We start from the raw sequence: 119,851 nt of genomic DNA, 5'->3' as shown, positions 1-119,851 counted from the left end.
TTTGACAGAGAGGAAGGGAGGGACAAAGGGAGGGAAACACCAATGTGTGGCTGCCTCTCGTGTACCCCGCAATGGGGACCTGGTCGGCAACCCAGGCATGTGCCCTGAATGGGAATCAAACCAGTGACCCTTTGGTTCACAGGCCAGTGCTCAATCCACTAAGCCACGCCAGCCAGGGCGTATTCTAATTTTTAAAAGATCTAAAATGTATAAACCCCTCAGTGATGACTAAGTTGGTCATTCTTTTCTTGAGAGAACTATAGAGTAGACTGTCTGGCTCCCGAAATACCTTAAAAAGATCTCAAATTAGAATGTGTGCTGCTTTTATTATGTCATAAACTTTTTAGCGCTCTCATTTTGATAGAGAAAATTGTACTAGATGAGTTCTTCAGGACAATACAGCTCATTTGGTGGTCACAAACTGAACCGCTTGCCAGGAAGACTGACTGCAAATGACAATGAAATAGTACATTGTATCTTCCTCCTTAATTGGCCAGACCATCTTGCCTCGTTGAAAAAAGTTCTTAGGTATATAGCTTGGCCACTTGCCACTGTCTTCTTGATAAAAACAGTCATGGCTCAGTCAGGCCTAGAAAGGAAACAAATTTAGGTAGAGACTGCAGGAGGGTGCCACCAGGACCTTTCATAGAAAAAGTCACTCAAATCCCTCAATTTCAATTATTTCAAAATTGAGATTTCTATGTATATATCCTGTATTAAACAGAATTCACTTCATATGCTATAGAATACATAAAGATGAATTTCAACTTACATGGGATATTATGCTTTGTTTGCTAAATTAAAAGACAGGTTTCTTATTAAGGTTTCATGGATTTTTCCTAAGGATGTTCAATAAAGAAGAGAACAATTATGCAACAAATTTTATTTAGCATAGTCAGTCCCAACATTCAGCACAAAAAGTTTACAGAGGATAGAAAGTGCATTAATAAAAGCCAGTCTTTACCAAAAGAAAACAGAAAATATATTATCGATTCAAAATATTTTACACTTGAATGATAAACTGCAATAACTTATTCTGGGCACCTACTGATCAGAGAAAGGAAGAGAAGAAAAGAATGCTTTAAGAAGAGCGCAATCTCCAGCTGGTATCGGAGAAGTCAGTAGAGGTCACTGAGACCGGCAGTCTTTCTTGCTTTTTGCATTAGTGCCCTCAGCTGGAACTGTTTACGGGACAGAAGACGTACATGCTGGGAGGGGGGGAAAAAGTTCAACAATTTAGAATGGCTTTGGTGAGGCATGAAGTATCAGACAGTTTGTAACCTAGATGGGATCTAAGAATTCTAAACTCATATCAACCTTTCTGTGAAAGCAGTACTTCATTACATGTGGCTTTTTAAACTCCACCCGATTTATGCTCGTAGGTTGTATTAAAGTAGTCTGAGACCTTGTATTTACTTCTCTCCCCCCACCGCCCCCGCCCCAAGAAAAGCACCATAATGCAGGATCTGGCTCAGGAATTTGAGCTACATCTTGAGACTATCAAGACACCAGGGAAACTTGTACTGTGACCCTAACAAAAGTTACAAAACACTCGGCTAACTACGACTGTTGGTCCTCACCTGACTAGGAAGGGCAGGGATGAGCAGCATGAGGCCGGCTTTTGTCCGGTGCTTAGTGAATAGAATAGATTTCTTGCCTCCTCTCCAAGTGCATCTGTCCCTAGGCTATGCCACCTACGCAGGCGACAGTGTACAGAAACGGAGTCCCCTCTTGGTCTCCACCCAGTCATTCCTGTGCTTGCACAAGGTCCAAGACTGCTTCGGCCCCTTACTCGCAGTGGGAAAGGCAAGATCAGCAAGTGACCCAACAGAAGCACCAAGAACAGCTGGACCAAATATCCACCGGGTGGCTACTGCTGTTCCTAAAACTGGGCTGCTTATGACCCGGCATGGAGCAGGAGGTCAATATGGCTAACGGGCTCCCTTCTTCATGTCTGTACAACAGCAGTAAGCCTGAAACCACCTTCATTCTGAAGGGCTTTAGTACCAGGGCAGCCCCAAACTTGGCAGGGCTGTTTGATTTGGGAAAACATGTCTAAAATTATGTATCTCTAAGAAAAATTATCAGAAAAACAATGGGGGTGGGGGGTAGTCGGTGATCTCAATTTAGACTGTATGACCTGAAAGAACCAATGGAAATCGGATTGTACCTCCTGACCCCCCCAGGCACACTACGCAGTAAGAAGAGATGCAGTCCCTTTTCTTCCCCTACTCGGACGGATCCTCAGCCTCTGCAGGCGGAAGGCACTACTCATAGCCATAGAGCTCACTTGCTCTCTCTCTTTTGGGAAGATGAGGAATTTTAACCCCCACCCTACAGGCAAACCCTCTTGCTTTGTGGTTTTGAAGGTCAGTGCCTCTCAAAGTTCCAAAATCCTGCAGGGCAGAGTGAGGAACACATACCTTTAGGAAGACATCCAGGTCTATTACTCCCCGCCTCAAGGCTTCTCCCAGGTAAAAGATAGTGTCTTCAATAGCATTTTCCTCTGCGTACAGATTTAGGATCTGTTTATATAGTGGGGCTGTGGGAATGATAACTTCATCGATATCGTTGTTTTCAGATTGATTTTCCATTTTCTCCAGAGCAGAGCTGAGTTCTTCATCCTTCTTTCTCAAAAGTTCTATGTTTTTATCGACCTCAGCCTGAAACAGAACAGTCCAAGCATGATGACTTTATACTAATTGTACACAACTATCTGCTTATCAGATATCTACAACTCAACTTCGCAGAAAGAGATTTGCTAATAAAAAAGCAATGTTTAAACAACTTATGGATGAGACTGATGTTTCAGACAGCACACTGGTCAATGGTAGAGGGAAAGGTGTTACCTACCAAAGTGTGCTGAGTGAGAACAGGGTAATGTTGGAAATCCCTTGAGCCGAGCCCTGTCAGTGGCAATGGCGAGTTTGTCACGAACCACTGAGAAATGATATTGTGAACTAAACCATCAGACAAGACACTTTCCAGCTGGAAGGCTCCTTACATGAAAAACCAGAGAATGGATCTTTCCTTCAAACAAGTGGGCATCTCCCACAGAGGAATAGCTCTTTCCAGTCTATAGAGGATTCAACACACAGAACCCTGAACACTTGAATACTTGAACTTGAATAGTTGCAAGATATCACGGGTGGTAGTTGCAGGTTCCGAGTTGTACTGGTGTCGTTTTCCTGAACTTTTGAAAATAGTTGGCTACTGGGAAGCTCACTTTACACTAGAATCATTTTGTAAGATGAATGTGCACATAGCAAGTCACTTTCCCCAAAGTCCTCAAACACTCAGTAACTCTTAACCCTTTCATCGAAAATGCACATTTATTATAATACATTCTCCCTCACGGGAACAATAGCAGAGAGTGAAGCCGGCACTCAAATTATGCTAGTGCTTCTACTTCACAGCTGAAGTCACAGGGCTGACTTACGCTGACTATTCAGGGCACAGCAGCCTGATAGTGTGAGAAAGCTTAAGAACTAAAGGCTGCAAACACTACATTTACATGTAGCTCTTAAGTCACCCATATACTTTGGACTACTGAGCTGGAAGGGCTCAATGAAGATACTTTAAGTACAGCTCAAGCAACACTTGGAAACAAGAAGGCCAACTCTGAAGTCTGCCCCGGGGGCTGCAGGCCTTCACCACGTCTAGGCGCTCTCTGCAATTCTTATTTCTTGGTAATGGCAAAATCAAGTACTCAAAAAACCAGTGCTCCTTTGGGTCAAAACATCAGCCCCCAGGGTGAAGGAGCAAGCAAAAAAAAATGTTCTAAATACCATCTAACTTCCAAAGATCAAATACAGGCTCCATTTTAAACAAAGCTGTAGAGAAGCTATATTCAAAAGCTGAAAAAGACATGCATAATTTTCTGAACTCTGCCTATACCCCACAATGTCCAGTGTAACAAGGTAGCACAGAACACACTGCCCTGCCTATAATTCAATCTAAAAATTGCAACTATTCAGTAAGTTACTTACTACTTCTTGATCTAAACGCGTAACCATCTCTTCCAGCTTCTGGTGACCTTTTTTCAGGTCTTCCTCTGTTCGTTTCAAGGCGTTGAGCTCTGCCTGGGCACGGTCCATCTCCTCCTTCATCCGCCATCTCAGTTTGTCACTGACCGCTGAGATGAGAGAAGCTCGGATGGTGTCCTCACTGATTGTGCCATCCCTACTGGGACCTGCAGGAGAAAAAGGCACAAACGCTGATTTCCCAAGCTTCTATTTCTTTCACAGGAACCTTCAAAAACAGGAGAAAGGACAGGCTTCCTTTGGAGATGGCTGCATAGGTAAGCAGGGCTTGCCTCCTCACATAACCACATCCAAATTGCAAATAAACTACAGAACAACCATCATTCAGACTGTCAGAAATCAAGCTGAATGGAAGTCCTACAACTACAGAGTCAAAGAAGAAACTACATCCAGACTGGCAGGAGGGGTGGATAAAAATCGAGAGGGCTATCTCAGGAGCGAGGGGTCCCAGCCCCACACCAGGGTTCCAGTGCCAGGAGGTGAGTCCCCAGAATTTCTGGCTCAAAAAAGCAGCAGTGATTGAAGCTGTGGAAGACAGAAACTGCGGGAACCTCAGGCAGTTCCTCCTAAAGGGCTCGCGCACTGACTTGGACTCTCTCCCTCTGAGCCCCAGCATGGGGGCAGCAGGTTGACAGGCATCAGAAACATGGAGAGGAACTGAACTGTCCAGCGTCAGGGCGAGAGCTGTGGGGGCGGCCTTCTCCTAGACAAAGGCGCTGGCAGAGGCCACTGTTCCTTTTCTGAGTGCTCCCCCTCACAGAGCCACAGAGCCGGCAGGCGGGTGCCCTGAGACCCCTCAACCTGGCTAATACGGTTTGCCCCCCTGTCATGATTCCTTGAGGCTCCACCCCAACCAGCTTTCAGGGCCCACCCAACCTATTTCCAGGAGCTTTTCTATGCTAATGGCTTTTCTTGATTCACGCTTCAGATTCTCCCAAATTCCCCCAAACAGAGCACCTGGCCTCAGTGTGCCCTGTGCCTCTTGCTCAGTTGCCCGAGACCCAGCATAAACAGCAAAGCAGCCGGCCCTGGTTCACAGCGTGCACTCATCTGGGCACCTCCAAGCCCACCGCGAGTGGTAGCCAACTGCAGATTGCTCTGTAGCGTACTTGGGTGGCCCTGGGCGGAACAAAGTGGGTGGCTGACCTTAGCCTGCACATCCAGTGGACAGCTATGGACCACTTCGGAGCACCACCACCCAAGCACTTCCATAAGCGACAGTCTGAGGGGCAGACTCAGCAGGGACCAGAGCCCTGTTGAAGTCCTGCTCTGTGGAGTAGGCTCCCCTCCATGGTGGTAGGAGGGTGGCGGTCAGCGGTCACTGCCAGTCCCTGCAGCTCATAAGCCTGAGTAAATCCCATCAACTTGCCAACAGCAATCAAGATTTGGCTGCAGGAGTGGGGTGCACACGGCCCCACGTCGTGGGTGCACCTCAAGTACCCAGCTTAGATGATACGAGAGGCTGTGCCACTGGACCCTGTGGGACACTAACTAAATTAGTCCACTCTGCCAAGCCAAGGAGTCACGGCAGCTCTACCTAATTTAATCTACCTCTTTACTTAAGGTCCTAAATCAGCAAATGCATAAATGGTATTTTGATTTCAATTATGTTTGATGGTAGAGTACTATATGGGGAATTACTCTAAGTATATTTAACCTTTATTGTCCACAATGAATAAAGAATCACTTCAGACTAACAGAAAGTATGCTTCCACTTTGAGCTATATTATTTTTTTATCATCTTGACATTGAGTTCCACTCATCGGTGAAAAAGCCCCTTTGGTCTGTTTGCAGAAACACACCCAAAATCTCACCACTCACGTTCCCATCCTTTACAAGACACTTCCGGTCCCAAGGCACAGTTGCTGTGCAGCCCAAACTACACCACAGCCGGCTCCCCACACGCTCTTCAGTGTTGTCCCATCTGATCACAACTCTCGCCATTCTTTCTATAAGCTGGTCTGGTCACCCCGTTTTTCTTTTTGATTAGTAACGGTGTCTTCTCCCAGAAGCTGGCCCACACACACATTACTCTGAGAGCTTTCCTCGGCCTTTACGAATGACATTTGGTGTTCTCAGGTGTCATAGGTTTCAAAAAGAGTCTACAGTTTTGGGGTTTTTTGGGGTCCCCTTTCTCTTGTTTTCACCACAGAACTCTTTGTTTTTTTCTGACTTGGAAAATTAGTACAGACGGTGTCTCACACGGCCAGGTTTTCCTGAGGTGTGTCCTCTGTCAGTCTGTCCGAAGGACACTGCTGATACACAGGAAGAGCCCAACAATAGACGCCATGTGTTCACCAGTTCTACCCATAAGGGTCTCCCTCTTTCTGCTAGAAAGACCTTGCTGAGGAGAGCCCAAGCAGTATCCACCCTAGAGGGTTCACACACAGGCAGTTCATCATACATTTGGTTGATTATTAACATATAAATCCATATTGGGTATACTTTCCAGAATTCACTTTGATTTTACCAAAGTATTTCAGCTTATTTTGTATTTCTGAGAAAAGTGTTGACTCAGACAACCTCTGCTCTGGAGCTAAGAGTTGTGAAGCTAGAGGCCAACCACATTTCCCCAGTGAAAACTGAGGTCTTATTTTTTACATCCCAGCTGCTTAATATCTGCCTTTTCCAGAGTGTACTCAGGAACTTACCAGCTACTGCATCACCTCTAGACTCGCTCCACTCAATTTTTCTTTATTTTCCTTTCTGACCACCTCTTTATTCATGTCCCGCTTTGGACACCAAGATGACCAGCAACCTTCCCGAATTCACCAATTCAGGTCTCCACTCATTTCTTCTCGCACCTTCAACCTCTTTCTACCACTCCTGCTCCCAGCGAGCAAGTTCCCAAGGCCCCAACTCTGTGCATATCTCTTACAGGCCTGTACGCAGACTGCCTGCCACTGCCACGGTGGCCCCTCTCACATTCGGTCCGATCCCCAGGACTTCGAACTCCGAAGGCCTCTCCTGCCGTAACTGAACCAAAATCGTTAATGCTTTTGAATCATTCTAAATGCCCTGAGCCCTCTTTTACCATCTTCCCACAAACACAGAAAGTCCTCAGAACATTTTCAAAGACTGACACCACAGATGGGAGTCTCCCACTCTCTCTTCTCTCCTTTGGAACAAAATCCAGACCCTTTTAATTACATGACTGATTCCCTAACCTTCAAAAGAACCAATCCTCCTCAGCAAGACAACTTGCCTCTTCCAGATCCCCTCGAAGGACCAGGCGCCTTTAAGCTTTCATCCGTCTGTCGTCTGAACTTGAATGAGTCTAAGCCCAGGCACTGCCTTTTCTACTTTCCTTTTGTTTTGGTTCTCCGGCTAAGCTCTGTTCTTGGCGAAGGAAAGGTCCACGCATTCACCTCTTTTCCTAACCCCAAACCTCAGGTGACCTTTGAAACTCTCATCTCTTTAGTTCTTGCCTCCTCTGGGTTCTAGCCCGGTTTTGGCCACTGTCTAAACCACGCACATTCTAATGCCTGCGACATTGCTGCTCTAGTTGATGAAAATTGGCTTTTAGGAGGTGAAGAAAAATCTTCCTCTTTTTATGTAGAGATATAAATACAGTACAGAGGCAGATATACAGTATAATCTATGGTATTAACATTTCATGGGGAAGGGGGGTGATGACTAAGAAAAAATTGTCTAAAAAGGCTCCTGAGGGGGATGATAATGGGGGGGGGGGGGGTTAAACACAGCTGTAACCCATCTGTAGTTCTTGTTTTTACCAGATATTTTGTTGCTACTGTAAACTTCTACTTGCTGGCCTTGTCATCACACCCCATCTCATTCCTAAGATTATGATCTACATTTGCTACAATACCTGAGTTATGCTAATCACAACCTATGAAGGGCCTGCAAATACCTTGGGTGCTCTACCTTCCTGCTGGATGGTACTGCTTTTTTCCATAACCAGCTCTGCCTCTTCCATTAACAGTCTCTAGTCATTCTAAACAAGAGTTCAATTCCTGAATATCAGATTCCATGTCTATTGTTAAATATGGTTAAGACTAATCCCTACAAATTATCTTTCCTCTATTAACCGTAATTCCCCAAACACCAGCACAATAGAATCTTTCTTAAAAGTCCTTACCGTAGTTACCAGTTTAAAAGCATACTCTTCCAAAGGGAGGGACTGTATAATCCTCAGTATACTCCACACTGAACACTGTACACACAAGTGGAAACTGCTGAGCAAGGATTTCCTGAAGCCAACGGAATTAGTTACCTTCCAGGAAGAGTCCTGGAGCAAAACGACTTGAAGGCCCCAGGTGGTTAGAAGTCCTTAGGATGTGCTCTTTTGTAACCTTCCTTTTTTTTTACATTGTGCTGGGATATAGAAGAAGAATTATTGAAACTGCCTACAATTACATATGAGCTGCAAAGTAAATAAGGAGGTTGTATTAAACCAAATGAAAAATCTGAACAATATCTCTACTGCCTGTAAATCAGAAGACTAAACTTCTAAAACTCTATTGTCTTGAAGGGGAGTGCATTGGTAAGGGTGTTCAAAAGGGAACAGAGTGAGATATTTAACACCACTGTTTTCAAAACTGTCAATGCTATCATTTACTCAATTCAGTCTGAGTAGCTACCACAATTCAGTGCTAAGCCCTTTCGCAGTCAGATGTTTAAAAGATACCAGTCCTGTACCCAGTGAGACAGCCAAATTTGTACAGGGAAATATTATTATAATTCAATCTCTGACTTGTTTTGGTTTGTCATTTTTGTCAGGGAGGTGAAAACTGACTTATAATTTTGGTTTCTCAAAACAAATGCAAAAAAATCAGAAAAAAATGCAAACTACAATTAAATCTGAGGAAAATTTATTATAACACCTTAATGAACACAAGGTGGAATAAATGGTAAGTTGTTTCAGTAACAACCTGCCCCTCTGAATATACAAACCAGAATTAGGTTTCCAATCTATTCCCTATTGCAAAAACAAACAAACAAACAAAAAATACAACTAAAAACCTCAAATATAGGACCCCCCACAATTCCTAGTTTGTAAAATGAACAGCAGGCCATCTGACGTGCACGTAGGCACGTGCCTGCTGTTCCAATGCTCCTCATTGCCCTTCTCATCCTGAAATTACACTACCAGGCAGGAAGTTTCTGGCAGAGCCCAATCTTTTAAAATCACACCTTTTTTATTTTTGTATTCAGGTATTTTTTTAAAGTTCAAACAAAATGGTCCTGGGTAGCAAAGAAATTACCTTACCAAAAGAGAGCTCGGGCCTTTGTCCCTGCCTCCTCGGGGTGATCTCTAAGCCCTTGGAATGCCCTGCTTTGTTTACTTGGGGGGCCTTGGGCCACACCAGATAGTCTAACGATGTGGTCTGCGGTAGGGTCTTTGGGCCACGCACAACAGCTCAGCCTCCGGCGGGCTGGAGGTGCGGGCCTGCCATACGGGCAGTCTCAAGTCTGTGTGACCAAGCCCCAGTGGAAACTCTAGACACTGAGGCTTCAAAAAGCTTCCTTTACTCACAGGGAGAGGACAACTAGAAACCTCATTCCTGGAACTTTCTAGGCTGCCTCATGCATCTCTTCCCTTAGCCGATTTTAATCCTTTATCTGTAATAAGCCATAACTCTGAATATAACAGCTTTCAGTAAGTTCTGTGAGTCCAAGAGAACTATCAGACCTGAGGGGGGGCTTAGGGACCCCCAGTTCTGCTACCGGTGTCAGAGTGAGGGTAGTCTTACGGGCTTCCCAAACGTTACTGGTCCTTAACTGAGGGTGTTTTCTTAATCAAGAATTTTGACATTCATGGCAATTTGCAGAACAAGTCAGTCTACCTCAAATGAGGATGTGTGAAAAAGTAACGTCTTTCTTCACTTACAAAGTATACATAATAGAACATACCAGGGAGTTAACTCTGATTTCATGGGAACCTTTCAAAGACTCAATATGACTTAGATTTATCTGTTCATCTGAACAGACTTTAGGCTGAATAAAAATATTTAAAAGAGAGCAAGAAGGCTAATGTCTACAAGAGTTTAGAATTTTGTGCCCAAAGGGTGATTTACAAAATAATGACTAGTGAAGATGGTATCTCATCAAGTCCCTATTTTATAAATATGCATTAAAGAATTTTAAAACTTGTTTCTAAAAGAGCTTATTATATCCTAAATGAAGTTTTATGGTTCCTTTGAGATAGGACATTCCCCCCAGAGACTGGGGACCCAAATGATATGAATATGGTTAGGTACTCAAATGTGTGGTCAATCGTATGCAGCAGTGAAAGGGTTCCATTTACCTGAACCTTTGATCAGGAAGTTATCTGAGCTAAAAAAGGCTTAAGTCTCTTTATAGCTAGCCTGGATTTTTCACACACAAACACATCAAACAACTTTGTTAAATTACATAAAATGGTCAAGTTTCACTTAGGCTAATGTTTCAGATTCCCGTTTTTAAAAACACAGTTTCTCTTATAAATACATTAAGGCAAATGCTACTATATAGCACCAAGTAAGTCCTTTCGAATACGTCTCCAGCTAAAGCCATTAACACTCAGAATGGGACGCAAGCGGAGGTGGCAGCTGCCTGGCTTTCTATAAAGGTCACAGTTCATCGGAGGAGGCTAGAAATGCCGAGATAGACAGTCCTTTCCTCTATCGCACAGAGACCTTATTACACAGCAGGTCTGAATACTCCAAATCCATCACTTCTAAAAGAATTATAATTAAGATCTGAAATGTGAACACCAAAAAAGAAAGCCCACATTAAAATTCAAAATTCAATGAACATTGACTCTTCAGGAGATTGTTTATAGAAGCGACAAAAAAAATGTGGTAGAAGATTCTCTTCTGCTGGATCACTTCTCTAACAATTTTTTTGCTTGAACGTCTTAAGATGCATTTTAATATGATTTATACCTGCTAGAATGACCCTTGGATCAGGAGCTCAGGACAAACAGGCATGCCTCCCCAGTCCGGGCACACGGACCTTTGCCCACGAGGGGGCAGGTTTCACAGAATTAGGAGCCATTGAAAAGGCAGCTAAGATTTTGAGAAACAGTCCTAAGCAAAACCTAATTTAAATGTGAGGATCTGATCACTAAACTTAACCCTTAGGAAGTAAGACAGTTTTTTTCCTAGGCAAACCAATACTCTATGAACGGATGTGATAAGTCAATGGATAATTTAGGCCAGTATCGTCAATGTGCATTATACTATGCCTGATTTAAAACAATCTTTCAAAACTTAAGAAAATCAGTTCTATTTATCTTTTAACAGTACTTAATAATGATCATTACCTTCCTATAACTCAAATACAAGTTAACCAAAGAGTAACTTTTCTACTTCACCTCTAACTAGTGAAAGTGAATCCCTTGCCCAGCATTTTTACTTGGGATCTTTCTCGCTCAGACCCATGTTAACGGTCTTTGGTCTGGCGTTTAGGCTAGAGAGCAAACCATGGAGGCTAAGCAGTCCCAGCAGCAGCTTGCTGACCGTCTACTCAGAAGCCGTATCAAACCCATATGGATCACTGGATCAAGCCCCTATTTCCTTGTATAATAAAAACGAAACAAAAAGTATAGGTCAGTCTCTGAAATAGGAGGGACATTTCACACAACTATACCAGCAAAGGCACCTGATTCATGCTATTAAGCGCAAAAGAAGCACATTCATTAAGCTGCTTACAAAAGGCTTTTATTTATAGTTTATGAATATGTGAGCTTCTAACACTACTGCAGGCTCTGTGCAGGCTATGGAACTTTCTTTCAAAGAAAGCAGGTGCTCCCTCAATTTAACTTTTTAAACACTATCAGAATTTAAAACTTAACTCCTTAGTAAGCCCTGGAAAGTTTCTGTAACCACAATAAGGAAGTTTAAAGAAAGTCATGGGCAGGCTTACACTTCTTGAAAATAAACACACACCACAAAGAAAGGTTTAAATTAGTTTACATCAAAAAAAAAAAAAAATCAAGCTTCAAACGTGGAGGAATCTTATTAAAACAGGATACAAAAGTAGTAACTACTTCAAAAAAGAAATGATGCTACAAAATCATTCAACTACTGTAATCATAGAGGCCGAAAGATGCTACTGGTACACAGATCACTTAATCTGAAAGACAGTAAAATTCCAGCATTTAAAAATGGGTGAGAATCAAAGTCATTCCTTAAAATTATCGTGTGAAAGAGGATAATTTAATAATCTACAATGTTGTAGGTATCCTATTGGAAAAACAACAGGAAGCCAAATTAATTAGCTTCTCCCTCCTTTCATCTGTTGGTTAAAAAAATAACTAAAATCCATTGTTAAATTCCATGAAAACTTTTTTTTTTTAAAGCTTTCAACATTTTATCATTATTGTTTTGTGTTACTGTGGCAGATAAGGTTTTAACATGTAGCACACCGAGCCCTCAGCGCATCTGCACTTGTAATCTACTGACTGCCAGGGCTGGAAGATAGTGCTCCGTATCCTGAAGATGACAGAAACCCCCACAGGGAGTGTGTGCAAGACTGGAGACGGGACGCCCAAACCCTCGCACACACACGTGTGCACGAGTCCACCTGCAAGAGCCAGGTGCCCCGGTGCCATATCCTGGAAGGGCGCTTCCTGTAAGCCAAAGTTGTCAACCCAGGACGGCCAGAGAAGGGAGAACAGTCCTGGGCAGCCAAGAAAACCTTGTCACGATTACTAGCTTCTATCCCAAAAGGAATGTTACTCAACAAGAAGCTTATTTTTCTTCAGTGTTTGTTTGCTCTCTAATTATTAAATATAGAACAAAAGGAAAATACAGAAATCATTCGGCTGCAGCATTTACAGGGTTTTCTATTCTAATATCTTAAAACAAGATTTTAATAAAAGTAAAGCAGGTTTTTAAAATGTCTGTTGATAATACCCTTCCAAACTTACTGTTTCTGATCCTTGTTTATGACTGAGGTGAGAAACAAAATCTTAAAATGGCATTATTAAACTCTGAGGTTGAGAAATGCAGTACTTAGGAAGATTTTCCAAGAGAAATTCTGTATAAGGCACAGCTTTAACTCTGTATCAGGCATGGCTGCCATTCTTAATTTTCTAGTAAAGAATGAAGACCCAACTGTCTCCTGCTGGGTATGTTGTACCGTATGACAACCCAATAATTAAGGCTGCACATTTTAGTTACTTTAGACAACATCACATGAACTATATTAACCTCAAACATCATTCCACATTAAGATGGTGCAGGTATGTTACTGTGGACCTTGCTAAAGTACAATTCTTTGTCCAAAATTATCACATATAAGGGCATTCATATATCCTAGGTGCAAGGTGAAATGTGATAGAAGCAGCATCAATATTCAATTGAATATATTTCCCCAAGTATCTTGCCTGATAGCTTCCAACCAATGACTGTCTTAAAAGATGACCCCCCCCAAAAAAATCAGTAAATGAAAAATAAAAGTGGGGATAAGCACTCATTCTTCAACGTTATCGTTATTAAAGTATAATGAACTGAAAACATACTATATGTATGTTAAAGGCCTAAAGTCTAAGACTCAGAATTATAAATCAACTATAATATCTATTATACGTAGCCTCCTGAAATAAATCAATCTTCAAAAGAGAACTTCCACACTGAGCTCCAACTGGGATTAAGGGACTGCCAAACTTGTAACTCTCTTCCTGTTGGACAGGGGCGGGTGGTGTGGTGGTGAAGACACCACCGAATGGCGCACCTGGTACTCACACCCATCACTTTTTAGGGATCTTGTACATGAAACTGGTCAAAAAAGATAAACACAGTCATGGACATAGCAGTTTCTCTTTTGCTTCTCCAGTAACAGGAAAAAGGATCTTTGTATTAAGTTCCAATACATATCACCAGTTAGATTTTATTTTTGCTATGTGAATAGGTTTGTTCCTTCATTACTTGCTGACTACTAAAGCAGGGATGAATCTACAAACTCAAAGTAATACTATGTAACTCTTCCAGACAATGGAAAGAGTCCTCAATAACTATAGTTTTGAAGAAATTAGTTTTATTCTGTTCTGTAAATGTAAAATCCGTTTTAAAAGTATGGTTTTGGTTAGTATACACTATATGGCTATAGCTAAAACTAAATTGACAGTGTTTTTGTATTCTGCTTTAAAAATACAGTAAAAAAGTTAAACTTTATTAGGGCCCTAATACATCTCCCTATAAAAAAAAAATCAAAGTCCCAAGTCAATAATGGAAATGAAACGCTGTGTAGCGAGACCAATATGTTACTACCTATCCAATGATTTTACGCTATATTTGATAGGTTTAAAAAAAAGGAAAACTCTGAGTTAGCTTACTAGGGGATCCGAAACATGACTGTGAGATTCAACACATGCACTCAAATCACAGGGGAGGGAGACACCGAAGGTGACAGGGCTGATCAGAAACCAAACATGACTCTCTAATGCTATGGTAACCAAAGCTAACATTGGCCAGTATTATCAGTTAACAGCTCTACCAAAAACATTCTGAAATGAGTCCTTGCAAACGGGTTAGTATGTTAGGAACAGGAACAAAAATATCCAAGTGGGATATGGGACAAATGACAAGATAAAGTTTTCCAGTCTCAAAAAGAAACTACGAACAAAGTACACAGCATGACTGTCAAGGAAACATAAGTTTCTGATACTGAAGATTTATAAAGTACTTATGTGGGAAATACCAGAAAGAGTTGCATGTAAAAATGTGGGGCTTATTCTTCTGATAGCATCTTTTAAAATAAATTAGAAGCATTACTTCACATATATAAAACAGAAGTTTCCATTTGGAAATGGATTTACACTTGAACACAGGAAAAATTAACATTACACATCCCAAAGGCATGTATAAACCTTCACTGATTGATTCAAAGAACTATTCCTTAAGACATGAACTAGCTATATGATTTCTTTCAAGTACAAGAACCTTAATGACAGATCCAAAGTGTCCAAACAAAGGATTCTATTTGGGGTCAAGCCTTAGGCCGGAAGCGCCCCATTTTGTTGTTCCCCTCTCCAGTTATAGTGAAGTCTCCAAAACACTAATAAGTAAATCAAGGTTGAAGACATCTGTGCTACTCTCTGATAATAGAACTCTCTCAAGATGAAATAAACCTGGAGACTCTGGCACAAGGGAAATGTGGCTGATAATACCTCCTCCTTATGATGAATCACAAGGAGCCAAGTCGTCTATTAATGTTCCTCACAAGCACATTCATAACATAGTGGAGGTTTCATTAAGTGGCACCATAATTTTTGGGTACTATATTGGACCACACTATAGTAACATTCTTGAACATTTGCTAGATAAATCTTAAATCTTTCTTAATTTGGATTAAAATATCCAACAACTTCTTCACTCCCAGATTACTGCCTCCCAGGTGAACCACCAGCACATCTGGATCTGGCAGGCGGTGCCATGTACGAAGGTGGAAATTAATGGATCCCCCACCAGGCCACTCTTCCTTGTCCAAGGGAGTTGGACATTCTCCATGGGAATGCCCAGCTTGGACCAAGGCTTCTCGCTTGCTGTTTTTCAGCCCTGAAAACATGAATAACCACATTTCCATACCTGTCACTGCTTTCTTCTAGCATCTGCTATTAATAGAACATAAGCAAGCATTAATGTTGTCTAGTAAATTTATTATTTATAAGTTGGTAATGGTCAACCACGTTTAAACTTTGAAACAACAGTTTAAGTTCTCTTATAGTTTTCATAATGTCATCTTGGTCAAAAGTTATATGCCCAGACCTAATAAACAGGTTTCACTCCAAAGAAACATGTACTTTGATCTGAAGAAACAGAAACTTAAATTTTTAAGTTTATAAAGAGAAAACTGCAGGTATTTACCTTTTTTTTTTTTTTTAACTTTATTTTATTTATGTGTTTTAGACGGGGAAGGGATGGAGCAAGAGAAGGAAACATCAATGTGTGGCTGCCTCCTGCTCACGCCCTACTGGGGACCTGGTCCACAACCCAGGCATGTATCCTAGACTGGGAATCAAACCTGCGACCCTTTGGTTCGCAGGCCAGCACTCAATCCACTGAGCCACACCAGCCAGGACTAAATTTTTATGCTTAAAATAATTTATTTTTAATGTATTGATTTTAGAGAGACAGAGGGGGAGAAACATTGATTTGCTGTTCCATTTATTTATGTATTCACTGGCTGATTATTATATGTGCCCTCATCAGGGATCGAACCCACAACCTTGGCGTATTGGGATGATGCTCTAACCAATTGAGCTTCCTGGCCAGGGAAACCTTTTAAGCTTTTTAACATTTAAGTTTTATCCTCAGATATCAAGAAAAGTTTACTTCTCTGATGCCTTTGTTGATAAATAATGCCTGCAATAGACAAAATTTAAGGAAACTTGTCCAAGTTCCACATCTTTCCCCACTGATCTTTCAATAGAAAATGTTTTCGGTAGTCACTTACAAAGATGATATCCAAAAAATAAACCTGGTCTCAAAATGACTTCAAGGCAGAACTTAAACAATGCAAGTGTATTAAAACCCCATTACTATTGCCCAGACCTGACGGAAAAGCATCAATAGGTTTTTCATTACTCAGTGCTGCTGCCACCGCTTAGGCAATGTCCTCCGTGAGCTCTAACCTCAAGAAGGTGGCTTTAAGTCAGGTTAGTTAGAAAGCTGTCTGCCCACGTAGTAAAAAAGCTATAAAATGAGATGAGACAAAACAAATTCTGATATTCTTTTAAATGTTGTTTAAAATGTACACTGAATGGAGTCAGAAAGAATTGTTTTAAGTTTAAAGATCTGCATCCACCCTCTGTCTTCACTACTTTCTCAGAAGAGTTTCTATAAGAATACCATCTCTATTACTTCATTTTTAAGTGGTTTGTTTACTTCAATATTGTTGGAGATGTTTAAAAACAACACAGGCATAGGCATCCCCATCAAAATAAAAAGACGTATTTTAGTTAATGGTGCCTTTAAACAGGTTTTGTTTTACGCCCTCAAATCAAAACGTCTAAGGGGAAACTATCATTTTCCACCAAGTACCAGGATAAATAACCACATTCACTCTTTCTCATGGCCACAGTAGCACAGGGAATAACAGTACAAATCCCAGTAACCATGAACATAGTGAAAATGTTCACTATGCGTGACCTCTGATATTCGAATGATACTTTCATGCTTCTGCTTTGCTTTGTTACATTTTTAAAGTTCAACAATGTTTTGCACAATGTATTACTAAAACACGATAAAAAAAAAACCAGTTGTAGGTAAGCAACAAAGGTTAGAAAAATAATATACACATTAAAGAATATCCTAGGTTATCATAAAATGACCTTTCTGACCTTTCTTAAAAAGTACTCTTAAAAATACAAAAAAATATTAACTGCTTTGATAACCTGTCCTAAAAACAAACATTAGATTTGACTTTAAATGTACCATTTTCACCAAATTCCTATTTTTGGATATATGGAAATCATCTATTCTAAGCCGTAAAACACTTCACACCTATTGTACTGAAGAGCAACACATAAAGGATCTCTAGAAACTGAGGCCCTCCACAAACCAAAGGAACTACACCGTCATCTCAATGAGAAACAGGGTGACAAAAGAGCACTATTTCCATTTTACTGCCTGAACCAAAATGAAGAGCTTAACAAGATTCAGTGTGCTTTGCTTATGGTTTTAATATCTCCAGTCATTAACTTTATAACTTGATTTTTTAAATTATATTGTATAAAAAGAGCTACATTAAAGATGAGAATATAAAATAAAAAGAAACCCCAAACCATGCTACTAGAATCTCAGTAACTGCAATGTATCAATGACAAAAACAATGGAAGAAAATGATTTTGGGGGGCACGTATTTACACTTCAGATTTCTGGATGGTTATAATTTATCAGAAAATGTAACCGAAAAATAAACTTCACAAGCTCCTGCATTCACTGAGGCACTCGGCAAAATATTTATTGATGAACTTCTATATACTAAACACTGTTCTGATTTGGGAGTGTGTGTATGTGTGTTAGGTGATGGTGGCAGCTGATTGGTCAGAGTAGGCCTGACTGCTTCATGCCAAGAAAACAAGCAGTGGATAAATCCTAAGGCAGAACAGTAGTAGGAGATGAGGTCATATAAATAACAAGGGGGAGGAAAGCAGGGTCACATAGGACCTTGCAGGCCTAAGGACTTGGGACTGAACTCTGAGGGAAATGGGGAAACACTGAAAGGTTCTGAGCAGAGAAGTGACCTGGTTTATTTTCATAGGATTACTTTTGCTGCTGTCACAAACAGTTGTAATAAGCCAAGGATAGACAGAGAGAAACCTTTCAGAAGGCTTTTGAAGGACATTACCATGAAGAGTTTTTCCTCTTAAAAAAAAAATTTGTCCTCTAAAGAATATTCTAACATTTCAACGTAAAAGGAAAAAGCAGGTGGGGAGGGTGGAGAGAGGGAAGGATAGGACTAATGGTGCTTAGGGATACAAACTTGTAATGAGGAGGAAATATACAGTAATATTGCTGCGACAGTAACACTACAACATGTAAATGTATCAAAGTAACGTATTACACACCTTAACTTACACAATGTTACAGCCCAAATTTATTCAGTAAGAAAATGAAATGCACTTTTCACAATAGGCAACTCAGACTTTCCTTATGTGGAGAAATACAATTTTGAAGGCTACTTACCAACAGTGGTCACAGGAGGCTGGGAAGGGTACTGGGAACTTGTTGTGGCAGGATACGGACCACCGGGTGGGTAAGGACAGCCTGGGTAACCACTGAAGAACAGAAAACATTAAATATTACGATGATCCAACACTATAGTATCTTTAGAACTCCATTCAGGAAGTTAAACCTGACATGTCATTCTTTTTCCAGTTAATGACTATACAGTTTTAGAGCTACAGGTGTCTGCCTAGTCAAACTAAATTCCAGAGAAATTCCCTTAATGACACTGGTTTTACTTTTATAGTGAATGGTTACAATGCTCTTGCTTGGCGCTGGTTATCTGAGGGTCACCCTCACAGCAGCAGAAAGCAACCAGAGTATTTCTATGGGGAGTTCTATGGCATCAGATCGGGAAGCAACAATTATTTTGTAAGAGAACTCTTCCATTCTGATTTCCTAGCATAGAGGAAAATGATGCTATTTAGTGTTTGCTTGTGGTTCACTGATAACCTTTGTGATTCGTCTGACCTGAAAATACTTCTGCTTAAATAAAGTCTTAAAAATTTCCTTCTCACTCTAGAAATTTTGTATCATTCATGTATTCATATCAGAGTTGGAAGGACCTTTCCTCAGAAATATTCTCAGATCTCCTAGTCAACTTTGTTTCATAAATGCCATTTACAATATCCCTGACAAATGGTCAGCATCATTGTTCTTGTGCCATTACTTTGGAGCCATTACTGAATAAAATAAGGTTCACTTAATCACAAGCACTGTGACACCACGGCAGTCGATCAGTTGAGAGGGCTAGCTACTAAGCGACTACCGGGCTGTGAGCATATGCAGCATGCAACGCTGCACAGAGGGATGATTCATGTCCCAGGAAAGACGAAGTGAGACAGTGTAAGACTTACTCAGGGTACTAGACAGTAGGCATCTGAAAACTTAGAAATTGTTAATTTCTGTATTTTCCATTTAGTATTTTTGGATTGCAGTTAACTATGGGTAACAAACTATGAAAAGTGAAACCACAGATAAAGGGGGATTACAGTACTATTTCTTTTTATCATTTTTAAATTTTTAATCATGACTGACAGACATTATTATTTGTTTCAGGTGTATACCCCAGTGATTAGATATTACTTAAATTACTACTAATCATCCTGATATTCTTAAAAGATTTTATATATTTATTTGTAGAGAGAGGGGAAGGGAGGGAGAAACAGAGGGAGAGAAATATAAATGTCAAGAGAAACATCAATCTGCTGCCTCTCACATGCCTCCAACCAGAGACCTGGCCTCCAACCCACACATTTGCCTTGACTGGGAACTGAGCCTGCGATCTTTTGGTTTGTGGGATGATGCCCAACCCCCTGAGCCACACCAGCCAGGGCTTTATTAGGATATTATTGACTATTCCCTATGCTGTACTTTACACCCCCATGACTATTCTGTAACAACCTACTTGTACTTTTTAATCCCTTTGCTTTTTTCACCCATCCCCCATCCCTCTCCCATCTGGCAACTGTCAAAATGTTCTCTTTACCTATGAATCTGTTTCTGTTCTGTTTGTTCGTTTGTTTTCTAGATTCAACCGTTGATAGATATGTATTTATTGCCATTTTATTGTTTTTATTTTTGATTTTTATTTTCTTCTTCTTAAAAGGACCCTTTAACTTTTCGTATACCACCACTTTGATGGTGATGAACTCCTTTAGCTTTTTCTTGCCTGGGAAACTCTTCATCTATCCTTTGATTTTAATGATACTTTGCTGGGTACAGTAATCTTGGTTGTAGGTCCTTGCTTTTCCTCACTTTGACTATTTCTTGACAATTTCTTCTGGCTTGCAAAGTTTCTGTTAAGGAATCAGCTGACAGGTTTATGGGAGCTCTCTTGTAGGTAACTAACTGCTTTTCTATTGATGCTTTTAAGATTCTTTCTGTCTTTAAACCTTTTGCATTTTAATTATGATGTGTCTTGGTGTGGGCCTCTTTGGTTTCATCTTGTTTAGGACTCTCTGCACTTCTGGGACTTTTACGTTTATTTCCTTCACCAAGTTAGGTAACTTTTCTGTTGCTACTTTTTCAAATAGGTCTCCAATTTCTTGCTCACTCTCTTCTACTGGAAGCCCCATGATGTGAATGTTGGTAGGTCTGAAGTTGTCCCAGAGGCTCCTCACACTATCCCCATTTTTTTTGGATTTTCTTTTCTTTTTGCTGTTCTGTTTAGGTGTTTTTTGCTTCCTTATATTCCAAATTGCTACTTTGATTCTTGCCATAATTTACTGTACTACCGATTTCCTTTAAGTTATTCTTCAATTAGTGGAGCCTCCATTTCTGACTAGTCCTTTTTTATGCTGTTTAAGTTTTCACTAAGTTCACTGAGCATCCTTATAACTAGTGTTTTGAACTCTGCATCTAGTAGATTTCTTGTCTCCATTTTGTTTAGTTCTTCCTCAGGACTTTTGCTCTGTTCCTTCATTTGGGCCATGCTTCTTTGTCTCCTCATTTCGGCTGCCTCCCTGTGTTTTTTTCCATGTATTAGTTAGAGCTGCTACTTCTCCCTTAATGACACTGGTTTTACTCTTGCACTGTGTCTAAGTGCTTGAGGTAGGAACTAAGATGAATCCATCTCTTCCTCAGGATACTAATAATCGAAATAGGGCAAGATTCCCTGTAAACAATCTTGATAGAATAAAGGAAATAACAAATGCTAAATAAAAGTTCAGGAGATGGAGTGTGGGAAATCAATGCTAGCCAGAGGAAATCAGGTAAGATTTTGGGAGATTTGTAATATCTATGAAAGTTGAACCTAATTCTCTTCAATTCCTCTACTCATAACCCTAAATTCTCCAGCCATGCTAAAGTATGTCCCTATTCTTTGCTGGGTTTTTTTTGGCTTTCATACCTTTGGCTACATAACATGAGTGGGCTGGACTTGACATCTCAATTACCAAATGTTATTACTCTTTGCAGCTTCTTCCACCTCTAAACATCTCATTTTCTTTTAAGGTCATCCTTGTAAATGTTTAAACGGCATTTATAAAACTATTATCTAAGCTTCCACCTCTAAACAGATGGGGCATCTCTTTTAAAGTTCTATTTATTACAACACTTACCATTTTCTGTCTTTTCTGATAGCAGGAACTGTTTTCTAATAATCTTAATACATGCTTGCTAGTACACATATCAAAATGGGACCAACCATTCTTGACATACCTTTTAGTTTCCTTGTATACATGCTGCAGCTGATAAATAAAATTTTGAAAAGATCTTAAGGCTTGGAAGACCTTAGAGATCATCTAGTCCAACTTTCTATAGCAAGAAAAAAGACTCTCATATTCATTGTTTTAAGACAAAGATTCTTCTTCAGTCACTGATTTATTAATTCTCCTTTAGGACAAAGGAAGAAGATAAGGAGATTCTGAAGCTCTTCTATCAAGACCTTTTATATACAGAAAGATATCAATGGCCAATGGAAAAAAAATCACATTTTTGAACAACAGTTGCCTCAAAAAGGAACTTCTTACAAGTAACCTCACAGAACAGACTTTTATGGTTACATATGATAAGTGAATAAAGGTTACATTTTTGTCAATATTTCTGGCCTTCATTTTTATTTACAAGTTTCTTTACAATGGCTTTATTATTCAGAAGTCCATTTCCTAATTGTATTTCCAACAACTATTCCCTATACATCCAAAGTTCCTTCTTACTGGCAACTCTTAATTCTAAAGGTTTGTAATTTCAGGGTTTTAAATAGGATTCCATTTCTAAACTTAAGAAAACTAAAGGTCTCAAGAAATCTAAAACTTGCCCTGGCTGGCATGGCTCAGTTGATTGTCAGCCTGCAAACCAATGGGTCGCAGGTTCGATTCCCAGTCAGGGCCCATGCCTGGGTTGTGGGCCAGGTCCCCAGTTGGGGATTTGTGAGAGGCAGCTAATCGATGTATCTCTTACACATTGATGTTTCTCTCCTCTTTCTCCCTGCTTTCCCCTCTGTCTAAAAATAAATAAATAATGTCTTTAAAAAAAATTAAAATATTATTCTCTGGGTTGAATTCATTATAATTAGTATTCCATTAACCTTTGATCCACCAATGCTGTTCTTAAAGGTAAGTAGCAAGAATTTCAATATCTAAAACCAATCAAGATAATTGTCATTACCCCAACCCTTTCCTTTCTGTAAATGGGATAGAGCTGCATTTCTCCAAAATGGAAAAAAAAAACCTCCTTTTGAGCTATGTACCACAAAATTCTACCAATGAACCCAGTCTTATCTTCCGTTAAATTGTAACCAAATTTATTTTAATACCCTAGTTAGCACCTAATATTTTGACTCTAGATCAACAGTAGAATTTTGAACAATTATTCAAAAGATCAGTTTTCATTACCTGGGATTGGAAGGGTACCCGGATGGGTATGCAGAGATTCCACTGGGCATGCCTGGCATGTAGGAAGCTGAAAATAGTTTTAACAGTTTAAAATAATATGCATAGTCCTGGGTACCTAGGTTATTACATGAGCTATACATCACTGTCAAACCACAGCAAAATTTCATACAGTTAAAGAATATAAATCTCAGCATCAAACCAAACACTTCACCCATATTCTTTACTTCAAGCATAATGCTCTGCAAATCACATAATTCTCAAAGCATTAAACATGAGTAATGACAACACATGTGACAATCCCAACAAGGACTAACTGGCAAATAGGTCAACCTGCTCAGCTCTGCAAGCTCTCAAAGAGTCTCCAATCTGAGACAGGAGCTGGTTCAACATGGAATTAGAAGGTGATTCTGCCCTTCTCTGGTCCAAAGTAGGCTTCTTAGAGAGTGACCTCTTTATTATATCTAAGACATCTTTTGATATTTCTTTTCAGACTATGTTGACCAATTAGCACAGCTGGTTTTGTTGGCTTGATTGAGGACTTTAAAAGACTTCAAATTACTATAAGAGATTCTATATTCAAAACTTATATTCGGCTAGAGTGGTTAAAAACAAAACAAAAGCCTGTAAATGCTAGAGAAAAAGGGCTCGAATAGAGCAAGCTTAACGATGCTTTATTTTTTTTTTCACAGAAAACGCCAATGACAGAAGCAGTCAGTGGTGCCAAGAGGCTGATGAACAGAAGATGAGAAGTTAATTTTGGCCTTAACTGGAAATGTCTGAGAATCAGTTTATCCTCAGTGAATTTTTTCTCATTGACTATAAGGACGAATTAGCCCTTAATCCAATCAGTATTTTAGTGCCTTCTAAGTGACAGGCATTGGGAATTTGATTACCAAAAAAAAGAAAACAGGAATTTCTGGCCTCAAGTTGCTTCTAGTCAGGGAGATAAGGACGCCAAGAGTAATAGCGCAGAGTGAGAAGTGTCGGGACAGGGGAAGCACAGAGTGCTGCTCTATGTGAGGTCACACAGGAGGCAGCTAATTGAAACCTAGGAGGGGGAGGTAAACAAAAGAGACCCAGTAGAGGAATGGTATAGGAAGGCTTGAAGGCAAGAGGGGTGGGGCCTTCAAGAAATAAACCTTTAGAGTGTAGAACGCTAGAGAGGTGGGAGACCTTAGAAGTCTTTACCAGAGTTGATGAGCAAACATCTCCAACTACCAGTGTTCATAGCCTTTTTGCTAGCATGAATTTATTGATGTCATAAGTAAATTTTTTCTTAAGTATAAGGAAGCTAAGATGATGTTCAATGTTATTTCAGAAATATAAGAAGACTCCCAAAATGTCATACTTGCTAGATAGCACAAATTATCTCTTTTCTTGCTCTAGGGGCTAGGCACAGCTTATCTTTATGAACATCAAAAAATGAGGCTGCTATTAAATGTCATCAATATACATACTATATTTTGCCATGTACAATGTGCTCCTGTGTGTAATAAGTACCCAAGTTTTTGTGCACATTATACAGGGGATTATTTTGCCCATCATTATATCCATGTATAATGTGCATCCTTATTTTTTCCTTAAAAATTTGGGCAAAAAAGTGAGCATTATACATGGCAAAATATGGTATTCAATTACTGCCCTCATGCTGGGTTCTCTCTTACATATACAAAACTACCACCTCATAATTATATGCAATTTTCCTTTTCTGAAGTTCTGAAAAGCTAACAATTCTACTAAAGCCTTCGAATTTTAATTTTGTGAAACAACAAATGTTATTTGGATCCAAGACTAGCAAGGAAGCAGATAATGAAGTGAAGTAATTTTAGAGCCACAATCAAATGTAATACAAATACACGTAACATGTAAGCATTAAATAAAAACAAATGTGAAATGCTTAGTTGTGTATCAGTTATCATTCAATAAATGTTGACTATTACTTATTACTGTTGGTTGTCAAAATATGAAGTTTGAAGATAACACTTTTTAAATGTGACTCATAGCTAGCTCAAAAATCATCCTAAAACAGGTAAAAAGGAGATCAAAATGCTCTGAGCAATGACCCTGATTGGTGTGGCTCAGTGGATTGGGATTGTTCCACAAACGACGAAGTCGATGATTCGATTCCCAGTCAGGGCACATGCCTGAGTTGCAAGCCGGGTCCCCGGTTGGGGGTGTGCAAGAGACAACCATTCGATGTTTCTCTCCCTCCCTAACCTCCCCTCCCTTCCCCTCTCTCTAAAAATAAATAAATAAAACCTTTACAAAAATATGTTCTGAGTAATAATAGAAGTATATAATTTCTCAATTAAAATATAATATTTAAGTATGTATACAAATTTCTGAGCTATTCCTTGGTGTGTATGGGGAAGGAATTCACTTTCATTTCTTTACGGTTATACCTAATTAAAATATTGTTTAAATGTATAAAAAGTATTAAAACTGGAATGGATGGACAATAAGTTGGTCTTTTAGTAACTTAAATTATTTCTAGATTACTTAATGTGATTTACAGTGACTACAAAACTGAACTGCAATTGTGATCTCTTCAGTGTGGTCTCTTTCTAGAATGTGGTGCTTCCAATGTCAATAAAAAAGAAGTTTATAAGAAGAAATTTAGGAAAAAATGTTGCTCAGGAGATTGCCTAAATTTCTGAAAAGGTTCCTACCATAAGTGGTCACTGCTATGTTATTTGAACAAATAAACACGAATGATAAACTAGGAAATACTTGATATTTCAAACTTGTATGAGCAAGGTTATCTAATCTTGGGCACTGGAGAATTCAAGATGAAAATTTTTTGGTCCAAAAGAATACCTAGCATCTTTATTAAGAGTTGTCCTAAATCCTAAAACCAAGCTTACTCTGGGAAGGTAGGGCATGAAAAGGAAATGGGTTCCGAAAGTTCTTTCTGTTAAATTCCCATTCAGCTTATGAGCCAAGATGCTCCTCAAGACAGAATGAATTAAAAAGGAAGAGGATAATTTTCAGCAGAAAAATTAAAGCTCACATAATCTGATTTACAAGGTAAATAAATCTGGTTAATTACAATCTTAAGATCTGTAAAAATAATCACAGCTCAAAACAATGAAATCAATGTAGGTTTAATAAAGTCAAAACAAATAAGTACAACCAATTCTCAAATATCTGGGGTGATTTTGAAGTATCAGTAAGAATTATTTTTAAAGACCCAGAAATAATGGAGATAATGTACATCCATTAGGGGAGCCCTGGTACTGACTCCATGCCCCTGTGCCCTCCACACAAGACGGAATCACGAATTGGCTGTACGATAGAGAAGAAAGCTGAGAGCTAGATGTCCAATTGTGTATACCCAGAATAGCTGATGTGAATGATTTAGTTGACTTTGTTATTGATTCTTATCTATAACACTGATCCTGGAGTTGTAAAGAAAAGGAAAGGTCAGATTACCTTTCAGGTTATATCTGCTTCCAAACTGATCAAATACGGCTATTCCATGGCATGCATAATTAAAAAGAAAAAATTCTAGCTCTATTCCAGCATTCTTCCTCCCCTATTTTGGAATCCAGCACACCCAGAGTGAGATTTCTACCCACAAATGAAAGCCCAAATGCCAGTCTTTGGTGGGAATCTGTACATGTAGATGTGGGGCCTCAGAACACCTCCAAAAAATCCACTAACTTGATAAGCTAAAAAGCAAAATGAAGTCATTAAAAACATTTTGTTAACAAGATTTTCTGCTTTCTTCTGTTTCTATGAGTTTAAAAATCAACTCTCAATTCTACTTACTATTTGGTGGCCCTGTTGCCTGGTATGGCGGATAAGATGCTGACATCGTAGGTCGAGAGAAGACTGGTGGTTCATCTCCAAACACCACAATCATGACCTGAATAAGCCCCAACAAGTCTGACTGTGGCTAAAAACAGAAAACAAATTTAAACCAGCTACAGATTTAAACAGAACACAAATTTAAACCAGCTAGATTTAATTTTTGGCAAAATGGAAAAGTCTGGCCATTTTTAAAAATCAGTTTTCAGCTCAGCTTGATAATTTTCTTTATAGGACCCCAAACACAAACGTTTCATTTAATTAATTTAATAAAGCTAAGTGATTTTTTTTACTTATTATTTAGTTATTTATGTGTAGCAAGTCTGACGTTTCGTGTATAGCACTCTCCGCTTATCCAAGGTTTCACTGTCTGCAGTTTGTTATACATGGTCTGATGATAATAAATGGGAATCTCCTTAAACAAACAATTCATAAGTTTTAAATTGTGCACCATTCTGAGTAGTGTGATGAAATGTCATGCCATCCAGCCCAGCATGTTCACAAAATTAACACATACAGAGAGAAACAAAAACTCCTCAGGATAGAGATCAATTTGAAGGGAACCAACATTTCTTATTCCATGAATAAGGTTCTCTCTCCTTTGACTTAAGTCTTCCTTAATGTCTTTGAATAAAATTTTCTCCATAATGGACTTGTACATCTTTTGTAGGTTTTATTTCTAGGTTAATAGCACTAAATAATACGAAGTATTCATTTACCAGTTTATTAATTCTCTATTGTGACTGAGTCCAATCTGCTACTAATTCCATCTACTGAGTTCTTAATTTCTATTACTCTATTTTCCATTTCTAAGATTTCCAAATCTGTGTTTGATAACCAGGTTACCTGGGGGTGGCAGTGTCCTAGTTCTATTGTCTTTCGCCCCCTTTCTTGATGTACCTGTTAATTTTAAATTGCATGCTGGTCACATTTTGTGACAATTTATAGAGGCTTTATATATTATCTTCCTCCAGCAAGAGTTTACCTATCCTATGGCAGGCAGATACTATGAGAGTCACCTTAATTTAATCAGGGACTGAGCTTACTTAAGGTTGGGGTTCTGTTAGGCTCATCATGCCAGACTTCTTACGCTTGGGACGTGCTCCCCCAGTGGCATCGCTTAGGAGCCTAGGACGCTGACCCACCCTCCTGTTCCGTGATAAGGTTCTAACCTCCTGTTGCCTCCTCAGCCTGAGGATGCTGAGAATTTGGCTGTGTTTCTCAAAGGTTTTCTGCTTAGCTCTTGAGCATCTTGTCTTTGAAGCTTAGGAATTCAACATACCCTCTGAGGGGAAAACTCAATTATCTGGTTTCTTTCTTTGTAATTTCCTTTTCTTCCAAATTTTGGCTCCTACAGTACTGGCTGTATTGGCAGACAGAACAGCAACAGATCTTTTACAGATCTTTTCAGGTCTGTAAAACTGCTAGGAACTCTATAGGTTTCTTTGCCTCTTAGCGAAGGCCCTTTGCCCAGATTCTCAGCCTCTTACCCTGCAGGAAGAATCAGTAAATACCCCCGGGGAAAAGTGGCAGAGCGCTGGCTTATCTCTTGCAGTTCGCTTCACTAGAGGATCTTGGCCCTTCAAGCCCTCATTGCCTCAATGGTTCCCCCAAGCCTTCTACAAATGTTCATACTTTGGCTTTTCTAGTTATTTTGACAGGAACACTGGTCTGCCAGAGCTTTACCATTAGAGTCAGAAATAACAGTTTTCTACCATTATTACTTCTTGATAGGAACATTTTGAGTAATGATATTTGAACAGTTTCACAAATACGTGCCATCAGTATACTATTTTTTTTAAATGTACTTCCCACTACAGGAATTCTATCTATACTTAAACATTCAACTCAAACAAATAAAAGTGACTAAACATATTCTGTAAATTACCAAGCTCCATACAAACATAAGATATACAGTTATGCGCCACATAACAAAGGGGATACATTCTGAGAAATGGGTTGTTAGGTAATTTCATCATCACGTAAATATCATGGAGTGCACTTACACAACCCTAGATCGTACAGCCTACTACTTTGATTCTATGTGCTGTATTTTTATATGACTGGCAGTGTAGTAGGTATGTTTATACCAGTATGACTACAAACACACAGGGAATATATTGCGCTATAATGTTAGGACAGCCACAACATCACCAGGCAATAGGAATTTTACAGCTCCATTACAATCTTACATGACCACTATCATATATACAGTCTGTTGTTGGCCAAAATGTTGTCATACAGCTCATGACTGTACTCGTTTTGGATAGCCTTTTTCAATTACCCAGCTTAGTAATAAGTGATCTTATATGACCTTGTCTCCTCCTTGGGACCCTCTTGGAGTGTTAATAAAAAGTTAGATGGTAGTGAACAAAATATATAAAATACAAGAAATTCACAGAACATTGTTAATACTTACATGTTTCCATTCATGTAGATAAGGAAGATATATCTTCCCATTTGCATCGACATGCTTTCCTGTTTTAATAGTCATTGAACTAGTAGGCTTAACAAAACAGATAGGGGGATTATATGGGTATGTGTCCAGCAGCCACAGGCATATTGGAATATTATATACATTACCTGAGAGAGAAAGAAACTTCAGTTACTATTTTTATTATTTTTCAATATGGCTTAGTAGGTAAGCAAGAGAGAACTAAAGTAAGCAACACTTTTAAAAAATCACAACAAATACTTTAATATTTCAAGTTTAAGATCAGTTTCTCAAATTTTCAGTTTGTAAAATACACCAGCAGGATTAAGGAGTTAACTGATCACTACTCTGCTAGTGTGTGCTTGCAGCTATTAGAGCATTCTTCATGAAATATCTTTCAACCCAATCCATTCTTTGCTACTTGACTCTTGTCATTTCAGTTAATAAGCTTCACTGGGAAGGGTTATACAGGGAAGACCATGGATTGTGGTGGCCTATCAGAAAGTGATATAATTCCTTTGCCAGAGCCAATCCAACTGTCAAACAGGTGCTGATGGTGGCTACAACTTCATCAATGCATATGGTATTTTCAGTGATACTTTTTCAATCAGTAAAATCAATGACGTGATCTCCTTTCTGTTTTATGAAAAAGAAATCTCTCTCAGTTGAGAAATTTGACTATATATAGTCAAACTGAAGAGTGTTTCGAAGGATCTAACAGAGTTAATACAGTGAACACAGCCTTTTCTTACTAAGCTCAAAGCCACTGTCCCAAAAAACCATTTGAATCACCTAACATAAATTCAGATACTTTTCCTCTTAGAAACAGTTTCACTTCCTATAAATACAGGCATTAAATTTTAAGTAAGGAAATTACAAAGTTGTGGAAACTTGGGTTTACTTTTTACCCAAAACTATACAATTAAAAAAGAACTCTAACAGAATATACCCTAATACAGAAAACAGCAGTTTATTTCCACCAACCAGAATTCTTTGGGCTTAAGAACTATGCCATTTGAAAAATGGTGAGGGAGCAAAGAAGGATTTAGATAAAATTTATATATATAGTAGAGGAAGCAAATATCTTTAATTATTTTTACCATAGTTTCCTGCCTTTCTCTTTCCCCCATTACATTTCTCTAACCAGAGTTTACCTCCTAAAGGCAAAACCAGTTATCCTGAATTTTATTCAGTCCTCCATAATCTTATTATACTTGCTTTATTCAGTGTTGATATTCAAGTGTTTTTCCCTCCCTGTCTGAAGTGTCCATTCTATTATTAATCCTTTAATACCAAGTTCAAATGTCAACTCCCCCATTACCTTCTGACATGGTATTAGTCTTCTTGGTAATCTCACAGCACCCTTATATTTTATCATTCTATAGTTACAGAATATTATAAATATCTATTTATTTCCTCTGTTTCCCCTATCTGTGTAAGTTCTTCCAGAGGTAGTACATCCTTTATCTTTTTATACATAGCCTGTAACACCTATGCCTCATGCATAGCCAGTGCTATATAAAATTAATGGTTAAATTACAGAGACACAGGTCTTAGTAAGTCACAAGGAATAATTCACAGAGTTGCCCAAAAACAGAACAGTTTTTATGAAACTGAATGTTCCCTTATCACTATAAGTATTCCAGCAGAGGGTGGCTAACTGGCTAACAAAGATGTAATTATCCATCATCAAATTATCACCAACACTGCAATTTTAAGTAATAGTTACTTTTGATATGCATTTATTATATACTAGACTCTGCGCTAAGTCCTTTACATACAAGTTCTTTTTTGAGTTAGATACTATTATCCCAATGTTATAGATGCCCATGATCACAAACCTGATAGACTACAGACAGTGAGACTGAAACCTTACTCTACCCTGACTTTAAAGTCTCTGTCTCAGCCACTATACTGTATAGCTTCCCATTGTCAGGAAAGTCTGAATACAGTAGGAAGCTGAATTAGGAGGCACGTAAGGTCCTTTTCCAGTGCTAAAATTCTATGAATCTATGAAACTGCAAACCCTTCCCACAGGAGGCGGCACTTATACGTTGGTAGGAGGGGGAAAAAAGCTGAAAATATTAGGTGCTGCTTCCAAATAAAGTTCAATTTCAATATAAGTTAGAATCTCTGTATCACCATGAAAATAATGAGAAAGCAGGCTTAATTTACTTATAACTCTTTGGCAACATACTGTGTGCATCAAAATGCATCTATACTGGAAACATAAACTACATAAGACACTTACCTCTATAAGGCACAGGAATTGTTCCAGTGAGGTTCATTAGTTCCCTGGAACTGCCATCATTAAAGACTGAAAGGAAAGAACAATGATTTTAAAAAAATGAGCATTTTTATAGATGTTCCCATTAAGTTATTCTTTCAGAAACGCTGGTTAAAACTCATCATTACCCTTGAAACAGGTTAACTTGTAAATGTATCATCCTTTCCCCCCAATAACAGAGTGTCTTTTGTTGAGTCACTCGGTGGGATCAGTTTTTGAATGGGTAAAGAAAAGATGCTTTGAATTACTTCGGAAAATGGATGTTGAGTGCTACAATCCCAGTAAACGTAAGACCTGTTTCCCCAACTAACATGATTATAAAATTACTTAAAAAGTAACTATCCAATGATACCATACTTAAAGTTAATCTAGTATCATAAAATTTTAGATTTCCCATATGTTTATCCTCATTTACTATCATTCTCAGTCCTAATATAGCATTAAACCACTGTTTTTAAAAAGAAAAAAGTTTTCACAATCAAATATATACAAATTTTTAATACAAGTATTCTCATACCATATCACGCAAGTTTTTCTAACTATAATCAACTGATTAATTAGGGCACACATGATTTGTATTACATGGACTGCTATTATTTGTAATAATGATTTGGAATTAACACTGTATCACACAGGGAAAAGGCTGTAATGTGAAGCACAAGAACACAGTACTGTTGACCTCAGTTCTTTTTCTTACTATTGACAATTATAAACTGTGTTATAAATTATTCCAATTTTGTGCTTTAAGAAAATCCCATCTTATTTAAATTTATGACTTCATTTACTCTAAAAGCATGTTGACAGCAATGGTTTAGATGTGATTTGGCCATATAAAGCTATGTGAGATTTTTTTCAGTTATATTGGAATCCTTTTACTCAACAAACTTATTTATATATATTTTTTTTAGCATGCAGTAAAACCTATTGCAGAAAAATTCTAGCTCCAGTCACTTTCTCCCCCACTGAAGCCATTTTTAAGTAAACTAGTTTTGGTAATGTGAGTTTTTTTAGGGCTCTAAATACCACAGCACAGCACGTGGACATGAGGTAGAACTGTGCCCTACGTCTGGAAGAGAACTTCTGGTTCCTGTCTTTGCTGTGCAGGAAACCCAGGGCTGAGAGTCCCTCTGTTGCCTCCCACCCCTCCTCACAAGGGCCTGATGTTTTCAAAGCCCTAGGGGTAAGTGGAGCTTAGAGTGAGGGCCCCGGCCACACAATTCAGCTGCTTGTCCTCAGTGCCACGGGCCTCATCATGGACAGGCGCTCTTGGCCCTGGCACATCAGGTGTGGAGACAAAAAGACTACTTTAAAAATAAGAATAACTTTAGGTATTGTCATTTCTTACTTAAAACCGAGGTTTATTTTGTCTCAATAATGAACTGTCACCTACACACTCTACAGGATTAAGGATCATAGTTTAAAAATATTTCCCTTATCTATAAAATAACAGCATATAGTTCTGCTAAATGTCTAAGACTATAAAGAAATGCTGGGGGCGTGGGGAGGTATTTAACTTTAGGATACACTACGCTATAGTGTATCGTCTTCCCTGCTGTTGAGGTATAACTTTCTAGCATACTGGATGCCCTGAGAAACACCGCAGCATGGCTGCAAAGAAGCCACTGAATTTTGTTTAATCTGCAATTGCTCAAATTTATCAACAGAATCCAACCCCATCCCCAGTAACATTCTTTACAACTACAGATAATACTTTGGGAGATGATGAATTAAACTACCTTTAACGTCCCCTTTAGGTCTAAATTTGCATAGCTCTATGTTAGAGTACTTTTTAAAAACTTGTAACAACTACACAAATATAGATGTTGTAATTAGATCTTGTAATTTTCTATTCCCCCAATACTTATATTAGGTGAAGTTTTAGTTCTACAAGGGAAAAACCAACAACAATCTTAAAAGGAAAATGGGAAATCTACAATCATTAACAAAAGGAGTAAATTCACAGTACAGTATTGGTATTTTATTATGTAAACTCACCATATGAATCCAATACAGGTTTGAGATCTTTGTATAACGTAATAACATTGATAGTTTCACGTACAGTTAGGTCTCTGTATTTGTACTGAAAAGCAAAATCACATAAGAATTTAGTTTAAAACCAATGCACCTATTTTATTGCTGGGTTAATCTTAAAATCTTATTTCCTTAATAGCACTTTAAAAGTATAAATGTTCTGACTAGTCATTAACATTAATTAAAGATGAGAATTGAACTGGTGACCTTTCAATTTGCGGGATGATGCCCAGCCAGCTGAGCCACACTAGTCAGGGTTCTATTCTCTCTTTTTAAACCTTTTTAAATTAGGGAATATTTTAAACATCCACAAGTAGACAAAATAGTATAATGAACTCTGTCATCCTACATCCAGCTTCAACAATAATAGCCAATCTCCTTTAATCTATAATCTCATTCATCTTTCCTTCCTCCAATATTATTTGGAAACAAGTCATAACATCATATCCCATTGCCCATAAAGATTTTAGTATATTTCTTAAAAAGAACTTTAGAAACCCACACACTGAGGCAGCCATCTTGCTCTTCCTGTGTGCTGGTGTTGGAGGACCCTCCCTGCTTTGGGTCTACCAACAGCATAAATCAAAAGGTAGCCAGACTTCGGGCTCAGGCCGGGATAGGGGCAAGGGTACAGCTTGCAGAAAGAAGGTGGTACAGAGAATAGCTACGGCTGATGACAAAAAACTTCAGAGTTCTCTGAAAAGACTGGCTGTGAATAATATAGTTGGTATTGAAGAGATAAACATAATTAAAGATGACGGGACAGTCACTCATTTCAGCAGTCACAAAGTCCAAGCGTTCCATTCCACTAACACCTTTGCAATTACTACTCGTGCAGAAGCCAAACCAATGACAGAAATGCTTTCTGGAATATTGAGTCAGCTTCGTGCTGACAGCTTAACAAATCTTGGGGAGTTAGGTGAACAGTTCCCGGAGCAGGTGTTGGATAGCAAATCGCCAAAACCAGAAGACATTAATGAGGAGGAGGTTGATGTCCCAGGTCTTGTAGGAAATTCTGATGAAGCATCAAAGAATGAAGCTAACTAAAAATCTTTTCTGGTTTTTGGACGCTGGCATGGACTAGATTTAACAAATTAGCTGTGTGGTTCCAAAGTTTTACAGGCATGGAGGACATCAACTGTTAGTAGGTCAGTAATTTATTTTGTACATTAATAATACTGTTTGTTCAGCATTTTTCAGTCATTTGATTTTGCATGTCCTCCCAGGGTCTCCTCTTTTGGTCAAAATACAAAGTATTGGTGCAGTTTGAGGGTGTTTTGATTTTTGGGTTTTTAATTTGGCTTGGGGTATTTCTGGTGTGTATATGTTTATGCATGCATGTGGGTATGTGTATATACAGTGGAAAGCAAATCAGAAACTGTTCTATTTATCCTCTTCCTTCCCCCAGTAGAAATAAACAAATCTTTACATTAAAAAACAACCCCACAATACTATTATTATACTAAAATAATCACCATTTCCTTAATATTATCAAATATGTGGTCTCGTGTCTTTTTTCCCCCTTTTTAAAAATTAAACTCATTGGGGTATCATTGGTTAATAAGATTATAAAGGTTTCAAGTGAATACTTCTATGATGCATGATGTGTATATTGCACTATGTGCCCAGCACCCAAAGTCACATCACCTCCCATCACCATCTATTTGATATCCTTGCCCTTTACTACCTTCCCCCCAACCCACGCTTCCCTCTGGTAACCACCATTTGGTTTTCTGTGTCTATGAGGTTTTAAAAAATTTTTTTAAAAATGTTTATTGATTTTAGCGACAGAAGAAGGGGGAGAGAGAGAGGTGGGGAGAGAGAGAGAGGCAGAGGTGGGAGAAGAGAAGCAGAGGTGGGGAAGGGGGTGAGAGAGATGAGAAACACGGACTGGTTGCCTCCCATACGCGCCTCCACCAGGGATCGATCCCACAACCTAGGCATGTGCCCTGACTGGGAATCTAAACCCCAACATCTGGGGGTACAGGAGGACACTCCAACCAACTGAGCCACACCAGCAAGGGCTGCCTATGAGTTTTTGTTTGTTTTTCTTTTTATTCATTTATTGCTTTCAGTTTTATATCCCACACACAAGTGAAATCATACGGTTCATAACATCTCTGTCTGACTTTTTTCACTTAGCAAGATATCCTCAAGGTTCATCCATGTCATGTTTCCCCCCCCCTTAATTTGAATTAAAATCCAAATAAAACCCACACATTGTAATTTGTTAAAATGTCTTTTAGAGCTCTTTTAATCTATAAATTCTCTCTCTATTCCATTTTTTTGGTAACAGCTTTATTGAGATATAATTCACAAATTTAAAGTGAATTATATGAAGTTTTCAGTAGAGTTGTGCAACTAACTCCACAATCAATTTTAGAACATTTTTATCAACCCCAAAAGAAACTTATACCCTTTAGCAATTACCCCCTCCTCACCTGCCTCGCACAGCCATTCACCCTAGAAAACTGCCAATCAATTTTGTTTCTATTGATTTGCTTATTCCAGACATGTCATATAAATGGAATAATGTACTATGGGGCCATTTATGAGTAGCTTTTTTTATTTAGCATGTTTTTAAGGTACATCCACATGCTAGTATGTATCAATACTTCATTCCTTTTATGGCTAATATGCCATTATTATTAAATATATCACAGTTTATCTACTCTTCAGGTGAAGGGCCCATTTCTATTTTTACCCCTTGGAATTTGACAAAATTGGTTCATTTGTCCTATAGAGGCCCCCATGGTTTGCATTCTGCTAATTGCATCACCTTGGTGTAGTTTAATATGTATGTATAAGCTCCTATGCCCTCTATATTTCCTCTGAATTAGTAGTTCGATCTAGAAATTACGATCTTTCCCCTAAATTTTTCCCCTCCCCGCTCCCGCTGCTCCTTCTCTGTCTCTTTGCTGGTCTTTCCCTTCTCCTACCCTCTTAGTATTACTAAGCCCCAGGGCTCAGTCCTTGCTCCTCTATAGCTAAAGACACTCCTTTGGCGATCTCCCTCACGGCTTTAAATGCCCTTTATATGCTGATAAGTCTCAAACTTAATAATTCCAATCTGAACCTCTTTCCTGAAATCCAGACATGTACGTACAATTGCCAATTTGATATCTACACTGTGATATGGAATCAAATTTAATATGATCAGAACTGAATTCCTTATCTTCCCCCAAATCTACCCGTTCTAAAGTCTTCCGTATCTACATCTTCCCAGCTGCTCAAAACCAAAAGCCTTGGCTATACTTGCTGCCTCTCTTTACTTTACATTTACAGTGAAAATCCTGTTCGTTCTACCTTCAAAAATATCCAGAACCTGATCACTTCTCCCGACGTCCATAGCTACAATGCCAGCAAGCCACCATTATCATAACAGCCTTCTGGAGATACCTATAGGTGACTCTGCCGCTCCTCTTAGCCTCCTAGTCTTCCCATCAAACTCCAAGTAAATGCCAAAGTCCTTACAAAGGCCTGAGAGCCCTCGGAAGTCTCCCACACCTTTATTTACCAATATGTTCCCCCTTGCTCACTCCAGACTAGCCACCTTCATCTCCTTCATTGTTCCTCGATCACGCCTAACAAGCTTCTGTATCCGGCCTTTTGCACTTGTTTTTCCTTCCTTCTGGAATGTCCTTACTTCAGATTGTCCCAATTTGCTTCCTCACCTCTTTCAGGTGAGGGTGGGCTCAAATAGATCTTCTCATAAAGGCCTTCCTTTACTATTCTGTAAAATTGTAACCAATCTCATCTTCACCCCCTAGCGCTCTTCCACTATTTCCCTTTCCTGCTTTACTTTTCTCGAAAGCACTTATTACCTTCCAAAATACTACTTAATTAATGTGTTTACTGAATTCTTTATTGCCTTCTATGAGAATTTAAATTCCAAAAGTGTAGTTGTTTTGTCTGTACACGTTTGTATCCCCAAAACCTAAAACAGTGTGAGGCACACAGCATCATCGATGTCAGCTCTCTTTCACCTATGCGGTTGTGACCCCACCTCTAGGGATGCTGTAGATACACTATGCAAGAATACAGGCAACTGCCTATGTGAAAAATTGGAAGTAGAACGGTATTTGTGTAAAGCAAGATGGACTAACGATGGAGAAGGGTGTTACCTGTAATACCATATAAAAATGTAATAGTGTATGTCAATTATACCTCAAAATAAAATAAAATAAAAAGACATAAGTCAAGGCAGGTGGCCCAAAGTGCTATGATGGGTGTGGCAGTCCCACAATCAAGAATAAAGGACCATCACCTTAGGAATGTGTCTATGGTCCTGGCTGGCAATTCCTACAGTGAGCCACCTCCAACTGAAAGAATAACACCTGAAGCTACCCCTCTACGAGGAGGACAAAATTCCACAGATATCTTCTATTATCCTACTTACTATTCTTACCATCTATTTATAGGCTGGATAGAAAAGATGCTGATACTCAGAACTGACATCATCACTTGTAGGAGGCTCAGTTTTTCAGATATTGGTCCAAGAACCAAAAGATGGGTAGAATGCTCTCTCCCACCTCTTCCCTACATCCTTTTTGTTCTTAGGGTTAAAAGAGGTGGAAGGGAGAGGGAGACACGTTTCTCTAGAGGAAGCCTAGGAATCTTAATTATGGTTTTTAAAATTCAAAACCAGTATTTCAATATTCTTGTCTTTATATATAAATATTTAATACTATGCTATCAATTTAAAGATCAAAAATGGCATGGACAGATATTCTTCAGTTACACGGTATGTAAAACAATATACCGTTTTTAAAAAAATGACATATATAAATGTTACAACACAGATCTGGGCCACAATCTTCTAGGGCTCCCTAAAACTTTATCTACAATTAAAGATAACTACTTTATCAAAACAAAATAAAAAAGTCTAGAAGATACTAGACAACCAAGAGAAGTAATATTTTGAAAACTGTCACTCTCTACAGAGGTTACGTTCTCCTTAACCAAACCCAATGGACTAGAAAAAAATTTTTTCAAAGAAATAAGCTTGTACATAGTAGTGTGTTTTATTAATATTGAACATTGTTTATATTACTTCAATTTCCATCATTCTTGATTTGTCAACCATCCAAAGCTAACCCAGTGAACTACGGAAGATTCAATTCTCAAACACTTCACATATATCTTATTCCAATTAGGTTTGGTAAATTTGGGGTAGAGGGAGACAATCCAGTTCAGTCTGGTATCAGGTGCCACATTTGAAGTAATTATCAAAATAATTCACAGCTTTAATAGACAAAATGACTATCTTTTTTTAAAAAATGAAAAAATAAACCAGTCTCGAAATGTGAAGATTTTAAGTTCAAAGCAAATAAATTCATGTTATAAGAAGTATACAAAGACAGTTACTCTTATGGCTAACAGACATGAAATGATGCTCAATGTCTATAATGATCAGAGAAATGCAAATTAAAACTACAACGAGATATCACGTCACACCTGTCAGTATGCTATCTTCAATAAATCCACAAATGACAAGTGTTTGCAAGGATGTGGAGGAAAGGGAGCCCAAAGCACTATTTAGGAGTGCAGATTGGTGCAGCTACCGTGGAAAACAGGAGTTTCTTTAAAAAATTAAAAATGGAACTGCCTTATGACCCAGCAATTCCACTTCTGGGTATTTATCTGAACAAACCCAAGACACCAATTTGAAAGAACATAAGCACCTCTATGTTCATTGCAGCACGAGTCACAATAGCCAAGATATGGAAGCAGCCCAAGTGCCTATCAGTAGAGCCGAGTGGATAAAAAAGAGGTAGTGCATATATATATATATGCGGTGGAGTATTACTTGGCCATAAAAAAGAATGGAATCTTACCATTTGTGACAACATGGATGAACCTTACGCTAAGACAAGTCAGACAGAGAAAGACAAATACTATATGATTTCATTTTTATGTGGAGTCCAAAGAACAAAATAAATGAACAAACAAAATAGACACAGACTCATAGATAAAGAAAACAGACAGACTAATGGTTGTCAGAGGTGAGAGGAATTGGGGGACCGGGTGAAGAAGGTGAAAGGATTAAAAAGTACAAATTGGGAGTCACAAAATAGTCCTGGGGATATAAATTAAAACACAGAGAATACAGTCAACAATATTGTAATGACTATGTATAACTGCCTAACCACTGGGCTGTGCACCTGAAACTAATACAAAATAATATTGAATGTAAACTGTAATTGAAAAAATGGAATTAAAGAAAAAGACAGTTATTCTTAGCAAATCAAAGTCCCTGAAATGGTAATACAATTCTGTTTACTTTACCCGAGGTAGTGAGGTACTTGTATTGTGGATTCTCGGGACGTTTTCATTTAAAATCGAGCCTATTCAACCAAGAGTTACTGATCTCCCACGCGTCAAGTACTGAGCCGTGTGAGGAATACAAAACTGAAAGAGACCGTCTCTGGGGGCCCGAGAGGGAAGGGCGAAGACTGACGGATCCCTGCACTGGCGTGGAGGTCATCCCCCAGACGGAGAATTAAATACAACCTTCTCTTGTATTTATAAACACTAAAACGAAACCTATACTGCCCCACAGACTGCTCCAAACTCAATCGAAAGAGAGGAGGGCGGGCGGCAGGTGGCGGACGGCCTCCGCTTCGTGCCTTTGTTGACTGTCGCCGCCCCCCACTTTCCCTGGCCCCGGATCCGGGCTCCGGCACTAGGCGACAGGGATCTGGGAGCTGGGGGACGCAAAGGCACCCGAGGGCCACACTGGGGCTCCCAGCCAGCCTGGGAGGCTCGTTGGACTGGGTCGGGCCAGGCCCATCCGGGCACGGAAGGGGGCGGTGGGCGCGCCGGGTAGCGAACGCATCGCGGCCTCACCTTGGACACCATTTTCTTGAGCTGACTCTCCGACACCGCCATGGCGGCCACCTCGTGGCTTCTGTCCCCGTAGGCAGGGGGTCAGCCGCTCCCGGGCTGCCCCAGGCCGCCCCACACAGCAGCACACTAAGTGGCCAGCCCCCCACCCCCCCGCCTCTAACAACAGGAAGTCGGCAGCCACGACAGACCTTCCGCTTCCTTTACGTCACTTCCGAGGTCATCTGTGAAGCCGGTTACCTCCCACCTAGCTGCTGCTCAGGTGCGGTCAGGTCCCAATGATGAGGGCATCGTGTTGTGAAGGTCCAAACTCTGGGCTGGGACAAGGCCGCTAGGTTTTGTTCACAGTTGCCCTTTGACTAGGGGAGCAGGTGCAGGGAGGGGAAAATGTACTGTGAAGTTCTTGCCAATGAGCTTTAATAACTGATTCATCAAATGGGAGGACACTGGGCTGAGTCAGGAAATCTGCCACTGACTTGCCCTTGTGATAATAGCAAGCAAGTGCACTTTTAGCTCTGGTTGAAGTTTTTAACATTTTTAAGAGGAGAAGCTTGCTTTGAATGATGCCCAGGGTCTCTCTGATTATCAGGGTTTTGTTTGAAGCTTAAAAGTTCTTAATACTACATTAACAAGGTGCAAGGGCAGAGCACTAGTTTCACAGAAAGCATGGCGGTAACTTCTCCAGGAAACCACTTCCCTGAGTCAGAACTTCTCTGTGCCCAGCTATAAATGATAATACAGGCTGCATTCTACATTGCACTATATTTGTGTACTATCCTGTCCACTGTCCAAGTCCAAGTCTTTGAGGGCAGCCTCATCTTCAGAAACTCATTGCCGTGTACAGCTCAAAAGAACTCGATCTTAATTGAATTTCTACTACCAATAAGAGTTCTTCATAGTCATTTATATTGGTCATTGCACATCACCGTCAGTTTTAAGAACAATGTCATTGAAGATACTGTAAAACTTTGTTTTGATGATGTGAGCATGGTAATTTGGATGATTTTAGCCTCCTGCTAATGATGAACAGGCTGTAGTATTAATTGCCTTCTAAACTGGCACCTAAGTGAAGGTCATATACACAAAGAGAGCATAACTGAAACCACGTGGAAGCATCATTATAAATTGTTGCACGCACACACAAACACAACACAAACTATTCCAATAGGTATAATTTTTTTTTAATATGGACAACATATATTAGTAAAGCATACAGCTCCTGTCAAAACTGTAAGGGAGTCTATCTTGCTACTGCACCTTTTTAATGTCACTTAAAAGCAATGTGGTTTTCAAACGGTTTCTAAAGCCACAGCTTAACTCAGGAATACCTTCATCTAGAGCAACTCTGCTTTTATCAATCAAGAGAGTGCAGGTAATACATTGTTTTAAAAGTTTTCTTGCCAAAAATAATCTAAAGTTTGAAAACAATCAACAAAATCCAGTCTCTTCATTTTGCACTTAAGCCACTTAAAATGAAATAACTAAATATCTTGGGGACCATACAATTATATGAAAGAATCTTTCTCTTCAATCTGAATAAATTTCCTTCCACTCAATAAATTAAGAATATGGTGATTTTAAAGTCAAAGTTTATTTTATTCACTATTTTTGATATTTAAGGAAAACTACAATGTAAAACTGGAGAAATATTTATTCCTGTTACAATATCAAAGAATCATTTTAATCCAAGCTCCACTAAAATTCATAACGAGACATTACATGATTTTGGGAAAAAAGTGAAACTTAAAAGCAGCATCGTGAATGTCAAAATATCACCAAATCATAGTGAGGTGGTGGCAGTACTGCTTCTTGACTTGTATATGGAATATGTACAACATGGCTGGTAATATTCAACACTCAAGGAACTACCTGATACAAGGAGCTATCTGATAGAATTACTTCTATATTGTGGGCTTCTAGGGCAAGAGCTCTTACCATTGAATCCTCATATTCTAACAGTACTTCGAACAACAGACGTTCAATAAGAATGTTATATTGACATGTTTCTTTTATAATTAATGTAGTGAATTATTGGCAATTCATTTATAATATAATATCTTATAGTTGGGTTATTAAGAGCATAGTAGTTATTAGAAATTATCTAATTTCTCATTAGATATCTGATATTAAAAAAGGCTAGTTGTGTTTCTAAAAAACACAAGATTTGTTCTTTCAGTTTTACTTTCCTATCTCATGCAAATAGGCAATGAAGATACATTTTTGGAGTAACAGCAAAATAATCTATCCCTTGAGTGAGCTTACACAGAGCTAATGCTCATCTCTTCAAATGTCTAAGGTTTTTATACTACTTAATTCTGGTGGGAATCCTTCCAAGCATATGAAATACTTTCCTACCTTCTTAAACATAAAACACAATATAATTTCACCTTTCCATAATGATTTAAACTTATCATTATAAGTACCTGTTATACTAAATCAACATTAGTGTGACCATTTCCTCTCTAACGAGGGTGTGTCTGCCCTTGTAAACCACTGGGCTCCTATCTCTGTGCCCAGGTATGGATTCACTTATGATATGCTTTCAAAATGCCTGGACTTCTTCATAGTACTTATTACATTTTCAATTGTACAGGTATTTGTGACATTTGATTATTATGTCTCCCATACTAAATTATAAGAAACATAAGGGCTTGTACCTAGTCCAAGTTTGCTCATCACTGTATCTGCAGTAGCTAAAAATGCAGTACCTGGTGTACAGTAGGCTCCCTGTCAATACTACCTGAATGACCAAATAAACACATACCTCAGTGGATACCCCTCTCTGCTATTTGCTGAGGGCAAGCCTGGGAAGTCCGGGAATTAATCTTTCTAAAAACTATGTTGGAAAAAGAGTCCTCTCCTACATGACAAGGGGGCAGTACAGAACCCCAGCTTTAGGGTCTGGTGGTGACTATTTTGGCTATTAGGCCTTTACCCTCTTCTAGTACTTAGAAAAAGTAGGAGTTATATGGATAAGTGCCCTTTAACCATGAGCTCTTGGTCACTGAAACTCAATTTCTTCCTCTATAACACGATGATAATAGTCCCTACCTCGATGGGTTATTGTTGGGGATTCAATAAAATAATAATGTGCTCATCACACTGCCTGAAATATATGAAGTCTTGATGTTAGTTGTTACTATTAGTTGCATGCCACCTTAGTAATAATATGCTATCTGTCACATATGAAGATACTGTTATTGACGCACCATCAAAGTGGATGTACTCTGATCATTTCTTTAGAAGTCGTTCAAGGATCTGCTCAGAATAATCAGTCCATCCAACCTCTCCCCCTCGTATTTTAGGGTTAAAGTAAACTGCTTGGCTTTCATTCACAATCTGTTTTCACTGAAAATACGCATTTCTCTATGATTCTACTAATGTTACAGTGAGTTTATGAGATGTTAGAGATCTGATATTGCCCAGAAAGAGAGGATAGAAAATTTCAAAAGGGACAGTCCCCCTGGAAGTTAAACTATACCTTGTCTTCATATATTAAGAAAATTTAATTTTCCCCTTTACTATTTTAAAGTATATGTAAAATTCTTTTCCATATTTTGGTAGCTCATTTATTGAAGAGGGAAAACCAAATGCTTTATTACCATTACTACCAACTGTATTGTAAAGAAGGAACCATACCTTAAATTGTGGATCCTTTGAATGTATACCTAGGACAGATTTCATAAATCCATACTGGGCTTTTCAGCTCATCATGTTTACTGTAACTGTCAAAGAATAATTTTCTTCTAAAAATGTATTACTTTCAAAATATTTCCGAAGTGCTGAATGTGCTCTTAGTTGAGGATACATAGTTTTTTATGTTGTGCATATTACAGGTAGTGTTTACCTCTGCTACAGGTTTAAAGAACCATATAGATCCCTAGAACAAGAAAATTGGATTTTTCCCTCTCCTTATCTAACTCTCTAAGAATTAAAATTACAAAACTAACCAATAAACTATCTACCTTGACCAAGCAGTTGATAAGGATAAGTAATAAGATACAGAATTTCTCAATCCTATATGTGTTGGCAAAATTAAATAACCTTTCCTTTCAGACAACTCTGAAGTTGAGACTCAAAGTTTTAACTGTTGTTGGAGAGCATGGAGCGATGATGCGCTGCTTTGGAGCTTCTCAGTCACTCTGTCTTCTTTCACTGTGCTTTTGATGACTTCAGATACCCCATTGGTTCCGAGGATGCAAGGCAAACTTAAAAACACTTCACTATTTATATCATAATATCCCTGAAATGAATAAAATTAGATTATAATAGAGCTGAATCACTGCAAAGAAGTTAATATCATAAATATGGTTACTTTCTTGCTTTTATAGCCCTAGTACAAAGTGATACATTTGAACTTAAAAAAAATTGTTCATTTATTTTCTAAACTCACATTATAGTTTCAGAAATTGTTTGTGAGACAGGAGGGACTTGGCCAGAAACATCTCCTCATGGGCAGGGAGCTAGCGCCTGCAACGGGGGGCGGGACGGCGGCTAAGATGGCCGCGTGGATTCCCAGGGGAGGGGCACAGGCTGGGTCCTGGGTGCAGTCAAATACAATAATTTGTTTTAAGTTTTCCTTTCCATGTTTTATTTCTCCTGGTCTTCCTAAGTTTTCAAGAAAACTTGGTTACGTATTCGTGCCTGGTCTTAGCTGTGCTTTAGGGACTTTATACTTGGGATGAAGTGGTAAGGGACAAACTGAACTGGAGAGTGTACACTGATGACCGGTGCAGTTTGGGGCGACCTGGCTGATGTGATAAATGACAACCAGAAGTTGTTTATGGAATATATAAGTGCTTCCTGGGAATTCCCTAAAATTACATGGGGGTGAGGAGAAACATGGTGGAAGTCCAGAATTTCCATAGGCAGGCAGGACAGGGCTTAGGCAAAGCTGTCTCCTCCCAGGTGTTACTCTAAAAGCTGGTGATATTAAAGGCACTTGTTACAGTGTGAATAGCACCTTTTCTGATTTTATACTAACAACAAAAGCTTAAAAATATGATGAGAGAATGAGAATAGGAATTACCTTTGCTAAAATTGAAACAGAATGCACTTTCTTTTTATCATTTACAAGACTGTCAACCATGTCAGCTACTGACAGTCCAACAGACCAGGATCTTTGACCTTTTCCCCTTAATAATTCCATGGCTCTAGGTTACAAAAGAAAAAAAACCCCTCAGAAAATGAATAAAATATGCATTTAGTTTTACCTTCTAGTTACGATATTAATTACATATTTTTATAACACAGAAATAAGAGCTATACAGTAATTGTTAGGAAAACCTACAGATAAACTAATCACTAAAATTTTTCTTAAAATATCAAACAGTTCACAGAATGAAATACAAATGGCTTAATAACATAAAAATACGCTCACTACTGCTACTATTTAACTAAATATGAATTAAAACAATAAATACACCAGTTTTGCCCATCAATATTGGCAAATATTTAAAAAATTGGTAACTACTTTTAGAGACGCTATGAAGAAGCAGGCATTCCCGTAACTGCTGGCGAGAGCTATCTTTTAGGAGAAAGATTAGGCAACATCCGACCTAGAAATTCCCCTTTCAGCAATTTGTCCTACAGCAATATGCTCAAGTGTGCAAAGATATACAAGTAAGTATGTTTGCCTTGCTTGAGACAGAAAGAATTCTGAAAATAATTCATCGAAAGTGACTGGTTAGCCTAACCCGCTGGGCTCCGTGGGTTGGGTATCATCCTGTAGAGAGAAGGGTGGCTGGTTCGATTCCCAGTTGTGGGCCAGGTTGCAGGTTGGCAGCATGCAAGAGGCAACCTGATCGATGCTTCTCTCACTCACCGATGCTTCACTCCCTCTCTTTCTCCCTCCCTTCCATTCTCTCTAAAACACTAAATAAAATATTTTTTTAAAAAGTGACAGGTTAAATAAATCACAACCGAATGTACTGCCATGTAGCTCTTGAGAAGGATAAAGCAGATTTATAGGTACAGTATGGAAAAATGTCCAAGATATATTACCAAGGAAGCAAATCAAGTTACAGGGTAATATGAATGACAATCTATTATTATAAAAATAATAAAAACTGATGTTTGCAGAAGCATTGAAAAAAATGTTTGAACATGTGGGCATTAAACTGGTGAAAATAACTTCTAGAGAATGGAATTATCCCAGCTTTTCACTTTCTATTTTATAGATATCTACAGGGAAGTTTTATAATAGTATACATTCTTTTTATAACTAATAAAAAAGGATAGAAATAAAAAAATGTTTCTTTTTTCTTCCTTTTAAAAGCTATGCATACAGGATTGTATAAAGAATCAGGTTAGAATAGATTATACAACATACCACTCACCAATAAAGGAATATTCTTTCCAATTTTTATATTCTGAAAACCATAAGCTGAAGGGTATTTTTAAAAAAAGATATTATGTATTTATTTATTTATTGAAGGGATGGGAAGGAGACAGAGAGAGACATCAGTGTATGAGAGAAACATCGATCAGAAACACTGGTTTTGCCTCTTGCCCCCCAACTGGGGACCTGGCTTGGCAACCCAGGCACATGCCCTGACTGGAACCGAACTGGTGATCTTTTGGTTTGTGGGACGATGTCCATCCCTCTAATCCACACCAGTCGGGGCCATATGCTGAATGTTCGAAAAGCTAAAAACCTCCACCACTCAGACTGCAGGAAAGAATGTCATTATGTGATGGTGAAACAAAAAATGGCATGAAAATATATAGAGAGTCCAACCTACAGACCCCCAGAAGGCCTCTGAATAAAGCAAAAGATAGACGGATCTGTGCATTATCCTTTGTTTTTGCCTGAACTTAGACTAATTTCTAAATGTATTTATGTGTGATTAATAAACACATATTAATTTTAAGTGGTATGCAGAAATTCTCTTCTACATTTCAGAAATTCTCAATATCCTCAGATGTTTAAATAGAGAAACAGCAAATCACTGTCTACAAATCAGGAACCTGTTCTGCCCTTTAAGTGTCAACTGTGTATCTTAAAGTTTGCAAAGTGCTCTTGGATCTACTTTTAGATAAGAAATCAAAGAACAGAAAACACTGCTCCCTTGTACTTTTGGATTTGTCCATACTTGCCAGTTTTGTCTGTAGGAGCCTAGAAAGCACATGCTGTGTAAACAGCTCTTATGTTAGCAATGAAGGACACGATTGTCAGTTGGAGAAATGCAAATTTACAGTGTTACCTGCTGGTCAGCTGCACCTGAGAGTTATGATTCATTACTTCTTCTTGGCCACCCCATCTGGTCACTGAAAGTAAATGAAAATTAATTATATTTTGTCAATAACTCTAATAGGATTATGATGTGATAAATAATTGTGTGCAGTCAAGGGTACCTCTATTAAACATTAAATAAACATTTCCCCCCTCTTCTAGCAATAGATACGTATACCACTGATGACGCTCAATGTGTTGTACTGACTGCCTGGGGCAGGAGAGACTTTGAGCTGGAATCCCCAAAACACATGATCCCCGAAGTCTACTTACCTGTTTTCTCTCATCAACAAAGTTTTACCAGGGCCATTTTAAAGTAGAAAGCTTTCCCTCCTCAGCAGGCTGTTAATAATAGGATCTCAAGTACTGCAAACACTTGACGTTTGATCAGCTGGGAACCACTCAAAGACTAATTTCTCTCACCAGGTGAAGAATAATTTGGTCACCTATTCTGGGCTAGAGTTCCGCAGCGGTTAAGACAGGTGAGGTCCTGTTTCCTAACAGTATCTTTTCTTTGGTGTTATCCATTTCCTCTACTACACTAATTATAAAAACAATTCAAAATTCAAAGCTATGCCTGTGAACTAAATATACCACATTTTAATACTGAATTGAAAGTTAACATTTTGAAATCTTTCTAATATTCACCTGCTTCTCATCTGTGTGGAGACATTCTTTGATATAAATTTTTGTTTGAGTAACCAAAACAAAAATACATTCAGGTATATAAGACTATCTTATGTTTAAAATACGAGACTCTAAACTGCATTCAGAAGTCGGCCATTTAGTGATGTGTCAATAACAAAGAACACCAGGTGTATCCAGATGCCTCCTGTTCGCAAACTGATTATAAGCTTTTGGGGGGCAGGGACCATGTGTTCATCTTTTGTGTCCTCTCACACATATTCTTTGCCATGGTAAGGAATGGTCAGGAGCGCCCTTGCCAGTGTGGCTCAGTTGGTTGGAGCATCTTCCTGTACACCAAAGGTTGGGGGTTTGATTCCCAGGCGGGGCACATACCCTAGGTTGCAGACTGACTCCCCAGTTAGGGGGCATATGGGAGGCAACCAATCAAGTGCTTCTGTTTCTCTCTCTTTATAATTTTCCCTCTCTCTAAAAATCAATAAATATATTGTTTTAAAAAAGAACGCTCAGGAGATAATACAGAACTGACCTCACACACAATCCATAATTATATTTTGCAACAAAGAGGAAAATATATTTGTATTAAGTTGAAAAACATGGAAACCAAAAATTGTTTTATGAAAAATATAAATAAATGTGGACAGAATGAGGGATTTTAAAAATTGTTTTACTTGGATAGAAGGATTATACATGAATTATTTTCTAGAAAAATACTGGTACATTATTAGTATATTCAAAATACATAGAAAATTACAGGAAACTGTTATATGAAATAAAGCCTTAACAAACTTTGGAGAGATGAATAAAAAGGACGAGGTAGGTATAAAAAAAGATAAAAGGACAGAACATCTGGAAATTATTTATGAGTATTACTGCTATTATATATTATACAACAATCAAATCCTTAATCCTTCCTCTCTGAATTCTGACTTCTAAGAGCCATGAGAAGAGAACATTTGGAAAGAGTCAGAAAGTTTCACTACATTCATGTTTGCTTGTAACAGTCATTAGAAAACTATTAAGTTTAGGTGGACTTAATTATTTCATTTTTTGTTCATTTACTGCCCAACCCTTCAAACTTCCTAAAATAAGTCCCTCCTAGTTTAAGGAGCTCTTTCAAATACTGTACCTAATATCAATCCTAATCTTTCTGGTTCTACTTCTCAAGAACAGTAATCCTCTGAGCCCCGAAGTTTTAATGAAAAATGACCATAGGATAGTGTTTTTCCATTACATATAACACCTGCCCCCTCAATAAGATGGATGCCCAAAGCAGATGATCAAGCACACTGTTCTGAGGTCTGGCCTTGGATTTCTAAAATGCCATTTGAAGGAGTGATCTGCAGTTCACATATGATTTCAATATCACAGCTGAAAACTGCAGCTCCAAAGCACATGTTTTGCTACCTATTTTGATGGGGGCATAATATGAATGACTTCTGGTCACAAGATGGTGTCAAGATCATTCATTCATTTCAAAGCATGTACTGAGACCATTCCAAGGAGCTTACAGTCTGGTGTGGTGAACAGACAAGTAAATAATGCAGTTATAACATAGTGTGATAATGTTTATAGTAGCAGCGTGAACTTACTTAACCTGGAGAATTCAGGAAGCCTTCCTGGGAGAGGTGGCACTCAAGCCTAGTTTTGAAGGGTAGGCAGGAATTAGTCAAATGAATGAATGTTCAGGGAAAGGAAGCATTAGGTGCAAAGGCCAGGAGGCATGAGAGTGCATGAATCATTCAGGAAACTGCAAGTTGACCGTCTGACTAGCATCGAATGCCTGGTAGAATGGCAGAAGATGAAGCTGGGGAAGGAAGCAGGAAACAGATCCGAAAGGGTCTTGTATGTCATATAACTGTAGTTGTCATTTGTCTCTGAAATACTTGAAGAGAATAATTTTACTTACACACCTACTATTATTATGTGTCCCAATCCTAATGTTGTTTTACTTCAATGTGTGCTTTTACATATCCTTTTGTCAATTTTTAACACTATCTTGCTGATGACTGTAACAACAACTACCATTTACTGAGCATTTACTCAGTGCCAGACACTGTACTAAATGCTTTAGATAAATTATCTAATTAAGTAACAGCAAGCAAAAGCACAGCTTTGGAGTGGATCAGGGTTCAAACCTCAGTTTTGCCCTTACTAGATGCCCTTACAAGCAAATTAGTTTTAAGCTTTCTCATCTATTAATTTGGAAAACCACCACGTCCTTTGCAGGGTAAGATATGCAAACCATTTAATACACATAGTAGCCACTCAATATAAAATAATAATTATAATTGTTTTTATTGCAGTGGTATCACTTAAAAATATAGCCAATTGGTATCTATACATGAAACCAGCAGAGGGAGCCTCTAATCCAGTTCTAGCTTCAGGGCCAACCTAAGTATACCTATCCATGGACACAACTTATCTCTGAAACAAAGCAGAAGACAGGATAAAAAATGATCCCGCAGTGGTATCTAGATGGAAGACAGGGAGATGGGTTGGGAAGTACATAGGTAGCTTCAGTGGCATTGGTAATGTTCTTAATAATTGAGTGTGGATTCATGAATGTATATTCTATTATTATTTAAAAAATACATACACATTATATGCATTCTTTTATATGTGTCAAATATTACATATTATACTTAAGTGATCTCAATTCACATGCACCTATATCCCTCTATTCTAGTTCCCATTTGAGAGCTCAGGACAGAATTACCATATCCTTCCTTGTGCTTTTATCCTACTTCCCTCGGACCTGTCTCTAAGCTTCCTAAAGACAGGGTCAATTTCTTATTCATCTAAATAGCTCTAACAGCAGTCAGCACAGTGTTGTAGATTTATTTATTGTCATATCATTCTTTATTTTCTCTCTACAATTTGTGATATTCATGCAATATTGTGAAATGTTCTAATTCATTAAAAAATTGTCACTTATTTGGGGGACTAGTTAAATAAATTTTGGTATATCCAGTAGTTAAAAAGAATGAAGTACATATATACATATATGTACACGTATGTGTATATATAGTGATCATTTTCGAGTCATATCAATAGTAAAGGGGCAATGTAGAGAATAATGTATGATGTACATTTCATGCATGCACTTGTCTATTCACAAAACATATCTCTAAGATTACGCCAAAAACGGCTAACTGTGATTGCTTTTAGAGAAAGCAAACTGGGTGTCTTGCATAGAATGGAGACATTTTTCACTGTATATCTTTTTGTACTACCTAATTTTTTTATGATGTGAATGTATAACTTTTTCAACTAGAAGTAAACTAAAGTCGACTAAAAGTAAAGTTATACATTAACTTACACTTTTAATGAGAAGGTGTACACACAAAATTCAAACTGATCAGAATAAACAGCAGTTTCACAAAAGACTAAATGTCATGAGACAATATATGTTTAATCACCATACAGCTAACAATAACTTTTAGCTCAAAGGGATGAAAAAAATCACTGCGGAGTGTTGTGGTCAGGAAAAACATCATAGTGTTTTAAATAAGGGGTCCTGACGGAGACCTTGAAGGATGAGATTTAAACATGCTGAGAGGGAAGGAGACGGGATTATGGAGGAGGTAAATGCAGTGGGCAAAGGTGTCCGTGGCTGACGCAAAGCTGTGGGGCAGGCTAGGAGGCTCAAGACCTGGGTTTTAGTCCTTCTTTGACCTAGAAAGCTATAGGCTCCTGGGCAGGTCACTCTTACCATCCTGCACCTATTTCTGACTCCCAAAAACGAAGTATAATTGATGATCCCGTGGGTTCCTCCCAGCTCTTTAGTAACATGACTACCTCCATATCTATAACTGGGAAATAAAATTAGGGTTATATTTTGGGACTCTTTGAATGCCAAGCAAAGGAATTTAATAGTTTGGTCAGAGGAAGCCAGTGAAATTTTTTGAAAAGAGGAATATAATTTAGGAAGATTGTAGTATTTGAAAACATATAGTAAACACTGTAAGTTTTGGCTGATATCATTATTAATTTGGTAGACTGGCGGGGGTGGGGGAGAGAGCAAACTAACTGGGAGACTTGCAACAATCAGATTAGCAAAAGGTCAACATGGACCAGAACTCAAATGGTGCAGTGAGTAAAGTTCAGGTCTCAGGTTTGTTCAAATCCTTAAACATTCATTACTCTAATACATCTGTTTCAAGTTCTTGTTCACTACTCTTTTCTAGGGTCCTACTGATTAGTGTTTAATGTCGGGGGCATTTTGAACCTGAATGGCATTTCTGCTTGAATTATACCATCAGGTTTTGCAAAGGTTTATTCTATAGCCTGACTCTTCCTGGCACTGAACTTTCTAGGTAACCAGTACTGATGTACACAGATTTAAAAAACTGTTGTATTTCATTAAAATGATTTTCTTAAAAATTATACAAATACTACATATCCATAATGACAAAATTAGAAAACACAGAAAAGTACAAATTTTTACAAGTTACCTCTAACCTAGACAATAACAGCTGTTAATATTTGGCATTAAAGCACACAGGAAGCTTTAAACTTTAAGAAAGTTTTGAGGAAATATAAAACCTGACTAAGGAGTCTTGCTTAATTGTAAATTTACAGAAAAGTAAATATAAGTAGAACAACATGTTTGAGGACTCTATTCACAGCACAGGACATGTTACAAAGAAGGCACCCAAATTGTGGAGCAAAAACCAGCTAAACTCCACAATTCTTGAGTCCTAGATGTATCTGAATATCATGGCCACTAGTGACTTAGGTTATCAGTGTAACTAATAAAAATGTATTTCTTACCTTTGTCTTCTCCCTGCTCACCAATAACCCATACTTGTTTTCCTGAAGTTTGTGCTTTCAAAACATTTGTAATAATATATTGTAATCTCTGTGAATCCAGATTGCATCCGATTCCAATCACTCTATTTGCAGGAAATGCACTCAGTTTCCATGTCACATAGGTCATGATTTCCACTAAATATTGCACACAAGATGAAAATGTAAAGATTTTTAAAAATATACTTCTAGCCTAGTTCATAAACAAATATTTATTATTTTACTAAGTATATTAGAACTTGTATGCCCTCTTCTTAGGTCCTAAATGCACTGTAAGGCATAATATATTTCTAATGTATATTAAAAACATGAATGAGATTTCAGCATGACTTAACATAACTGTTTTTATTTTATTTATTTGTTATTTTTTAGAGAGAGGGGAAGGAAAGGAGAAAGAGATGCAGAGAAACATCAATGTGTGGTTGCCCTTAACATGCCCCCTATGGGGGACCTGGCCCACAACCTAGGCATGTGCCTGGACTGGGAATTGAACCAGTGACCCTTTTGTTCTCAGACTGACACTCAATACACTGAGCCACACCAGCCAGGGCACATAACTCTATTGTTAAATATAAATTCTTAAGAGTGGAAAATAATTTCCTAGAATAGTTAAGCAAGAAGGATGAGAACGGTACAGAAAATGAGAAGATAATTTTTTTTATTGATCAAGTTTTCTTTTACATTTAAGGCTAAAATTCTATCTTTAAATTAAAATATTGATTCACATACCACCACTCTGCAGTATAGGAACAAAAACACAACTACTTTTTTCTTACATGTCAAAAGGATGTCAGGAATTAAAGAGACCAGTTCCCTCAGACAATTACTATAGGAAAACAAGTGAAATGCATACCATACTCCTATACTGGGGACATTAAAAAAAACAAAACATGTTCACCAATTTGAGTCCAGTAGCACATCTAAATGTTTTTTAGGTAAAACAGTTTCAAACAATTTAAAATATAAAATGTTAAAAATGTACTCTGGCATTCTCACTAATATTTTATGACATTTCAGATTTAACAAAAGATCTTTCACTTAAGTCACTGCATTTTTCTCTTGGAAGTTTAACTATTTTCTCACTGAAGAAAGTATGGCTAACAACCTGGAACATAGTAATAGTAGTATTATATTTAAAAATTATAACTTGTAACCTTCTAGTTAATGCCAGTCATAAGAAGTCACTGTATGACAGGAAATGGAAATACTGTATTGCTCATTATAAGAGCAATTTAACTGAATATTCTAGTCATACCTTTATAATCTAGTTTTATGACTTTTATCAGTAATGGCAACTCTACTGATGCACTGGACCATCAAATTCATTTAAAATAAAACCTTTTACCTGGTTGAGATGCAATAAGCAGGACACCGTTGTGACTATAATGTCCCAGAGCTGGCACAAGGGATCTGAACATATCCACGTTTCTCTGCACCACTTCAAGGTAGGACTGAGAACTACCCAAAGAGTTAACTGTGAAGATGACCACCTTGGAATGAGCAGAGGCAGACAGATCTATAATGAATACAAAAAAAACCAGTTTGAGCTCAAGATATAGGTTTTTTGTTTGCTTGTTTTTTAGAGGGAGGGGAAAGGAGAGAGAGTGAGAGGGAGAGAAACACCAATGTGTGAGACATTGATGGGTTGCTGCTCACACACCCTCAACCAGGGACCTGGCCCACAAACCAGGCACATGCCCTGACAGGGAATTGAACCAGCGACCTTTCGGTTCACAGACTGGCGCTCAATCCACTGAGCCACACCAGCCAGGGCTCAAGATACAGATTTTAATCAAGTTCATGTTCATAAGAAGGTTTTTCTTTTCTTCAAGTAGAGAGCTGTTAGGCTCATTTGCCCCCAGATCAATCTTATCTCTATAGGAAGTATATAAAGTGCTGATGTTTGCCATCAGAAAGAGAATTAACAGCAAGAGTGTATCTCAAGGGGGGAAGGAGAGCAATAAAAATAAACTAAATAAATTAGAGGATCCAGAACCCACAAACGAGGAACTAGTTTTTATGTAATTCACCATTTATGAGGGAAAATAAATAATATACTACAGGCAAAATGATCTTATAATCAATTATATCACTCATTTTTAAACTTTGAGCTTGGGAATCCTCGAGTTCCTTAAAAGTGATTCAGAGGCCACCTGGGAGGACTGAGAATAAGTGAAAAGAAGGCTGGTCGGCACCACTCCAGGCCACTTACTTTAACTTTGAGCAGAGTAGTTCTGCTCATATCTGTTTTATTTTTTAAGGATTCTACTCCAAAGAGGAAAAAAATAGTTTGAAAATCCTTAAATCAAGATAAAATGTTTTGGCTCATTTTTTTAACTCACTCTTTCTTATACTGAAGCCCACTGTCCTTGGTTTTAGGTTCTTCTTTCAATGGGACTTAATGCATAAGCAACTGTTGTGACTTCAGAAAAGCTGTTCTCTGGAGCTCACTGCTGTGATCCTCAAACATACATATGCTATTTTACAACATTACTCTCTGTTACACAGTGTGTTTTACAGTAAGTACATGTCAAAACAGTAGCTTGGCTCACTCCTTTCTATAATGTTTCTAGAGAGCCAAAGCAGAGTCCTGCCTGGCTCTCTCCTGTTGCTTCTTCTACCCTAAGCCACTCCTTTGTTTTACTCTCCCCAGACTTAATAAATGTGCTCTCAAAATCACCTGGACTTGTGTTGTGAAACCTTTCCTCCATGAAGTCAAGAACCCATATACTACAGGTGAGCATGAGGCAGATCCACTCTGGGCCTAGGCCCTTCTGGTAACAGCCTCTGCCCTAAAAATCATCTAGGCTCTGCCCAGAGTACTAGACTTTTAATGCTGAAAGTACTGTAACGATCACCTAGTCCAGGCCTTGACTGAGAAGTTCAGTTGGTTAGAGTGTTGTCCTGATAGGCCAAGGTTGCAGGGTCAGTCCTAAGTCAGCGCACATGCAAGAATCAACCAGTGAATGCATAAATAAGTGGAACAACACATCTATGTTTCTCTCCCTCTGTCTATCTCTCTCCCTTCCTCTCTCTCTCAAAATCAATTTTTTTAAAAAAGATTGCCTAGTCTAAATCCCTCAATTTACATATTTAGAAACTAAGATTCAAAAAAGTTAAGTGACTTACCCAGAGTCACACAGAGGCCGCAACTCTGGATATTTTTTTTAATAGCTGCTAAAACACTTGGGGGAGGGATATACATATTGTAACAAGCGTCAGATAAGCAAATAATATTCAGCTTGGTCAGTAGGATTTATTCTTGTTTCTTTCAAATCACTTTAGCGGACTGTTTGGTACATGGACTCTAGAGGTTGTGAGGCCATTTAGGATATGAGGAAATTGGTTCTTTCTGTGTGTCTCATTTTAGTATAAATTTATTTTCTCTGATTGCTTGCTTTTTAATAATTTATTGGCTAAGAACACTCATTTTAGAGTTAGAAAGATGTGGTTTGCATCCTAGGTCTGTCATGTTAGAGCTCTGACCTTTGTTAGATTATATAATCTCTGAAAGTTTAGTTTCATCATCTTTAAAGTAGGAATAATACCTACTTCTTGGCATATAGCAAAAGTGTTAAACCAAGATTCTTTTTAAAAATTCTATTTGCATTACTTTCACTAAAAACATAGTGTTAAAATAAGTTTTAATAACAACAAAAAGGGTTTTTGTATCAATAAATAAAATTTTAATGTTACAAAGGTAATTTACCTCATATTTTTCAATTTAAAACTTTTGCATATATTTTATCATGTACATGATATATTAATGCAGACATAAATATATATAGGTAAATACTATATTTGGAGATATATAAATTGGGTGTAATAGTTGTAGCAAGCCTCGGGATCCCTGTAGGGCACAATAAGTTCATTTTCCTTCTCTAGAGACAGTACAATAATAGTCGCTTTAAAGAGCCTTTTGTAGGCCTCATCTAGAGGATGCCTGGGGGAGCTGGATATTCTCCAGTGCCTGTCATTTCAGGTACTGAAGTTCTTAAGGGACCTTGTAAAAATTCCAAATCACCTTAGGGGACTGTTGAGTACATAGACCCTAGGGGTTGTGAGGCCATTTAGTACATGAGGAAATTGTTTTTTCCTATGTCTTATTAACCATCAATAACTATTGTTTCAGGTAATTGAAAGAATAGAGTCCTTGCGGGCAGATATGTAGGTCATGGTGCTTGCCACCAAATAGGGAATGTTGAATGAATGCATACTATCTTTGGGCAAGTGTCATGTTGCCCCTTGCTAATTTTGGGTGCACATTCCTGATAATACTTAATTTAATTCCTATGATATAAAGTAATTTTAATTATAATGTTAATTAACATTTTCTGAATATATTCTACAATATGGAGAAGTGCATTAATAATTTTGAGAAATTGAACTCACTGAGAAATTTTAGTAATGTCCCATCATAACAGGTACTGATGATTGCAACTGATCATCATAGAATTGTACTATGCTCCATTTGGATATTTTTTTTAATAGCCGCTAAAACACTTGGGGGAGGGATATACATTTTGGGTTGGCCAAAAAGTTCGTTTGGTTTTTCCTATAAGATGGTTCTAGTAGTGCTTAGTGTTCTTAACTTCATTCGAAACAATCTGGTTACAGTGTCATATGACAGCTGTCATAAGAGTGTTTAATAAAAAAAAAACTGATCAAAATTGGTAAATTTTTCTGTAGCCATTTTAAGATTAAAGATGGAAGAAAATAACATTTTTGGCATATTATGCTTTATTATTTCAAGAAAGATAAAAATGCAACTGAAATGCAAAAAAAGATTTGTGCAGTGTATGGAGAAGGTGCTGTCACTAATCGAATGTGTCAAAAGTGGTTTGTGAAGTTTTGTGCTGGGGATTTCTCACTGGACTATGCTCCACAGTCAGGTTGAACAGCTGAAGTTGATAGTCATCAAATGGAGACATTAATTGAGAACAATCAATGTTATACCAAAGTGGGAGACAGCCAACATACTCAAAATATACACATCAAGTGCTGAAAATCATTTGCACCAGCTTGGTTATGTTAATACCCAAGATGTTTGGGTTCCACATAAGTTAAGCGAATAAAACCTTCTTGACCATATTTCCACATGCAAATCTCTACTTACACATAATGAAAATATTCAATTTTTAAAACAAATTGTGATGGGAGATGAAAAGTAGATACTTTACAATAATGTGGAACTGAAGAGATCATGGGGCAAGTGAAATGAACTACCACTAACCACACCAAAGGCCAGTCTTCATCCAAAGAAGATGATGTGTATATGGTGGAATTAGAAGGGAGCTCTTCCGGAAAACTAAATGATTCATTCCAACAAGTACTGCTCCCAGTTAGACCAACTGAAAGCAGCACTTGATGAAAAACATCCACAATTAGTCAATAGAAAACACATAATCTTTCTTCAGGATAATGCAAGACCACATGTTTCTTTGATGACCAGGCAAAAACTGTTAGAGCTTGGCTGGGAAGTTCTGATTCACCCACCATATTCACCAGACATTGCACCTTTGGATTTCCATTTATTTCAGTCTTTACAAAATTCTATTAATGGAAAAAATTTCAATTCCTTGCAAGATTGCAAAAGGCACCTAGAACAGTTCTTTGCTCAAAAAGATAGAGTTTTGGGAAGATGGAATTATGAAGTTGCCTGAAAGATGGCAGAAGGTAGTAGAACAAAAGAGTGAATACATTGTTCAATGAAGTTATTGATGAAAATGAAAAATGTGTCTTTTGTCCCACCCAATATGTACAAGTGAGCATGCAAATATACTACACTGGGTGGGGCAAATGTAGGTTTACAGTTGTGAGTACACAAAACAGAGTTTATTCTTGTATCATTATTTATTAATTACTGTATTAATTTTCATATGAACAATGATAAATCTACATTTGCTCCTGCCTGTATATATACACACAGTTTTGCTTGTGTATGCATAGACTAAATCTGGAGAAATACTAAGGAATTGTTAAGAGTGGTTGCTTCAGGAGTCAGAGTGGGAAAACTGGTTTTGCACTTGTTTTTTGCACTTAATATTTTTATCCTCCCTCTTAAAAATTGTGCTAAAAACATATAACAAAAAATTTACCATGGTGACATTTCTTTTTGCACTGAAATACATTTTATAAAAAAGATACACACTGAAGATCCTTAAAAGTAGTCCAATGGGTAAATAAATGATTTCAGTAGCTTTGCGGTCCCATAACAGAAATTTAGCAACAATAAAACTTGCTTGTGAGAATGAAATCTTGCCATTTGCAACAGCATGGATGGACCTAGAGGGTATTGTGCTGAGTGAAATAAGTCAGACAGAGAAAGACAGTATCACCATCATACAGTATTGGTGGCGATTTGCGTATGGCTTCTTTCACCTAGCACAGTGTTTTCAAGGTTCATTTCATATTGTAGCATGTATCAGTATATCACTACTTTCTATGGCTGAATAATATTCTATGGGTGAACATACCACATTTATTTAGCCATTAATCAGTTGATGGACATTTCAAGTGCATCTTTTTGCTACTCTGAAAAGTGCCGCTATGAACGTTCATACACAAGTTTTTGTTTGAACACCTGTTTTCAGTTCTTTTAGATATATACCCAGAAGTAGAACTGCTAGGTCATATGGCAATTCTGTGTTTAATTTATTGGTGAATTAACAGTAACCTTTTCAAGACCATTATTTTTTTTCCATTCTTTAATTTTTTTTTATTGTTCAAATACATTTGTCTCCATTTTCAAGATCATTATTATAGCATATATAGATCTAAATAGCTCTATTTCTTTGAATAGCTTTATATGGATGTCTGTCTCCTATTAGTAGACATTTATATTGTTTGTATTTTTGTGATTACAAATAATGCTTCAGAGAACACTAATGCAGAAATCTTTGTGTATTTCTATCACTAGTGGGATAAGGTAAAACTACTGGGTCAAAAGGTATATGTTTTTTAAATCTGTATTACTAAGTTGTACCTATTTAAACTCTCACCAGCATTGTGTGAGGTTCCTGTTTTCTTTCTCTCAATTACTTTTATTTGATATTAAACATAGCTAATTGAATAATTTTCCTATGATATTATTTGTATCGTGTCATTTCCTGGCTGAAGACATTATTATGCTTGTCTTTTATTCCTTAATAATAATAACAGTTCCCATTATTTTAGAGAATCAATAACATGTGCTAGATACTTTACATATATTCTCATGTCATTACTTCTCATAGTTTATTTTATAGATGGCTCATATAGATTGTGGCTTAGGTCGCACAGTTAGTAAGTGGCTGAGCTGAGGTTTCAAACATATGTTTGTTATCAATTTCTTATGATTTACTCTAGAAATAGTCTTTGCATATACAAGCATAAGTTTTTGTGTGTACAGGTATATGGCGTATGTGTGCATGGAGAAAAAAGTGTTCGATAGTTGTAAATTAAAAAATAAATTCTTGCTGACATACGGAACAAAGTAAAATTTGCTCAATGGATAGTTAATTCTTTTTCTTACCCAAGGATATGTTTTTATTGATTTTTTTAGACTAAGAAAGAGGTGGGGAGGGAAGAAGAGAGAGAGACATTGATGTGAAAGAGAAACATGGGTTAGTTGCCTCCCACATGCACCCCCACAGGCCCAGCCAGGGATCAAGCCTGAAACCTTTCTGGTGTATGGGACAACACTCCAACTGAGCCACTGGGCCAGGGTGCCAGTGATTCTTAAAACACGGTTTTGGATTGATAACTTGTGTCAGAATAACCTGAGGTGCTTTTTAAAATTACAGATGCCTGGCATTCTGTCCCAGGCCTTTGGAGAAATGAAAGAACTTGGGAGCAACCTTGTCAGTGTGGTTCAGTTGGTTGGAGAGTCATCCCGTAAACTGAAAAAGTTTGAGGGTTCGATTCCTGGTCAGGGCACATGCCCAGGTTGCAGGTTCAGTCACTCGTTGGGGTGTGCGCAGCAGCTGATCAATGTTTCTTGCATCAATATTTCTCTCCCTCTCTCTCCCCGCCCTTCTTCCCTCTAAAATCAACAAGCATGTCCTTACGTGAGGAAAATAAAGAAAGAAAGAAAGAACTTGGGAGCTTGACAGGAAATAGTATGGAGTAAAAAGACTTTCTTCCACTTTTGAAATATTAGAAAGCTTCTACTCTGTTTACTCATAAATCAACCTTGAGGGTGAGGGTGTTTTCATCACTCAAAGTTGAAGAAGCTAAAAGGGGAAAAGAAATGAACCTGGAAAGGTAGGTTGGGGCCAAATTATAGGGTCAGAAGTTGAACCATTCACTGATATTTAATAATATGGACAAGCCACCTAATCTTTCCAGGTATCAACTTCCTCTTCTTTATGAGGGTTAATATAGCACAGTGCTTGACCTCACTCTGAAGCCAGACTGCCTGGGCTTGAAATTCTGGCTCTGCTACTTACTAGTTCTATGACTTTGTACAAGTTACTTAACGTCTCTGTGCCTCAGATTCTTAATCTGTTGAATGGGGATGATATTGACCCCATAGAGTGTTGTGGCTTAGATTAAAGGAGTAAATATATGGAAAGCTCTTAGAACAATATCTGACACATAAAAGTGGTATGGAAGTCTTTACTATATCCCTACCAGTTCTACTGTCTTCCAGTTCTTGAGATTTTGACTCATCACCAGATATCTATTCCAAACTCTAGAACACAGGAATTACACTTAAGAGGACTCATGAAGAACCATAATTAAAATCCATGAGTCAGTTTTGGGAGCAACCATCCTTACAATTGTGTTAGATTGTGAACTGAAATTGGGTAGCGCATTTCCCAGTGGACCCATTGCACAAGTGTTTCCTTTAGAAACTTGTTTAGAAAGATGGCCTTAGAGGCTTAAGTAAGATTGTAAAGGCTGCTGGTAGCTCACTGGAAAGTCAGAGAAAAAGGGGGTCTTAAAGACAGGACCGAGGGTAGGCCCGGGACAAGCTCCAGGTGCCCACTGCTCCCGTGGTTGCAAGTGTTGTGGGGACCCTTAGCATTTAGGAGGAAATAAAAAGCTCATGCCTGAAAAGAGGTATGGGCATGCTCTAGGGCAAGCCCACACTTACATCTTTCATTTTGAGAGTTTTTTCTCTTGTCTGTAGGCGAGAATCTTAGGGGAGAGTTTCAGCAGAATATTTGTCAGCTTTCCAGGTTCGTTTTTAATATGCTGATGCATCAAAATGAGCACATAGGAGAGTCTGAGATTATTCTTTGGTTTGCTTCACTGTTTTACTTTTATCTTGGGTCTGTCTGGCTCTAGTCAGGTTTTTGTTATTTATCCCCCTGACTTTATTCATCCTAGGGTCTGGTTGGCACAAATGGCATTAACTGGGTCTCTGTTCTCTATTTCCCAGACCAGGGTCATTTAAGCTATGTATTCTCTGGTTAGGGAGGAGAGGTAGAGACCAATTTGCTCTCAAGCGTCCTTGGTTAGGGAAGGTAAGGTCTTGCAATTCACTACCTGGCTGTAAGTTCAAAAAGTTTGACCTTGTTTAATTTTCTTTTCTCAGTTTCCATATTCCACTTGCCCAGGAATTTTCCAAGTTTTTCACAAGGAAAAAAAAACTCTCTAAAATACAATAATGATCAACACATGTCATTATAGGTTTGTCTGCATCCATAAAATGTAGAATGTCAATAGTGAATCCTAGTGTAAACTATGGATTTTGAATGATAATAATATTTCCAGGTAGGTTCATCAATTGTACCACTCAGGTAGGGGATGTTGACAATAGGGAAGGCTATGCATGTGTGGGAGCAGGGGGTATATATGGGAAATTTCTGTACCTTCTCCTCAATATTGCTAAGAACCTAAAACTTCTCTAAAAAATAAAGTCTATTACAAAATTCTAGGACTTAAATACAAGAGCAAATAAGGTATACATGTTTTAAGCAGAAAAAGCAGACCTTTGCTGATCTCCACATTAGGCAGGTTGAAGATATTAAGATCCATCATCCCTCCTTTAGTCCCTTCTGAGAGGTCTAAGAGGACAAGTCTGTCTGCAAGGCCCTGTACAATAAGGAAAAGAAGAGCATTACACTGGACATGTCAGTTACTCAGTTTAAATTCATTCGGAAGGGCGGGCTAAGGGAAAATACACAGGATCTGTGTGCCATTTTATGAAGCAAAAAGTAATGCAATAACAATAAAAGGGACATGCAAGCAAGAAATTAGTATGAGCTTGAATAATGTGATCCTTTAGGTTGGACTGAAAACTGGGATCTAATAGGGCTTAAATCAGAAGTCACAGATTGCAGGTTTCCTTTGATGGGACAAGTAATAAAGGTGACCTGGTGCATTCAATATGTTTGCTATTGTTACTGAGTTTGTGTTTTCATTTTGATGTTATAATTTACATTCTGAAAGAATTTAGAGTGATTTCTTTTTTGGTCTATTTTGGCATCTCATTTCTAGCATGAAAGTCAACACTAATGCCTAATTTCTCTTAAAGAAAAAAAAAAATGACAGCCCTGGCTGCTATGTCTCAGTTGGTTGGAGCATTGTCCCATACAACAAAAGGTTGGGGGTTCCACTCCTGGTCAGGAAACATACCTAGTTTGTGGGTTCGATCCCCGGTCGGGGCACGTATGAGAGGCAACCAATCGATGTTTCTCTCTCTCTCTCTCTCTCTCTTTTCCCCTCCTCTCTTTCTAAAAAAATCAATAAACATATAAAAAGAGAAAAAAGGATGATGGCAATAAATCTAAAATAAAATTTAATTGTCATGCAGCACTCTCCCCAGAGAGCTCATGGAAAATATCTCCACCTGCCTGTAGACGGCTTCTTGGATGCCATGATGGGCTGACTGTAAATGACAACATGGAATATCCTAAAAATCAGATTACCCTTGTGGAAGATTGTGGAAGGTCTCCTTCCAAAGTAGTAAGGGTTCTAAGGATCTCTCCTATCTTAGAGTGCAGAAGCAAAAGTACCAAGGGATCTACCAGACTATCGGGAAGAAAGTGTAGAAGTTAAGAAAACAACCCAGCTAAACTACTTATTAGCTCTGTAATGCTGGGCAAGTCATTGAACTTGGCCTTACTTCATGGGTAGTGAGGATTAATTATGTGACACAGGGCTGGCAGAGAGCAGTCCTCTGTATACTGTACCTATTAATTTTATTATTGTTAACCACTTGTAAGAGAAATGCAAAGAAAACTGAATTACCATTTTTCATTTATCAGACATGCAAAGATCCAAAAGTTTAACAACAGTAAAAGACAGGCATTTTCGTATACAATGGGTATGAGAATAAACTGACATGGAGATAATTTGACAATTTCTATCAAAATTTTAAAACACAGTAACTCCTTTAATCCATCAATCCCATTTATACAAATTATCCTATGAGTCTATTAGTACACATAGGCTACTAATACAATATGTATAAGTATATGGATATTCAAAAAAATAGAGGGGGCATTTAAAATCTTGCTCCCAGAATATGTTGTCAGCTTGGCTCAAATAAACTCAGAAAAAAAAAAAAGACTAATAACCTAAATGTCTATTGCTAACACCAAGAATAACAATGAAGCACTGTAACAGCGGTTTGGAGCAGAGCTTCTCAAGCTAAAGGATCACATTTAGTAGGTCAGTGAAGCACATGGATCACCAGGGACTTTGTTAAAATGCAGATTTGCTACTGGAAGTCTGGAGGGGGCCTGAGATTATGTACTTCTAATAAGCTCTAAGGTGCTGTCAATGCTGCTGGTCTGAAAGCCACATATTGAGTAGTAAGGATCTAGAATATAGGTTCTATAAATAGACTGCCTAACTTCAAAGGTTGCTCCATTTATTGACAGTGTGACTTTGGGCAAGCTGGGTAACCTCCTGATGCCCTGGTTTCTTCATTTGTAAAATGGCAGTAATGATGGTATCTAAGCCATAGGGTTGCTGTACAAATGAGTCAAGTGTTTAGACAAATGCCTAGCACCTAGTTAAGCATTCAATAAAGGTTAGTTACTGCTGCTACCACCACTAGTACATACTATTGTCACTATTATGACTACTATTGTACTATTTGAGTATCATTGCACTATTTGAATATTGTACTGTACTTAACAAAAACAAAGAAAACTGATAAAACTCAGTATTTTAGAGATGTCAAAATTCTGTTTGATGTGCGCATTTTTATTAGAAGCATCCATTAGTTCTGCCTTTCTGAAGAGCATTCCTGCAATATGTAATACGTGCCATAAAAACTACCCGTGCCATCTGACTCACTAGCATTACTTCTGAGATTAAGTACACCTAAAAAAAATTCAGATGAGAAGACAAGCAACTTGTAAAGCAGCATTTACAGAAGCACTCTATTTAGTAACAAAAGAACTGAAAACAATTCCAATTCCAATTAAGAGGGAACAGTCTGTTCAGATGGCGAGTGAGGAAATGAAACTATAAATATGTCAAAAGTTAGCATATACTTGTATTGTTCTCAGCAGCCAGATTTAACATTTTTTAGCTCCCTGGATACAATTTAATTATTTGCTGAAGTAGAATCTACCTCCAAGACATATGTGAGTCTTAAATGGAAGAAATAAGATGGCAAGGAAAAGGAAAAATTTAGTTGGTGAGCAATCAAATTTTAATAGATTAGAAAACCAAATGACAGCTACCAAATAAATATATAAAAGGACAGCTATTCTATTCTGGACTATATTCCTCAAATGACATAGACATATTGTTACCATGACACTGGGCCCTGGAGGGCCATTTGAACCACTTCGGAAGGGGATTTAAGTGCCTTTCTAAAAATAATTTGTATAGAAAATATCTAGTGAAAAGGACTAATGAAAAATAAATCTCAAACTATCAATTCAGGAACTACAATCCTAAAGAAAGTACAGTAATTACATGAAAAAAGGCAACCTTATAAAAATTGTATTGAGTAATTTTTGAAAGAGCTAAAATTAAGTTCTTAAATAAGAGTTTAATTAAAGCAGCATGACTCAGCCCCGACTGGTGTGGCTCAGTGGGATGGGCGTCATGCCACAGACCGCAAAGCCGCAGGTAGGTGCGATTCCCAGCCCAGACACGTGCCTGGGCTGTGGGCCAGCTTCCCACTCAGAGGTGTGCGAGAGGCAATGCATCAGTGTTTCTCGGCACATCGATATTTCCCAACCCCCCATCCTTTCCTCTCTCTCTAAAAATAAATAAGTAAGTAAATCTTTTTTTAAAAAGCAGCATCACTCAGAAAACAAATGAATATATGACTAAGTCAAATGAACGTTAAGTTGAGGTTTCCCTTGAATTAGGTTGATAACCCTGTTATTCAAATCACTTTTTCAAAGCCTATTCTATGACTAACTTAATGAGAGCTTTTAGTTTTTGTCAATTAACTAAATATATTTTAAGGCAAAAAGAGATTTTCTCACATGACAAAATGAAGCCATCATTTCTTGTATACTAAACATAAACTACCCAAAAGTGTAGCGATATGATATATGTAGTTATAACCACTATGCTTTCATACCTTTGCTGAAATTGCTAATGTGCACGCAATCCCTAGTTCTCCACCTCCAACCACAGTAATTTTATTTACTGTTTTGTTCTCATGATTTGCCCAGTTCTTTGAATTTATGTCTGAGACACCTAGAAAGAAAAGGGAATGAACATGACAATTTAAAAATAATATCAAAAAACTCTTTAGCATCTTTAAAAAAAATACACCAAGCTTCATTAACTTGGACAGAAAACATGGTGCTAGTCTATAACAGGAACTCAAAAATACTTACTGAACTAATGAAACGCTAGAAAGACAGGAACCTGATATTAAATATTAAATATTGCACTAAATAAAGGCTACTCTTTTAAAAGGAAAATATCCTTCCAAACATTTAATATTATATAAGACTAAAAATACAGATTTTCATAATTCTAAAAACTATTCTGATTCTTACTGCTCTGGTCTAAAATGTAAAAAATATTTATCATAAAAAATTTTGCAAGCATGGGTATTTTGCTTTATACTCAATGGAAACACTGAGAATCATAGAATTTGTAGGTCCAATATATCGAAATGAGGCAAAAAGCCACATAAACATATAAGGAAAAAGGTTTAGGATCATTAATACAGGGTGGGCAAAAGTAGGTTTTCAGTTGTGAGTACATGAAGCAGTTCATTGTTGTATTACTATTTCTTATTATATTATTTGTCTTCTTTTTATTACTATTGTTATTATTTTGTATCCTTATTTATGATTTATCTTTTAGGTAATAATGGCTGTTAATTTAACCTAATTTAACCATCCCTGTCTATATCAAGTGATATTGAACAAAACACAAATTGCTTTTTATCTATCAGTATAAAAGTAATCTTTTACATTTTAAGAAACCATATTCATGGGAACTGTATGGTAAGTAATACCCTACGATAGATGCACAGGAATTTTTTATTCAACATAGATATGTTTGTATATATGTATTTATTTATAAAAATAAAGTAGCAGAGAGTAGAGGCTATTAGTGAGAAATTCTAAACTTATAACTGCTTAACAAAAATACCAACCTTCAGTGATTTTTGCAATATAGGCTAGCAAATCCACTTGCCGTGCCGCATCAGATTGTGAGAGAGAATACAGGGGAAGTTCCTCTTGAAATTTGGCAATCATTTCTTTAATTAATCCTACAATGACAGATTTAGGCTGCAGAATACACACAAAGGGAAGAGTTATGCAAAAATTTTGCTAACGAATACTACCTTGTTACCCTATAACATTGTTTTGGTTAGCCAAAACAAAGTGCTATGTTATGCTCTCTTTTCTTGAAAACTACCATGTAAATTAGGTGATACCTTCAACTGTTTTAATACTTTCAATTAAAAAATTATGTAAATCTTTTAACTGAAAAGCGAAGAAATACTAAATCCATGTCTCCGAAGTGTGGAAAAATAACATTAATGTGCTTACTAGCAAAGTACTTATGTAACCATTATCAAATCAGAACATTAGCACTGACAAATATTATCTAATCTGGTACTGTTTCTTTTCATTTAACTGGTGAAGCAACCTTAGTGAAATTCATTTAACCTGTCTTAGCTTCAGTGTTATCAGCAACATAATGTGAATAATAAATTCCAAGTGGCTGTTAGGAGAAACAAATGAGCCAATGCATACAAACTATACATTCTAAGTATAAAAATTATGGTACATATACACAATGGAATACTACGCAGCAGAAAGAAAAAAAGAAGTACTAAACTTTGCGACAGCATGGATGGAACTGGAGAGCATCATGCTAAGCGAAATAAGCCAGGGGGCGAAAGACAAATACCATATGATCTCACCTATAAGCGGAACCTAACCAACAATGCAAAGAAGCAAGGAAAATATGACCAGCAACACTGAAAGGAAAAGAAATCAACAGAGACAAGAGGGAAGGGGGGGGCAGGGAAAGGGAAGGGAAGGGGAAAGTCAAGGAACATATAGCAAGGACTCATGGACAAAACCAAAGGGGAAGAGCTGAGGGAGGGAAGGTGGGAGGGGGCAAGGGAAAGAGGTGGGGGGAAGGCAGAGACAAATGTATTTAAAAAGTAAATAAATTAATTTAAAAAAAAATAAAAAATAAAAAAATAAAACTTTTTGGAAAGTTGAAAAAAAATAAAAAATATCAGTATTTGTTTACACACACAAAAAAATTGATGTCTATTATTGTTAGGAATATCTAGTAGTCTGCTCATATCTAGTAATTTTAAAAAGTGCTTAAATTCTCAGTGTCTGGATTTCATTATTTATAAAATAAGAGGATGAGGCCATTAGGATCAAACACTCAAACACCTTTAAAGACCAAGAAAGATAACATATTTGTGAAGTGGTTAAGGATAAGAAAATTAGGGGAGATTGTTATTGTGGCAGATTGGAAAGAGTACATGTATAGGCATTCAAATTCACATTAATAACAAAACACAACAAAAAAGAAAGAAAAGAATGAAACAAAGCAAAACAAAACTATTGTGCCATTCCAACAAAATTCTATAGGCCTAACACAGCACGCTGAATCTCTTGGGGAAAATGTAATCCTTGGCCTAAACAACCTCTAGATTCTTTCTAGCTCCAAAATTCTATATAATTATACTACATAATTATAATTCCAACTGTACAAGAGTATGTGGAACTTAAAATTACTAGTAATTTTAAATAGGGTAATTTAAATAATGTAATGTCTTTTTAAGACTAGTTGTTTATAATATAGAAGCTCAGAATAGTAAAATGAAATCAATACTGTCTGAACTGAAATCAAGCACAACCTCAACTAGATTACAGGACTATCTCTGAATATTTATTAAACAAACAAACAAAAAATACTGTGAAAAGCGATGCCCAATAAAATCAGAAAGAGGAAACAGGAAATACAGATTCCCACAACAGGGTACAGATGTCAAAATACCTTTTGAGGATAGTTTTTAAAAAAAGAAAAGAGCCCTAGGTGGTGTGGCTCAATGGATTGAGCGCCCGCCTGTGAACCACAGGGTCGCTGTTTGGGTTCCCAGTGCAGGGCACATGCCTGGGTTGCGGGCCATGTCCCCAGCAGGGGGCGCGTGAGATGCAACCACACATTCATGTTTCTCTTCCTCCCTTCCCCTCTCAAAAAAATAAATAAATAAAACCTTAAAAAAAAAAAAAGAAGAAGAGAAAAGAGAGAAAGAAGGGTAATAAGGATGAAGGAGAGAGGCAATTCAAAAAAAGAGAAATATACATGATCAATAACTATATGAAAAAGATTTTAATTTCTCAACTAACCGAAGAACTAAGCATTAAGATTAAGACATCATTTTTGGCCTTCCAATGGACTAATTTTTATCAAGCCCCCATCATAACATTTAACTAGAGATCTTTTTTAAAACCAACTAATACAACTAATGTACAAGTTCATAAAACAGCCAATAAACAGTCAATGTTTTTCCATATAAATTCCACGACTGACAAATTATTGTAAATTCTTTCTTTTACTATTCCTTTTTTGCCTTCTTTTTAAAGGTTTTTTATATATATGAAAAATATGGAAACCATAAATAAAGTAAAACATATCCACAATTGCACACCTTTTTTTGGGATGTATATAAAATAAGAAGTGATAATCTTAATGCCACCCATTACAGCAACCTCACTTGACTCTCATATAGCCCTATCCTTCTATTCTACAACTTCCTGGGTGTATATAAAAATATTATAAATTATCCTTTCATAAAGGTTTTAATTACTTATAAAAATGAGAGCATTTTAAAGTAAATGTAAAGGCATAAGCAAAAGTTTATTTTGTTTTAATAATACCTTCTATTACAGCAAGGGTGTTGTAAAACAGGTACTTGCCTACACTGATTTCTACTGATGGTAGACATGCAACATTTTGTCTACTTTTTGGAAGCCATTTGGCAATAGATAAGAAGAACCTTCAAAATATTTATAACCTTTGATCCAATTATTCCATTCCTAGAGATTTATCAGTGCTCAATATAATGGTAGATGAAAAATGCAGAATACTAAATTGCATAATATGAGGATTTGTAAAACAAGTAAATTACAGTTACATCAACATGAGTGAATTTTTAAAATTTAATGCTCAGTTGAAACAAAGCACGTAACAGAAAATTACATGATTCAATTTGTTAAAGGTTATAAACAGGCAAAACTACAAGTAAGTAAATATATCATCTAAGTATCTTTAACAGAGAGGGACTAGAAAATAATGCCCAATATCTTGCTAGTAGCTTTACATGTCCTTTATCAAGCAGCAAACAATTATGAAAAGATAGGAAGCAAACAACAGTTGGCTCCTAGACTTGCAGGCAGCAGCTTCAGGCAGGCTGCTGTCATTAGGGTTCTGGGACTCAGATGGCCCCTGGGAGCACAATTTCAAGTTACTTTTAAAGACCATATGAAGAATATCATTGAAAGAAAATTCTGTAACTTATTTGTTACTTTGATCCACTAGGATCAAATATAAATATTCAGAAAAATAAGAACTTTTAAAAGAAAATCCAAATTGATCTTACATGGCTCCAGTTTTGGAGGTAGGGCAAGTATATTCTGCCTTGAGCATCCACATGTTTTCCAACTGAGATTTCCATATTTGCAGTTGGCTTTAAGAAGCAAATGGGGGGAGCAAAAGGGTGAGAATCCAAAATCCACAAACGAATTGGTATGTTATATGTATTACCTATTTGAGACAAAATAAACACACTTCAAACAATAATAAGAACACATATATTTATCTACGGCATAACTAGGTGGCATTTTAAGATGCATAGTCAATTCATATATAAAGAATTTATGTATACTGAGGCCTATTTTCCCCATTTCATCTACACTAACATTGGAAATATGTTCCCATAAAATCACCAGCATAATATTTGAGGAAATTTAATTAAGACATCCAATTCAATTCAATAAATATTGACAGGACCTACTGTGTCAGGAGTTTGGGACATACCATCTTCTCTATATAATTGTTTTTGTCCACCTGAGCAGAACTATTACACCTTTCTTGAATGGTAGTGGACCCTTATATTTTTATACTTCTGCATTAAAGTAATTTGCTTACAGTTCTGTCTCTTCTTTTACATTGTAAACTTCTTCCTAAGAGAGGATTATGTATCATTTATTTCTATATCCCCTGCACCAAGTGCCTAATGTACCGGCTGCTCAATAAAGGTTTCTTACATAATTAAGAATGACTGAATTAATAAACAAATGAGAAATAAATGAATAAGTAAAGATGAATTTGATACTGGCCTTCAAGTTGCTCACTAATAGCAGGTACTGTAACATACAAGCTAGTTCCGATATATGGGCTCAGTGCTGAAAATAACCCTAACAGCCCCCTTGTCCAGCGGTTCTTCCGTTTTGGGGCGCTGAGATAGGAACTTGCCTGTATGCTCCTTCAACTGCACTCACGGGGGTCAGGCCTACTCAGAGCCAAAATCTGACTGCCTGGGTTGCCAGGAAGCCCAAAGCTAAACCTAAAAGTATAAAAGCTAAACTTAAACTAAAAATCTGATCAATTACCTTGGCTCTTTTATTCTATTTCCTGACATTTATTCCTGCTTTCACAGTTTTATTGCTTGTCATTCACTGTACTGAAGAACATGGCTGCTTAGAAGCAAGAATGCATAGGCTTCACACATTACCAGCTATATGATTTCAGGCAACTTAACTTCTCTGTGTCTCAATTCCTTCCTCTATAAAATGTCTCAGTTTCTTCCTCTATAAAATGGGGATAATAGCAGCTCCTATCTCAGAGAGTTGTTGTGAGGATGAAACTAGTTAATATATGTAAGTAAAATGCTTACAACAATATATGACATGGTAAGTACCATGAAGGGTTCGCAATGTTTGCATTTTCTAAATAGGTCAGGTATAAATAAGACATTTTCTTTCCCACTGCAACTCTTTTCTTACTAAGGAACTCCTCCTTTCACTGAAAGTTACTTTTTTCATCTTGCTTACTTACTCCTCCCCTAAGCACAATAATAATCACAGTGCCTGCAAATTAGAAATATTTAAAGAACTTCAAAACATACCTATATCCAGGCCACTCCCCCAAAGTTTCTGATTCAATGGGATGAGGCATGGACATCCTTTTTAAAAAGCTTCCCATGGCCCTGGCTAGTGTGGCTCAGTTGGTTGGAGGGTTGCCCTGTAACTGAAAGGTTGTAGGTCCGATTCCCAGTCAGGGCATATATCTAAGTTGTGGGTTCGATCCCTGATCTGGACACATATGCAAGGCAATCAGTTGATGTTTCTCTCTCACATCGAAGCTTCTCTCTCTCCCTTCCTCTATCGCTAAAAGCAATGAAAAAAAAGTCCTTGGGTGAGGATAAAAAAATAAATAAAAATAAAAAGCTTTCTGTGTAATTCTTAACATGCAGCTAGGATAGAAAATCAGTACATTATAGAAATGTCCTAAAACTGACCTACTATTTCATATCAGCAGTTCCCAGAGCCATACTCCTTTTCTTTTCTTTTCTTCCTTTTTTTTCTATAGCAGATTTCCCTTTTATTCTATGAACATTTCCACAGAGATTAGTAATTTCTTCACTGATTTTTTAATTAAATAAAATCAATGAACTTACATTATAAAACTTTAGATCCACAGTAGTGTAAAAACAGAATGTTTAGAAACTTCCTTGCACTCCTCTCATCCAGTTCTCCACAGAATTAAAAATTAGTATTTTCTTGTTTAGCTCTGACATGTGGTTCAATTGGTTGGCACTGACATGCAAAGTGAAAGGTCATAGGTTCGATTCCTGGTCAGGGCACATGTCTGGATTGCAGGTTCAGTCCCCAGATGGGCTGCATGCAAGAGGCAACTGACTGATGTTTCTCATGTTGATGTTTCTCTCCCTCTCTTTCTCTCCCCCTGCCTCTCTCTCTCTTGAGCTTTCTCTTATATTTCCGCTTATATATTTCTTTATTGAATTGCTCCTTCCTTTTTAAAAAACATTGATTTAGCCCTAGCTGGTGTGGCTCAGTAGATTGAGTGCTGGCCTACAAACCAAAGGTTGCAGGTTCAATCCCCAGTCAGGGCACATGCCTGGGTTGCAGGCCAGGTCCCCAGTTGAGGGTGTGCGAGAAGCAACCAACAGATGTATCTCTCACACATCGATTTTTTTCTTTTTCCCTGCCTTCCCCTCTCTCAAAAAAAAAAAAAAAAAAAAATCTTAAAAAACAAACAAACCATTGGTTTACCTGTTTTTCTGTCATGTTATATTCAAATGCAACTTAAACTTTGCCCAGAGAGTGGCCAGGAGGGGTTTACTGACTACATGTTCTCTACATGTTCTTCCTCATTTTCCAATTTTTCTTCTTTTTTCACCTCCTCTTTTTCCTCTTCCAGTTTCTCTTTTATATCCTTTCCCTTTTCATCCTCTTTATCTCATTCTCCATCTCTCCATTTTTTATTTTTCCTTATTTTATCTTCACTATGATTTCTATTTTATTGCTCTGGATTTTGACCACAAGGCAAAACCGGTTGTGTCTACATAGCAAGATTTGATGTATCATAAGCTTTTGAAGTATCAAGAGCTCTCTTCATCTTGCATTAAGTGTCTCCTCATGGCTTCCAAGACATCATGCTTTCCTGAGTTTCCATCTATACCCATGGCTGCTCCTGTAAAGTTTTCTTTCTTTGTTTCTTCTCCTCCTCGCCTCTCCCCAAGCTTGGTCCTACTGAGTTACTTGACTCCATACTCCTTTTCTATTTTTGTCTAATTATTTAAAAATGTTTTTATTGAGGTATGTCACCACAGTTAGTTAACATCCTTCACCATACACAGTGTCTAAATATTAACAATATAGGTATAGATGGGCATACCTATTGGTCTATAAGTAACTCTATGATTATAAAGTCATGTGATCATGGTACCACAAAGTGACCACTTATATTGGCCCTTTTGATTAGAAAGATAATAAATTCTGACCTCTGATCAGCAAGAAATAACTAATGTGCATCACAATGAATTGATATAATTCTAGCCAAAAGCAAAGGGGAAGCCCTGGCTAGGTGACTCAGTTAGTTGGAGCACTGTCCCATACATCAGAAGGTTCTGGGTTTGGTTCCTGGCTAGGGCACATACCTACGTTGTTGGTTCGAACCCCAGTCAGGGTGTGTGTAGGAGGCAACCGATTAATGTTTCTCTCTCCCTAAAATCAATAAACATAGACTCTTGTATACTCTTGTACCCAAGCTGGCTTTCAAAGAGCCTGGGTGTAATAGAGCCAGAAGGAGATGTTTTGTGTGCCAGGTTGGGTGGTGGCTGTCTCTGGAACTTCTGTGGGTGCACAGGAGGCCCTAAGTCATGGCAGCAAGTAGGGGTGCAGCTTTCTGCATCGCTGCCCTTTGGTCTGGGTCCACACAGGGCCCTGCCCCATCCCAAGCACACAGTCTGCAGGCCTTTATGTCTCATTATTCTACATGAACAAATGAGGAGGCTGTGTGTCCTGAGAAAGAGCAGCCTGGCTCTCACACAGTATTTTCTCTTGATTCTGAATAAGTTTTTTGTTTTTTGTTTTTTTAAACTGACCACTTGGGGGAAAAATGCCTTGGTTACATGTGGTTTTCATGCCTTTTTCCTCCCCCACCTGTTATAGCCTATGTAAAGAGTCTAAATGGCCCAAGAGGTGTGGGTGAAGGCAGCCAACCAGAAGGACCACAGGATCCTTATTACTGCAGTTTGGCTTCAAATAGCCAGTTGAGCTTTAATAAGAATAATCTGGCTGGGAATCTCCAAGCCCAGCACAAGTAACAGCCATGTCAGATTGCTCTATAGCTCAGCCAGGGTGGCCCCGGGCAAAACACAGGTGGGGGCTGACTTTGACCTGTACCACAGGGGAAACCCCAGGGCAAGCACATCCAGTGGACAGCTACAGACAATGTCACAGCACCACCACCCTGCCACTGCACAGTTGACCTTCCATGCAGAGCAGTGGTTGGTGGTCAGTGGTCACAGCCAATCCTTGCAGCTGACTGGCCTGGGTAAATCCCTCCTATTGATCTGGTAAGAGCAACCAAGATTAAACTACAAGAGGAGAGTGTACTCAGACCACATGAAGGGTGCTACTTGAGTACTCAGCTTGGGTGATAGAGGAGGCTGTGCCACTTGACCCTACAGGACACCTACTACATTAGGACACTCTACCAAGACATGGTGTCAAAGCAGCTCTATCTAATACATAGAAACAAACACAGGGAGGCTGGCAAAATGAGGAGACAAAGAAATACGGTCAAAATAAAAGAACAGATCAAAACTCCAGAAAAAGAGCTAAATGAAAGGGAGATAAGCAAGCTGTCAGACACAGAGTTCAAAACGCTGGTTATAAGGATGCTCAAGGAACTTAGTGAAGACCTCAGCAGCATAAAAAAGATGCATTCAGAAATGAAGGGTATACTAATTAAAATAAAGAACAATTTACAGTGAAACTACAGTGGAGTGAATGACGTCAAGAATCAAATCACTGATTTGGAACATAAGGAAGCAAAGAACAACCGATCAGAATAAAAAGAAGAAAAAATAATCCAAAAATAGGAGGATAGTATAAGCAGCCTCTGGGACAACTTTAAGAGGTCCAACATTCACATCATAGTGGTGCCAGAATAAGAGAAAGAACAAGAAATTGGAAAACTATTTGAAAAAATAATGAATGAAAACTTCCCTAATTTTGTGAAGGAAATAGACATGCAAGTCCAGGAAGCACAGAGAGTCCCAAACAAGATGTCTACAAGGAGGCCCACTCCAAGACACATCATAATTAAAATGCCAAAGGTTACAGATAAAGACTCTTAAAAGCAGTTAGTTACCTACAGGGGAGTTCCCATAAGACTGTCAGCTGATTTCTCAAAAGAAACTTTGCAGGCTAGAAGGGATTGACAAGAAATATTCAAAGTCATGAAAAGCAGAGACTGACAGCCAAGACTGCTCTACCCAGCAAAGCTATCATTTAGGATGGAAGGGCAGACAAAGAGCTTCCCAAACAAGAAAAAACTGAAGGAGTTCATCATCACCAAACCATTATTATATGAAATGTTAAAGGGACTTATTTAGGAAAAAGAAGAGCAAAACTACAAACAATAAAATGGCAATAAATACATACCTGTCAACAACTGAATCCAAAAAACAAGCTTTGCAAAGAAGAAGAGAGACCGAATCATGAATACGCATGACCCATGGACATGAACAATGGTGCGGGGAATTGCCTGAGGGAGTAGGGGGTGCTGATTGGAGGGTGGAAAGGAGGAAAATTGGCACAACTGTAGTAGCATAAGGAATCAAGTCCTTTTTCCAGGAATCAAGTTTTAACAAAACGAATCCTCCTTCAGTTAACGGATCAAATGAATGAATTCTGGCCCCTCAAATTTCCTTCCCCAATCAGAGTGGGGAATTGGTCTGAGTGGGCGGCAGTGCGTCAGCAGCCCTCAGATGCTTGTCCTTGCCTCCATCATTTAAAAAAAAATTCCCAAACAACCCACTGACGTGTCTTCCAGGAATCAAGTTTTACCAAAATGAATCCTCCTTCAGTTAGCCGATCAAATGGATGAATCCTGGCCCTCCCAAGTTTCCTTCCCCAGTTGAGTGGAGAATTGGTCTGAGTGCTAAGGTTCCCTGTAGAGTCCAACCCTCAAGACAGGAGAAGGAGATAACGGAACCTGGGTAGCTGGACTTGATTCCAGCAGTCCAACCTGTGCCCTGCTCTAGGAGGCCACCCTGAGTGCAGAGAGATGGAAATGGGGAATAGAAAGACTATTAGGGTGCCAGGGAGATTTGATTGTTTGGCTTTCCAAAAGAATGAGAAGGAAGGTGTTGGTAGAGGGTTCTGTGCTAGTCAGAAGATTTGTAAATGCTAACACATTCCTGTGTGAGGCACATCACTATTTGGGAGTGGAATATGTGTATTTTAAACAATAAGATTCAGCTGGTCAGACTTTCTGGGCAGTCTTGGTGACACATTTCTTGTGCTGTGATTGTTCTGAAGACAGAGTGGCTCTAACTACTGTGAGAAACGCAGATAAAATCAATCCCAAAAATTATTTTAAAAAAAGCAAAGGAAAAAAAAAGTGTACTGCCAATAAAAAAAGTATTGGAGGTACAATCACTACCTTGAAAGACCCAGCAAGCATTAGAATCAATGACACGACTCCATGGCACCAGGAGAGTGGGATTGCCAATGAAGAGCATCTTACCGATGGTATTAAGATAACTTGTACGCCCTCCTGTTACCTCCCCACACTGTTCTAGAAACTGAAATGCTACTAAGCAATGATTCATTTAAATTCAGAAGCTCCTCTGTTACTATGCACCTATCCTTGAAATTACTGGGATGGGTAAGAATTGTGAAGTCAGTCAGTCAGTCAGTCATTGGGGTGGGTAGGGATTCTTTCTCTCTATTTCTAACATCTTACCATAAGAAGTGCAGAACACAAATAGTGGGGAACAGGTCTGAGTAAAGTTCTCCAGGCAGCCAGAAAATAGTCTGACAGCTTTGTAGGAGAGGAGCATGAAAGGAAAATAAAAATAAACCTTATGCCTGTCCTGCCTACCTTGCTGCAAATTCTGCAGAGCCCATTGCTACCTACTTTTAGTGCATTCCTATGTGTAAAAACCAAACTAAATTCCTATGCATTTCCTGTGCCAAAAGAGGTGTTATGGTGGGACATAAACAGAGGCAGAATAAAATTAAAGTGCGCTTCCAGCAATAAGTCATTATAGAGAGGTAGAAATTAAGGAAAGTTTCTAATAATCTAGGGACTACCATAATGAAGCACATACTGTCAAAAAAGTCTCCCAACATATAGCTTCTTGGTGTCTTTTGGGCAATGTATTCACGTTACATAGTGCCAACACTTTGTAAGAGACAGTAAACTCTACTATTCTCCTCCCACATGGTTTCCAGATCCTCCTCAGCCCCTTTTCAAATGCCCAGTTATTTCATTCATTCCTCAGTCCTTCAGTCAGTAATAAACTAATGCATTCATTCAACTATTCACCGAACATTTTCTATAAGCACAGCACTGTATAGTAGTGATTTTGGGCATTATCCCTCTTGGGATTCTTTGCATTTTAAAAGAGGAATAAATTTTTAATGGTGAAATTTCAGGCACCACTTAAGAGAAATATGTTGGAACAAACACTTCACTGGTGTTCTTCAAATCACACTATATAAGCATTCTCCTGTAATATCTACCTTAAAGGTTAGTCCTCTTGAATATTGGAGGAACTAGGTCTGGACAAATACCAAGAGTTATGTATAGGGAATTAGTGATTTATTTTTTTTCTTTTTGGGAAAACACTTAGCTATTTTAACCTGTCAGGTCACTGAAAATGTGTTGCTTTCTCTGAGCTTTAATGAGCCCTATGTTTTAAATTTTCCTATTGGGAGTCCGAAGTTCTAGCCTGATACCAGATGCGTGGTCTTAGGTAAATCACTTGACTAGGCTTACACTTAGTTTCATCTGTAGAACAGGGATACTGATGCATCACATAGAGGGAAAGGCAGGGGAACTGTCCATTGATGTGATGAAGAAAAAGGCGGGGGCTCCCGCAGTCCGCTATGGGAAACAGTGGTAACTCTCCAGCAGAGCAGGCCTGTGTCTGCCTTGCTCTCCTCTGAGCTCCAGCACTGAGCAGAGCAGTGCGTACATAGTTGACATTTGATAAATATTTACTGAATTGAATTGAATCTGTTGATATTAATCTGGGCCTTCCTTGACTGGGACAGTAGTCAGCTGTATTCAGTAAGGTTCTGTATAGCCCATACACATGTAAAAACACTTTGAGGATATTATGGCACTAAACAAACAGAAGTTTTTATTAAACGGTTCTTTTAGAAAATTCCCACAATTTTTCAACTTCCACACTTACCCTGATACATGACAGGAATAGTACCAGTGAAATTCAGCAAGTCTTTCTGTGAATCATCTTTGAAAACTGAAAGGAAAAAAAGAGCCTCAAAATATGCAGCCAGAAGTTGGAAGAAGGGCATTAAAGTAGGGTCACCAGGAGTCAAAGCTGACCCAATGGCAGATAACATGCATATGCACATACACATTTACAGAAACATACAATTTCTAAATACCACAATCTAGGAATCAGTGAAAATGTTGACAAAGGGAAATTACTAAATGTTTTTTTCTTAGAAAGCAGAAAGAGTAGGTGAAAAAACCAGGACTTTGATATGAAATCCCAAGTTCTAGGTCCACCTTCTCCACTTAGAGGCATGTGATTTTTGGTTACTTTAATCTCTTTGGCCTTCAGTTTGATCATCCATGAAAAAAAGATAATAATACTGCATAATAAAGTTGTCATAAAGATCTAATAAGACAATGTGAAAAAAAAACAAAGGATTATAAAATGTGGGGACATTATCAAATAATTGTCACATGTAAGAAATCAGTTACAATCACGTTCAGAAATCAGATTATAACTTTTATAATCAGAAAAAACTGTTAGCTTTATTTTTTAGAGTGACCTTTTACAAAGATCAATAATTATCTTCCTTGGTTGTTCTAACTCCATTATTCTCAATCTTTATTCAATCTTCAAATCCCTGAAATTTCAAGTTACCCATCAATAACTGGGACACACTGGTGGAGAACTAATGTTCTAATCTCTGAACTGAACACAGGAAAGGCTATCTTGGCTTCGAACTATCATACTGCCTTGGAATGTATTCCTTTTAGTACCTCAGTAACTGTTATTTAGTGGGGAAAAAAAAAAATCCAAGTAGATTTGATGTCTATTAGAAAGGGAAAAGAGGAAATCAAGCTCGCAGAAGACTCAAGTCCAAGACAGTACAAAAGTACAAATGTTTACCTTGAACTATAATACATAAATGAAAGGTAACAATGGGTGAAGAGATCACTCCACAGCAGAAATTAAAATGGAAAGAGGTGTGGAACAGGGATTGTTACTCAGGGACACAGAATAGCCTAGAAATGTGGTAGAGAAACTATAGGTATAAATATTTATTATCCAATTAAATTATTAAAAAATCTAAAATAAAGTGATTAAGATGAATGACTATCATTGTCTTCAATAAAATATACATTGACAATATAAATCTCATAGCTTGAGGGTCTAAGGGCACCATAGCTCACCTTCTCTAGACAAGGTGAAATGAGAATAAGAAGTAACTGGAGTAATAAATCTGTATAATAAAGAAACACACTTTAAAGGAACAAGCAATTTTCAGGCAGAGGGGGAAGACAGACATGGGTACAAACCCCAACTCTCTCCCTAACTAGTTGTGTAATCTTGAGCACTTTACTTAAACTCTGAGTCTTGGTTTCTTTATCTGAAAAATAAAGATGATAATACTTAACTTACAGCTTTGGTTGTAAAAAAATATGTATGTCAGATAAAACCTTTGGAAGCATATCTGACACTCGGTAAGTAGTAGCTGTTACATTCCCCATCCCAGGCTTTGGCAAATCTGTTCCTTTCTGAAGGCTCTGGGAGAGAATCCATTTCCTCGCCTTCTGTCACCTTCTAAAGGTTACCCTCATTCTTCGGCTCCAGGTCTCCTTCATCTTCAAGCTAGCAGTGCCGCATCTCTCTCACTGTCCTTCTGTAGTCAAATATCCCTCTATCCACAGCTAGAAACTTTCTCTGCTTTTAAGGACCAATGTGATTAGGTTAGTCCTACTCCTATAATACAGGATAATTTCCCATGTCAGGGTCCTTAACTTAATTACATCTAAAAAGCCTCTTTGTCAATCAAAACAGGCTAGTCACAGATGGGCCAGAATCTAATAATTTCTTCCACATATAAAATTAGCTATTCCTAAGAAATACTTCATTAACTTCTCAAAATTTCTCAAGATACAAATCTTCCTCAAGAAGATTCCTCAAGATATAAATCTGAATTACTTTTCCTTAACCCAAACTAATTCAAATCTAAAACATACTCACGTAGAACAAAAAAGTTTTTCAAAACTATGTGTTTTGACTAATTCATGGGTCCTGAAATTCATTTAGCGAGTCTTAATCAGCATTTGTTTTTAAATGGAACGAAATGAACAGAAGAGAAAATGTCAGAGTGTCCACGATATTTTAGTTATGTATATATGAGGTCATAATATAAAATGTATTTCCCAGTGTGGGCTGTGGTCAGGAATTTTTGAAAGACAGTAAAGTAGAATCTTTCTTAGGTAGCCAGACACTCTATATTAAGTGAACAAGGTAACTAAAACTTTGTTATTAATAATTTTAAATCAACCATCTATGTATGTGGTAGGCAAAATAATGGCCTCCAAAGATCTCCAATACCCTAATCCTCAGCACCTGTGAATATGTTAACCCTACTTGGCAAAGAGGCTTTTTAGATGTAATTCAGTTCAGAACGCTGAGATGTGAAATTATTCTGTATTACATGAGAACTAAACTAATCACATTGGTCCTTAAAAGCTGAGAATTTTCCTAGCTGTGGACAGAGGGTGACGTGACTGTGGAAGGACAGTGAGAGAGAGGCGGCACTGCTAGCTTTGAAGATGAAGGAGACCTGGGGCCGAAGACTGAGGGTGACCCTTAGAAGGTGACAAAAGGCGAGGAAATGGATTCTCTCCCAGAGCCTTCAGAAAGGAACTGAGATCTGCCAGCACCTTGATTTTTAGCCCAGACTTCTAACCTACGGAGACCTGTGCTGGACTTCTGGCCTATAGAATTGTAAGATAGCAAATATGTGTTAGTTTATGCCATTGAATTTCTGCTAATTTGTCATGGCAGCGATAGAAAATTAATACAGTATAAATTGTAACTTAAATTTCCTCAGAGATACAGGACACAAAGTGCAGTTCAAAATCAGGGGATAAAAGAGAGAAATGAGAAATTGTAATTTTGTAGCTCTCCAGGAAGAAATAATTAACAGTTTATATAATATAGCAAAAACTAGAGAATGTGATTCTTACCATAGGTGTCCATGGAATATCTGAAATGTGGGAAAAACATATTGACATTCTTTAGTTCTTCCACAGTTAGATCCCTGAACTTGTACTGAAAAGAGAAAAATGAACACGGACTAAGAATAAATCTATAGGCAACAGAACAATTACAATTAACATTTAACTGAACACTTACTATGTATACTACGCTCTAGGCTCTGACTTTTACAAACATGAATAGTATTTGATTTAGCCCTTTTAATAATGGCCTTATGAAGATGAAAGTGAAAGCTGAGGATCAAAATAACCTGCTGAATTAGATAGTAAGTTAAGTAGCAAAGCCAGAGCTCAAACCTAGGACCTGCGCCTTTAATCACGAAATCATACTGCCTCCAAACACCTCCTGAAGGCTTAAGAAGTAGGGCAGGATGTACCTATCGCTCCTGTCATCGTTGTTTAAGATCCAACTCTTATTCTTGAACACCTCATTCATTCACTGGAGACACCCTGGATTTCCCTTCCAACCCTCCTGGTGCTGCACCTTGGGTTTCAAAGGGAGAACAGAAAGCATGCAAAGGTGCGCAGTCAGGCTGAGTGAAGTGTCTGCTCGTTCATCCAGATGCACTCCCAGGAACACTACCTTGGTTGCCCTGTGGGCAAAATCATCTAATTCCTTTGAACTGATTTTCTCATTTGCAAAGAGAAATAATACCCACCTCACAGACTTGTGCTGAGGATTAAATAAAAGAAAAAAAAGTATGTTAAGAGTCTATTATTATTCTAAAAATGAATTTGAGAAAACAATTACATTTACAACAGCATCAAAAAGAATAAAGTACTTCAGAATAAATTTAACAAGATGCAAAACCTAGGCTCTAAAACCTATGAAATATTGTTGAAAGAAATTAAAGTAGGTATAAATAAATAGAAAGCTATTCCTTGGTAATAGAGCAGAAGACTTAACATTAAGATGACAATGCTCCCAACAGAGTCAATAGCCAACGATCTTTATCAAAATCCCAGCGGGCTTTTTTTTATTTGTTTGCAAAAATTTTTTAAACTGTTCTTCAATTCATATGGAGACTCAAGGAACCCACAACAGCCAAAACAATCTTTAAAAAGAATGAAAAAAAAACTGGAAGAGTCATACTACAATAAAAATACAGACTATAATTTTAAAAAGACAGACAATAACAAGTGTGGGAGAGATTGTGGAAAAATCAGAACCCTCATATACATATACCACTGTTGGTGGTGCAGTGGTGAGCTGCTTTGGAAAAGAGTCTAGCATTTACTGGAAAGAGTAAACACAGAGTTATCATTCAACCCAGCAATTTCATTCTGAGGTATATACCCAAGAAAAATGAAAACGTATGCCCACACAAAGACTTGTGCACAACTGTTCACAGCAGCATTATTCATACAGGCAAAAAGTGAAAATAATCCAAATGTCTACCAACTGATGAATGGATAAAATGTGATCTATCCATAAAATGGAAATATTCAGTCATAAAAATAAAGAACTGATTGATACATGCTACCACATGGATGAACCTTGAAAACGTGCTAAGTGAAAGAAACCAGACACAAAAGGCCACACGGTGTGTGACAGACATGGAATATCCTGAGTAGGCAAATCCATGGAAACAGAAAGTACATGAGTGGGTGTGCAGGGCTGGAGGAGATTGGGAGGAAATGGGGAATGACTGCTAATTGATCCTGTTTCCTCTCTGAGTCTTAAATTTTTTATCTGCAGAAGAGAGATAGCTCTACTGCCTACCAACATCAACACATGTTTATGAGGATCTCATGATTAACATATGTAAAAGTGAGATATCAAAATATGTATACAAAGATGTACAGACCAGAAACAATGAAACAACATAAAGCCTACCTAAATTACACAAAGGCCTCAAGGAAAAGCTATCTACAATTCACCTCAGGGTCTAGAACAGTACAGAAAATTACAGGGAAGATACTTCTCTTCCTGTAAGGTCATTTTAAGATGGGAAAGAATTTGGTAGAAGAAAAAGGCTATTACCATTAACCATTTGAGGACAGGAGTCACCTCTTCATCTCTGAATCTCCCTACAGTATGTAGCACAGGGTATGCCTTTAATAAAGATAAGCTGGTTGGGTGGCATTTAACAAAGAGGCAGATTGACCTGAGTACAGTGGATATAGGAAGCAATTGTGATCCACAGGACTGAGCAACAAAACTAAGAACTGATCAGTATTAACTACAGCAGAGTGAAAGGAGACCCAGATTCAGAGTCCCTGATCCAGGATAAACAAAAGTGAATGAAATCGTCCCAACTCCAAACAGTACACAGGCGTACAAAAGGCTGCATTGTTGTCACCTGGAATATACATTTATATAAACAAAACAATTTTTGTTTTGTCTTCTACTTAACATTATAAGCTGTTTTCTAGATCCTTAACATTCAGAGAAAATATGATTATTAATAGCTAAAGAAATAACTATATACCAGAATTGAATGAATTGCAAAACTGCTACAAAAGTTTGTTCAAAAAGGGCAAAAGCACTCTTCCTTAGGGCGTGAAAACCCAAGTCACCATGATAAGTCAAATATGTGATTTGTCTTTTTGATGTCCAAAGAAGTAAAGCTCTATTTTATGTCTTTTAAAAAAATATTCAGGTCATTTCCACTATATGAAACAAAATATATCTTCTTAATGCAACATTAAGACATATTCCATTACTGCTCCTGTACTAAGAGAAATCTGTATAATATTCTCTAAGGAAATGTGCCTCAGATAATGTCATATGCTTAAAGAGTGCAGGTGTGTCACTAAAGAGGCAAAATCGCCCATGAGACTCTAAAACTAAGGCAATTATACTGTCACAAAAATTAGTAAGATTGCAAAATTGATGTTACTAAAATCTTAACTGTACCTAATATATTAAAGTATGTTTATTTAGTAGACTGATATTTATAAATCAAGAATACTCTTATGACATTGCTCAAATGTAGGGAACATTGAGGAATACTTTGTGTCATCATTTCATAAAAAATTTTTTAGCAGGAAGGAATCCTCCAGATCAAGACCAATCTTACCATCTTATGAGTGAGCAAATCTAGGTTAAGTTACCTGATCAAGGTAACTCAGCCAGGGGAGTAGGAAATAGGAATTAGGGAATCAGAGAATTTTTTATAACTTAATATTTAATACAAACTAAATAACATATATGAATATACACATACACACATTTGAAAAATAATAAACACCCAAGCACTAACCCACCCACATTATTATCTAGAACAGTGCTAACAGAACTTTCTGCCGTGATGGAAAGGATCTGTATGTGTGTTATCCAATACAACAGCCACATCCATTTGTGGCCATTGACACTTGAAATGTGGCATGTGTGAGTCAGACACAAATTTTTATTTTATCTGATTTTAATAATTTAAATAGCCACAGTGGCTAGTGGCTACTGTACTGCACAACACAGACCTTTCCAATACCATCACATCTGCCTGAGTATTCCTTCTTTGACCATTCAACTGCCTTCCTTGAATTGTGTACTCACGTCCCTTTGCTTTTACCGTCCATAGTTTTATCCCCTGTGTATCCCTAAACACAGTTCATTGTTTAATTTTTGTTTAGTTTTGCTTCTTCATTTTATCAAAATGTAATTTTGTACACAGCCTGATTTTTTTCACTCAATAATCTAAAATTCATTTGTATTGTTGCACGTTGTAGCTCATTCATTTTCACTGCCGCATGTGTGAATATTGTATATTCACCCAATGTTTTCTGTCAGTGCACATGTGGGTTGTTTCTAATTTTTAGTTATAAATAATTCTACAAATGTCTCTGGCTTCATATACTCTGAATTTTCTCTGGTATCTACCACGAGGTAAATGGGACATAAAACACATAATCAAATCAATAAAATAAGGCCAAATTGTTTCCTAAAATGGTTAAATAACCGTTTAACCACCAGGAGTGCTTAAAATTCCAATTCATCCACAACCTCCAAATCATTTGAAATTATCTTAATTTATGCCAGCTGAGTAAGGGGAAATGGTGTTTTACCACGGCCTTAATTTGCTTCTCCACAATTACTAACGGGTTGAGCAACATTCATTTCTCTGGTTCTTCTTTAGCTGTTGTTTTTTTAATGATTATTCATATCTTTTGTCCAATTTTCTCTTGGTTTTATTGATTTATAAGTGTGTAATTTATATATTCTGGGTATCAATACTTTGTCAAGTTATATGTTACAAAATTCTTCTCTAAGATTGTATTTTGACTCCTCACTCTCTTCATGTCTTTTGAAATCTAGAAGTTCCTAATTTGAATGCAGTCAAATGTATCAGTCTGAGCATTTTATATCTTACTTTTTAAAAATGTCTGTATGCTCCGAATCCATAAAGATTCTCCCCTACATTTATCTCTATATGTTTTAAATTTTGTCATTTATATTTAGATCTTTAATTCACAGGGACTTTTTAAATTTGGTAAAAGGTAGGAATCTACGTTTATGTTTTTCCCACATGGATAATGATTTTTCCCTGTATCCTCCTTTCTGTAGTTATCCACAGCACTTCCTTTGTTTCATATTGCATTTCCAAACGTGTGAATGTGATTCTAAGCCCTCTAGTCTTATTCCACTGGAGATCTGTCTGTCCTATGCCAATACCACCCTAAATCTTAATCACTAGTCTTGACATTTGGTAGAGCAAGTCGCCACACCTACTCTTCTTCTGTAAGAATGGCGATTATTCTTGGCCTAATGCTCTTCAAAATGAATTTTAGAACTAGCTTGAAAGTGAACAAAGTAACCTATTAGAATTTTGATTGGAATTATATTGACTTTAAAGATCAATTTGGGGATAACGGACTTCTCTATATCCATGAAATTGGAATATTTATGTAGGTTGAAATGTTTAATGTTTTACTTGTTTTCAATAAAAATGTTCACATTCTCCATATAGTTGCTTGATTTTAACATATTCACAGATTTTTCAGCACTAAAATTATTTCTAGATATCAAGTTAGTATATTATTTGCCTAGTACAAGGGCTAAGGGACTTCAGAAATATTAGCACGACTGACTTGTTTCTAACTGGTTTCCTTAATTTACACATCCAACAAATATCAAGCACCTATGTGCCAGACTTTGCTATGCATTGATGATAAAATAAAATAAAAATCTTCTACAAGTCTATTCCCACCCTTGAGAAAAATCACTCTTTTGTCTTTTTCCTTCATTCCAGTTCCACCAAAATTATTAAATTTTTTCCACTATCAATTTTAACAATTCCTGTCACCAGACAATACACTTTTTCTTCATTTAAAAATTTCATATAGACTGATTTTTTAAAAGTCCATGTTGTCAGAACAGACGATAGAAAGGGTGTAACTCTAAGGATGATGATACTTCTTACAAGATCTACACCTGTCCCGGTAGATAAAATAATTTAAACCGCTTATATATATAAACAATTTCAATCACGAGGCTTAGAATCTCGCACGGGTGTGCAAACTGCCCTAACAAAGATAGACAAATCCAACAACAACAACAACAAAAAGGCCACAAACGGATGGTTTTCACATGAGGGAAGTCTTAAGAAGCATAACAATCACTTAACTAGAAAACCAGTGAAAAGCGGGGACGCCTCAGACTATACACTGGTGGAGAATCAGAGAGCCAAGACTGACCCGGAAACTGGCGCTATATCATGCCCCAAAAACGTAGGTCAGACTTCTGGGTCAGCCCTTCCACTTAACCTTTCAACATGAAGAGGTTCTCCTCTGGGCTTTCAAGCCCTGTCTTCACCCCTAAGTCTGTTTCGGGTCTTTTGATTCACTGCGCTGTTATTGAGCACCTCCGTTTTTGACAGGCACAGAGCGAGGTGAAGCACCGTGTCGGGCATCAACGAGTTCAGAAGTATGAGTAAAGTTTGTAAATCAAGAATTACTCCACAATGTGATAATGGACATTTCTGAAAGCAAGTAGAGAGAAGGAAATGATTCTATCTTCCAGGGAGTGACATCTGAGTTGGGTCATACAAAGGCAGAGCGCTGCAGTCAAGAAAAATGGGACAGGCAATTTTAGCAAAGAGAAAAGGGAGTGGTTAAAGGGACAGGCGAGTGCTGGAAGCTATTTGAGACCAAGGGAAGCTGGAGGCAAAGGAAGGTCTCACACCGGGTGGAGACTGGACCTCGGAGTTCCGTGGAGGTTGGAAGACCTCAGAGTCGCGGGTGGAGCCAGAGCCCTGGGCTTGGGAGCGAGAGGCCAGTGGCTTCCCCAGGGCCATTCTCCGCAGGCAACTTCAGGCCAACACCCCTCCGCTCCAAAAGGGAATACGCCGCGAGGAGGTAGCCCGGCAGGTGGAAGAGCCCCTAGGACCGCGGGTCCCCAGACCCGACACGGCAGGCTGCCCGCACCTTGCAAAGCAGCCGTCTCAGACCCTCGCAGTCGAATTCCATCTCCAGCCAGGTTCCCGAGTCAGGTTCCGCGACCCCAGCCCCTGGACCTCCTTTGGCACCGGCTCTCGGACGGCGGCCGCCGAGGACCAAACCTCCCGAGAGCTCTAAGGCCCCGCCCCTTCCCAGACTCGAAAGTCAACGCGCGTTCAACGCCCCGGACTCGGCAGCGGTGGCTCTGCGGGGGATCTGATCTTCGCTCCGGCTAGAACCCGGAGGACCACAGAAACTCGTTGGCGCGTAGGGAACTACGCTCTAGCTTGCTGGAAAGAAACTTGGGGACATCTGTTCAGAGACGAATAGAAGGAACCTGAAGAGAAGCAGTAAAGGTTCTGGAAGGGAGTATCTAGAATGCTGTGTTATATTCAGCAGAGTATCGAAAAAGATCAAGACCGAATATTGTAATTGGATTTAGGAAGAAAGAGGTAATGAAATTTCAAACCCACAATTTCAAGGAGCTAGAAAAGGAAAACGGAGCCAGTAGGAGCGTTGTCAAAAAAAATGGGAGATAGGGATAGCGTTGTGAGGATGAGGCAGCGGGGGAGGAGTTGCTTTTCTTAACAGGGAAGGGCGGTGCCATAAGCATGTTGGTGTAGAGAGGGTAAAACGCCAGGTGAGAAAAAGACTTTGAAAACAAGAGAGGAGTAGATTGGTGGATAAGGTCATCTGGAGAAGGTGAAGATATGCAATATGGTGGCTTTACTTGGTCTCCTTGACTTGTGAGTTAGCTGCTTTGTATTCCTGGTTTGAGCCATTGGGCCTAAAAGCTCGCAGGAGCTGGACACTTTAAGTGTATTAGGAAGATCCAAAGGCAGGAATTCTGTGGCTCAATTAGGAGAACAAAGTGAAGGGCTGGAAGGAGCATTTATCCATTCTACAAACTTTTTTTGAGCATTGACTATTTGACATTTTTTTTAGGTCTCGATACAGAAGTGAACAAAAGAAACAAAAATACCAGCTGTCCTAAGGCTGTCATTCTTTCAAGAGTAGGAAGAGAGCAAGACAACAAATATAATAAATAAGCAAATTAGACTCCATGTTAGAAGGTAATTAAATGTTATGAGAATAAATTTTTAAAAGGCAGGGTAAGGAGATGGGGTAGATCCCGCTGAGAGGTTAAACAGTAAGCGTTTCATATGCATAGAGGACATTCAAGGCAGTCCTAAGACAGGCATGAGTTTGGGGAGGCTCAAAACAGCAAGGCCAGTAGGGCTGGAATAGAATGAAGTAAGAGGAAAGGAAGCAGAAGGTGGCTAAATCAGAGAAATAAGAGGGAGCCACAGATGGTTTTAAGGCAGTGATTCCTCTAATGCAGTCCCCAGACTTACAGTCTCAGCAGCACCTGGAACTTGTTAAAAATACAGATTATAGACCCCTACCTTAGATATACAAAAATAGAAACTCTGGAGGTCAGGATAGAGCACTCTGTTTTAAGAAGCCTGGGTTAATCAAATGCGTGATAAAATCTGAGAGCCAATGTGTGTGTAGACAGTTGTGACTCTGGCTTGTCAGTTCCCTTCAGCCAGAGACCAGCAGACACACACCCACACTCCTTGCAGGGAGGGAATAGATAGTGTAGACAACCATTGAGACAGCTCACTAAGAGTGTTGAAAAGGACCTATTATAATAGAATTTGCGCTTTAGGTGACTTGGGGGAGGGTTTAAGGAAGCAAAGCTTCACTTCGGATTGGGTGCTATTAGAAAGGACAATTCTATGATTGGGTATCTCAGATATCTATAAGATGGACAAACTAGAGCAATGACAGCTGTGATGGGTAAAGAAGCAGCAGTCACTCATATTAGCAGAGAAGAGGATGTTTGGTATTTCATGGGTTGTACAGTGACCTTGCTTTTTATCTGCTTAAACAAAGTTATGAAGTGGACTTGTTTTGTCTCATTTTATCATGGTCTGAATGACCCATCTGATGTTGGTTTTCTGTGAGATTGTTATCGCCACAAGAGAGTCACACAACCTAGCTATGGGTGCCAGATCAGCTAACAACACCGAGACCCAACTGGGTCAGATTAGTTCTAATGTCAGGGGCTGCTTTTTTCTTTGTTAAACTTTTACTTGGAAAGAGGAAGCTACTAGAGGGTTTTGAACGGAGGAATTACATGATCTGATTTGGTGTGAGCATGGGTCATGTGACCAATGATGTCACAATGCCCTACTAGACTCCAATCTCTCCACTAGGGAGTTGCGGATCCCTTAGAGCCAAGGGCTGGAACTGACATGTGAGAGCTCTGCCACCTGAGGGTTTCATGAGCATACTCCTTTACCAAGGTCTTGGTAAAGAATCTTTCACTGTGCAATTGTGTCTTTAAAATTGTTTTATCATGATCGTGCTTGGCTGGATGCTTTTCGTTGGCCTTGCATGTTACATGGGTGCCTTTCCAGAGTTCATGGTAAGTCATGACCCTACCTGTAAATCTCTGGTAGTCAGTCCTGGCCCAGGCTGACCCTCCCAGCTGGGGTTTCTGACCAAGTGGGAAAGACAGTTGAGCTTCACCACTAATTAGAGGTCTGGAAACAAAGTTAGTTTCCCAGGCTACTTCCCAACTCATTGGGGCATCTTTAAGTCTCCCCTCCCATTCGGCATATGTAATGTCACTTATTCCAAAGCATTATGGAATTTATAAGTGATCTGTTGGAGATCGTGCTCCACTTCTGGATTTCAGGCCAAGTGGATCAGCGGTTACTGATCAGGAGAGGGAAGGTGGGCCTTGGGGGGCGGACTTTTCAGCGGCCATTCCAGTCCCAAACAGAGGCAGTTGCCTACTGGGCCAATGAGTAGAGCCATGTCTACCTTTAAATTTCTTTCTGACTCAGGCTCCAACTCTGAGGTGGAAAGAGAGGTGGCCTGTTCAGGAGAGCAAGGCACGACAGAGCAGCCAGGCTTTGGATGAAGATCTACAACTGTGAGTGATCAGGCCTGTTGGGTGGGATTCCTCCCTCTCCAGAGAACTTGGTTGCACCCTGACATCTCAGTGGAGAGTTTATAGTTCTCTGGACAAGATAATAAACTATGGAAGAGGGAATGATTGGAAATAGATGGTAGGGAAAGAGAATTTGGGGAGCGCTGCTGAGGACAGCAGACGAGAATTTAAAGATTTGTCAATAACTACACTGGTCTGCTTTGAAAAGACATATTCTCTTCAAAGACTGTTCCTATCTTTTAACTTATTTCCTCCTCACAAACTCTATAATAAAGTGGACCAGCATTTTTAATGCCCCCTTTGGCAGATCCAGAAACTGGAGTTAACGTGAATTTGGTTCAAGTCCTAACTTTGAAACTTACTAGCTAAGCGACTTGGGTAAATTTAATCTCTGTGATTAAGTTCAGTTTCTTCATCTGCGTAATGGAGTTATCTTAGTATCTTACTATTTTTTGTGAGGATTACATTTGGGAATTCATGTAAAGCCTTTAATGCAAAACTTGACAATTAGCATTTAGTATATGCTAACCTAACAACTAAGGAAAATTATGAACCCGTCAACAAAGATTTACTTTGGCAACAACCTTAACTGTTTATCCAAGGCCACACAGACCAACTTGTTTGTGAAACTGGGAAGTCAGTGTAGATCTCTGAACTTAATAGCCTCTCGCATTCATTCCACTAGCCCAGCTTGCCTGTAGCAAACGTTAATAACAGTGTCCTTTTAGCAAACTGTCCCCCTCTGGGTTTCCCATATCCCACCCTGTTTCATTCAGACCTGTTTTTTTCAAAGATGTTCCCATAGTTAAAGAAACTTAACTCTGAATTTTAGTATTGTACTGACTGCAGGAGCAGGTTTTCTGGGAAGCTACTCTGCAAGGCATGGATATCAAATCCCAGCCCCAGATATGCTAAGAGCAAGGCACAATGGTAGTTCTTTTTTTTTTTCCCCTCCATCTCTCTCATCCTATGAGAGATGATTGGCACCACACAGTCAGACCTCTGTAGGGGTGGGGATGCGAATGGGTGCCCAGGGTACTTGTTCAGCTGAGCCACTACCGTTTCCTGACCAAACGACTGAAACTATCTTGTGGCTCATTTTCTCCAGCTGTGAAATGAGCATAACAGCCCACTTTCCTTCTCGTCCCTTCTGAGGGAAGTTGTGAGGGGGCTTACCTTGCATGAAGGTTTAATTGTGCTACTTTGCAAAATGCAAGATTTTTCTTCTTTGCATAGTCTAACAACTGTATGTAAAGTAATTGCTCATAACATACCTAGCCACTTAATCCTCCCAATTAATCGAGGGTATTTTTTGTTTTGTGTTTTAATAGGAATTTTTTTTCCATTTGATTGCATAAAGCCAAACGTCAAAATTGTGACAGGTGATGAGTTAATAAAGGTCTGATGCCAGCTAGATCCCAACCACATAGGGTCACCAGAGAACAGGGCTCTTCTGATAAGGGTTCCTTAGCTCCAACACACCTGGCATCCTGGCCAGCCGTCCCGTAGCTACGCACTCTGACTGGTCCGCAAGGTCACAGGAGCTGATGTCACAATCGGTAGCTGAGCTCTGTCCCCCCAAATGGCCATGGCAAGCCATTTCAGTTCAGACTAGACCACGAAGTCCCTCGGCCAGGAGCTATCATGCTGGGTCCACCATCAGGCTTTGAATGAAGACAGCCCAGTTCCCAGGACTCAGGGAATAGAAGACACCTTTCAGAACCACCCGTTTTCCCCTGCACGCACCACCAGCTGAGCCAGAAGCCCACAATGATTGTGATTTTATGGATGCTTCTCATTGCAGGAACAATGTGGAAGGGATATAAGTATCCCCCAGGAGGGGTAAGTGTGCCATCAGCTTTGTTCTCTATTCTGACTTCAAAATGTATTCCCCGAGATAAATGAACTAAACATCAAAATCCAACTGTAGTAACTTTAGAAACAAATACCCTTTTCTTTGTTAAAAAAAAAAGTTATGTAGCTTGCCTACTTCTATTATTATTACTTTGCTAAGTTGGGAGAGTTACCTCCCTTTCATACATATTTTCTTAAGAGTCTCTGTTCTTTTTCAGTTTCAAAGAAACTGGAAGGGTAGAGTTAACGATTTCTCAGACCCAGGGTCAAAGCTGTCTGACGTGGATGACTTAGGCTGTCCTCATGGGACATTTTGTGTGTTCAGCCTTCAGTACCATTTCTTAGATTAGCCCACACGGCAAACCACACTTAACTATCCCTCAGGCAAACACTGCTCTGCAATGGTTCAGGCGGCACGTGTCTCTATCCTCTCTCCTCCTGTGGGACCTTGTGTATGTGTCCTTTCTCTGCCTCTTGTCAGCTCCCCTACTACTAAGCCCCTCTGGCAACTGAGATCGGAGGCATTAGGTGACAGAACTGGACACAGCTACGCTTGCCTGCCCTTGGTAAAGAGGACAATCACTTCAGCCCATCCCTGGCAAAAGCTAAGCATGGCCCTCCTGACCTTTTTCTCTTCAGACCCCGGTGGAAATAAGCAAAGATGATCCTGGTGAAGCAATGCAGCTCTGAAGCTCACCTGACCAGCGTACAGTTCCTGTTGTTGGTTTCGCATAAAGTAATTGCACATTATTTTTGTCACATTTAATGTACAAAGTTCCCGCACCTTTTTAAGATGAAGACTTGGAATTCTCTTAGCTCGGAGCAGGGAGGTGGAAGGTGGGGAGGTAGTCGAGGTGGATGAGACTGTTTGAGTCCCTTCTGTTTCATAGTCCCAAAGACTGGTATTAAGACTAAGATACCAAGTTCAACTTGTCTTCTTTTCTGTATCCTTGAGGATAGAAATTCTCAAGAGTTCTTGAGACGTATTTCCCAAATAATGTCTTTCTGCTGGGTCCAGAGTTGAAAAAATGTCCAAGGGCTAGAGATTGCAGTAACTTTAAGCTTCTTCTTTGGGGTATTTCTCTGTGGGCTTCCCACAGCTATTATTAAGAACCCAAAGTTTAAATCATGTGGGGGAAAGGACCTCATTTTTATATTGGGTGCTAGATATTAAATTCTACATTATTTTAATCCTTACAATAACCTAAGATGGATAATAGCCTCACTTTACAAAATGGCAAAAATGAAGTTGAGAGTCTTAAGTAACATACCAACGCATGCAGCTCTAAGTTGTAGTGAAGATTAAGATCCAGGTCTTCTCCTTGGGATGCTTTTATGTGCCAAGGAACAGGGCCAGACAAGAGGCTGGGATATCTAAGATCTTGGCTGCCTTTTCATCCAAATATCTCCCTCACCTGTATAGCCAAGAAGTTGCCTGATGGTTCTTTTAGCACTGACTGCTGCTAATACAGGCAGCATGTGTAGAAACAAAACTAACTGCTGAGTCCTTATTATGATGCAGTTTAAGTTTATGAGACCAAGGATGGAAATTAAGTATAAGATATATCCAACTAATTTGAGTATCTGAGCCCTGGGTTATTCCTAATAAGCCCTCCAGTGGTTTAGAGCAGCGGTTCCCAACCTTCTTTTTAGTACCAGGGACAGGTTTTGTGGAAGACAGTTTTTCCATGGCCCAGGATGGTGGGTGGAAGGGAGACAAGAGGCAGAGGTCAAGCGGGGGAGAGGGATGGGAGACAGAAGGAGCTCAGGTGGTAGTATGAGCTGTGAGCAGTATCCACGGACCAGGAGGGAGGTTGGGGACCCCTAGCTTAGAGCTTTCTGACCCTAAAGGGGGAGGGGAGAGGGAGGGACAACTCTTAACGGGAGTAAATACAGCACTTTTTAAATAAACAGTATGAAACTTCCCATTCTGTGGCTGCTTGGGGATTACTGATAGTTTTGTGTCCAGAACTGATAAGTTTCATGTCCAGAAGTACACCCTTACTAGTACATATTTTGGTTATGTACGCGTTGGTAACTATTTGGTACAGTTTTGCTAAACTATTTGTATGTGGCTCTATGTACTGAGTGGATTACCCTTATTTTTTATGGAAATGTGAATTCAAAATCCTTAAGCAAAACTCTTAATTTCTCAATCTAGGATACTAGCATTTCTTATATTTCTTATGACCTAGTCTCAACACGTTTCATTAAGTGCCTGCATCCTCTGGCTGCATGGTGGTGCCCACTTGTCTTATACATGGTGAGCTGTAATTTCAATCAAGAGGGCTTATTTTCTTAATATATTCCTAAGGACCCATCTTCTCAGCCATCTCAGGCTCTTTTATTGGAGGGGATCAGAGCCTGCTTTTCTCGATAAGAAGTCTATTCCCAGTCTCCTTCTTCCTTCCAGTTCAGAGTATACCTCCACATAGTTCTCCTAACTTGGAGATGTGCCTTTGTCTTCTGTAAGTTGGTGGGGGAGACAAGGTATCAGTAGTAGGATCTGAGCAGATGTGAATGTGTGAGGGAGAATGAGCAGAGATGTGTGTAAGGAGGCAAACCCCATCTCTGAAGTGTGATGAGTCTACTGGAGGTTCTAGCTGGAAAAATGTTCAGGGTGATGAAATAAGGAATATGGGTTTTGATAAATAAGTGCAAACCAGGGAAAATATCAATAAAATATTTTTAATGCCTACAATTTCTTTATACATAAATTGTAAAACTTTCACCTGTATATGCAAAAGTAGATTCTCTTGCAGGTCAACAGCACCAGATTAACAAGCTAAGCTATGTAAATGTTTCTAAACTTGATTTGTCCATTATGTTAAAGACATGATGGATTTAATAACTCAAAAGAAATCTATGTCCCATTCTTAATTATACACTAAACAACCGAATATTTATCTCATCATGTTCACGCATAAAATAAATAGTCTGATATATTCAGCACATTGAAAATAAACCAACCAGTCTCTCTTTATAGATTTATTCTCTTTCCAAACATGTTTTGGTCTCCTGCTACATCTCAGAAATGTACTAATAGCTGCTTTTAAGTTATAAAATACAAAAACAGTAAATAATTTCTTGGAGAAAATCTTGGGGATTACATTTAAGAAATGAAATTTCGAGTTCCCACAGACTTTCTTTTTTATTAAGTCTTTGAACCTTGTCACGGCATACCCGGAAGGCTGCCTGTGCCGTGTGGTACCCTGGCCTCCAAATGGACGTAACTGCATTTATAATTTAGAGAAAATACTAAGTTCTGAAAGTAGCCTTAAAAGAAAGTGCCCCTTGCTTTGTCATAGCAACATTAAAAGCAAGTGCGACTGTGCAATCAGAGGCATTTGAATTTTGTAACTACTTTCCTTTCACATCATCTGTTAGAGAATACCACACCCATGATCACGTAACATTATTACAATTGTGAAATAACATTACTACATTCATGAATTAACATTACCCAATAAAAGGCACATCTTGAAATATTGACTTAAGAAAATCTGAAAATGAAAACAATAGAGGATACATTAGAAATCACACATTTAAATTTGTAAACCTTGATAAAATAACAGCCTATTCCAGTTTCTTGAAAGGTTTGTGAGCTTTCTGTAGGAGTGGTCAGGAACTGAAGAACAAAACGGAAGACAGGATTTGGAAACAAGGCCAAAATTAACTTAAAACACTCAATTTTTTAAAAATGAGCTACAGAAGTGCCTTTTTATTAATATTTATGTTCAATAACAGCAAATCAACATCTATATTATGGAGGAAATGCACTCAGAAGTGGCAGACACAAGGACACAACCTGACTCTTCTTACCAAGTTCTGCAACTTTTATCTAGCACAATCGTGCCTTTCTGTACAAATGGCTGCTCAATATCACTGAGTAAAGTGCTAGTTAATTTAAGTAACCAAAAAATCATTTGTAACAAGCACGTGATTGTAATTGCCAATATCAAGGAGTTTGAATATTGAAAAAAAATATATACAAGAAAACAACTTTTGGGGGGAAAAAAACCACGTAAGGGACAGCAAAGGAAATAATGTTCCCAACCTGTTTTAATATGTGGAACATCACACTACCCTTAAATCAATTTCACTGAAGGTATTTGAGATGGGTGAGAGAGAGTTAACAGGATTTTCTGCCACCAGTGTAACAGTCTATGTGGAATATTAGAAAGGGTGTTATTCCTAATGATGGCGAAACCTTTCATTGGATTCAACTTCAAAATTAAATCATTGCACTTTCAAACCTTGAAAGTCAATTCAAAATGAGTCAGAGTCTAAGGGACTGGGTCACACAGTTGACCCATGAAGAAAAGCTGATGATGGTCATCTGTAATACCCAAGCTTGAAGAATAAAGAAAGCTCAATGAGTAAAAAGGAACACACCTAAACAAGCTTTGGACCTACTGAAGAGGAAGGATTCTTTGTAGAACAACCATTCTTACTTAATCCCTACCACCCAATGGTTTAAAGTAGCCACAATATAGTAGAACCATTCTATAAGCTTATGTCTCACTGTCCCCAACCCTCTGCATTTAGAATCAAGGACAAATGCTCTCCATCATCAGCGTATCATTTTTTTGTTGATGACTTTCCATGAGACTTGGCTTCTCTCCAACCAGAACCTAAATCAGCCTGATTGGAATTGCTTGGATTTGTGGCTTAAGAGATAGTAAGTCTACAGACAGGACTTGAAGAAAGGTGAGAATGAAGGTCCACAGCCCAGTATAACACCAGTAACAGGGAACATCCTTTTCTACTTGGGGAGAAAAAAATCTTCACAGTGCATAGTTTGAAATAAAAGTGCAATATGGGCAAAAAGAGAAGGTGGTGCTCTTGATACACATGAATTTAATTTTTGGTTTTTGCCTTAATTGCTAAGGAATTTTAAGATAAAAATGCAAAGTCATTAACATCAAGGGATGCAAGGGCACCTTGGATTCCAAAGTATCTTTACAGGGGGAGATGGGGAAGGGGGAGCCTCACATGTTACTTGCTTATTTTTTTAAACTATTACTCTTCCAACTCTAACGTTTGAATAAAATATTATTTTCTTCAATATAAAAATGAACTTTTAGATAAAAATCAGCAGTGACATTGTCTATTTCACAAGAAATCTGAAAGGATAACATGAAAAAGAATATTCTATTAAATGGCATCACTTGTATTTTAACTTGCAATTTTTTTTGTTAATTGCCTAATCACCTATATTAGTGAATAAGAATGCTCAGCATCCAATCCATGAATACAGAATACAATATAATTTATTCTACTTTTTAATTCAAAGTCAGAGAGATGACTTCCATCTGATGATTATAAAGCCTACTCTACATTTTCAAGTTCTCAATCCAAACATACAGATTAGGACAGGTCACTTTATTGCTTGCAACATTCATAAAGGGCCAGGTTCCTCATAAAAAAAAAAAAAGAAAAAAAGGCTTGGGAGTTGGCCATTGCCCTACTCACGCATCAGCAGAACTATGGAAGTCAAGAAGCAATCTTTTTTTTCCTTTTTAACATAACAAAGGAACAATAGAAGATTGGCTGACTGTTGAGTGGCCCCACATTAGAGTGCATAGCTCATCAGGATCAAGGCTGGCACCTGTGAACAGTTAATGTCATAAGAGCACTCACTGGGCAGGATGTCATCTGCTTCACAGATTTCGCCCTGGAAAGTATTTGAAAATACTTTATGCTCAAAGTATACAGTATGCATTCCTTCTCCTTAGGACCCAAGTATAAATCTAAAATGATTGATAAAGGGGCTTCTTCAGTCTGAAGGCAGGACTTCCTTGCAGCAGAGTCTCTCCAGAATTTCACAAAAATAAAAGCAGCAGTTAATGCCTTTTCAGCTTCTTGCCCTTTCGGCATTTCAGTTCTTCTTCCTCACGTCTCAATTCCTCTAAGTCCTCTTGCATACCTAGTCTTAAACTGTCAAAAAAAAAAAAAGAAAGAAAGAAAAGAGGTATAAGAAAAGGAAGGTATTTGTCAATACACATGAAATTCTACTTTCTTTAAAAAGCAAGAATGAAATTTCAACTGAAAGTTCAGATGGAATGTATTACACACTCAAAATGCCTCAAAGCTTTACCACTGAAAACATTAGCAGAAATATTTTTTACCAAGAGCCACTGCCATAGACTCAAATTATAGTAAGAAAAAAGACCTCACGTGCAACCTCAACACGAAATACCTGACTGTTCTCATAAAGTAATAAAAATTATCGCAGCAGCTTTTAAAAATAAAGAACAAGAAACATTTATACAAAAATAACATTCTAAGCTTGTCTTCCCAAAACTTTAGTTTGATACCTAGTTACAGGAGAGGGAGGGCAAGAGGGAAAAAAAGGTTTAATATTCTGAATTGAGACTAAGGCAAAGTATTTCACCAAGTTACAAATTATTTCACTTGTTACCTCTACCTAAGAAATTATCATTTGTTTGCTCTCAGGTAGCCAAACAGAAATCAGAGGGAATTCAATAACCCTCATTTGGTCCCCGAGGCCAGTAGTGGCACAGGGAAGCAAGACTGCGATGTGTCTGATGTGGAAAGGGAATTAGGATGGAGAACAAAAACATGCTACAACGGGATCAGAGGCAGATTCTAGCAGTTCTTGTGTGCCTACGTGGATGAGGCACTGCACAAGGCGACTTGCCCACATTGTCTCAATCCTCATAATACCTCCTGTCAGTAAAAAGTTATGTTCTCATTTTACAAATAAGAAAACAAGATTTAGAAAGGCTAAAGAATTTGTTTAAAGCCCCACAGCAGATAAGCAGGACTGGAATTCAGAATTGTGTGGCCCAAAACCCCTGCTTCCAATGACGCAAATGAAGCAACAAACAAAAAGAGTTTTAGAACATGTCTACACAAATGTGGTTAAGTTTTGTGCCTACCTCCTCGCTTCTTCCTTCTGCTGCTCTTTCCAACTACTCTCCATGTAACGTAAGGCATAATCACTTTCATCTTTGTATCTGGAAAGAGGAAATCAAAACTGTTTTAAAAAGAAAAATTCAATTTTCAAAGGAACTAAATCCTGCTGCTTTAAAATCAACATCTTCATAACTACATCAAACACATTTAGGAGTACTCCTCCTAGCTTAGTGGCGAGTAGGGGGGCACAGGATGAGTAGAGGTGGATTTCTGAAGACAAATGAGAGCTTATTACTACCAGATTCCTGAATCTAATGCTGATGAAGGTACCAAACCAATAATGCTTATTTTCAACTTACTTCTATTATGTGATAGTTTATATTAAAATCCTAAAAGCACAATGTATGTGAAAATTATTTTGTATAAGTTTCATTGGAACTTCATGACTCTCATGAGGGAGGAAAGGACTTTTAGAACATAGACTGAAGCACGGAGGTTAATGGCTTGACCAAGAACATATACCTCTAATGATACTACATACATTAAGTTTTTGTTATTTTATTTTTTAAAAATTATTAGTTTTGACAGAATTCTTTTTTTAAAAGATTTTATTTATTTTAGAGAGAGGGGAAGAAAGGGAGGAGAGGGAGAGAAACATTGATGTGCAAGAGAAACACTGATTGGTGCCTCTTGCATGCCGGCAACCCAGGCATGTACTCTGACTGGGAATAGAACCAGTGACCTTTTGGTTCTCAGGAGGACGCCCAACTCATGGGCCCAACTCATCAGGACTAGATTAGATATTTAGACTTGATTTTTAATCTAGTTCTTGCTTCTACTAAATGTCTTAAAAAAAAAAAAAAAGAAAAAAAGAAAAGACCTTTTCTTAGGACTGCCATCTAGTTTTTTTCCATGGCTTTGAAGGCGGTAGCAATTGTTGATGAATAGAAAGGCACTATGATAAAGCCTTTCTGTTCTACATAAACACTACCTCACGTTTGTCCTTCCAAATGTCATTTTATATAAAATAGTTTACTCAAGTTTACCCAGCTAGCAAAGTGGTAGAACTTTTATTCAAACCCTGGTCTTTCTTTTATAGGCTTCTCAAACTTTAATGTGCGTATCACCTGGGAACCTAATTTGGATTCAGTAGATCTGAAGTGAGGCCTCAGAGCCTGCATTTCTAACAAGCTCCCAAGTCATGTTAATGCTATTGGTCCCATGCTGCTGTCCAGGGACTGCACTTAATTTGCAAAGTTTTTTACACCAAAGAAAAGCAGCTGTCAGATCACACCAGCCCCCAACATAGCTCTGTGGATGGCTTTTTGATTTCAAAGACAATCTATTTCTACTACACCACATTGCTTCACTCACATTAAATATATGTCTTATAAAGACAACTGTTTGAAAAAGGATAATTTTTGGCTCTTATGCAAGGAACTACACAAATAATTCTGAGTTACATAATTCTTACATATTAAATGCCAAAACAGTAAATCTAAATCATGCAAAGATTCCTAATTAATGATTGTATTCAATGCCTCTACTACTAATGTATACTTTTCCTCTCAGCATCAGTTTTTAAAAAAAAAAAGTATATCTAAATCTCCTTTAGCCTTACTTTTTTCGGTCATAGCCAAAGATTTCTCGAATGTGCTTGGATATTTCTTCCTGAGATTCTCCTTCATCTTCGATAAAATCTTCCATTTCGGAGTCATAGTCATCTTCTTCCTCTTCATAGTCTCTCTGCCTTTTGTAACCACTAGGGAAGGAAAGCCTTTGAGGACCTAAGAATAGAAAAGCCATTATTTATAAGAGCATTAAAACTTAAAATAGCGCCCTCCCCCCCGAAAAAAACCCTTAAAATAGCCCCAACAAAGCCCTATGTAAAATGAGATTTTGAGAACTCATTCAGATGGTATTCTCAAAAACCAGAGCCAGCAAACTGGTGCATGGCATGGAGTCGTTCCTACACCGTCCCTGCTGCTTCATGGCATCCACAAAGAACAGAATTCCTGTATATCCCAGGGCTGACTTAGAAGTGTCTGTTACATTGTCTAGCTTAGTAAAATTCTTCTGGATTTAGAACACTGGCAACTTAAAAAAAATTACAAATAGCTATAGGGTCACTAGCTTTTAATTTCACAAGGCACCAAAGGTAACAACCTACCATCTATTACCATCATAATTTCATTAAATTTTTAAAAAGTCCAATAACTAGGAGAGACTCTCAGAATTATGGATAATTGTTTAAACTGAATAAAGTCTGACTTCAGGAAAAACTCACTACATTATCCTTATTTTTGTCATTTTTCCAAAAGACTCATTACAATTTTTGTAAAAGGTCAACATTGATCAATAGACCAGCATCTGGGAACAACTGCTGTCTAGTCCTTGATTACAGACACTCCTTTTGTTCTTCTAAAACTTTTAATATGCATGGCTTGTCTCATTAGCTCAGAGCTTCTTTCTCAACTCTGGCATTACTGACACTTTGGGACAGATATCTTTGTTATGAGGAGGCTGTCCTGTGCACTGTAGGACAATAGCAGCGTCGCTGCCTTCTATCTAGTAGATGCCATCAGCATTCCCTGTTGCCAGACATTGCCAAATGTTCACTGGGGATCAAAATCATCCTTGGTTGAGAACCAATGTTCTAGCTAAATTAGGAAGTAAAGAGCATGAATGAAAATCTTTTGTTTCTTTTTATATCCTCCATGGCCCCTAACAAGTACTTTAACAAATGCTTATTACCATGAAGAAGCTATGACCTAGCACCTCGTAGGTGCCATCAATGATCCTGTACCTTGGGACAGTGATTCCTAAAGGTCTAGTCGCTAGGGCCTTAATGTTGCTCACTATAAGGGGCAGAAACACAAGGGCAGTTGTAAACAGTTCCTGGCACATACTGGGTACTAAAAAAATATTTGATAAATAAGTAATGTACCAAAAGGCTTCAAGCTTACAAATGCATTCCAATACTTGAAGACTAGTCTCTTTAGTCTCATGAAAAGGTGAATCCATTCACTGAACTTAAGGCATATATGCTTCACTTTGTCTTACAAATCACATAGCTATGTTTATTAAACTTGGAGATATTAGGGATAAACACAGAGGGCCCTAAATAAGTCTCTTTCTAAAGCCTTCTAAGCCATGATTGAGAAAGGAACTCTCAGGCACAAGACAGACAAAACAGGATTCTATCAACATAAGAATACATTAAAGGGCACACAGAAGGATTACACTGTCTCTGGTATTGAAAAAAAAAAAAAAGTATGCTTTTCAGTTTCCTAGTGACAAATAGATACTCTTAGGGTGAGGGGCAATTTTACCTGGGGCAGGTCTGTAGCCAGACAAGGAAGGCCTCATTCCATTCATCTGTCCATTGCTGGACCGGCTAATGATATTCTTGGAAGAAATTGTTTCTGAGACAACAGTGCACTTGGGCTTCAAGGAGGGTCCTGCACTACTAACTATCCGCCCAGGTGCCAAGCTGCTCCCTGGTCTTCCAGGGCCTGAACTACCGACAGTCCGTCCTGCTGGAACTGAGCCACTTACTGAATGCCTAGGGCCAGTGACTGACCGCCCGGTGGGCACTGGGCCACTCACTGGTCGTCGAAGGTCATTTGGGCTGTTCATAGGCCGCCCAGGGCCACCAGAGCTGCCCACTGATCTCCCAGAAGCACCTGGGCGACTGATGGATTGTCCAGGACCACTTCTACCACTGACTGTCCGTCCAGAAGGATTTAAGTCACTGGCTGGTCTCTTGGTCCCAATGACTGGTCGTTCAGGTCTTGAGCTGGAGCTGCCATTCTGGCGCCTGGGCACCGAGCCAGAACTAGCTGTAGGCCGAGCAGTCCCTACACTAGGCCGCCCAGGGGCTGAGCTGGAGCTGCTGCCTGGCTGCCTGACACCTGGACTCTTAGCCTTATTATGTGGGGTGCTCATGGGCCCAGGCCTGGAATGGCTGGGATGGGGGGGAGATTTTTTGGCTTTGTGCTCAGTAGCAGATTTCTGAGTCCCTTTAGCAGAAGTCTTTGGGACACCTGGTGAATAAGTGCTCGAATGGATCTTTCCAGTCCCGTTAAAAACAGGTCTGTCATGGCCCTCACGAAATGAGGGTTGGGAGCAACTGCCAGATCTTACTTTGGTCCTCACTCCTGGCATGGATTTGGATGAAGACAAACCCACGTGTTTCTCATTAGCAGTGCTGGGCCTGGATTTTTTCTCAGCGTGAAGAAGGGGAGTACCCTTGGAAGAAGGAAGCTTGTCCCCAGAAACTTTCCTAAGTTTTGTGCCCACGCTTTCTTTCTGAGAGGGTGCCTTTTTGGTTGGAGGTAGTCTTGCATCTGTCTCAGGTTTCTTTTTCCTATGCTTTCGTTCAAGGAATTCTCGCTCCTTAAGTTCTTGTGCAGTCATAGGCCGCTCTTCTGTTTTCTTCACTACCTTGATTTCCACGGGTTCATACTGCTTTTTCTCAGCCAGCTTCAGCAGATCAGTGAAGTTCATGACTGGTGGGGCACCTTTAAGGGGGACCTTTGGTTTGCTTTCAACTTTGGGAGGTTCTTGCTCTTCTTCATACTCCTGCTCTGATGCTGCTTGATTGTAGTCTAAGAATTCATCCTCTTCTTCCATCTCGTACTCTTGGTCTGTTCCCTGACTAGTGTGACTTTCCGTTGCCTGTCTCTTCTTTGACTTTTCCTCAGCAGGAATCCCATTGTAACCATGGAAATTATCCTTTGTCCTCTTGGCCATAGCTCTTGCTTTCTTGTCATGTTTGAGTTCAATTCGCTTTTTCACTAGTTCTTCTTTTCTTCTTTTTTCCTCTAAGGCTAAAGAGGACAAAAAAGAACACATTCAAGATCTCAAGATAACAGCATGTTCATCTGAAATCAGCAGGTGGCCAAAACATAAGCAACACTTAGTTTGAAACAATACACTCTGAAGACATCTAGGAATCAAATGAGGAAGTCATTTGAACAAGTATCAGTTGAGTCATCTTACATAATGAGTGGGTCACATATGGGTTTTTCTACATGACTAAGCAAGTGAGACTTGGCTTTTAGCTTTAGATATAGAAAATAGTTCATACCAAATAAATATACCAAGTTAAGGGAATATTAGTACCCACTCAGCAGGTGTTATAATGACTCAATGAATAATTAAACCTATTGAATCAGTTTCCTTGTCATCCTCATGAAGTAAAATTACTTCTTGAGTTTACTGGTTTTCAAAAATCGCCTCTATTTCAATCTTTTAGATAGCACTTTTAATAATAATTTTAAAATTAAAATAGATTAGAAGCAGATTCAGAACCAAGGTCAAAGAATGGAGTTCTTCTTGGGGTTATTATGGCCAATTAGAAGATATGGTCACTATTCCCCAAAAGCTTTTATTTAAGAAGAAATGAAAGATAACATTCATACAAATGATCAACATAACATAGGTAGTGCTATAAACACAGTTGACTCATACACATATGCAACAAATCCATTAGCCTGTTACATTATTACAAACATCCACTGGTTAAGTACAAGCTGGCTGTGAAGGTGGAAGACGTTAAAATTGCGAGTAAGGCTATAGATCACATACCTTTTCGTCTGAGTTCCTCTTCTTTTCTTCTGAGAAAAGCTTGTACGGCTGCTGATTGGACACCCTTAACTTTTGGGTCTTTTTTGGGTGGACCCACTGCCAAACTATACCTTTTCTAAAAAATAAACAAACAAAAAAAAAACAAACAGTAAAAGTTATAAACAATCCAACTTCAAAAAATATATTGTCTATTAGTGTATGCGCTGTGCCAGGCAACAGAGAGGTTTAAACGTCAACTGAAAACACTATTCTGAATATAACCCACATAAAAGATTAGCCATGAAATTTCAGGCTAAATATGATTATGAATGACTTTTTAGGTACAGTTTCTCTGTAACATCCCAAATAATGCATAAATGAAAAAATCAGCCCTGGCTGGTGTGGCTCAGTGGATTGAGTGCCAACCTGTGAACCCAAGTGTCACTGGTTCGATTCCCAGTCAGGGCAAATGCCTGAATTGTGGGCCAGGTCCCCAGTAGGGGGCATGGGAGAGGCAACTACACATTGAGGTTTCCCTCTCTTACCCTCCCTAAAATAAATAAGTAAAATCTTTTAAAAAAATTTAGAGAAACACTATTTTCAGGCTATTATTCCAAAAAGGTACCTGGACTGGGGGTTAAAAAAGAAATCACCACTTAGAACATATTGATTTAATATTCTGATTTAAAAATCAGCCTTCACCCTGACTGGTGTGGCTCAGCAGGCTGAGTGTTGTCCTGGCAATCGAAAGGTCACTGGTCCAGTCCCCAGTCAGGGCACAGACCTGGTTTGCAGGCCAGGTTGGGGGCTTGCGAGGGGCAACCAATTGACATTTCTCTTGCATGTCAGTGTTTTTCTCCCTCTCTTTCTCCTTTCCTGCCCCTCTGGCTAAAAATAAATAAATAAAATCTTTTTTTAAAAAAATCAAACTATGTTCTTTACTGAGCACCCTACCCCAGCTCATTTTCTAGTAGGGACTCATGGCTACATAGGTTATTTTGCTTACAACATGAAACACTGAGATTTTACTCTGACCACCCAAAAAGTACTAATATTATCGTGGCACAGATGGTATTTCTCTGGGCTTCAGTTTTTATGTAGCCACATTGGGAAATGACTAACACTAGAATACTGTTCATTTGAACTATGAAAAGAAAAACATTTCCATTTTGTAAGTAACTATCATTTAATAAGTATGATAAACAGAGCTACTAACTCAGACTGAGATGATTCATCTCCAGGACCATCCAACATTAAATTATGGGCTAGGAATAAAGATTTTTAAAGTGTCCTCCCTCTTTTGTCTTATTAAACAGGTGACTTTTTTATTCTTTTAACATATTGCTATACTAGTTAAAAAAGAAACACTAACCTCTGAGAAGAAAAATAGGCTATTTAGGAACCAAAAAGTGATTCCCAAAATGTATATGAAGTTCTTGGAGGAAGGCAAAGGATCCATGCTCACCATACAGCTGCCAAATACAAGGCATCTTGAAACGGGCTGGAAGTTCCAGCTAGTTCAGTCTACCAAGGAAGCAACTAGCCAAGGAAGCAGGCCCTAACCAACCTGAAAATCCTGCGTGATAACAATGCTGAGAACTGACACATCCCTGACAGAGAGAAATCCCAGGAGAGCATCCAGAGTTCTTTCCCAGTCCTCTTGGCTAAGTCATAATGAAATCCCTTTTTTAAAAAAAGTCCATCATTGTAAATTTAGTTGCAGACCCTTCCCATACTGGATTGGGGCCCAATACTTAAAGGAGAAAAGGAGAGGTAAAGGAAGACCGAAGAGAAGGAGCATACTGCTTACCTAACTAGGTATATAAGATTGTCCTGGTTTACAAGAACCTCAAACATAGACAAGAAGGTCACATTTTCATAATGGAAGGGCCACCATAAGTATGAATCAAGTTGCATAAGACACATACAGATTTATAAGCAGAGGTGCACACACTTACTTCAATGGGAGAAGAGGAAGAATAGATTTTTCTTGCCAATACTTAAGGCTTTCCTGTCCCTGCCAACTATACAGTTCATAGATTCACCTGTCAAATGAAAGTGTGTTTCCCACAGAAAAATGCCAATATACACATTAGTGTTAATTAGTTAAAATAGGATTGGTCTGTTAACTACATATTAAACAATAAGCACTTCCTAATTTGATTTCAGGATAGACACCTTTCTTCCTAACCCGGGACTTTAAGAGATAGGTAGTGGGATTATGACTAGTAGAAAAGCTACTCTTTGCTGAATACAGGCACCCAAAGGGAAAGTAACCATGTCAATAGGCACAACTTAACACAGTGTTTACCAAGCTTCAGTCATTCACATACTACTTTCACGATTTTTCTCCTTTTAGTATACCAGCTGTATTATTATTTATTAATTTTAAGAAAATTCATAGACCTGCCCTGAGGAGTGTGGCTCAGTTGGCTGAGCATCATCACCATCATCCTGCAAAGCAAAACGGGTCACCGATTGGATTCCAGGTTAAGGCATGTGCCTGGGTTGTGAGTTCAGTCCAGGTCAGGTGCATGCAAGAGACAGCCAATAAATGCTTCTCTCTCATATTAATGTCTCTCTTCCTCTCTTTTTCCCTCCCTTTCTCTCTCCAAAAATAAATAAAATCTTTTTAAAAAGATAAAGAAAATTCATAGACCTAACACCACTGGGTCAGGACTTATATTACAGCTTTACCTCCAGTAATGATATCTATGAAATGACTAGCTTAGAAAGCCAGTTATATTTTTCCAAATCATATCAAAATATGTAACTATTAAAAAAAATATTAGAATAAAAAGTATTGGAGCATCATCTAAAATCATGGTAGAGCCAGGCTACATGTACTGCACTTTAGGAATCATGAACTAGGAATATAAATACAGGAAACGCAGAGCACAAGAAATAAACAAGGTGGGGGTGTTCAGGAACTCAGATTCACTCAGAAAAGAATTCCTGCCCTGGTCAGAGCTTCTGTGGTTCTGATGTGCCAAAGTGCAATGCAGGTTCAATTTCTGGTCAGGGCACATACAACAACCAACCAATGGATGCATAAATAAGTGGAATAACAAATTGATGTTTCTCTCTCTCCCTCTTTTCCTTTTCTTCTATCTGTAAAATCAGTAAATTAAAAAAATTCCAAAAGCTAGCATAAAACTAACATCACAGCCATATGTTGTATTCATTTTTTTCTTTTAAAGTTTTTATTTGAGCAACCCCCCTCCACATATTTTTAATAAGTTAACAGAAAAATCAACACTGCCTAAAGAATAAAATTACTTCCCACCATTTAAATTTACATACATAATTGCCACTTTTTAAGTTCTAGGATATTGTTTTTACTCCGAAGGAGTTAAAATGACACCCTTGTTGAAACATTTAATGGTCATAGAAACTAATTATCTCTTAATTTTAGTTAAGAGAAATGATTATAATTTCTCAGTTTGAGGATGTTAGGAACCAGCTTACAGAGCATTCTCCAAAAGGTATTCTCTTGGCCTTTGAAGGTGTCTATTTTCAAACTTAATAATTCAGTCAAGTAAAAATGCAGGTTTTCAAAATAAAAAAATTATATATTTTGTATAATCATTTATCTACTTAATCATTTATTTATGGCCTATGCATTTTATCTTATTTTATAATTATTACTATGTAATGCTACACTAGGAATATGATTTCATTTATATAAAATGTCCAGAATTGGCATACCTACAGAGACAGAAAGTGTATTAGTGGTTGCCATGGCTAATAGGAGAGGGGAATGGGTGGGAAGTGATTGCTGAAATGTAAGAGATTATTTTTGAGGATGATGAAAATGTTCTGGAACCAGGTATTGGTGACGGTTGCAGAACTGTGAATACACTAAAAACCATGATGGGTTTTATGGTATGTGAATTATGATGGGGGACCCCCAAAAAACTGGAATTGTCTCTGGAGGGCAAATGCCTAGTAGTACAGACTTCCCCTGCTAGGTGAGTGTTAAAGGAACTGATCTGTATGGGTGTACCAGCTGGCATCGTTGGGGGAGGCTACGTTTGGCTTCAGTGACTTTTTTTTTAAGATTCTTTCAACGTGTTTGCCCATTTCATTATGGGTGATTTACAAGTGCACTCGCCCACATTGTGCTGAGTGTTCAGCAGTTTTTGACCAAAAATGGTATCACCCCTGTGCCCCACCCTCACCTGAGCAACTTTTTTTTTGTTTCCCTGGATGAAAAAAGTCCTCAAAGGGAAACATTTTGCCAATGTGGAAGAGGTGAAACAAAAAACAGCAGATGCACCAAAAGGCATCCAAATCGAAGAGTTCAAGAACTGCTCTGAGCAGCGGAAAAAAGTCTTGATAGGCGTATTAAAACGGAGAGTGCTTTGGAACTGAAGTTTAAAATGTAAGAATACACATTTTTTTATAAGTAAATTCCGGGTTTATTTGGGTTCCCACTCATACATCTCAATAAAAATGTTGCAGAAAGCCCAAGGCTGGAATTACATTATATTCTATTTCTACGGCAGAAGAACCATTTGGCACTTTCCCCTGCATCAGATGGTCACATTTAGCTCTTGCAGCAGCACATCAAGATGCACCCACCAAATCTGAATCTGAGTCAAGGCACCACCAGGCGGCTTCATTGTTTCAGCTTCCTCAAAAGCAGCTGGACAAGAGTGCCTTTCATTTTATTATACTGTAAGCCAACTCAGTCATTCTGCTGGGCTCCAATGAATGATCCACAACAGCGAAGCTTATGCCATTTAAATACAGTATCATAGATTTTGCCAAGATTTGTAATTCTAAAATCAACAGACCTAGAAGACATTAAGTAACTTTAGAACATGTGTTCCTTGCGTTGAGACTATACTGCCAGTCACATTAAGAAACTTAGGGGGTTGGGGGAGGTGGAGGAGGGCATAGGAGGGATAAAAGGTGATGGAAAGAGTCTTGACTTGGGGCCATGAACACAACGCAGTGTACAGATGATGTGCTGTAAAACTGCGCACCTGGAACCTGTATAATTATGTTAACCAGTGTCATCCCAATGCATTCAATAAAAAGGAAATAAGAAAACTAGGAGCTTTCAGTCTGGATATATGTGTTCATCAAATATGTTATGTTGGAATCAACAGTAAATCCCTTCTTGAAATCTGTCCTTTACTTAGGAGATAACATGTTGTTGTAAATGTAAAAAATACCAATTTTCTGATGATTTTACATACATTAGAGATCTATTAATGGTTAGAATTAGGAGTTAGGAACATTTAAAGAATATATTCTTAACTTTAATAACCACACAATTTCTAAAATCTCAAAACATCATAGTCAGGGGATGAATGCAGACTTGGAAAACCAATGGTTTGCACCACGTTTGTTGAGCTGGGTAGCTAAGAGGGTGAAAATAAAACAACCAGAAAGTCTGTTATTCAAGATAGCTAGTGCATTAAATGTAAAATTGACTATTACTGTGTTTATAATATATCTGATAATAAAATGTAGTATCAGATAGGTACTTCAAAGCCTCTAGTTCAACCTTTACATTAGAAATGCCCCAGGTAAGAAGAACCACGTATTTCCAGTTTGTAGGAGACAGAGTCGTGAATTAGAATCTAGCCTGACGTAGGTCCAAAAATGTTCCCACTATAACACGCCTCACTTCTAATTTAATTCCAATATTTACATCTCTACCTCTAACTTCAATCTTTTCTTTCTTCAGTAATTTTTTTTAATTTTAAAGATTTTATTTATTTTTAGAGAGAGCGGAAAGGAGGGAAAAAGAAAGGGAGAGACACACCAACTAGTTGCCTCTCACGTGCCCCCAACCTGGGATGTATCCTTCCTGGGAATAGAACCCATGAACTCTCAGTTCGCAGTGCCACACCCAACCCACTGAGCCACACCAGTCAGGGCTCTAACCTCAATCTTAAATGTCATTCCCTAATTTTGACCTGTCTCTTGGACAGTGCCATTATCTCAAACAGATCCACCACTGAATTTTCTCTCTTTTTCCTTCACCTTCAGGCTCTTTCTGTTAACCATGCAAGCACTCTCCCCAACAGGCCAAAAATTTCTCTATCAGTTACAAATGCTCTTTAAATATCTCTCCCATAAGACTTCACTGTACACTTGAGAAGTGTCATAAATAAAACCAACTGGGTTACTGCTTAAGACTTTATTAGCCTGGAGTTGGGGACGGAGCTGGATGGGTCCAGTGGTTCAGGCTATTTAGACGACAACCTTCCTTACCACCCTGTATCTAACACATTCTCCTCAACACAGGCTCGTGATTAAGAGCAAGAACTCTGGAGCCAGTCTGTCACGTCATGTATTAGCTCTGTGGTTCCGGGCAAGTTTCTTCATCTCTTTGGGCCTCAGTTTCCTCATCTGTAAAACAACATTCCTTATAAAGTTATTACAGTGATTAAATTAACTAACATGCATATAAAGTGCTTAGATCAGTGCCTGGCACAGAGTAAGCACTATAAATATTAATTGCTATTGCTACTATTATTCAGAAAGAGATTATCTATGTAATGGTGAGGAAGAGAAATAACAATGCCTGTGGGGGCAGTAGTTTCTAAAAGACCTTTTCCCTAAAATACTGGTTGAGAAGTACTGCTCTATGCTAGAAATCCAAAGCTGCACCAGGCATTGGATAAGTCATCATCAGATCCAAGAGTGGAGAGCAATCCAGTTATAACTGATTATACTGGGTTGGCCAAAAAAGTCAGTTTAGTTTTTGCGGTAAAATAAAAGACACATTTTTCATTTTCACCAATAACTTTATTGATTTGGATATTTTGAGTATGTTGGCTACCTCCCACTATTGGTTTCTAGTGGGGAAAGAACAGGGTGCTGCTAAACATCTTCCAGTGTGTAAGACAGACCCATAGCAAAGAATTGTTTGACTACAATGTCAATGGTACCAAGAAACTTCACAAACCTCTTTTGACATGTTCCATCAGTCACAGCACATTCTCAATACAACTGCATAATTTTTTTTTTTTTTTGCTTTTCAGTTGCATTTTTACCTTTCTTGAAATAATAAAGCATAATACACCAAAAATGTTGGGTATCTTCTTCCATCTTCAATATTAAAATGGCTGCACAAAAATTCACCAATTTTGATAAGTTTTTTTTTTAAATGCACTATGATATGACAGCAGTCACAACACAATCTAACAAAATTGTTTCGAATGAAGTTAAAGACAACTAAGCACTACCAGAGCCATCGTATGGAAAAAACTAAATGAAATTTTTAGTCAACCCAATAGGTCAAGAGTTATAAAGTCACTGCCTGTACAAACTTTTTTGTTGGCCCATACCACTCTTTAAAGGAAATAAAACTATTGTAATAAATGATAGTCTTCTTTGGAATGCGTGGAGCTTTGGCACCTATCATTTTATACCAGACTACTTCAAGAATTTACAATTATCTTCCACACAGCAATATTTTCACCAATATGTCCCCTAGAGCAAGGGACATAAAGGAAAGAATAAACGAATGGGACTACATCAAATAAAAAAGCTTCCTCATGGCTAAAGAAAACATCAGCAAAATGAAAAGCGAACCAACTGTACAGGAAAATATTTTTGCCAATGATACCTCAGTCAAGAGTTTGATCTCCAAAATATATAAAGTACTCACACGACTGCACTCCAGGAAGATAAGCAATCCAATTAAAAAAATGGGCAAAGGACCTGAACAGACACTTCTCCAAAAAGGATATACAGAGGGCCCACAGACATATGTAAGGATGCTCAGCATCACTAGCCATCAGAGATACGCAAATTAAAACCACAATGAGGTACCATTTCCCACCAGTCAGAATGGCCATCATAAACAAATCAACAAACAAGTGCTGGTGAGGCTGTGGAGAAAAGGGAGCCCTAGTGCACTGCTGGTGGGAATGCAGACTGGTGCAGCCACTGTAGAAAATTTCCTCAAAACACTAAAAATGGAACTGCCTTTTGACCCAGCGATTCTGCTGCTGGGATTATACCCTAAGAATCCTGAAACATCAATTCAAAAGAACCTATGCACTTCAATGTTCATAGCAGCACAATTTACAATAGCCAAGTGCTGGAAACAGCCTAAGTGCCCATCAGTAAATGAGTGGATCAAAAAACTGTGGTACATTTACACAATGGAATACTATGCAGCAGAAAGAAGGACGGAGCTCCTACCCTTCACAACAGCATGGATGGAACTGGAGAGCACTATGCTAAGTGAAATAAGCCAGGTGTTGAAAGGCAAGTACCATATAATCTCACCTATAAGTGGAACCTAATCAACAAAACAAACAAGTGAGAAAAACAGGAGACACGGAAATAAATAACAAGCTGACAGTAACCAGAGCTGGGGGAGGGGGATAACGGGGGAAAGAAGGGGAAGGGTCAAGGAACATGTATAAAGGACCAATGGACGAAGACAATGGGGAGGGGCGTGGATTGAATGTGGGAGGTGGGGGTTGGTAAGGCAGGGGAGAATACTGGGGGGGGAAATGGGGACAGCTGTAACTGAACAACAATTTTAAAAAATGCAAAAAAACAAAACAAAAACATTCTCATGTCTAGAACTAACCAGAATTTTAACTTCCAATCCTATACCATTGAACGAAGATTAAATAAAAGGTTTTACCCCCACACACAAGAATTTACAGTATCTATCTGTTCCCTGAAGACACCTGTAACTGCCATCCCATATGGACGTAGTTCCTGGGATCTATTTTAAGTACCTATATTTTTCCCTTTAAGGGGCCATAGCCTCCCAAATCTTTATAATATCTGGTACCACATAAAGGCTTCCCCTTACTTTTGAGGATGACACCAGAGCTATGGTATCTTGTTTGGGATGATTTTTGCAGTCTCACTGTGATAAAGACCATGCATCTTGTCTCTTGCACTACAAGCCATTAATTATAGCTACTTGAAACCTAGAAGAATCCATATTCTAAGCTATTCTATCAAAACAAGACAACTACTTTGTTTTTCCTAGAGAAAGGCAGGGAGAAAAATCCTAAGTGTAAGGTTACCAAAAATGTCTTTTCTCCTTTAAATATAAACAGAGTCAATGACAATAACTGGTTACATCACCTTGATCAGCTGTTATTCCGTACTCAGTTTCCCACTGGGAAATACAGTGTGCTTGATATTTCTACACATGATGCAATCCTTTCTATGATTTTAACTAAAACATTATAAAAATAACTAATTCTTGTAAAGAGAAACAACAGAAAAAAGAAAGATGTCCCACTAGGGAAACGTTCATTGCTTCTCAAGCCAGATAAAATAGCCACCTCTTGAAAATAAAGCCCTGCAGAGGTCAAAGTGGCTGTACAGGTGTGACAGATTTTTGCCTCCCTTGGATTTTACTCTACTCAACGCTAGTGCTACTGTTCTGTAGCAAAGGTCTGACACAGGAACCATGAAGACTAAATCTGAACATCAGGTCTGCTAGGGTTCAAATGGAAGCAGGGGGAGAAGATGGCTAAAAAAGAAAAATGAACTATGCACTGAAGAGGGATGGCGCTATTGCTGCCAAATACTGCAAACTCTGTAGTTCTCAGAATGCCAATTAGTCAGTAAAGTTTATGTCAAATAAGGTGTATGTAGCTTGAAATGTTTCTTGATTTGGATGGTGGTTTACAAGGATACTTGTTTAATAAGAATCTCTATTAGCCTGTACCATATGTTATAATTTTTTAAAAAGGAAACAGGGAAGAGCTTGGTTAGGCTCTTCAGCCATATCAATTAGGCTTTATTTCTTTAAAAAAAAAGAATATTGAAAAATATTAATATATGTTAAATACGAGGTGTGGGCATATAGATATGTGTTAAACATTCTATGTTTTAAAAGTGTCCAAAAATTTAAAAATGTATTATTTTGTAAGGGTGTATCTCTTTCTCCAGTTGACTTAAAAGGAAAAAGAACCCTGCAGAAAGAAAACATTTTTCCTGGGTCTTATTATTATACATTGTTTGCACTGATGGTGTGCTTTAAAGGCTGGACTTTGAGCCTATGAAGAATGTAACTTAGAATAATTAGATGAATCAAGTTGAAGGAAGATCATGGGTTAAATTTAACAAAAGTCTTGCTCTATTCCTCAACAGTTTCTTTTGTGACGTACCTTCAAAGTGGTGTAAAAAGATAGAGATTATAATGCTGCTAATTAAATCAACTTCTACGCTTACTAACTTTTGAAGGTGCGGGCAGATAAAAGCATGCTTTCATAACATATATGCATGTATTCACCTATTCAATTTTCAGTGACCTCACCAATTTACCTGTTTTCCTTTCTGCTTTCAGTCTTTCACAGATCAATAGATGGATCAATTGATAACAATATTCTGAAATATACACATATTTTGCAATCTGCTCCTGCTCTAGGAATATCCGCTTTCCTCCCAGCAGCTATTGGTTTTGAGAATAAGAAATTACTCTTTTAATTCTTCCACAGAATATTCTTGGGCATCAAAGCTAGTATTATAATCTATCTTTGACCTTCACTGAATTTCAGGAATCTAGAATTAAACATGAACCTAATTCAAAGGTCCAATATTACCAGATTCAATATTGACTTGTCTAGGAAATTTACAGACGCAGAAAATTATTCTGTTTTTCAAGGGTTCAAAGGTTTAAGCCCAGAACTTCAACCTGCATAGCAGGCTGAAGGGAATAATTATTAAGAGTATTTGGGATGGAGATGGTCAGACAGATAAATTGATAGATATCAGTTTTATTTACCAGTCATTTTACTATGTTTAGATCAATGTTTTCAAAAGGGTAAAAGAATAAGCCAGCATCAGAAGACAAGAAAAGTACAGGAGAGGAAAAAAAATTCAATACACAAAATTCTAAGAAACACAGACCACAGTGAGACCGCAATAAATTCCATCTGAATTGACTTTAACAGAGAGCTATATATGTTCCACCATCTCACTACTCAAACCGCAGGTATCACAAGGCAATTCATCGGTTTACAGCTGTCCTGTGGGTACCATCTGAGAATCCAGAAATGATCAGTTTATGCAAAACAGCTACAACCCCCACAAACCAGGTACTCTCCACCTCAGCGATTACTGGCGAATTGGCAAACATTACTTGAGCAAGTGGAACCTATATTTCAAACAAAGACAAATCTGGAAGGCCACAAGTAAACGGCAGTTAAAACTAGCTCATTCATGCTGTTAGCCAACGATTTCGTAGAATCCGCTCAATTCCTCTTCCCAACACAAAAGGTTATCCTTGGGAGATGATGATTTAACCACCCCGTTCGTTAAGTGGGTGGAGCCACAAATCTGAAAAACTTGTTCGGGGAATCACTAAATGTTTGACCCGAAAATCGGCGGAAAATCAGCCAAAAGTATCTCAGGCCAAGTCTCTAAAACTCCTGATCTCCCAATATACATGCTTCCTCCCAACCTTTGGGCAGAAGTTTATACCGAAGCCAGAAACTACTAGCGCTAGATTCCACTGTGTGCCAGGCACGACTCCACTCATCAGCTCTCACTCAACTCTAAAACAACCAAACCGCATAGTCCTTGTTGCAGGGGTAACTGAGCTAGTAAAACCCACTCGCGGGAAGGCTCTGCCTCGTCGCTCGCCCCTCTTCACCCCGAGTTCCCAGAAGTACATGCCAAAGAAAAGTAAATAAAGGTGTTCAGGTCTTGGCTCTTTCGGAGCCGAGAGGCGGATGCCTGGAAGTTCCACCCGAAGGATACACAGTCCTAACTTGAAAACTAGGATCTCCTACAGGGGTGTCCCAGTGCCTGCTTACCGGTACGTTGTTGACTCCTTGTGCTTTAGAAGCTATCATGAGAATTTCCCTGAAATCCATGGTGACCGAATCAGATAGACTGGGCCAAGCTCTCGGAGTGGAGTGAAAGAGCGCCCTACCCAGGCGGCCAGCTGCAGCCAAGTAAACTGGCTGGCCAGCCTCTTTCCCACCCCTCCTCAGCACGACCACTTCCGGCGCCTTCCAATGAGGTCTACCCGCCCCCTTCCCTCAGGCAGCCTGGATCCTTTCAGGTCTGTCGCTTCACTCTCGAGTCCGCGGCGCAACTTCCGCTTTTAGGCTGGAGACACGTAGAAACGTGATACGTGGAAGATGACGTCACGCCAGGGGGCGGGGCTAAGCCCTTCACCGACGAAGGAGACGCGGCCTAGTAAAATACGGGGTGTGGCTATGTCAGAGGGCTGCTTCTCCAGCACCCCTGGCGCGTACCCTTACAATTTTGGTGCTCCTTGGGAGCTCTGGGTAGGGAAAGCGAGGGTGTGGTGGTTTACCTACCAGGCCTGGGTTCGCTGGGTGTCACAGGTGGACGCTCAGGTCTGAAACGGCGGCGCCCCAACAGCAGAACCGACAGGTCTCGAGCAGGGGGTTTCAGTTACTGGTTTCTAGGCGCTCTCGAGGCTGCGCAGGCGCAGACGACACAGACTTGTCCTGTCTTGGATACACATTATTCATAACGTCCTGGAACATGATGTGTGCTCACTTCCTACACAGATGTACACATTCCAGGTTTAGAGGCACCCGACCCGTTACCGCTTTTAACCTCATTTAGATAAACCCCACGGAGGGCAGTGCTTGGCTCAGTGGATGAATGCAGGAATTCCTCACAGACAGAACCTGGACATAGCAGACTGATAAAACATACGTGTATGCCCCATATTCATAGTCATTGCGAGTCCAGTCCTCGTTTCCTTTTACGAGTTATCTGGGGTCTACAAGGTTATCTCAATTCAGTAAAATACACTCATTAGGCGGATTGGGGGACGGGAGTGGGAACAGGCAGGAATTGATTGTGAATGGGCAGTAGGGATCTTTTCGGTGCGATGGAAATACTCCACAACTGTATTGCAGTGATAGTTGTGCTGTAAATTTACTCAAAATCATCGTACACTTAAAACAGGTAAGTTTTACAGTAAATCATACCTAAATAAGACAAAAATATTAGACAATATTCTCGGTTCTACTCTTCCAACTGAAGTTTAATGCTGAGTTGTAGCCCTCACTACATTTCTACATTGAAGGCTGCCAAAACAACCGGCCAAGATTCAGTTTGTTCGAGGGCAGAACAAGAATTTTGACCTTTGTATTCCCTCTGGGGAACCCAGCAGAGCATACAGGTCACCTATGCCTTTCATATACATGCCCACATATTTTAGGTAGCTCACAGTTGCAGGAGACCAATTCTACAAATATTTCACCCTCACAACTGTAAATTATATGGAAACTTGGGTACAACATATTGAAAAATAGCAGGTCTCAGGTTCCTCATCTGTAAAAAATTAAAACTAAGATTTTTGTGTTTCCTTCAAGTGGTTTGCTATTCAGTGGGTAGAGTCATCCTTCAATGGTTTCCCATTGTTCTTTGGATAAAGACCAAAATCTTAATCCTAATCATGACCTTTAAGGACTGCTGTGATTTTTCCCTGGCCCATTTCTTTAACATCATCTCCTTGACTCTGACATCCCCTTATGTGCCCAGCTCTTTTCCACTCCAAGGCCTTTCCATATACTCCCCTCTACCTGGTATGTTCCCTCTAATCTTTGCTGGGCCAGCTCCAACTCGTCCTTCAGAATTTCATAAGCCTTTGATGGGTGGTTATCTAGGTTC

The 119,851-nt window shown here is 38.5% G+C and overlaps 4 protein-coding genes and 1 long non-coding RNA gene across 5 annotated transcripts; 2 read left to right on the top strand and 3 right to left on the bottom strand.

The window, feature by feature from the left end:
* Positions 1-860: 860 nt before the first annotated feature.
* Positions 861-40,612, bottom strand: TSG101 (tumor susceptibility 101). The gene is made up of 10 exons (XM_054586009.1): positions 40,467-40,612; positions 33,582-33,666; positions 31,551-31,616; positions 29,285-29,448; positions 26,827-26,953; positions 23,056-23,122; positions 18,680-18,771; positions 3,990-4,192; positions 2,424-2,663; positions 861-1,208 (listed from the first exon to the last, which is right to left on the bottom strand). Exons 1-10 carry the CDS (start codon positions 40,506-40,508, stop codon positions 1,119-1,121), a joined length of 1,176 nt encoding a protein of 391 aa, XP_054441984.1. The 5' UTR covers positions 40,509-40,612; the 3' UTR covers positions 861-1,118.
* On the top strand, positions 33,805-34,664 carry LOC129080565 (transcription factor BTF3 homolog 4-like). The gene is made up of 2 exons (XM_054586104.1): positions 33,805-33,819; positions 34,194-34,664. Exons 1-2 carry the CDS (start codon positions 33,805-33,807, stop codon positions 34,662-34,664), a joined length of 486 nt encoding a protein of 161 aa, XP_054442079.1.
* A 1,646-nt stretch (positions 40,613-42,258) lies between the features above and the next one.
* On the bottom strand, positions 42,259-89,067 carry UEVLD (UEV and lactate/malate dehyrogenase domains). The gene is made up of 12 exons (XM_054586008.1): positions 88,960-89,067; positions 82,564-82,648; positions 79,520-79,585; positions 71,159-71,322; positions 67,676-67,811; positions 66,641-66,759; positions 63,075-63,177; positions 54,500-54,670; positions 53,119-53,292; positions 47,669-47,732; positions 45,493-45,616; positions 42,259-44,706 (listed from the first exon to the last, which is right to left on the bottom strand). The coding sequence occupies exons 1-12, from the start codon at positions 88,999-89,001 to the stop codon at positions 44,539-44,541; spliced, it is 1,416 nt and encodes a 471-aa protein (XP_054441983.1). The 5' UTR covers positions 89,002-89,067; the 3' UTR covers positions 42,259-44,538.
* Positions 89,068-89,224: 157 nt separating this feature from the next.
* Positions 89,225-93,778, top strand: LOC129080759 (uncharacterized). The gene is made up of 3 exons (XR_008530193.1): positions 89,225-89,423; positions 91,830-91,918; positions 93,741-93,778. It is a non-coding gene; the product is annotated as an uncharacterized LOC129080759 (long non-coding RNA).
* Positions 93,779-96,269: 2,491 nt separating this feature from the next.
* SPTY2D1 (SPT2 chromatin protein domain containing 1) lies at positions 96,270-118,178 on the bottom strand. The gene is made up of 6 exons (XM_054586007.1): positions 118,009-118,178; positions 106,265-106,379; positions 104,005-105,504; positions 102,294-102,459; positions 100,696-100,773; positions 96,270-99,730 (listed from the first exon to the last, which is right to left on the bottom strand). The coding sequence occupies exons 1-6, from the start codon at positions 118,066-118,068 to the stop codon at positions 99,637-99,639; spliced, it is 2,013 nt and encodes a 670-aa protein (XP_054441982.1). The 5' UTR covers positions 118,069-118,178; the 3' UTR covers positions 96,270-99,636.
* Positions 118,179-119,851: the final 1,673 nt, after the last annotated feature.

Source organism: Pteronotus mesoamericanus, unplaced genomic scaffold (genome assembly GCF_021234165.1).
Source record: "Pteronotus mesoamericanus isolate MK-2021 breed Mesoamerican mustached bat unplaced genomic scaffold, CSHL_Meso_final contig_90, whole genome shotgun sequence".
Lineage (NCBI taxonomy): Eukaryota > Metazoa > Chordata > Mammalia > Chiroptera > Mormoopidae > Pteronotus > Pteronotus mesoamericanus.
The sequence above is the reverse complement of the archived record's forward strand: the minus strand, read 5'-3'. Positions and strand labels throughout refer to the sequence as shown.

Excerpts from the sequence above, each read along its gene's own strand:
- TSG101 (XM_054586009.1), bottom strand. The coding sequence starts at position 40,508 with ATGGCGGTGTCGGAGAGTCAGCTCAAGAAAATGGTGTCCAAG. Across the intron at positions 23,123-26,826 it reads GGCAACAGGGCCACCAAATA|CTTCCTACATGCCAGGCATG; the intron begins GTAAGTAGAATT and ends AACTATTTTCAG. Across the intron at positions 18,772-23,055 it reads GGGTACCCTTCCAATCCCAG|TGGTTACCCAGGCTGTCCTT; the intron begins GTAATGAAAACT and ends TCTGTTCTTCAG.
- UEVLD (XM_054586008.1), bottom strand. The coding sequence starts at position 89,001 with ATGGAATTCGACTGCGAGGGTCTGAGACGGCTGCTTTGCAAG. Across the intron at positions 66,760-67,675 it reads TATTGCAAAAATCACTGAAG|GTGTCTCAGACATAAATTCA; the intron begins GTTGGTATTTTT and ends TTTTCTTTCTAG. Across the intron at positions 44,707-45,492 it reads CTGTTTCAATTTTAGCAAAG|GGATATTATGATATAAATAG; the intron begins GTAATTCCTATT and ends TATTCATTTCAG.
- SPTY2D1 (XM_054586007.1), bottom strand. The coding sequence starts at position 118,068 with ATGGATTTCAGGGAAATTCTCATGATAGCTTCTAAAGCACAAGGAGTC. Across the intron at positions 106,380-118,008 it reads AAGGAGTCAACAACGTACCG|AAAAGGTATAGTTTGGCAGT; the intron begins GTAAGCAGGCAC and ends TTTATTTTTTAG. Across the intron at positions 102,460-104,004 it reads TGGCTACAGACCTGCCCCAG|GTCCTCAAAGGCTTTCCTTC; the intron begins GTAAAATTGCCC and ends TTCTATTCTTAG.